Below are 135,162 nucleotides of genomic sequence, written 5' to 3' on the forward strand. Positions count from 1 at the left end.
CTCAATAGCTTTTATCAAAATAAAAAAATTCCTTCCAGTAGCACCTTAGAGACCAACTAAGTTTGTTATTGGTATGAGCTTTCGTGTGCATGCACACTTCTTCAGATACCTGTAACTAGTTTTTATCAGAGAGACTTATCTCAGAAGGGACTGTCGCCCAGACGCATGTCATGAGATGGGATTATTTTGGGGCTCGGGAATAGCTCCTTACCAGCTATGGTTGGAAAACAGCCGCTGAGACAGCTAGGGAAGCAACTGCAATATTAGCACTGGGAACCTCAAGACTGGGTTACTGCAATGTACTTTATCTGGTGGGAATCCTGGTAGAAATTCCTGCCTTTTTGGTCCAGGTAAGAGGACTATTGGGACGCGGGTGGTGCTGTGGGTTAAACCACAGAGCTTAGGACTTGCCGATCAGAAGGTCGGCGGTTCAAATCCCTGCGACGGGGTGAGCTCCCATTGCTGGGTCCCTGCTCCTGCCAACCTAGCAGTTCAAAAGCACCTCAAAGTGCAAGTAGATAAATAGGTACCACTCCGGCGGGAAGGTAAACGGCGTTTCCGTGTGCTGCTCTGGTTTGCCAGAAGCGGCTTAGTCATGCTGGCCACATGACCTGGAAGCTGTACGCCAATAAAGCGAGATGAGCGCTGCAACCCCAGAGTCAGCCACGACTGGACCTAATGGTCAGGGGTCCCTTTACCTTCAGGTCCCGAATAGCATGCCAAACAACACAACTCTGTGTCCATACAAGCCCTGGGAACCTTCAAGGTGCTGTGACGGAAGGATGGAGCAAAGTTTAGCTCTTCTTTCCTGCCCCCAAACAGTGAATCTCTCTCGCTCTCTCCGTCTGCTCCACCCTGTCATATAATCTGTCACTGTCTGACCCACAGCAGAATCCATTCAGGCCTGTGGGGCGCTGGGTGTCTGGTCTTCTGGGTGTGTGGAGGGGGGAAACACCCAGGCATTGGGGAACCCCACCCAAGGCAGACAGGGCACGGGGTGCGAGGGGTGGTGGTGGCAGCAGGTGCCCACCTCGGTTGCCAGGCTGTGGGATTGGCGTGAAAAGGGCCAGACATCTGAAGAGGCAGGCTGGTTTTGCTCAGCCGGGGTTTTAAAATATCCCAGCAGCGAGGCCTGTCCACCCACACTAGGCTGTATGAAAACACACACATTGAGCAAATGTTAGAGAGGGCCAGAAAGCATTAAAAAGAGGGAGGGAGGGAGAAAGGAGGTGTATTTAGAGGATACAATTTCGTGGGGAGGTGATTTCCCCCTCCCTGAGTGAGACCTCATAGGTATGTCTAGGCCAGGGGTAAGGAACCTAAAGCCCGGGGGCCAAATGTGGCCCAATCACCTTCTCAATCTGGCCCGTGGATCCCACCCAGAGTGTTTTTACATGATTAGAATGTGTGCTTTTATTTAAAATGCATCTCTGGGTCATTAGTGGGGCATAGGAAGTCGTTCATTTTTTTCCTTCAAAATATAGTCCGGCCCCCCACAAGGTCTGAGGGACAGTGGACCGGCCCCCTGCTGAAAAAGGTTGCTGACCCCTGGTCTAGGCCATAGCTGTCAACTTGCCCCTTTTTTTTGCGAGGAATCCTATTTGGAATAAGGGAATTTCCCTTTAAAAAAGGGAACAGTTGACAGCTATGGTTAGGCTGTGCACACACCATCCATTTGAAGCACATACATACACCCCAGAAGAATTCTGGGAACTGTAGTTTTCCCTATGCAGACCTACAATTCCCTTAGCACCAGTAACAAACTACAGTTCCCAGGACTCTTTGGGGTGTGTGCTTTAAATACATGTGGCGTGTACGCAGCTGATACTGGCAATAGTTGTGCAGATCAGTGACCCACATCCAAGACCTCTTTTCCAATTTCACTCATCGCAACTGGCAAAGAGGCAAGCCAGAGCCACGACTCACGCAGAGACACAACAGGCAGCCTCTTCTGAGAGAGTTTAAATCACCTGTATCGGCATCAGGGATGACTAAGCGATGCAGCCGCAGCTGCTACTGATTCGGACCATCGACAAAAGCCAGTTACGGGAGTCATACAGAGAAGCAACGGGCAGCCTCCTCTGGGATAAGTGCTTTGGGCTCCATCCATTCACTCATGTGCTCTGGCATTTGGGAAGCAGGGTGCAAAAAGTTCAGGTTAAATGGCTCATAGTGTCCCTTTCCAAGACTTAGAATTTCGAAAGGAGGTTTGGACAGTCAGCAAGTCCTGGAAATGCCCAAGACTTTACTTAGCTCGCTTCTCTAAATTCTTGCCTCCCCACACAGGAGCCGCCGCACTCTAGACTAAACAGACAACTCAAGCATTTTAGTAGCAGCTTGGAAAACCGAGCTACCGTATTTTTCGCTCTATAAGACGCACCAGACCACAAGACGCACCTAGTTTTTGGAGGAGGAAAACAAGAAAAAAAATATTCTGAATTTCAGAAGCCAGAACAGCAAGAGGGATCGCTGCGCAGTGAAAGCAGCAATCCCTCTTGCTGTTCTGGCTTCTGGGATAGCTGCGTAGCCTGCATTCGCTCCATAAGATGCACACACATTTCCCCTTACTTTTTAGGAGGGAAAAAGTGAGTCTTATAGAGCAAAAAATACGGTATTTACTACCTGGTTCGTTTTCTCTGCTGGCAATGGGTTTCATTTCACTTACAGATTCTCTTCTTTAAAAGGGTACTTCTCTCTGAGGAAACTCCCGTGTACCTTTCCTGATATAAAAGGGGAAAAGAAGCATTCTTTTTCCCTCTTGAGGAGATCGATCAAGTTTTGTCATTTGATGTAGCTAATAAAATGGTTTATTCTATATCCCCCATAGATCATGCTAAACGAGTGTTCTCCAAAGACACCATACATTTAAAGCGCACGTGCCATAAAATCCTGAGAGACGTAGTGTACCCCTCTCTGAGCTACAATTCCCAGGACCCTTAATAAAATACAGTTCCCAGGGCGTGCTTCAAATGTATGGTGTGTACACAGCTGACTGTCTTTTCTTGCTTTAAATCAGGGATTATTGACCTTTGGGTTCCAAATTAAGCCTCAGCTGAACACGGCAGAAAGACGTACCAATACATTAACTTATTTGGCATCAAAACTGCACACTGTGGTCAGGGAAGATGGGAATTGTAGTCCCAGAACATCTGGAGGGCCGAGTTTGGCAATGCCTGGACTAGATTATCCGCAGGGTCCCTTCCGACTCCACAATCTTACGCTTCCATGTGCTTATGTCAGTCTGTGTTCAATGATCTTGAGCATATGTGGTTTCCTGGTAATTCTGAAGCTTTCCTGCCTCCCGCCATTGATAACCTTCTCCTCCGTGAATTTGTCCAGCCCTCTTCTGAAGCCGTCCAAGTTGACTCCTGTGGGAAAAAGCTCCCCGTCGTTTAATGAGAAGATTCATTCGCAGAGCAGGCATGCCCTCATTCTGCCAGAGAGGATGACCCACACCGATAAGGCCTGCTGTGGGGACACTCATGTTGAAAACGCAGAATTACTCCCTTGTCACAGGCATGAGTGTCTCCTGCTTTGAGTCATTGCTCTTTGGGGTTACTCGCATCCTGCAGGGAGAAAGCACCAGACGGCTCGGTGTCTGCGCCCCGAGGTTGAGGGCATGAACCCAGGAGTCCTGGCTCCTGCAGATCCGTTTTCGGGAGTGAAAGTGGAGCTCAAGAGGATTGCCTCCCGCCATCCCGACAAGCCGGGATTATCTCAAACTTGAATCAGCTTTGAGAAGAGCTCTCTTCCTGGCTCAGACCCACCCGAGTCACATACATTTCAAGCCCTGTGGTCCCACTTTAAACAGTCATGGCGTCCCCCTAGGAATTCTGGGAGCTGTAGTTTAAAGGTGCCAAGAATTGCTAGGAGATCCCATTCCCCTCACAGAACTACATTTCCCAGAGTGGTTTAACCATCAGTCCCTCTTCCCAGGGATACCTGGGACTTGTAGTTCTGGGAGGGGAACGGGGAGGGTCTCCTAATGACTCTCGGCACCTGTAACAAACTACAGCTCCCAGGATTCTTTGGGGCAGCCATGTTTCCTCCTCTTTTGTATAATATTTTTTATTGATTTTTAAAAAAAGTATAAGCATGTAACAAAAAACAATTCCAAATCCAAATATTGAGATTACTCTGACTTCCCCCCATCCCTTCCAAGGGTCTACCGGCAACATTTAAAACTGCATATCAATACTCATCCAAAATTTTATCCTTCTAAATTATCCATACTTTCCAAGTGTGATTAAAACCCTGCTATTGTTTTGACACGCTTACAGTAGTCTCATAAATAAATTATAAACTTTTCCCATTCTTTCTTAAAGTTCTTGTCTTCTTGATTTCTGAGTTTCCCTGTTAATTTTGCTATTTCGGCATAGTCCATCAACTTAATTTGCCATTCCTTTCTGGTTGGGGTTATCTCTTCCTTCCATCTCTGGGTTAGTAGCATCCATGCAGCTGTTGTCGCATACATAAACAATCTTTTCTGGTCCTTAGGTATCTCGGTACCTATAATTCCTAATTAAAACGTTTCTGGTTTTTTAGCCGAAGTTATTTTAAACATTTTTTTTTTATTTCATCATATATCATCTCCCAATTTTTTTGTTACTTTACAAGTCCACCGCATATGATAAAAGGTACCTTCTTTTTCTTTACATTTCCAACAGATATTTGAGCTTGTTCTATACAATTTTGCTAACTTAACGGGCGTCAAATACCACCAGTACATCATTTTTATGTAGCTTTCTTTCAGTGAACAACATGCCGTAAATTTCAGTTCAGTTTTCCATAACCTCTCCCAGTCTGCAGTGTGTATATTATGTCCAAAGTCTTTTGCCCAGTGTATCATCGCCGATTTGACCTGTTCATCTTTTGTATACCATTCCAGGAGCAAATTATACATTTTCGGGGGAGGGCATGCTTAAAGTGGTAGCACAGTGCTTTAAATGTATGGCATGAGTGTGGCCCCCAGTTAGGCATCCCGTTTAAGAAAAACCTGCTGGATCAAAAGCAGAGACATCACCTTGCCAACAAAGGTCCGTATAGTTAAAGCTATGGTTTTCCCAGTAGTGATGTATGGAAGTGAGAGGTGGACCATAAAGAAGGCTGATTGCTGAAGAATTGGTGCTTTTGAATTATGGTGCTGGAGGAGACTCTTGAGAGTCCCATGGACTGCAAGAAGATCAAACCTCTCCATTCTGAAGGAAATCAGCCCTGAGTGCTCACTGGAAGGACAGATCCTGAAGCTGAGACTCCAATACTTTGGCCACCTCATGAGAAGAGAAGACTCCCTGGAAAAGATCCTTATGCTGGGAAAGATTGAGGGCACAAGGAGAAGGGGACGACAGAGGACGAGATGGTTGGACAGTGTTCTCAAAGCTACCAGCATGAGTTTGACCAAACTGCAGGAGGCAGTGGAAGACAGGAGTGCCTGGCGTGCTCTGGTCCATGGGGTCATGAAGAGTCGGACACGACTAAACGACTAAACAACAACAACAACAAAATGCACCAGGCAAAAAATATCCTCTATAACCAGGCCTTTGGCTGATTAACATTTCTACGGCCTTTTCAATGGGTTTGTGGGAAGGGTGAGTGGGTTATTGTTTCGTTTTTGTTTTACTATGTATTTTGTGTTCTCATTTTGTATTTTTACGTTACTTAACAAAACAAAAAACCCCTCCTCCCATCATTATGGCGGCCCACGTGCCACACTTCTGGGGTCACTGTGCATGTGCAAAATTTTAATATGAAAACCATATGTGTAATGACAGATGTTTTGCACACACACATGAGTTTATAGACCTGAGGGCTATAGAGATGAGCTGGCCTGAAGGAGCCCTTTGAAGTTTTGTGGGGACGACAGAGGACAAGATGGTTGGACAGTGTTCTCGAAGCTACCAGCATGAGTTTGACCAAACTGCAGGAGGCAGTGGAAGACAGGAGTGCCTGGCGTGCTCTGGTCCAGGGGGTCACGAAGAGTCGGACACGACTAAACAACAACAGCTGGATCAATGCACTGTTGAGTCCTGCTTCCCGTAGCCGTGGGCATCCGCAGGAATCCCCCAAGCAGCAAGTAATGGAAGCAACAGCGTTCTCTGGCTATCCTGCCCCATCCTAGCACCCGAAACCCAGAGTTAAACTGCTTCTGAGGCTGGGCAGCGCCTATTTAGTCGTCACCGGCAGGCCTCTCCTCGCCTGGAGCCATGGGTGCTAAGCATGGCCCTGGCACTGAGATCTGTGGGTGCCAAGCCCCTTAATGGGGAATTTTGTGGGTGCCCAAGGCCCCAAGGAGTTGGCCCCTATGCTGGTGTGTGAGGTCTGCTGGTGTGTGTGCCCAGTCTACATGTAGAACCCTACTTCAGTGACAAAAGTTAATAAGATTATGTAAAAAATGTATTGATAAATGGTTGAAAATATCGATGTATAATATGTTATGGTACAAAGTTAAAATATTTGAAAAAGGGTAAGAATTTGCTGAATTAAGTATGTAAACGGGAACACAAAAAGGGGGAGGTGTGAGGAGGTGAAGAACATAAGCACATGAATTTGAGGATACTGGGAAAAATGGATTTGTTTTATTTCTTTTTCTAAACTTTGTTTTTCTTAATTAGCTGTTGGTTTTCTTTCTGTATTTTTTGTGTTTTCTTTTTTGTAATGTTTATTTTTATCTATGGTTTTTTATTCTGTGAATTTTTATTTTTCTCTTTTGTAAAACTTTAATAAAAATTTATTTAAAAAAAAAAATACATGTAGAACCCTACTTCCATTTCCTCAGGCTGAAATCTGCTTCCCACCCCTGCTCCAACCAAACCTGCACATCTAGCACTGCGACTGAAACAGAGGCCACATCCTCACTTTTCCTTTGCCCCTTAATTTCTAGTCAAGGGTCTGAGACGTCGTGTTTTGTTCCACAGCTCTGTGGGACGCTCGCCCTGATTCAGCAGTTGTTACGTACTGAGTTGAATAGGATCCAAATTGCAGCAGTTTGATTGGTCCTAGAACAATAGGATTCAGAATGCAGCAGTCTGATTGGTCCGCAGGAGCCACCCAATCCAGGTCCAGGTGGAAGTGAATCCGCAACCTGATTGCCCTACAGGAGAATCCCGGAACTGGCCAATCACGTAGGGCCCACTGTGTAAATAATGTATATAAAGCAGACATTTGGGGGGAACTTCCTCACTACTATGAGCTGAATAAAGAGCATGAAATCCACACTTGACTCCGAGTATAATTCAGCAGTAAACAGCATGTTTTCCTGGGGAAAGCGGCCCGACAAAAACAAAACGTTCCCTCTCGCACCCATGGCGTACAAACGGTCAACGGCGGATGGGCCCAGAATGTGGGGCGGCAGGGGTTCCTTTTGCAGTGGGGCAAAAGACCCAACCATCCTCTTCCCTCCTCTCAACCACTGTCCCACGATGCCCTCCCAGGGAACCCAGGAGTCCTGGAACCTGCACTGCCCTCTTGGTCTTCCGTCTGATTCCATATACAGCCTTGCTCCCCCTCAGCAACATTATTGTGTGTGTGTGTGTGAAACCACATTTCTTCCCAGTGACCTCACTGCCTTCGGGTGCGTTAGTTAACAGCTTCCCTCCACCTCTCCCGGTGGGCCCCCACCAAGTGAGCCTGGCCCTCCCAGGCCGGAGCTGGGCTTGCATCATAGGAGTCTGTGGCCGGGCCTGGATTCTAGCTTACCCCCCCTTCTGTTTTGCCCTTGACAGCTCCGTGGAGAGCAGCCAGGAACCCGTTCCCTGACCCGGCTCTCTAACTTCTTGGGTGGTGACGCCTCAGGAGCGTGACTCCCGAGGAGTCCTGCTCCCCCTGAGCTCATGCATGTTCGAGAGACGGGCCTCGTGAGAATCGGGAGGCCGTTCACGCAGGCTCCTCACCAGCGCAGGGCTAAAGGGGGAGATCTGTTCGGGCCCCATCCGCACTACAGATTTAAAGCAGCGTAATACAGTGGTACCTCAGGTTACATACGCTTCAGGTTACAGACTCCGGTAACCCAGAAATAGTACCTCGGGTTAAGAACTTTGCTTCAGGATGAGAACAGAAATCATGCTCCGGTGGCAGCAGGAGGCACCATTAGCTAAAGTGGTGCTTCAGGTTGAGAACAGTTTCAGGTTAAGAACAGCCCTCCGAATCATAGCTCTGTAAAGGGGATTCAGCCCCCCCCCCAATAACTCTCATTGCACTTAAGAAACTACACTTCCCAGGATTCCTTGGGAGAAGCCATGGCTGTTCAAAGTGGTAAAGGGACCCCTGACCATTAGGTCCAGTCATGACCGACTCTGGGGTTGCGGCGCTCATCTCGCTCTATTGGCCGAGGGAGCCGGCGTACAGCTTCCGGGTCATGTGGCCAGCAGGACTAAGCCGCTTCTGGCGAACCAGAGCAGCGCACAGAAATGCCGTTTACCTTCCCGCCAGAGCGGTACCTATTTATCTACTTGCACTTTGACGTGCTTTCGAACTTCTAGGTTGGCAGGAGCAGGGACCGAACAACGGGAGCTCACCCCCTCGTGGGGATTCGAACCACCGACCTTCTGATTGGCAAGTCCTAGGCTCTGTGGTTTAACCCACAGCGCCACCCGCGTCCCATTCGAAGTGGTACGATGCTGCTTTAAATGCATTTTGCAGATGGGGGTCTCTGGACCCAAATCTCTCATCTTCGAAAGAGTTTCCGGGGGCTCTCCAGAGTTACAACCTCTTTGTTTAGCATTCTTCCTGATCTGTTTGCGCTAACTCTTACATGGAGGTTAGATTATATTTGGTCGTTAATGAGTGTTCACTCTGATTTGAGAGGACTTTATAGGACAATGAGCGTTTGACCTGGTTTGCTTACGTTGCATGTTGCCTTATAAATAATTGGTTCATTCCACTCTTTCCCGCATCACTTTCCTAACCACAGAAAGTCTGTCTTTTGTTAAAAAGTGGATTTGTTGCACTAGGGCAACAGAGCGTTGTAATCCAGTTTAATTGTGCAAGAGAGCGCCAAAAGCCACTTTAATTGTGCAGGCCCTAAATCCCCTCAGTATGTGCTGAAATCCCTCCTGCAAAATACTGACAGTCTCTGGAGACACTTTTGGCAGAAGTCAAAGAAAAGGGATGTGCTGGACTCAGCCCTAGGCAAGTCTCTCAGTGGTGTTGCCATGTCATGTGGGGACAAGTGCATGGATTTATTTGGGTGGCAATTTCGGCCACCCCCACTTCACCATTCACTGCTAGGCAAAAAACAGGAGAGAGGAATCTTTGGGGCCCCAGATGTTGCTGAACTACAACTCCCATCAGCCCCAGCAAGCACAGGCAATGGCTGGGGATGATGGGTAATGTAGTTCAGCAACATGCAGCAAGCTCAGCTGGTGCAGCATGACCCCCCTTAGTTTCAGGGTCGTGGATCTGAGCCCCACGTTGGGCGAAAGAGGTCTGCCTTGCAGAGAGCGTTGGACGAGAAGGCCCTTGTGGCCCCTTCTAAAACTACAATTCTGTGATTCTAGGAACACCTGTAGGGCCACAATTTCCCCACACCTGGCATAAAGGGAGAAGGGCCTTGACGGGGTGGCCCCACGGCCATTTCCAAAACATCCTGTTTCTTCTCCCACAGCAGGATCAGTATGATTTCATTTTCATTCTTAGATTCCTATGCTGCCCTTCTTTCCAAAGGAGCCCCAGGGGAGCAAATAGCAAAGCAGGTGGACAACACTGTCACAAGCACAATAAAAACATTTATTTTTATTTTAATCTAGAAACGTTAAGAATGTTGTACTCCTCTTTTAAAGCCGTCCCAGTTGGTGGCCATCCCTGCCTCATGTGGCAGCAAGTTCCACAGGTTAACTAGGCGCTGTGTGAAGAGATATTTTCTTTTATCTGTCCCGGACCTTATCCCGTTCGACTTTCTTGGATGTTCCTGATTTGGTAGGGAGAAACGCGCTTCTCTCTCCCCTTTCTTCACAGCATGCGTAATTTTTAAAGTTCTATCATGGCGCCGCTTACTCACTTTTGCTCTCGATTTAAAAAATCCCCAAATGCTTACGGGCTTTCCTCATAGCTCCTCCACCCCCTTGACCATTTTGAGTCGCCCTTTTCTGAACCTCCCTGAAAGCTCTTTGGGTGGCCTTGGAGTCAGTCACCATCTTTTAGCCTCAACCTACCTCACAAAGTTGTTGTGAGGACAAAAATTGAAGGAAAAATCATCTGCGTCAGCCTTTTCTTATCTCTGGGAGACAGGGAGGAGCCAGTGCGTTTGTACTATCTATCTCCTGTACTATCTATCTCCTTGGACAGGGAGCCGCATAAACAAAATTGTGGTGCATGTTTTGCCCCCCGATGCTATTTTATTACATTAAAAAAAACCACCACACAATTCTGCCCTTCCTGCATGCAAGTATCATTTGTTGCTCTGCCTCAGGCAAGCTGGGTGCAAACCATACATTCGAAGCACATTTCCCTCCCCCAAATAATCCTGGGAACTGTAGTTTGCCCTCAGACAGCACCCTTAACAAACTGCATTTCCCAAAATTCTTTTGGGGAAGCCACGGTTAGATTAAAGCACTATCACAGGGCTTTATGTCAAAATCTCAGATGGGATTCTAGAAATATATTTAAAAAGTAAAAAAATAATAATTGCCCAGTAGCACCTTAGAGGAGAGCAGCACACATCCCAGTGAGTAGCCCGGTTGGCAGAGTACAAGACCCTTAATCTCAAGGTCGTGGGTTCGAGCCCCATATCGGGGGTTGGACTAGATGACCCTCGGGAACCCCTTACCAATTCTACGATTCCTGCCTCCTCCTTTAACCCCGCATGCAGTCAATTAGGTGAAGAAATGGTGAGTGGATGAGTCTGGTGGCTGAGCAAGGGATGTGAACCCAGGCCTAGCCTGGTGCAGACCTCGCTGAGGTCTAGCCCCTTGCGATGCCTCTGGAGGCCTTCCTTGCTCTCTGCTTGGGTTAGCCAGGCCAGATGGAGGGGGGGCTTTGTCGATATCCCAGCCGTTGTGCATGACAGAGGCTTCCACCAGCTAGCCCTCTCCCGTGTGCATCATCCTCAGCTAGGCCTCTCCTCAGCCTGGGAAAGTTGAATTGTGGTTTCCAGGCGGCTATGAACTTCTCCAACTTTCACCCCCTCGTCGCTGGCGAGAGCAGGAAATGCCTTCTGGATGGGTCAGCAAAAACAGACACTAAGCACACTCACTCTCACACGTGTACACACACACACCCGGAGGAGAGGCAGAAAAAGAGGGTGTCATATGTTACAAGCCGCAACACACCATCCCGTAGGCCCTGTCAGCGCTGGGAGTGACCCTACCATTAGGCAGAGGGAAGGGAGATAATTTGGGGCATCACCAAAGGGCTGCAAATTGGTAGTTTAAGATCTGAACGCTCTTGAGAGTTTGCATTCAGAGCCTCAAAATGTCCCTGTTTTCCAGGGACAGCCCTGGATTCACAGAAGCTGTTCCGGTTTCTGATTTGATCCCGGAATGTCCCGCTTTTTCTTAGGACGTCCCTATTTTCATCGGAGAAATATTGGAGGGCGTGGAGTTATTCGACTCCCGAGCCGTCTGAAGGCAGCCCTGTGTAGGGAAGTTTTTTTAAAAAAATATTTACTGTTTTAGTATGTTTTTACATATGTTGGAAGCCGTGCAAAGTGGCTGGGGCAACCCAGTCAGATGGGCGGGGTATAAATAGTAAAATTATGATTATAGAATTGGATGTCCCTATTTTCATTGAAGAAATGGGGTAGGGAGAGGTGTTTGTGGGATTTCTGCCTTGGGTGCTACGCTACTTGATTTGGCAATGCCAGTATCATTTCCCGCTCCGCTTCAGGCAGGCTGGGTGCGAACCATACATTCAAAGCGCGTTTCCCTCTCCCCAAACAATCCTGGGAACTGTAGTTTGCCCTCACACAGCACCCTTAACAAACCGCATTTTCCAAAATTATTTTGGGGAAGGCACAGTTAGATTAAAGCGCTGTCACAGGGCTTTATGTCAAAATCTCAGATGGGATTCTAGAAATATATATACATTTTTTTAAAAAATTGTCCAGTAGCACCTTAGAGACCAACTAAGTTTGTTCTTGGCATGAGCTTTCGTGTGCATACCAAGAACAAACTTAGTTGGTCTCTTAAGGTGCTACTGGACAATTTTTTTATTTTATATATATATATTTCTACTGTGTCAGACCAACACGGCTACCTACCTGAATCTCAGATGGGATTCGTGAGTCCCAGCATCTAGAGCAGTTTTTGCCAACCCGGTGCCCCCCACGTGTATGGAGAAGGCCATACACTTCTTTGTCTCCACTCTAGCCACTAGGCCCTACAGCCCTCAAAGATCTGTGTAGCATAGTCTGCTGCTGGCTGGCAACAACCTTTGGGGTGCCTGCCAGATGTTGGAGGGGGGAATCCCTAAGGGCAGTGGGCATGCATGGGAGAAAGAGGCGTCCACCCAGCCCCGGTGTGGGAAATGCTTACACAGATGTGTCATTTCCTGAGGAGAGAGTGAGCAGCCCTGAGCCCAAAATCCACAGCTGTCCTCACCACAGAAGAGAACATCTTTCTGAGCCAACAGCAGGCTGACCAGGAGGAGAGCTGGCTCTGACGTGGGCCCCAGAAACCCCTGGTGCAAAGCCCATCCAGCTAGCCGCACGCCTCTTGTGCAAGCCAGGCGTTAAAAACGGCCCCCTGTCATTTGTCCCTGGCGTCTACTACTATGAGAGATAGACTGCCCTTGAACGTGGAGGTTCTCCTTAGGTAACAAGTGAGCTTCCATCCATCTATCCGGCCCGTTTTTTAAAAAGTCGCCTGAGTTCATGGCCATCGCTATACCCCTGTTGCTACAAATTCCTCAAGTTAATTATGTTTACGTCCCTCACCGCTGAGTAACCACAGCCCATTAAAGCACTTTGAAGAGAGAAAGGGGTGGGAGAGAGATTCCCAAAAGATGCAACTTGGAGAGAGCTTCAGTGCTGGCCTATTTTCTGACAGCAAGAGCCATTCGGCAGTGGAGTGGACCCCCTCGGGAGTTTGGGGACGCTCCGTCCTTGGTTTGACTATTGCTTCCGTAAGGTGCTTGGCTCACGTAATCACTCTCACCAAATTATATTTCCTGGGATTTTGGGGGGAAGCTATTATAGTTATACTGCAGTAAAACCAATACAGCCTTGGAAGTACAGTGGTACCTCGGGTTACATATGCTTCAGGTTACATACGCTTCAGGTTACAGACTCCGCTAACCCAGAAATAGTGCTTCAGGTTAAGAACTTTGCTTCAGGATAAGAACAGAAATTGTGCTCCAGCGGCACAGCGGCAGCAGGAGGCCCCATTAGCTAAAGTGGTGCTTCAGGTTAAGAACAGTTTCAGGTTAAGAACGGATCTCCGGAACGAATTAAGTACTTAACCCGAGGTACCACTGTATAGACTCAGGGCCCGGGTCATCATAACCACCTTAAACGACGAAAGGTAAACATTAAAAATTTCCAGATCACCTGCAGATGAAAAATCTACCAGCTTAAATATCCCCAATCTCTTTTTTTAACCTGTTTGTTTTAAAGTCTTGTATCACCCCTGGAAAAAATCCCATGCTTTCCTCCTGCCAGAGAGGAACAAACATATCCCTATCATTTAACACCTAAGATTTGCTACGAGACCATTTTTAGCCATGTGTAATCGGGGATCTAATTACCCAGAAATTCCACATATGCATTTGTAAAAGGATTCTTCTCCCAGTGTTTACCTGTGCAGCTGTGAGGCATGTAGTTCCCCTGGTACTTACCAGCACTCTCAGAATTGGATTTCACTCCCGATACCTATCCAAGCAGATGACTCAAATTTCCACATTTCCTGGGAATTTACCTGTGTATTCTGTTGACATATCCCTGGACCATTAATCTTAGCGTGGTGAATGCTCAATTGTTAAAATTAATAAAACCCACATTCCTCCCCAGGGCAACTGGAAAGCTGTGCTAAGAAAAGCACATTCCGGTATTTGAATTAAGCGTATTTATTTACCTATCTCCCCAGGTAAAGTTTGCCAGTTCCTGTCGCCACCTTCTTGCCCTGTGTCTTTAAAGGTCAGGCTGTTGGTGAGCAATACTCATGCCAACAAAAGTGTGGTGTGTGTGTGTTATTCTTGCACACCACACTGTTGTTAAAACAGACCGAGGGCCGAATTCCCTCCTGAACAACTTTCTGAGGGCCGCATGCCACTGGTGGGAGGGGCCAGAGGAAAAAGTGGGCGGAGCAGCCGCTGCAAATTCTGCACACTCCGGCGCCCCTCTCTATCCTCAAACCCAGAGGCAAGGTCAGAGTTTGAGGGGAAATCCCAGCCAGGCAAAAACCCTCAAGAGTGCAAAGAAGGGCTAGTGAGGGATGGGGTCTGGCATGCAGCTGACAGGAGCGAGCCAGCAATAAATCACACTGAACAAGTGGGGGCTAACTCTTTCTTAGCCAAAAATGGATCTGCATGGGAGTGTCAGGCTTACTGAGCAGAGCAAGTCCTCTATGCAGGACTTGCTTCCCACAACTGCCTAAGTGCACTTCTCTCCAGGGTTTCCCCCAAGCAATCAGAGACTGCGCCTGCATGCGGCCGATCTCTCCTCCGCCCTTTTCATCCCTCCGCTGGTTCTGGGAGACCAGACAGGAGGGGAGATTGTCGCAGCAAGAGAGGGAGACACCCCTGACTCTTCTCTGCCTCTTGGCCTCCCTCCTCTCCTGATTCAGCTTCTGCCACTGATTCTGGACTGCTCTCTGCCACAGACTCTCCCGGCTCACTAAGCCCTGTTACCTCTTCAGCTTCCAACACCTTGTCTTCTCCCTCTTCTCCCTCTAACCCAGTGTTTCCAAACTGTGTGTGGCGACACATTAGAGTGTCAACTGCAGTGTGTAGGTGCGTCGTGTGAACGCTCCCTGCGCTCCTCCAGGGGGTTGGAAAGGGGTTAGTTTAACCTCCGGTTTGCTAGTAAAACTGAATTACTGTGTCGTGAAATGATGCATGTAAGCATGATGCCAACATGAAAAGTTTGGAAAGCTCTGCTCTGACCACTCATCATCAACCCACCACCAATCTCTGGGCTCTGAGCCTTCTTCCTTTGGGGGGTCTCTCAGCTGATTCCTCCCATCATCCCTCTGTGTTCAACTGGCCCATGACTGTGGCTCGGGGGAAATTCAGAGGGTCAGCCAGACAGGCACCTCCACAATGCCCTACCTTAAGAAATATGGCAGCGCTACCTAACGCAGGTGGTGCTGTGTCTAAACCACAGAGCCTAGGACTTGCCGATTAGAAGGTTGGCGGTTCGAGTCCCTGCGACGGGGTGAGCTCTCGTTGCTCGGTCCCAGCTCCTGCTAACCTAGCAGCTCGAAAGCCCGTCACAGTGCAAGTAGATAAATAGGTACGTAAACGGCAACAGCTAGACTGGTGACTGGGAGCGGCCACCAAGACCATATAACACCGGTCTTGAAAGACCTACACTGGCTCCCAGTACGTTTCCGAGCACAATTCAAAGTGTTGGTGCTGACCTTTAAAGCCCTAAACGGCCTCGGCCCAGTATATCTGAAGGAGCGTCTCCACCCCCATCGTTCTACCCGGACACTGAGGTCCAGCACCGAGGGCCTTCTGGCGGTTCCCTCACTGCGAGAAGCCAAGTTACAGGGAACCAGGCAGAGAGCCTTCTCAGTAGTGGCACCCGCCCTGTGGAACACCCTCCCATCAGATGTCAAAGAGAGAAATAACTACCAAACTTTTAGAAGACATCTGAAGGCAGCCTTGTTTAGGGAAGCTTTTAATGTTTAATAGGTCATTGTATTTTAGTGTTCTGTTGGAAGCAGCCCAGAGTGGCTGGGGAAACCCAGCCAGATGGGTGGGGTATAAATAAATAAATTATTATTATTATTATTATTATTATTATTATTATTATTATTATTATTATTATTTCCGTGCGCTGCTCTGGTTCGCCAGAAGCGGCTTAGTCATGCTGGCCACATGATCCGGAAGCTGTACGCCGGCTCCCTCAGCCAGTAAAGCGAGATGAGGACCGCAACCCCAGAGTCAGCCACGACTGGACCTAAAGGTTAGGGGTCCCTTTACTTTTACCTAACAAGGAAGGCTGGCCATAGGGCTGCCCATACAGAGACAGATTGATTCCCTAAGCCTACCTTTGCTTAGTACTAAATGCTCTGGGTGTTGGTAAGCTCTGCTACAACTTCCTGCTCCCCCTTCTTGCTAAATTTCCACAGAGGGCAAGAAACCTTCTTCTTTCATTCTTTTGTAACGGAGGGTTTTCTCCCGCCTGGACGAAGAATTTGCACTTGTCTAAGTTTACACCCACGGCACGGAATAATATGTTTGCGGCTCTTTCAGGTTATTATTTTGTTTTCTGCAGTGAGTCATCCCGACGTTGCTACAAGGACCCACGCGAGCCTGCACCTAAGACCCAGACACATCCAGACTTTGAAACTTATAATCCGACGCACATTTATTTTTATTCTTCAGAGGGGAGAAAGGGGGAAAGCCTAGCAAATCGGAAGAGCCGTCTCTTCTCCTGCGCATACTGCTGCACATCTGGATCCAATCGCAGCGCAGGCTTTGGCGGTTAAACAGGCCGCGCGGGGGAACAGTCACCCCAGACAATGACCCCCATCTATGATTAGGTCCCAGGACTCTTCTGGGCAGAAGGCGAGAGAGATCTTATTTCTTGGCATTAAACTGGGGCATAGTTTTGAATTAGTTTGCTGGGGGTGTTAGTCACTTTCCACCCTTCGTGCACATCAAAGGAGGCCCCCCAAAGGAGCCGGTTTTGGCCAGGGTCCGGCAGGGGGGCGGAGGAGTGGGGGAACTTAGGGAGAGTTATTATACAGCAGGTGACTCAGTTTTTTATTCCCCCAGCAGAGCAGCCTGGCTGGTCCGTGGCCAAGGCTACGCAGCCAAATTGCTTTTTTAGGTTGCGAACATTGCAATGTTAAGTCTGGGTCAAATCGTAGCTATGTTTTAATCGGGTGCAATTGTTGGTCGGAAGCTGCCAGAGCGGCCGGGGCAACCCAGACAGATGGGCAGGGTATAAATAATAAAATTATTATTATTATTATTATTATTATTATTATTATTATTGAATAGGATGTCCCTATTTTCATCACAGAGCCTAGGACTTGCTGATCAGAAGGTCAGCGGTTCGAATCCCCGCGACGGGGAGAGCTCCCGTTGCTCAGTCCCACCTCCTGCCAACCTAGCAGTTCGAAAGCACCTCAAAGTGCAAGTAGATAAATAGGTACCGCTCTGGTGGGAAGGTAAACGGTGTTTCCGTGCGCTGCTCTGGTTCGCCAGAAGCGGCTTAGTCATGCTGGCCACATGACCCGGAAGCTGTACGCCGGCTCCCTTGGCCAGTAAAGCGAGATGAGCACAGCAACCCCAGAGTCAGCCACGACTGGACCTAATGGTCAGGGGTCCCTTTACCTTTACCTATGGGGAGAAAGTGCTTCCTTTTGACCACCTCAGAAGATAAAAGAGCCCCACTAGATCATTTATTTCATTGGACGGCTGTAGTTGGATATTATTTTTATTTAATTATTAGATGTATATACTTCCCTTCCTCATAGGTTCTCAGAACGGTTCACAGAATAGAACACAGGATAAAAACAAAGTAAATAAGTAAAACAAAACAGCAATACCCCCACCCTCTTCCTACAGACACCTTTAAAAGGCAGCAGAATGATAGGACTCAGCTGCAAATATAACATTTCAAGTGCATTCTACAAATGCAACACTAGATGGGGATGGTGAGCTAATGGCAAATTCAATGTATATTTTAAAAATTGATTTTATGTGTCTAGATTCTACCTTAATCAGCTTAATGCGCGGCTGAAGAGGAACATTTTTGCTGGCTCCTAAAGATACGTAATGTAGGCGCCCGGCAAGCCTTCCTGGGGGGACCATTCCACAAACGGGGAGCCACTGCAGAGAAGGCCATGGCTGTGTTGCCACCCTCCAGACCTCTCGCAACAGAGGCACACAAAGAAGAGCCTCAGAGGATGAACGCAGAGTCCGGGACAGTTTATACGGGCAGAGGCAGTCCTTGACAAATTGCGGTCCTGAGCTGTTGAAGGCTTTATAGGTCCAAACCCTTTGACCTATGAACCCTTTGACCTTTGAATGGGGCCCGGAAACTAATTGGCAGCCAGTGCAGTCGGACCAGGACTGGAGCAATATGCTTTACAGTAGCAGGAGATAAATCTCCACCCCTGAATCACATCATTCCCACCTCATCTTTTTTCCCCTAAACCAAACAGCCCCAAATGTTTAAACCATGGGTAGACAAACTAAGGCCCGGGGGCCGGATCCGGCCCAATCGCCTTCTAAATCCAGCCCGCAAACGGTCCAGGAATCAGCGTGTTTTTACATGAGTAGAATGTGTGTTTTTATTTAAAATGCATCTCTGGGTTATTTGTGGGGCATAGGAATTCGTTCATTCCCCCCCCCCCAAATATAGTCCGGCCCTCCACAAGGTCTGAGGGACAATAGACTGGCCCCCTGCTGAAAAAGTTTGCTGACCCCTGGTTTAAACCGTTCCTTATAGGGGAGTTTATTCCCCCGCCCACTGCCTTGATCATTTTGGCTGCCTCTGACTCTTGAACGCATAAAAAGCCACTTTATGGGATGAGTAGCCCATGGGTGTCAGCCACACGCTGCGTCTGCGATGCCCCGAGGCAGCAGGAAGAGAGCGGCCGCCCCGTGGGAGATGTGGTCGAAGGCGATTGAGCGGGGTGACGATGGGCCTCGCTGACCCATGGTTTATGGGGGCTGTTGCGAAAGACAGTGACACACAGTTCGGAAGAAAGGGGAGAAGGCCTCTGTGCGGACGGGATCGCTTTTAGGAGGGAAACAAAGTTCAGAGCGCATGAGTTGAAGACTGCGCAGAGGCTGCAGATGTGCTCGCTTGGGAATTGGTTGTTCGCAGCCGCAGTGGTGCTGATTTGAAGCAGAAGTCCAGGGCAAAATGGACAGCTGACCTCTCTTGCCAGGAGCAGGCGGTCCGAGGGGATCATGTCCTTTCCTCAAGGCCAGATTCTGACAGCGCCTCCAGACTGGTATCATATCCTGCAACGTGAACCGCAGTCAGACCATACATTTGAAGCCCAGTGACCCCACTTTAAACTGCCATGGCTCCTCCTGAATAATTCTGGGAGCTGTAGTTTGTGGAGTTGTTGTTGTTGTTTAGTCGTTCAGTTGTGTCCGACTCTTGGACCAGTTGTCAGGAGTGAGCCGGCATTAAATCACACCATCCCCAATAGGTCTGGCCCCATGGATGAGTTGCCAAGACTGAAAGTCCCCGCAGTCGTCCCCTCCTCTGCAGAGTTCCCACCCCCCCCAAGCAATCAGAGACTATGCCTGCGTGAAGCCAACCTCTCCTCCACCCTTTTCACGCCTCTTCTGGTTCTGGGAGACAAGGGGAAAGGGGAGAGGGGAGACAACCCTGCCTCTTCACCAGCCCGACTCATCTCTGCCTCTTGACCTCCCTCCTCTCCTGTTTCAGCTTCTGCCTCCGTTTCTGGATTTCTCTCTCTGCCATGGTCTCTCTCAGCTCACTAAACCCTACTTCTGTTTGTTCTGCAATGCTTCTCCAATGGCACCTCATCGTTGCTGACCCCTCTGGCACAGTGCCATGAAAGCAGGACACAAATGCGGCAGAACATTTGCACGTATTAAAAAGTTATTTCAGCGAGAGGTCACGGGATAGGCACTATTTGGACACGAAACAGTATGGAAAGGGGGATCACATATAGCACCTTGAGCACAAATCATTACAAATGCAGAATGATGATGATGATGTCTGAAGGGGCCCTGAAATGACCTCAATGCACAGGGTGTTATGTACTGAATTGAACAGGATCCAAAAGGCAGCAGTCTGATTGGTCCTAGAACACTAGGGTCCAGAATGCAGCAGTCTGATTGGTCCTAGAACAATAGGTTTCAGAATGCAGCAGTCTGATTGGTCCTAGAACACAAGGGTCCAGAATGCAGCAGTCTGATTGGTCCGCAGGAGCCACCCAATCCAGCTCCAGGTGGAAGTGAATCCGCAACCTGACTGGCCTACAGGTGAATCCCGGAATGAGCCAATCACGTGGGGCCCATTGTGTAAATAATGTATATAAAGCAGACATTCTGGGGGAACTCCCATTCCTCCTTACCACTGTGAGGTGAATAAAGAGCATGAAATCCACTCTCAACTCCGAGTATATTTGACAGACTTAGCTGAGGGATCCTGGTCTTTTGCTCAAGGCAGTGTTCAGACGGAGATTGCAATGAGCGGCGAAGGATGGGGTGTCTCAAAACCGCTCTGTCTTATTAAGTAAGGCCAGCTTGCTTCAAAGAGAATAAAGCACAGAGCGAGTGAAAAGTCGATAAAATGAAGAGGAAGGCATGTGGGAGATAAGGGAGAGGAAACAAGCAGATGTGTCTAAAAATATGGGGTCAAATGTGGTAGATCAGAAAAGTGGGGAGAGGCGAGGGAGAGAGAGGGAGATGTTTAATAAGCAGATGTAAGATCTGGAGGAAGTGAGAGCTGGACCATAAAGAAGGCTGATTGCCGAAGAATTGATGCTTTTGAATTATGGTGCTGGAGGAGACTCTTGAGAGTCCCATGGACTGCAAGAAGATCAAACCCCTCCATTCTGAAGGAAATCAGCCCTGAGTGCTCACTCGAAGGACAGATCCTGAAGCTGAAGCTCCAATACTTTGGCCACCTCATGAGAAGAGAAGACTCCCTGGAAAAGACCCTGATGTTGGGAAAGATGGAGGGCACAAGGAGAAGGGGACGACAGAGGACGAGATGGTTGGACAGTGTTCTCGCAGCTACAAACATGAGTCTGACCAAACTGTGGGAGGCAGTGGAAGACAGGAGTGCCTGGCATGCTCTGGTCCATGGGGTCACGAAGAGTCGGACACGACTAAACAACTAAACAACAACAAGATCTGGAAAGCAGAGTGACCGAGAACGGGTGGGGAAGGGTTAACACAACAGGTCCCTGTGTAGGTCTACTCATATTGAGTTCAGTGGGGCTTGTTCCCAGCCTGGTCCGGGTGCAAAGGGTGGCAGTTCAAGCAGAAAAGCTGTGCACCAGGGGAAATTACTTTTGAACTGCCTCCTTTAACAGCAGTTTGATTTTCTGCTGCAGTGAGCTAGCAGCTGGTGTTGTTCTCTTGCATCCTGTGGCTCAGTCCTGCAGATCCCAGCTTTATTAAAGGCAGAAGAGTTACTCAGGCTGTTGCTGCTGTTGTTTTTGTGTCCGCCTGGCCACCTGGGAAGTCCCTGCTCAGGTCATCGGACTGCTGTGATGTAATACTCTTGCTAGACATAGCCTTAGGCTGCCTGCTGTAGTTGTACTAGAATGTAGCTTTCACATGATGCCAAATTCATTTTCTCAGTTTTCATGTTGTTGTTTTAAAAATCAAGTTTCTAGACCTTATGGTTGTGTGGGGGCAATGCCCAGAGCAGTCTCGGAAGACGTAGGTATGGTTGAATAAGATTTCCAGTGGATGGGGAACTTTGGCCACCCCTTGACTAGCAAAGCTTGATACCACCGTAGTGAATTACAGTGGTACCTCAGGTTAAGTACTTAATTCGTTCTGGATGTCCGTACTTAACCTGAAACTGTTCTTAACCTGAAGCACCACTTTAGCTAATGGGGCCTCCTGCTGCTGCCGCGCCGCCGGAGCACAATTTCTGCTCTCACCCTGAAGCAAAGTTCTTAACCCGAGGTACTATTTCTGGGTTAGCGGAGTCTGTAACCTGAAGCGTATGTAACCTGAAGCGTATGTAACCCGAGGTACCACTGTATACAAATTGTACAGAGAATACACACACACGCACACACCAATTGTGTGGAGCACATATGATCCTTTAGTTAGGGATAGGATTTGAATAAATTCATATTGAAAGGTGGACCTACCTAAACCATGCTTTCTGAAGCAAAATCCGAAACACAGCCAGCCTTCAGAATTTGCACTTCTCTGAATTTTGCGATGCGGATCTCCCGCCAAGATGTGTGTAGAAAAATGAATATCCTGGGGTAACGTGTCCCTTTTTTAAAAAAAATAAATGCATGTATTAGTGAAAACAAACATGCAAAAGGGCCTGTTTTTATGGGGCATTGCTTTGCAGAAATTTGTATAATAGACATAGATTTCATGCAACATATGTGCAATTGGAGAAATTTGACTGGAAAAATGAGAAACGGAGAGAAACCAGAATGGACGGATTTGCCGATGACTACCTTTGGCAAGCCAGTATTTTCTCAGCCTCTGTGTAGAATTTAAATAAATAAATAAATAAATAAATAAATAAATAAATAAATAATAAATGTAGTAGTAATAAATAATAATAATAATAATAATAATAATAATACAGGCCTACCTTCCATGGTGGTTGTAAAGATAGCTGAGGTAATAACTCACTTGGTAGAGCAGGAGACTCTTAATCTTAGGGTTGTGGGTTCGAGTTCCACGTTGGGCAAAAGATTCCTGTACTTCAGGGGGTTGGACTAGATGACCCTTGTGGTCCCTTCCAGCTCTACAGTTCTATGATTCTGTGTGACTGAATGCACATCAATTGCTCTGAACACAGTGACGTGCTATATAAATGCTAAGGAGTCTTTCCGGTTGCCCAACACCTTCTCCCTGCCCCCATTGTATGTGGGAGCTTCCTCTCCCCCATATCTCTGTCCCCCATTGGCAGCCATCCTTCTAGCAAACTGAGAGCTGTATTTGTGGGAAGGCTGGACTGGGCTTTTCTACCAACCGGCTCAGCCCCAATAGTTTGGATGTTGGCTGATGGAGACGGCCACTTTTTTAAAAAATAAGAAAAAAGCAAGAACAACTCCCTGCAATAGGAAAGCCAGGGCATCAAGATCTAATCCTGCTGTGCTAGATTTCTACCTGAAGGGAGATTTAAACCCAGGGCAGCATTTAAAAGGAGTGATTCCCTGCCAACACACCCAAATTCTGCAACCTGGCATGGTGAAGCCTTCTTTTGCCACCTCCTTCTGTCGCAGGCCCCAGTTAAACCCACACATGAATTTCAGGTCAGGTGTATCTTGTTGTTGTCATTTAGCCGTGCCCGACTCTTCGTGACCCCCTGGACCAGAGCACGTCAGGCACTCCTGTCTTCCACTGCCTCCCGCAGGTTGGTCAAACTCATGCTGGTAGCTTCAAGAACACTGTCCCACCATCTCGTCCTCTGTCATCCCCTTCTCCTTGTGCCCTCCATCTTTCCCAGCACCAGGGTCTTTTCCAGGGAGTCTTCTCTTCTCCTGAGGTGGCGAAAGTATTGGAGCCTTAGCTTCAGGATCTGTCCTTCCAGTGAGCACTCAGGGCTGATTTCCTTCAGAATGGAGAGGTTTGATCTTCTTGCAGTACATGGGACTCTCAAGAGTCTCCTCCAGCACCATAATTCAAAAGCATCAATTCTTTGGCGATCAGCCTTCTTTATAGTCCAGCTCTCACTTCCAGGTGTATCTTACAATGGTATATAAAGCTAGCAGTGCACACTTTGTGCCCAAAAGTCCAGACTTTTCTGCATCGGGGGGAGCTCAGATTCTGCACTCAGATTAAATTGTGCAAATCCGGACGTTTTGGGGTGTTTTTTTACTCAAAAGCAGGCCTTTTGCCTCCGGTTCTACAGGAGATCAAGGGCCTTGTTTCCAAACCCAGCTCTTGAGATTCTCCAGACATTCTCTCCCCCTGCTCACCTGAAATCTCTTCCGGGCCATCAGAAGTCAAATAAATTACGGTGTGGTGGAGATGGAATAAGGAGGGGAAATGGGCTCAATCTGCATAATTGACACAAACGCTGTGGTTTTCTTTGGCGCAGTGTTCCGATTATCTTGGCAAATAATACTTTTATTCCCCCCCCTTTTTTTAGAGCAGGGTACATACACCACCCGCCGTAGCTCAGCGGATGAGTGAAGGCTTTGTGTATAGAAAGGTCCCATTTCAGATGTTTGGTGAAAGATCTCAGGCGTCAAAACTGGCCTCTGGCTGAGATTCTGCACAGCAGCCTTCCCCAAGCTAGTTCCTGTTGTGGTTATCCCCAATGCCCCTCAAGGTGGCAGCGCTGGCTGGGGCTGATGGGAGTTGTAGTCCGAAAACATCTGGAGGGCCACCAGATGTTGGGGAAGTCCTGTCTCAGGGCCGGCCCAAGACATTTTGGCACCTGAGGCGGACTCCAAAATGGCGCCCTCTCTCCCTGACAGGGAGGTGAGGGAATATCTACATCGGGGACAAGAGGGGAAGAAAGGTTGACATCAGGGTCTCGTGCCCCAGTGAAACTTGCCGCCCGAGGCAGTCGTCTCACCTTGCCTCATGGGTGTGCCGGCCCCAACCTGCCAATGCAGAGCCTCAGGAAGCAAAGGCTGTGTACACACAAACTCCTGTTTACTCTGCAGTGCCCAGGGTGCTCCTGCTGCTGGTGTAGATGTCAGCTCCGATCCAGATCAATCCTGCCGTTTCTTGACTGCCATTTGATGCATCCCGTCCCCCTCAAACCAGCTTCGATCTGGATTAATAATAATAATAATAATAATAATAATAATAATAATAATAATTTATTATTTGTACCCCGCCCATCTGGCTGGGTTTCCCCAGCCACTCTGGGCAGCTTCCAACAAAGATTAAAAATACATTAAAATGTCACACATTAAAAACATCCCTGAACAGGGCTGCCTTCAGATGTCTTTTAAATGTCAGGTAGTTGTTTATCTCTTTGACATCTGATGGGAGGGCATTCCACAGGGCGGGCGCCACTACCAAGAAGGCCCTCTGCCTGGTTCCCTGTAACTTTGCTTCTAGTAGTGAGGGAACCGCCAGAAGGCCCTCGGCACTGGACCTCAGCGTCCGGGCAGAATGATGGAGGTGGAGACGCTTCTTCAGGTATACTGCTCCTGTGGACATGGCCAAAGTTCTAGATTTCATGATAGCATGGCCCCTGCCAAGCCAGCTTCAGAAATTCCCCGGCCACATATTGCGACTGGCGTGGGTCCAATTGCGACCACAACGTGGAGATCTCTGGAGGCCAGGTTAGCGACAGTCATCTCCATCTGGCTGACCCCTCCAGCTCTCCTAAGCAGGTCAGCAGAAGAGCTTATAAACTGCATTTTCATCCCACCTTTTTCTGAAGCAAATTCATGGTTCCTCCACCCTCTCCTCAGTTAATCCCTACAACGATTCTGCGAGGTAGATTAAGAGGCCGGGCCTGACTCCAAGGTCACCCAGTGAGCGCCATGACTGAGTGTGGATTTGAACGCTGATCACCCAAGTCCCGGTCTGACACTCTAACCACTACCCCACACTGCCTTCCTAGAGTCCTTCTGCTATGGGGCAGTTCTATAAGCTAAGTAGTTCAATAAAGTAAAGGTAAAGGGACCCCTGACCATTAGGTCCAGTCGTGGCCAACTTGGGGGTTATGGTGCTCATCTCGCTTTATTGGCTGAGGAGGACGGCGTACAAATTCCAGGTCATGTGGCCAGCATGACTAAGCCGCTTCTGGCGAACCAGAGCAGCGCACGGAAACACTGTTTATCTTCCCGCTGGAGTGGTACCTATTTATCTACTTGCACTTTGACATGCTTTTGAACTGCTAGGTTGGCAGGAGCAGGGACTGAGCAATGGGAGCTCACCCCGTCGCAGGGATTCGAACCGCCGACCTTCTGATCGGCAAGTCCTAGGCTCTGTGGTTTAACCCACAGTGCCACCCGCGTCCCTAAGTAGTTAAATAAATAGGAAGAAAGCAACATGTCACTTAGAGAAGGATCAGAAACATTTTCCTTGAACCTTTTGTTCTCCCTGATTTTTGGTTTTGATGTTTTGATGTGCTGTAAACGTCTTTGAGATTCTTTAAAATATAAAGTGGTATAGAAATTAAATGCACAACGATAATAAAGCTGGTGCCCTCCAGATGTGCCGCCGGGGGCTGACGGGAACTGTTGCTCCCAACATCTGGAGGGCATTGGCTGGGCAAAGGCCTTGCTGGACCCCTGAGCTGTGCCCTGCTGCGAGGCTGGTCCTTCTGTCTGTGAGGAGGCAGGCAGAGCTTTTGCCCAGGCGATGGCACTGCCCGGCCCTAGCTTGCTCTCCTCCCAGTGGCTTTTTTCTCTGCTTGGTGCCCGTGCCCACGCCCTGGGCCTGCCCACTTGCCCGTCACTGTTTTGCCACTTGTTATTCTTTCCCTTGACTCAGCTCTTCCTTGCGGCCACCCAGCCTCTCGTCCCGGGGACCCCGCCTTGGCTCCCTCCTCGGTCTCGCAAGAAGCGACAGAAGGAAGTTGCTAAAAATCCCAAGACTGGTGCCAGGGATCTGGGTGGAGATGCTGGAATCGGGTGGTGGTCGCCGCAGGGTGGGCCTGGGTTTGGGGATGCATTCTCGTCCCCACTAAACAGAGTGGTCTTCTCCTCTTCCTCCTCTTTGAACACCCTCAACCCAAATCCCTCACTGGCTGCGAGTCTTAAAAATGTATATGTGTAGGGGGTGGAGAGTCAGGGATTTGAACCCTGCTCTCTCCCAGGTCCTAGCCCGACTCTCTAACCACTGCACCACACTGCCTCTCTGGATGAGAGTTGCATGTGCATAGGTTGTAGGGTTGCCATATTTCAAAAAGTGAAAATCCAGACACAAAAATTATGCGAATCCCGAATATGTCCAGGAAATCCCATGCATATGGCAGACCTAATAATATATTGTTGGCATCTGTCTGTCTTGTGAGACAATGGAGGTGTGCGGCTTGGGGACCGATATGGGAGAGACATGTTTTGTGGCAGCTGAGGCAGAGGAAGGCATCCGGATGTGTAACGCAGAGTTGGTCTGCCAGTGAGTCTGGTGCCTGAAGGTACTTCCCCATAGGGCACATCCTTGGGGATCCTGGAATCCGTTCCGGAAGTCCATTCGACTTCCAAAACGTTCGAAAACCAAAGCACGGCTTTTGATTGGCTGCAGGAAGCTCCTGCTTCCAATCGGAAGCTACAGAAGCCCTGTCGGACATTCGGCTTGCAAAAATAGTTCGCAAATCGGAACACTCACTTCTGGGTTTGTGGCATTCAGGATCCAAAACGTTCGAGTCTAACCTATTTGAAAACCAAGGTACGACTGTTCAGTGGTTCCCAATTAGCTAAATACTGCGGACCCCCTACTTTTGAAAATGTTGATAGCTCTGTGGTAGTTTTTGTCATGTGAATGGTGCCACAGACACGCCTGGGTGGGTTACGTGAACCACCCATTGAAAACTGACTTATATAGCTGACTATTATAAGTGTGTACAGTGGTACCTCGGGTTAAGTACTTAATTCGTTCCAGAGGTCCGTTCTTAACCTGAAACTGTTCTTAACCTGAAGCACCACTTTAGCTAATGGGGCCTCCTGCTGCTGCCACGCCGCTGGAGCACGATTTCTGTTCTCATCCTGAAGCAAAGTTCTTAACCCGAGGTACTATTTCTGGTTAGCAGAGTCTGTAACCTGAAACGTATGTAACCTGAGGTACCACTGTATTAGGCAAGCAGGCCAGAAAAAGATTTTTCAGGCTAGTAACCTTTGCAGGACGCGGGTGGCGCTGTGGGTTAAACCACAGAGCCTAGGACTTGCCGATCAGAAGGTCGGTGGTTCGAATCCCCGTGACGGAGTGAGCTCCCGTTGCTCGGTCCCTGCTCCTGCCAACCTAGCAGTTCGAAAGCACGTCAAAGTGCAAGTAGATAAATAGGTACCGCTCTGGCAGGAAGGTAAATGGCGTTTCCGTGTGCTGCTCTGGTTCGCCAGAAGCGGCTTAGTCCTGCTGGCCACATGACCCAGAAGCTGTATGCTGGCTCCCTCGGCCAATAAAGCGAGATGAGCGCCGCAACCCCAGAGTCGGTCACGATTGGACCTAATGGTCAGGGGTCCCTTTACCTTTACTTAACCTTTGCAGATTTATTTGCATTTTCATCCAGCTGAGATGGGTCTCTCTTCTCTCTCTTTCCCCGACACTAAGCGCAATGAGAACTAGAAACATGCCCCTTTCTCTTTACCGAAAAGGGAGATTCTCTTGCGGTCGGTGGGTGCGGCTGGCGCGCCCTTCCCAACAAACCAAGGAGGTCCCTTTTCCCAGGGAGAAAGCTGTGCCAGTGCGGTATGGGAGAGACCTCTGCAAGTACTATTCTTTGCCTTCTCAGCATGGCAAATGAACCTGTCTTCTCCCTCCAAGATAGGTGACCTGTGTGCAGAGCCAGCCAGGGCCAGCCACTCTTCCCTCTGGCCCTTCAGGCCAAGCCTCTGGGCACACACAGAGATGGGCTTTTGCCTCAGGGCCTGTGACTGGAACAGCAGCAGCAGCAGCAGCAGCAACCCAGCTGTGGCAAAGCCATTGGAAAAAGTCTGTCAGAGGCCAAAGCTTAAGTATGGCAGCATGCTTGCTCACACACACAAACACATTTACATGTTAGCGGGCACAGCTTTAACCCATTACGGTTGTCTCTGCAGCCGAGGCAGGAGCCAGAATTTCTGGGCTCTGTGGGAATGGAAGAGGAACCAAGATAAATGAGAATTTTAGAGATCTAGTCCAGCCCCCTGCAATGCAGGAATCTCAGCTAAAAGCATCCATGACTGATGGCCATGCAACATCTGCCTTCTCAGGTTTGGGAAGGCCTGCCTCCCAGCTCCCTGCCCAGTCCCTGCTCTAACCACTAGTCCCAGCTACCCAACGGTTCATTTTTGCTTGAATTTCCAGCTCAGCCACGAAGCTTGTTGGAGGATCTTGTGGTCTACCTCACAGGTTTGTTGCTGTGAGCACAGATGGCAGGGAAGAGGGATACTGTATTGTGCCCTGCCCTGAGTTCCTTGGAGGGCAAATGGAACAAGCACGTGACAAAGCCCATTACATAATGCCCATATTATAACGGCAGATACATGAGGGGCTAGGGTGGTTCAGTGACGCAGGGAAAGCCCTCTGCACGTGATCAGAGGAACTGGTCTTGGCAACGGCTTCCTGTATTCAGCCTTTTCTTTTCGAATCCTGCCTCTCTTGCGATAACCACTAGTCAGCACACATCCCCCATTTCCCACAGATACAACCTTATTTGAGCATCCTTGGTTTGGTAAGGCTCTGGGAAGCTGTTCTGCCCGCCAGTCACACCCTCTTCCTTTGCAGCAACGATGTCTAATGATCCCAGATGCGTGTCCAGCTGCTTGCGATTACTCAAAACGGGCGAGAGAAAGTCACTTCATCCATGTTCAAAGACACTTTTCTCCCCTTTAATCTGCTTTGAAGAGCAAAAAATGACCCGTCCTCGGATGAGTCACCCGTTCAGAGGGTGCCAAGGCTCACAGAGACTGAAGTGGTAACTTTGCTACATCGGGAGGGAGGGAACTGGCCGAAGATGATCGGTGGGAATCATAGAATCATAGAATCATAGAATCATAGAGTTGGAAGAGACCACAAGGGCCATCGAGTCCAACCCCCTGCCAAGCAGGAAACACCATCAGAGCACTCCTGACATATGGTTGTCAAGCCTCTGCTTAAAGACCTCCAAAGAAGGAGACTCCACCACACTCCTTGGCAGCAAGTTCCACTGTCGAACAGCTCTTACTGTCAGGAAGTTCTTCCTAATGTTTAGGTGGAATCTTCTTTCTTGTAGTTTGGAACCATTGCTCCGTGTCCGCTTCTCTGGAGCAGCAGAAAACAACCTTTCTCCCTCCTCTATGTGACATCCTTTTATATATTTGAACATGGCTATCATATCACCCCTTAACCTCCTCTTCTCCAGGCTAAACATGCCCAGCTCCCTTAGCCGTTCCTCATAAAGCAACCCCCGAAACAGCAACTCAGGCAGAGACACAACAGGCACCTGCTATGTCTTTGAATGGGGAACAACGGAATGGCAGGACAACTTTCCTGCAGCAGCAGCAGCAGCAGCAGAAGGTTGGGGAGAAAGTCAGGCCAGGGGGAGAGACTCACACAGAGTTGCAACTTGCAGACTCTTCTGCAGACAAATGCTTCAGGCTTGCAGGCACCGCAAATTATTTTGTTTGCTTCTCTGCAACGTTGCAAGAGTAGAACTTCCCACTCTGCCTTCTGCCATTGCTTGAACCCAGTTTCACCATCCTGGTGCCCTCTGGGTGTTTCGGGGACTACAACTCCCGGTGGCTGGCGCTGATGGGAGTTGTAGTTCAAAGCACCCACAAGGCACCAGGTTGGCTAAGGCTGCTTTAACTTCAGGCTACAGTGGTACCTCAGGTTACATACGCTTCAGGTTACATACGCTTCAGGTTACAGACTCCGCTAACCCAGAAATAGTACCTCAGGTTAAGAACCTTGCTTCAGGATAAGAACAGAAATTGGGCTCCAGCAGCACGGCGGCAGCAGGAGGCCCCATTAGCTAAAGTGGTGCTTCAGGTTAAGAACAGTTTCAGGTTAAGAACGGACTTCTGGAACGAATTAAGTACTTAACCCGAGGTACCACTGTATTTATTTCCAACCCCAAATGGTTTTGAGGCAGAAAGAATTTGTGTGTGTGTGTTGTGTGTGTGTGTGAGAGAGGGGGGGGGGAGAGAAAGGAAAGAAGGGAGTTGTAGTCCAATTTTGGGGTGAGTAATTCCCAGAGCCTTCCCCACCCTGGCCCTGGGAGGATTACGTCAGTGTTTGTTTGCAATCTTGCTCCGAGACCAAGGAAGGATTTATAGCAGGGACAGGAATACAGGCCACAGAGGGAGGAGGGAAGACAGCCGCAAACTTTTGCAACTCGGCTGCAGGCGCCTGGCCGGACCGTGCCGGCCTCTCCTCCCACTACCTCTGGGGAGCCTTTCGACGGGGTAGGAAAATGGTTAGAGTGCTGGAGTGGGACCTGGGAGACCAGGGTTCAAATCCCTGCTCGGCCAAGGAGCTCGGGCCAATCTCTCTGCCTCTAACTCTCCACCCTCTGTTCTAAATCTACCTCACAGGGTTGTTGTGTGGGGAACTGAGCGAGGAAGAGGGGGGAGCCATGCACACCAATTCTATTTCCTTGGACAAGGAAAAGTGGGATAGAAACGCAGTGAATAAATTGCTGCCATTATTATTATTATCAGTGTTTTTTCCCTCTAAAAAAAAATGTTTAGGGGTACTCTCGTTTTCCTGCTCATATTGAAATACTGACCCTCAATGAGGCCGAACTTAGATTCACAAAATGTGTAGGGGTATGTATACCCCTGCGTCTGCCCAGAAAAAAGCACTGATTATTATTAATTAAATTTGCACACCTAGAATCATAGAATCATAGTTGGAAGAGACCACAAGGGCCATCGAGTCCAACCCCCTGCCAAGCAGGAAACACCATCAGAGCACTCCTGACATATGGTTGTCAAGCCTCTGCTTAAAGACCTCCAAAGAAGGAGACTCCACCACACTCCTTGGCAGCAAATTCCACTGTCGAACAGCTCTTACTGTCAGGAAGTTCTTCCTAATGTTTAGGTGGAATCTTCTTTCTTGTAGTTTGGAACCATTGCTCCGTGTCCGCTTCTCTGGAGCAGCAGAAAACAACCTTTCTCCCTCCTCTATGTGACATCCTTTTATATATTTGAACATGGCTATCATATCACCCCTTAACCTCCTCTTCTCCAGGCTAAACATGCCCAGCTCCCTTAGCCGTTCCTCATAAGGCATCGTTTCCAGGCCTTTGACCATTTTGGTTGCCCTCCTCTGGACACGTTCCAGTTTGTCAGTGTCCTTCTTGAACTGTGGTGCCCAGAACTGGACACAGTACTCCAGGTGAGGTCTGACCAGAGCAGAATACAGTGGCACTATTACTTCCCTTGATCTAGATGCTATACTCCTATTGATGCAGCCCAGAATTGCATTGGCTTTTTTAGCTGCCGCGTCACACTGTTGGCTCATGTCAAGTTTGTGGTCAACTCCTAGATCCTTTTCACATGTACCTGTACCTGTAGATCTCAGGGCGTTTCACGACAAATCTCGACCACGGTCATTAAGACAACACGGACGAGACAGGGCAACCCTATGACTCTGGAACATAGTCGCACGATCCTCTGCGCTTGCCAGAAGCAAAGGATGAGAAAAGGTAATGACACCAACGTAAAGAAGAACAGACTGATAAGACGCCTCACGCCTGCCAGGTTCTGTACAAAGGGTGTCGGGTCGTGAGATTTTGGGGCCCAAACCTGAGTCCTACGGGACAGCCTCTGGTGATGTCCCAGGGGAAGCCCCTGGTGAAGTCACGGGGTGAGCCCTGGAGACGGAAGTTAATTGGGAGAAGAACAGACCCGCCCACTGTGTGTCTATGCCATAATTTGCATCCATCTCCTGCCCGACTGAAGCTTGCAGTCTTCTTTATGATGATGGTGGTGGTGGTGGCGGCACTCTGGCCCACTTGGAGGTTCAAGCCCTCCTCACCTGCCCCCTGGAGGGGGCCAGGCAAACCGGGAGGCTTCAAGACTGTTATGTACTGAGTTGAATAGGATCCAAATTGCAGCAGTCTGATTGGTCCTAGAACAATATGGTCCAGAATGCAGCAGTCTGATTGGGAAGTGAATCCTCCAGGTGGAAGTGAATCCGCAACCTGATTGGCCTACAGGAGAATCCCAGAATGAGCCAATCACATGGGGCCTATTGTGTAAATAATGTATATAAAGCAGACATCTCTGGGGACTTCCATTCCTCACTACTATGAGCTGAATAAAGAGCATGAAATCCACACTCGACTCCAAATATATTTCAAGGACAGACCTGGAGGCCTGACAACTCTCTTCTGCACGGACTCCCCTACACGACTCATGTGCAGAAGTCTCCAAACATCAAATGGCGAACTGGAAGAAAGACCTCATGAGCTCGTCCTAACCAGGAAGCACCCCCAGAGATTATGTAGGGAAGGCACAATAGCCACCCCCCAGCACCGTCCCCCCCCAGCACAGTTCACCATGGCACAGCATGAGAGCAGAAGGGGGCATCCCTAGTCTCTTGGGATTCTCCCAGGACAGGGTGCCCGTCCTCTGTGCCCCCCAACCAAGGCAGGAGCAAGGCTCCAGTTTGCCATCTCCACAGTTTACCGCATTGGGTGCGCCTGGAGAACATGCACGGGGAGCTTGCATGGGCAATGCTCCCACGCAGGCGTTCATCGCAGCACCCCACGCGATCCCAGTTGTTTCATCAGTTCCTCCTCTTGCAAGGGAAGAGAGAGCCGCGTGCTCAAGGAAGATCAGAAACCACAACAGGAAGTTCATGGGGAGAGAAGCTCAGCTCCGACAGTTTTGGTAGCGGCGGGGGGCACGTTTCCTTGAAAAACAGGAAGGTGTGTGTTCAAGTCCTGCCATGAGGGAACATTGTGGTTTGTTACGGATTGTAGTTTCCAACTTGTCAGGAGGCCAGTGCCACATTCCCCACCGCCCCACCCCACGAAGCTACAATTTGCAGAGTTCGCTGTGAAGAGACTGTCAAAGCACTCTGGAAACAGCATCCCTCTGAGGGGAATTGGGGGGCTCCTAGGTCTGTATAGTTAAAGCTATGGTTTTCCCAGTAGTGATGTATGGAAGTGATAGCTGGACCATAAAGAAGGCCGATCACCGAAGAATTGATGCTTTTAAATTATGGTGCTGGAGGAGACTCTTGAGAGTCCATGGACTGCAAGAAGATCAAATCTCTCAATTCTGAAGGAAATCAGCCCTGAGTGCTCACTGGAAGGACAGATCCTGAAGCTGAGGCTCCAATCCTTTGGCCACCTCATGAGAAGAGAAGACTCCCTGGAAAAGACCCTGATGTTGGGAAAGATGGAGGGCACAAGGAGAAGGGGATGACAGAGGATGAGATGGTTGGACAGTGTTCTCGAAGCTACCAGCATGAGTTCGACCAAAGTGCGGGAGGCAGTGGAAGACAGGAGTGCCTGGCATGCTCTGGTCCACGGGGTCACGAAGAGTCAGACACGACTAAATGACTAAACAACAACAACAACCTCTTCAGAAAAAAGCACAGCTCCCAGAATTCTTTGCAGGGAAGCCATGACTGTTTCAGGTGGCATTGTAGTTCTGAACGTGTTTGGTGTGAACGTGGCCTAACAGCAGTTGAAATAAATACCATATATAACATCTCTCCTCATTCCTTTCAGCCGCTCCCTCTTCTAACCCTGCTTCCCTAGACCTCTCTGCTCCCCTTGGCCAGAATTCCCTTTTTTTCCCCTCGCTGGCTGCTGGTCCTGCACTCCATCAACAGACATTTAACAGGTAATGCGCTGGTATCTTCACAGGAAGCAAAGCTTTCTCAGGCTATCTGAGGTGCAGGGTCAAGCTGGGCTGACCAACGATGCCGTCCAAGAAAAGCCCTCTGTCCGCCAGCTGCCTTTCGGTTGCCAGGATAGTTAGCAGATGTGCTCTCTCTCTCCGCCCCCCTCCATCACAGCCTTACCTTAGCTGGCTTCAAAATGGGAAGAGAGTAGGGGAAAGGCTCTGCCCTTTCACACAAAGCAGGGCCGGCCCCAAACAGCCTGAAATTCAGAAATCGGGAAGCCCCAACAAACTGGCAGTGGAGCTCCACAATTTCAGACACCGCAAGACTTACTAGAGATGCAAGGGACCCTCTGCATGCAAAGGAAACTATGCTGGTCCCATGGGTTATCCGAGAGGCGAGGTCCAAGTCCGGTCCGTGGTCAAAGGTGCAACGTAGAGGCAGTGCGTAGTAGCTGAAGCTGGGTGCAGGGCAGGGAGTCAGGTGAAGTCAGGAACAGGCTTGCAAGCAGGGAGCCAGGGTGGGTCAGGCAGAAAAGCAGGACAGGGTTCAGGCAGGAACTAGCAACCAACAATGTTGCTCCCGCAACTTGGGACTGGGGCTGACCGGCTTTTATCTGCCCCGAGGCATGGGGCAACCCCAGTCCACAGGTGACTCGCCTCTCCTGGCCTGGAGGCGAGCACTCCTCCTGCGGGAACTTAGTTCCCTCCGCCTCTCTGCCCTGAGCCTCTGCAGCTCAGGAGAGGCTGGAGGGTTACTGGACCCAGAGGCAACCTCAGCTTCCTCTGATGGGGCTGAGAGTGGAGCACCTGCAGGCAATGGGTCCTCCATCACCTCAGGAGCCAGAGCAGGCTCAGCTGGTGCCTGCACCTGATGATCCAGCACAGGTGAGGACCCTTCAGGCTCAGGCCCCAGCCCCGGCTCAGCTGGTTCTGGAGGCGGGGAATCCTGTGCAGGCTGGGATCCCTCAGGTTCAGCATCCGAGTCCGAATCCCAGGCCGTCACAGAAACCCTCTCCCTTTGAGTCACAGCCCTTTCTCAGGGCTGGGCTGGCAAATTAAGCAGGTGAAGCTCCCCCCCCTCACTTTAGGTCCTTGCCAGGAAAAGCTTCACCTGCCTGCTTTCCTGTGTGTTGTGGGTCTCTGAAAGGCAAAATAGCACAGCTAGTTAAGAGAAGCAACGCTAGGGGTTATAAACAGAGTTGCCGTAATTTCTGGCAGGTCTTTTGTGTTTCTAACAGCAGTATCCGAAAAAAGAACCCCACACAAGGCTGGGATGCAACAGGTACAGCCTTCCTCATTGCCTCATCTCCACGCCAGGGGAATCCACGATTGCTGAATTTCTACTTGCTACCGCAGAACCTTTCATCGGGAATAAAAGTGGCAAGGCTAGCTGCAAAAATGAAGTGACAGCAGTTGCAAAGGAAGTCAGCGAACTTTCTTTTCTTTCCCAACACACACAAAAAAAGGACGTTTCTGCCCTAAGTCTAAGCCCAAGAGCGAGATCTCATTCCCATTTTACAGAGGGGGATACTGAGACACCGCGTCTCTCCCACAGGCCTTGGCAACGGAACATGTCGCTGAATGGACGCACTCATCCCCACGCTCTTGTCTGCCTTCTGGCTGCATCTCTGCAGGGGCTGTTTACGCCTCACGGCTGCACCACATAGAAGTGTGCCGATGTGGTTTATGCAGCGAAGGCCCGGAGCTTTTTTTAGAAGCTGGTTTTTGGCTCCCGCCTCCCTGTCCGGACGCTCGGCTTGGATGGGCCCGGGGAAAGGTTTGCACGCCAACGTGGTGAAGAAATGGCAGGGGGATTGCTAATTGGGGTGGGAGGGATGGAAAGCACAACCTACAGTAAGCCGTGGAGGGAGGGATGTTGTGGCAATGGAGGCGAAGACAAGCTGGAACCCAGACGGTTCGCATGGTGTTTTTGTACCATCGGCTATCCTGGGATAACCAGGCCTTTCAGCTGCTGATGGAAAACAGGCCTTCTTGGCAGCACCAGCTCTACCATGAGGCAAAAGGGGGCGGCTGCCTCAGGCTTCTGGTCTTGGGTGTCCTTAGGGGACGGCAAGCAGTTATTCAATTTAGTTTAACATATTTCAGCAGGGAAGGTCCAGGCTTTGAAAGGTCTCGGCATTCCTGGATTTCACCAGCGTATGGTACTCTTTAGAGCCTCTGTGTCGCATACATTTAACACACTCATAAAAGGTAAAGGTAAAGGGACCCCTGACCATTAGGTCCAGTTGTGGCCGACTCTGGGGATGTGGCGCTCATCTCGCTTTATTGGCCGAGGGAGCCGGCGTACAGCTTCCAGGTCATGTGGCCAGCATGACAAAGCTGCTTCTGGCGAACCAGAGCAGCACACAGAAACGCTGTTTACCTTCCCGCCGGAACGATACCTATTTATCTACTTGCATTTTGACGTGCTTTTGAACTGCTAGGTTGGCAGGAGCAGGGACAGAACAACGGGAGCTCACCCCGTTGCGGGGATTCGAACCGCCGACCTTCTGATTGGCAAGTCCTAGGCTCTGTGGTTTAACCCACAGCGCCACCCACGTCCCTGACATGCTCATGCACCATTGTAAATAGTCATGGCTCCCCCCAAAGAATCCCGGGAGTTGTAGTTTGTTAAGGGTGCTGGGCGTTGTTAGGAGAAAGCTATTCCCCTCAGAGAGCTACCGTACCCAGAGTTCCCTGGGAAGAGGCGTCGACTCGTTGAATTGCTGCTGAGGGGAATAGGGACTCTCCTGACAACTCTCAGCACCTTTTGCAAAGTACAGTTCCCGTGGTTCTTTCATAATAGTGCTTTAAATGCCCCAGATGTTGGCCAGGTCAGGCCCAAGGCATTCTGCTGCCTTGGAGAAAATCCACTTCACTTCCAGGTAAGACACTGTTGTTATGTACTGAAGTTCTCACCCTGGGCCAGCAGGGGGATACTGTAGATAGTTATGCAAATGAAGGATCGAAAGTGTTCAGTGATTGGATAGTTTTAGAAAGTTGCTACAGTTACGTGTTTCTGGAGCGCTATATAAGCAGGCTGACTGAGCTCTTCAGTCCAATTCTGTTCCAGCTTACAAATAAAGAGCTGCTTTGGAAGAATTGCTGTGTTCTGATATGTTCACCCACAACTTAACAACTGTCCTGACTGAACTGCTGTTGAATCTTACTTCAGCACCTAGGAAAAGGAGGGGACATTTTACCATATGTGGTGGGATTGTAATGAAATCATAAAGTTTTGGGAAATGATATACAATGAACTGAAGAAAATGTTCCATCTAACATTTGTTAAGAAACCTGTTAGGGATTGTAGGAAAAAACCTGCCAAGGAAGTTGAAAAATATCTTCATGTGTGCGACAACAGCGGCAAGAGTCTTAATAGCTCAAGGATGGAAGAATGAGAAACCCTCGACTAAAGAACTATGGCAAGAGAAACTGATGGACTACGCAGAACTGGCAAAATTGACAGATAAACTACGGGACAATGATAACTGTGACTTTAAAGATGAATGGGAACCTTTTACAAAGCATTTAAAGATGCAGCAAGGTGAATTGGACTCCTTGGCAGGCTTTGAATAAACACGCACAAACTTTTTATTGATAATAACCAGTCAGATAAATTAAGGATTTATACAATCTTGTAACATGCGGAGAATAGCATTTATAGAGAAACCAGAGATTGGAACTGAGGGAAGTCAGGGGGGGGGAAATGGGGGGGGGGTTAAGGATGATATGTTTTAAGATAATATGTTTTGTTTAAATTCCTAATAATTATTTTTTTATAAAAAAAAGAATCTTACTTTGGCACCTAGAACCACAAATTCACAGGGAACTCTGGGAACTGTAGTTCTTGAAGGAGACTGGCACGCTTAACAAACCTCCGCTCCCATAATCCTTTGGGGGAAGCCATGACGGTTTACAACGGCATCATAGCACTTTGAAGGTCTGGTGTGAACCTGGCCCTAGTCAGAGATGCTGTGGGAAACGGCTGTGACTCCGTGGCAAGGCACGCGTACTGAGGTCGCAGGTTCAATCCTCGGCACGTAGGGATGGTAATGAATGGCTCGTCTGTGAGCTGCTACTGGTCAGGTAGACTGCCCTGAGCAGATGAACCAACAGTATGATTCAGTACACAGCAGCTTCCTGTCTTCATACCTATATCCTTCTGTGTTTTTTTTTTAAAAAAGCTGCTTCGTGCCAGAAGGAAAGAGCAAATGCACTCTGCACGTGGCTTGAGGCGCTGCGGCCATAGGCCTATTATAGCAACAACAACACAGAAGGTTCTCTTCACAAAGGAAAGACACACTCTTTTTAGGTTGTTGGCTATTCCCACACTGTCTATAAGTGGTTGCGAGCATGTGGCGACGGGGGGTAGGAAGGAACTCTGGACATGCACAGAGGCACTCAGCTGGAAGTTTTCAAAAACAGCAGATTGGCAGTTCCGGGGGCCTAAATTGTTTGGGGCACAGCGAGGGGCCTGTTTGCAGCTGCCCAAGGCCTGCGAACAGGAATCCCGGGCCTTTGTACTTTGCACAAAAAAGCCATTTCTGCTGGTGTCACTTCCTGCACCAGGATGGGGGGGCGGCGGCGGTTGTTGTTGGGGGGGGGGATACGAAGCTGTGTCATTTCCTCTCCCCATGATACAGCTATTTCTCCTTTTTAGAATTTCTTTCCGGAAATATATATTTATCTGCCATCTGGGGGCCTTCCCCTCATCACCCCCCCGCCCTCATTTCTGACGGGTTTCCGGTTCCATGCTCTGTTTTTATCACACCAGGGAGCCACAAGCCAAACAGTCGAAGCGGCTTTTTCCTTGTGTCCCCTGCCCTCCAACGCTCCCCCCCCCAAATAAGAGCTATAAAGGAGAAAATAAACATTATGGTAGCAGAATTTGAGAGACACTTTGGCCACACTTCGAGGGTCGGGGTTTGCACCCTCACTGTTAACTTTCAAACCTTTTTTGATGCTGACAGGCCTGTTCAGTCTGAATTTAGCCACTTCAGGGATTGTTTTGTATTGCTTTTATGGCATTTCATGCCTGTGTATGTTGTTGCAAGCTTGAGGGGCTTAGTCTTGATGATGCCCCATGGGCCCTGAAATACACTTGGAGTCAAGAATGGATTTCATGCTCTTTATTCAGCTCATAGTGGTGAGGAGGAATGGACGTTCCCCCAGAATGTCTGCTTTATATACATTATTTACACAATTGGCCCCACGTGATTGGCTAATTCTGAGATTCTCCTGTAGGCCAATCAGGTTGTGGATTCACTTCCACCTGGAGCTGGATTGGGTGGCTCCTGCGGACCAATCATACTGCTGCATGGTTCTACGACCAATCAGACTGCTGCATTCTGAATCCAATTGCTCTAGGACCAATCAGACTGCTGCATTTTGGATCCTATTCAACTCAGTACAAAACAGGCCCCTTCCTTAGTTGCGATCCTGAGAGGCTGTTTCTCAAAGGCGGGTCGCCAGCTGTTGTTGGACTACAACTCCCATCATCCCTGGCCACTGGCCCTTCTAGCTAAGGATTATGGGATTTGTAGTCCAACAAGGGCTAGAGACCTACGTTTTGAGAAACACAACAGGAAACCTGTCAAACCACAGCAACATTTCATCCTAGGATGGAGAACAGTCGCATACTCTCCAATATTTCTCCGATGAAAATAGGGACGTCCTATTCCATAATAATAATAATAATAAATAATAATAATAATAATAATTGTATTATTTATACCTCACCCATCTGACTGGGTTGCCCCATCCACTCTGGGCGGCTTACAACATATTTAAAGCACAATAAAACATTAAACATTTTAAAAAACAAAAAAAAACTTCCCTATCCAGGGCTGCCTTCAGATGTCTTCTAAAGGTTGTACAGTTCCAATATCATCAGTTATTTGAAAAATTTAAATCTGACAAACAAAAGGGGTTCTCAACAGAAATTTCCCGATTTGAATCCGGTCTTGTAAATTCTAAAAGAAAAACTCATTCCAAAACTTATCGAGGAGGTAACAGGTAACAGTGGCAATGGTGAGGAGGTCACAAGATTTTGGCCATTCAAGAATCATGGCCCAATGGAAAAACTTATGGAAGATCAATTGGACATTCACAAATGGTTATACGATTAGAGAGAACTTTCAAAAAATGCAACATTTCTCCGATGGAAAAAGGAAAAGCGGGACATTCCATGATCAAATCAGAAACCAGAAACTATGGGAACGGCAGATCTCTTTTAAAGTTTTTTTTTTTTAAGTTTCAGTATTCATTGCACAGCAGCAGCCCCTGCAAACATTATTATTTCCCTGCTGTAACAACTTGAATGTTCCTCGATTTATTTTTCAAAAAATGCCTGTATGGTATTAGCGCTCCCTGCTGCAGCGTCACAGTGTGTGCTCATGTTGCCGCTGCAAGTTATTATGACCCTTGCAAGTCGATTATTTGAGGAAGAAAAAAAAGATTTCCCATCTGTGGATTGGAATGCAAGCAGAGTAGTGTGATTCATACATTCTGTGTATGATTTTCCTCTGTCAATGCTCCCATCCACTTACGTCTGGCAGGGTCAAAGATGTGAAGCTCTCTTAGCCTCTTCTTGGCTCCAGAGGAAGAAGGAACAACACGCGGCTATTTTGGGCCCAGAAATAATTGTTGATGTTGTTTATTTTTCTGGAAATATATATATACTGTTGCTTCACAACAGCTCACCATGCTGAGGGCCACTTTCACAATAGCTAAACTGCTGGACGTCCCGATACACCCTCCCTTCTTCCAGATGTTACTGAGAATATATCCCACTTGTAAGATCTCTGCCTACTGCTACCGGTCCCACAATCTGACCGGGAAACTCTCCTGGAGGGAGCGAAGGAACTAGACTCTTTTCACTGAATCTGCAATTGTTGCTTTAAAAAGCTATTTAGCCCAAGCCTTCGCCCTCATCCCAGACCACCGGTACAAACTAAAGCCAAACAAGGCATTTTAGAATATCATTTAAACAACCTTAAAATGTCAATGACTTCCATTCTTCTCTTTCCATGCCATAAATCCCTGTATATTTTATATAAACTAAACCATTCAGTATTCCATTTTTACACCCATCAAAACTTATTTACACTGCTGAATTTATCTTAATGCTGCCCACGTTTTCAAATATACACAATTCCCCCCCATATACTCAATAAACATTTTCCAATCTTCTTTAAACTTATGTTCTTCTTGTTCTCTTATTCTATATGTTAGGTCCGCAAGCTGCCCATATTCCATCAGTTTAAGTTGGCATTCTTCTTTAGTTGGGACTTCACTGATTTTTGGGCTAGCAAAATACAGGCCGCAGTAGAGGCAAACATAAGCCACCTTTTTTGACACCTGAGAATTTCTGTCTCGATTATTCCCAACGAAAAGGACTCTGGTTTTTTTTTTTTGGGGGGGGGAGTACTTTTTAAACATTTTTTTCAGTTCATTATGAATTATTTCCCAATACTCTTTTTACCCTTTTGCAGGTCCACCACATATGATAGAACATAAAGGTAAAGGTAAAGGGACCCCTGACCATTAGGTCCAGTCGTGACCGACTCTGGGGTTGCAGCGCTCATCTCCCTTTATTGGCCAAGGGAGCCGGCGTACAGCTTCCGGGTCATGTGGCCAGCATGACTAAGCCACTTCTGGCGAACCAGAGCAGCGCACGGAAACAGCGTCTACCTTCCCGCTGGAGCGGTACCTATTTATCTACTTGCACTTTGATGTGCTTTTGAACTGCTAGGTTGGCAGGAGCAGGGACCGAGCAACGGGAGCTCACCCCGTCACAGGGATTCGAACCACCGACCTTCTGATTGGCAAGTCCTAGGCTCTGTGGTTTAACCCACAGCACCACCTGCATCCCATGATAGAACATACCCTCTGTCTAATTGCATCTCCAGCACTTATCTGATGCACACAAGCATACTTTCTTTTGCTCAGGAGCGTTCCCCGCAAAAACCTGCTCTTTAAAGTAGAATCGGAGCAAAGGACAACCGACCGAAAACCTAATTTGCCATTTGTTGCACTTCAGCTGTAAATAGTAAGTTTTTGTGGGGAAAACTCTAGAGGGGAGTGGGAGGAGGAGTGTGGCACCTGTGCCTGGAAAGAGCAGGGCAAAAGATATGTGTGGATAAGCCCTAAGTCATCCCCCAGCAGTGGGCCAGAGAAGCGAATGAGAATCATAGAATCATAGAGTTAGAAGGGACCCCTGTGGTCATCTAGTTCAACCCCCTACAACGCAGGAGTCTCAGCCAAAACATCCATGGCAGATGGCCATGCAACTTCTGCTTAAAAACTTCCAAGGAAGGAGAGTCCACAACTGCCTGAGGGAGAGCCGTTCTACTTCCAAACAGCTCTTACAGTCAGAAAGTTTTTCCTGATGTTTAGTCGGAATCTCCTTTCTCGTAATTTGAAGCCATGGGTTCGAGTCCTACCCTCCAGAGCAGGAGAAAAGAACTTTGCTTCACCTTCCATGTGGGAGCCCTTGAGATATTTGAAGATGGCTCTCCTATCTCCCCTCGTTCTCCTCTTTTCCAGGCTAAACATCCCCAGCTCCTTCAACCGTTCCTCATTTGGCTTAGTTCCCAGACCCTCGATCATCTCCGTCGCCCTCCTCTGCCCACCTTCCAGCTTGTCAACACCCTTCTTAAACTGTGGCGCCCAGAACTGGACACAGTATTCAGGTGTGGTCATATGATTCTATGAGTCTATGAAAGGTGCCAACCCTAGGAATTTGATTTGAAGCAGGAAGAAGGAGTCGCCAAACAGCAGTTAGGAATGGCCACCTCTCCTTGCAGAACACAAGCCCAATTTAGCAGCGTAAATAGACTGCGCCTTCTTGCCACCTGCCGCAGATGTGCCTGTCGAGAAGGTCAGCAGGTGGAGGTGGGACCACGGTCTTGAACCTGCTCCCTCCGGGTCCCAGCCAGAGGCCCAGGGCTCCACTGGCAACGTGGTGATGCCACAGGCGGCAGCCTTGCAGAAATAGCCCCCGTTCCAGCTCCGCTGCCTCCTTGCCTCTTTGTTTACCACGAACCTCCCCAGAACCAAAAACTAAAAATAAAATAAAATTCAAAAGCTTCTGAATTCACCCGGCTGCTCCTTGCAGCCAAGCTTCTGTTTACAGTTCAGATGCTTGAACCGAAATCCGGCCCTGGCAACGGAAGGAAACTCCCCTCGTGTGTTTACAACGAGGGATATTGGCAAGAGCTGCAGGAGCCTGGGATTTTTCAGCCAGGAGGGGGGCACATTGCGCATGAATGAAGGCGAAAAGGCTCCGAGGCTTGGAGGCTTGCACACTTGAAACGCTGCGTCCAGTTTCTGGCTGCCGTACCTCCGAAAGGATATCGCAGAGCTGAAGAAAGAAGGCTCCGGAAAGGGCCGCCAAAACTATTGAGGGGATGGAGCAGCTCCCCTGCAAGTCAAGGCTGCAACATTTCACAGAATCACTTGTGGAGTTTGAAGGGACCACGAGGGTCATCTAGCCCAACCCTGTGCAATGCAGGAGTCATTTGCCCAATGTGGGACTTGAACCCACGACCTGAGATTAAGAGTCTTTAGCTCTGCCGACAGAGCTATCCAAATAATGTGCTCTCTAATTCTAAAACTTGGGTCCATGCAGTGACACTGAGGGCTCAGCCACGCTGCCACCTGTCCCATGATTTCTAGGCACAGATCTGAGAGGTTTTCATTTCATCTCGCCTCCAAATCGGAATAATAATAATAATAATAATAATAATAATAATAATAATAATAACAACAACAACAACAACAACAATAATAATAATTTATACCTCGCGCATCTGGCTGGGTTTCCCCAGCCACTCCGGGCAGCTTCCAGCAAAATATTAAAATACAATAAATCATCAAATATTAAAAGCTTCCCTAAACAGGGCTGCCTTCAGATGTCTTCTAAAAGTCTGGTAGTTGTTCTTCTCTTTGACATCTGGTGGGAGGGCGTTCCACAGGGCGGGTGCCACCACCGAGAAGGCCCTCTGCCTAGTTCCATGTAACCTCACTTCTCGCAGGGAGGGAACCACCAGAAGGCCCTCGGCTCTGGACCTCAGTGTCCAGACTAAACAATGGGGGTGGAGATGCTCCTTCAGGTATACTGGGCCGAGGCCGTTTAGGGCTTTAAAGGTCAGCACCAACACTTTGAATTGTGCTCAGAAACGTACTGGGAGCCAATGTAGGTCTTTCAGGACTGGTGTTATGTGGACAAACGCCAACTCACAGAAAAAACAATTGCTGGTGGTTCTAATTCAGGAACCAACAGCAAATTTTCCTGGGGAAAGACTTGGGACAAAGCAAAAACCTCTTTGGCCTGCACCTAGAAAGCAGGGAACAAGCAGGAGTGTGGATGACCAAAATGCCGGGAGATTCAGGACAGACCCCCAAAAGCACTTCTTCCTACAATGCATTGTTTGTTCCCACGAGATGCAGTGACTGCCAACTTCGAAAGGTATTTAGACAAATGAATGGACAAAGCTACTAGCGTGATGCTCCAAATACCAGCGGATGGGACTCACTAAAGGAGGGCTGCTGTGCTCAGGCTTCCCAAGAACACCTGTTTGTCCACAGGATGCTGGACCGGGTGAGCCTTTGGTCCGATGTAGAGGGACTCTTTGTACCTACTGCCCAGCTGCGGAAGGAGATTGCCTCCGAGCGTGTGCAGAGTGCATCCTCATTCCTGCCATCACAAGCCCCATCCGATTCCCAACTATTAAGGAGGCTGGTAAGACTGAAAGCCTAGGATTTAACCAATTGTCTCTCCGCTCTTTGGACAGATTAGTGCAGATTCTCTGAGATGCTTCCTTTCCCTACTGAGAGCTGCGGTGTATGCCCTCCATCATGGATCTGATGAAAATAGGAACATCCTGACATACCCATTTCTCCAGTGAAAATAGGGAAAAGCGAGGGACGCGGGTGGCGCTGTGGGTTAAACCACAGAGCCTAGGATTTGCTGATCAGAAGGTCAGTGGTTCGAATCCCCGTGACAGGGTGAGCTCCCGTACTTCTGTCTCAGCTCCTGCCCACCTAGCAGTTCGAAAGCACATCAAAGTGCAAGTAGAAAAATAGGTACCGCTCTGGCGGGAAGGTAAACGGTGTTTCCGTGCACTGCTCTGGTTCGCCAGAAGCGGTTTAGTCATGCTGGCCACATGACCCAGAAGCTGTACGCTGGCTCCCTCGGCCAATAAAGCGAGATGAGCGCCACAACCCCAGAGTCGGTCATGACTGGACCTAATGGTCAGGGGTCCATTTACCTTTACCTTTAAGGAAAAGCGGGACATTCTGGGATCAAGTCAAGAACTGGGACAGCTTCTGTAAATCTGGTAAATAGGATGGTGCTCTGAAAGGACTGTCTTCGGGACTGTGTTTTCGGTAGGAAATGTGCCCTTTCTGGCTTCTGCCTCGGTGTCCCATCCCCGAGAGCATGGAAGGGGACAGTTTTGCTGGCTACCCCCTCTGACCCACTGACCCTATCGTTCCAGCTGACCTGTTTCAGGCCTGCTGAGCCCAGCTGCCTGACTAAGCCTGGAAGGGAGCAAGATCTGCATCCAGGCGTTTGCTGCTGGCAGCAGAGGGAAGGCAGTGAACTCTCCTTGCTCTGTCTGCTGAGCATCCTGTGCGGGGGCTGGTACCACAGAGCGCTTGGAAATTGCCTCCGCGAAGGCAAACAGCCCTGGCTCCGGAGGCCGAGGAAAGGTCCGGGGAATCTGGCTCCGAACATCTCTGCTGCTCTCGGTGCCCAGCCAAACTCTGGCTGTGTGCACACCCAATATTTAAAGTGCATCCCCCCCCCCATGCACCCAAAAAGAAGAATCCTGGGAACTGTAGTATCTTCAGGGTGCTGGGAACCATAGCTCGGTGGGGAGTAAACTGCCGTTCTCAGAATTCTTTGCAAGGGGGAGGAGATGTGCTTTGAATTTAGAATGTGCTCTCTTGGGTGTATACAAGCAAGGAGGGGAGTTTCCTCTGCTGTGGATGATCCATAATCACCAGCTTTCATTTTTAAAAAAAAAAAAGTTTCTGGCATTTGTAGAAACTGAGATACGAGGCAAAAATGCACAGGCAATGTTCTTCCCCTATCTAGCCCCTATCCATCTCTTTTCTGTAAAGTCTTCCCCTCCATCGGTACCCCTTTTATTTTAACAAATGTCCATCAGTCAGTCCTCCCCTTGGTCATTCTCCTTGACCACTTAGCTTTCTTTCTCTCTGGCTATCCACCTGCCGCAGTGGTCTGCAACCAGGTTAAAAGGTTTCTGGAGTTCCTGGGAAGCTGCTCAGGGGTTTCCTCGAGGAGATGGCGGGCAGGCAGACCTCCCTGAAAGTCTGCTTGCTGCTGGGTGCATTGCAGGACTTAATTCTCAGCTCATACATAGTCCCACAGTCCTGACCAATAGTCAGCCCAGTGTAAGAACCGTTCATATGCAACTGGTGGAGATTTCTCTGTAGACAAGCTGACATGGAAAGTGTGCGATTTGGGTTAAACCATAGAGCCTAGGACTTGCCGATCAGAAGGTCGGCGGTTCAAATCCCCATGACGGGCTGAGGTCCCGTTGCTCGGTCCCTGCTCTTGCCAACCTAGCAGTTTGAAAGCACATCAAGCGCAAGTAGATAAATAGGTACCGCTCTGGCAGGAAGGTAAACGCCGTTTCCGTGCGCTGCTCTGGTTCGCCAGAAGCGGCTTAGTCATGCTGGTCACATGACCCGGAAGCTGTACTCCGGCTCCCTCGGCCAGTAAAGCGAGATGAGCGCCGCAACCCCAGAGTCGGTCACGACTGGACCTAATGGTCAGGAGTCCCTTTATCTTTACCTTTAATCCAACTGTTAGTCCATACACAATAACAATAGAATAGAATAGAATAGAATAGAATAGAATAGAATAGAATAGAATAGAAATCATCTATCCCAACCCCCACAATGCAGGAATAAGCAGGTGGATTGATCCTGCAACCTTGACATTATCAGCACCACGCTCTAACCAACCAAGCGAAGCAGGCTGGATGTTCAAAGGGCTTCACATATATCATTTTGTTAAGGAGACAGTTCAGTCAGTAGAGCACGAGACATTTAATCCCAGGGTCGTGGGTTCAAGATGCATGCTGGGCAAAAAGATTCCTGCATCGCAGGGGGTTGGACTGGATGACCCTCATGGTCCCTTCCGACTGTACAATTCTATGGTTCTAAGTTAGATCGGCATTCCCACATTGTCCGATGCTCGTGGAGCTCCAGTGTAGAGGCAGGACACACATTCAGGGTCTTCAGAAGTTGAATGACCAAGTTATAAACAGCTGGTGCCGGCGCTTCTCACCAGAGCCAGCTACATCCCTCAACTGGCCTAGGGTCTCTGCTTTGTGTTGTTGTTGTAGTGTATAGTAACAAACAGGAAGCTTCCACAAGGTCACCACGGAGCAGCTCCGGTCTCCATGGTCTCCTGCCAAGAACGTGACACTCGTAAATATTTACGCTGCGGCATCAGGGGAATGCAACCCCGTCCATTGGGCTTGGAGCCACGGAGCCTGGGAGGCTGTAAGCTGGGAATGGTGGGTGGGATGGAGAGGCAACCGTCCAAGATGCAGAAGGCTCTGGGTCCACTTGAGAAAAGCTTTGGTGGAACCTCTGCAAATGCAGAGAACTTCCCGGCTAGATCAGGCAAAAGATCTGTCCACCAAAATGCTGCTTTGATCCAGAGCCATCTCCACCCTCATCGTTCTGCCCGGACACTGAGGTCCAGAGCCGAGGGCCTTCTGGCAGTTCCCTCGCTGCGAGAAGCCAAGTTACAGGGAACCAGGCAGAGGGCCTTCTCGGTGGTGGCGCCCGCCCTGTGAAACACCCTTCCAGCAGATGTCAAAGAGAGAAACAGCTACCAGACTTTTAGAAGACATCTGAAGGCAGCCCTGTTTAAGGAAGCTTTTAATGTTTAATAGACTATTGTATTTTAATATTTTGTTGGAAGCCGCCCAGAGTGGCTGGGGAAGCCCAGCCAGATGGGCGGGGTATAAATAATAAATTATTATTATTATTATTATCATTATCATTATCTATCTGCCCCTGGGAACCTCGCAGGCAGGGCCCGAAAGGCAAGGCCTCCATTTCACTTGTCCCAATACCTGGTAAGAAAAGAGTCTACTGCCTCTGTATTATACAGTTTCGCACAGCTAAATAGCCTTAGAATTTGTCCAGTCCTCTTTGTTCAAAGGTGTCAGACAGTGGCTGTGTTCCTCTTGGGGCAATGTTCTGTAAGACTGATAGACCCACAGAATTGTAGAGTTGGAGGGGGACCACGAGGGTCATCTAGTCCAACCCCCTGCAATGCAGGAATCTTTTGCTCGAACCCACGACCCTAAGATTAAGAGCCTCACGCTCTACCAACTGAGCTATACTTGTGTGCATGCGAAGCACCTAGTTTCTCCCGAAGCTGCTGCTGCTCTACTTTATTAGTTTATTAATCCACATTCTGGGATTTTTTGGGGGGTGGGGGGCAATTGATCTCAGTCCCCTCTCTTCCCCCTGACCCTAAAACCCCTTCTTAACTCTAAGATACCAGGAGGAACAGTAGCTGCTTAAAACTGAAAGGAAGGAGAAAGGAGCAGCTGGGTTTCAGCTACAGCTGTAGGAAAGCAACGAACATTCCTCGCAGAACAAATCTCTGCAGTCTGGAGATCCAGGTGAGAAAAATCTTATTTAATATAACACTCAGAAATGACAGTGACATCCAATTTCCCCCCTCTGGCCCTGCAACAGCCCCCTCCCTCCCTCCACCCCCATGGCTAACTTGGCACGGCATGAGTGCATACATACCCTGCCCCCCCAAAAAAAACAAGAAATCCAGGAACCCCCTGAACATCCTCATTCCTTGTGCAACCCTGAGGTGGTATCTGGGTAACAGTTATGTGCGATTCTTGCTTTCCATTCTGTTCTGTGTCTGCAAATGTTTCAGGGCAGTCACACCGCGTCGTTTCCCATCTGTGCATGTCCTGTAACTTCCTGCTAAAATCTCGTAACTTTTTAAGACCCCTTTTTCGTCCCGCTTCTGTTGCTCTAGAGATACCTAGCAGAACAGCTAATAAAAGTGGGAGGGTTTGTGGACGGCCCAGTCTAAATACACTATTATTGTTCCAAAGACATGTTACAGAATACAGTGAACCACAAAAAAAAAACACCTGTCTAGAGGTGCCTGCAGACTATGTCGCCCATTTCTGTGCCATCCCCCCTTCCTTTCAGCTGGTAAGCCAGCAGTTGGCTGAGGAGCGAAGTAGCCAAAAGGCAGAGACCAGCAGTTAGAGGGAGAATTCACTCCCCATCGCCTGGCTATTCCTTGCCTGCTCCCACCTGTTGCAGATGTCTCTGTGCAGAACATATGAGAAAGGAGACAGAGGTCAGTGTCACAGCTGAGCAGAGAAGAGGCCTACCAATCGCCAGCCAGCGGTCAGGCGGAGGGAGGCGGGGTTGACCGATGTGTGGGCAGGGCTCTCTGAGAGTGGGCGGAGTTCCGCTCTGCCATCTTCCCGGGCATCCTTCAGGTGAGCCGGGCATCGTCCGGCGACCCTGGCATTGTGCACTTTCGTACCGTCTGGAGGGCAGCAGTTCTGACCGACTGAAATCTTAACCCTGGCACTCTGTGCCCTTTTCTGCTTTTGACTCATTTTGTATTCCTCGGCCAGAGCTAGACTTCCCCACCCTCTTGCAGAGAGCGTTTCGGATGCCCTGCCAGTGTTGGAAATTCAAGTGCCAGCTCATTTTTTCAACACATTCTTTATGGCAGGAAAATGAGGCTCTCTTTTTTTTCTTCTTCCTCCCCCCTCCCCCCCCCACAACTCCCATAAAATAGCAAATTATTGATTTGGGTACAGGGCGAGCCGGGTAGGGTGGCGGGGCGAGAAAGAGATAACCTCTTTAAATAATTCTCTCTTAATACACAAAGCAAAATAATTAAAAGGAATTGATAGATTCTCAATGCCTGCCCCCCCCCCCGCAAAAACAAAAACACCCCATAAATTCACAAAATAATAATAAATCTCACCAAATGAGGGTTTTTATTGTTTTTGTTTTTTTGTTTTGGAAAAAGATTTTGTTAGAGGGGAAGGGGAGTCTGTGTCCCTCTCCAGTCCTGACTCCTTCCCCGCTCAGATTGATTTATTTTTTAATTCCAACTCGCCCAGAAGAGACATCCCAAGTCCACAAGTACTTTTCTCTCAGCTGCATTGACAGGATTTGACCACCATGTTGGAAAGCTGCTCCACCTTGGCTTGGCGGCCGACGTAGTACACAATCCCCAATGGCTCGAGCTCGTATGGGACGCAGCAGGGGGCGGCTGAGGCAGATGGGTTGTGTTGGGTGTACAGAGACAGGACCTATCGAAACAAAATAAGAAAATACGTCTCTGGAAAGGTAACAAGGCGGATTGATCACCCTAGGGAGCAGGAGGCCAAGTTTTCAGGAAAGCAGAGGTCACGTTTATAATGGCTGCCAAGTTTCACTGCACTGCATGAGTACCGTATTTTTCACTCTATAAGACGCACCAGACCACAAGCCGCACCTAGTTTTTGGAGGAGGAAAGCAAGAAAAAAATTATTCTGAATCTCAGAAGCCAGAACAGCAAGAGGGATCGCTGCGCAGTGAAAGCAGCAATCCCTCTTGCTGTTCTGGCTTCTGGGATAGCTGCGCAGCCTGCATTCGCTCCATAAGACGCACACACATTTCCCCTTACTTTTTAGGAGGGAAAAAGTGAGTCTTATAGAGCAAAAAATACGGTCATTTTTATTGCAGCAAAGCACATCACAGGACAGTGGCATTTTCTGTTGTTTCTCCCGGCCTATCGAATGCCCTTCCCACCTGCCATCCTCAAAGAATTGGCTACCAGTTTTGCTTCCAGACGCCTTGTAGAGAGTTATATTTTCCCCCCAGGCTTTCTCTGACCCAGAAGAACAGTTCATTGCCGAATTCTGTCTTTGCATCTGTTTCTATGAAACCGTTTTCTGTTGCTTTCCTTTTCCTGCTTTTGAGATTTTTTTTAAAGCAGTTTTTGGAATGCTTCAAAACAAAGCCCAAAGGAGGGTTGTGTGTGAGGAAGTGGGGTGAGATGCAAGAGTCAGAAGGCTTTTCGGGAGAGGGGGGCTGGGGAGCTTTTTACGTCCTCACCTGGCTGTACTGAGTGTCCACGCTCCAGAGGTAGGGGCAGGCACCCATGCATAAGTTGGCATAGTAGCCCTTGGGTTGGGAGATCCACCGCCATTTTAAGTCCTTGCGGAAGTCGATGTACAAGGGCCTCACGCAACAGTTCTTCTCCTCTGGTGACCTGGAGCGGAAGAACCCAGTAAGAGTTGAGAGAATAATAATAATAATAATTATAGTGGTACCTCAGGTTAAGTACTTAAATCGTTCCGGAGGTCCGTTCTTAACCTGAAACTGTTCTTAACCTGAAGCACCACTTTACCTAATGGAGCCTCCCGCTGCTGCCGTGCCGCCGGAGCACAATTTCTGTTCTCATCCTGAAGCAAAGTTCTTAACCTGAGGTAATATTTCTGGGTTAGCGGAGTCTGTAACCTGAAGCGTATGTAACCCGAGGTACCACTGTATTATTATTATTTATTTATACCCCACCCATCTGGCTGGGTTTCCCCAGCCACTCTAATATTCCAACAGAATATTAAAAAACACGATACAACATCAAACATTAAAAACTTCCCTAAACAGGGCTGCCTTCAGATGTCTTCTAAAAATCAGATAGTTGTTTATTTCCTTGACATCTGGTGGGAGGGTGTTCCACAGGGCGGGTGCCACTACCAAGAAGGCCCTCTGCTTGGTTCCCTGTAGCCTCACTTCTCACAAGGAGGGAACCGCCAGAAGGCCCTCGGAGCTGGACCAAAGTGTCCGGGCAGAACGATGGGGGTGGAGACTTTTCTTTGGGTATACTGGGCCAAGGCTGTTTAGGAGTAAGGTTACCAAACGTCCCTGTTTCCAGGGGACAGTCCCTGGATTTATAAATCAGTCTCCTATCATTTCCACTATCATTCCGACTGAAGTTGAAAAGTGTCCCTGGATTCATTGAAAAAAATCTGGTATCCTTAGTTTAGGGCTTTAAAGGTCAGCACCAACACTTTGAATTGTGCTTGGAAACGTACTGGGAGTCAATGTAGGTCTTTCAGGACCGGTGTTATATGGTTTCGGCGGCCGCTCCCAGTCACCAGTCTAGCTGCCGCAAAACCACAGATCCTGAAACCCAGCCAGGAGTGCAGTGGGAAATTCATCCTGCTCCATGGCCCTTCTTCGTGTGCCTCCTCCTCCACAAGCGATCTGGAGTGTGGCAACACGAGAATGGGCCTTTTCTGTGGTGGCCCCATTTGTGGGATTCTCTCTCCAGGTAGTCTCACCTGGCACCTTACATATATTTAGGTGCCAGGCAAAAACATTCCTCTTCTCCCAGGCTAATTAAACTACCCATGGCCTTTTAAACTATGGATGCATTGTTGTTTTGGTTTGTCATTATGGTATTCATGTTTGTGTTTTTATATTGTAAACCACCCTGTGATCTTAGGATGAAGGGTGGTCTTTAAATTTAATAAATATTGCTTTTGTTTGTTATCCTGGTATTCATTTTTGTTTTGTTAATATTTTAAACCACCCTGTAAACTTAGGATGAAGGGTGGCATATAAATTTAATAAACAATGATGAGGAGGATGTGTTTTTAGATTGTAAGCCTTAGGGGACTGTCTTAACGCTGATTTTTGTAAGAAGTCTTTTTGGCTAAAGAGCTGCATAGAAGTGCATTCATTCATTCATTCATTCATTCACAGAAGAACAGAACTGTAGAACTGGAAGGGAACTCAGCGGCCATCTAGTCCAACCCCCTTCAATGCAGGAATCTTTTTGCTTCACGTGGGGCTTGAACCCATGAACATCAGATTAAGAATCTCATGCTTTACCAGCTGAGCTGTCACCCCACTTTATAGCCCAAGAGGCTCTCAACAGCGAAAGAGTCCCACACAAAAAAACCCAGAAGCCACTCACTGGCTGCAATAGTCCATGCCTGCCGCTCGCTTTTGCCGGCGGTTTTGCAGGTGGTCTGCCCGCTCGGGGGGCATCGCCATCACCAGAAGATAGGGGGGCTGCTGTTTCGCCTGGCTGATCCCTTGCTGATCACCCCTCCTTAATTTGGTGCCTGGAAACAGACAAGAATTCGTTAGACGTGTCGCACGAGCTTTATTTTGTTTTCAAAACCATCTGGATGCTGCCATACGTGAAACACTTTGCGGTGGCACCTTTAGTAAAGGACCCCTGACCATTACATCCAGTCGTGGCCGACTCTGGGGTTGCGGCGCTCATCTCGCTTTATTGGCCGAGGGAGCCGGCGTACAGCTTCTGGGTCATGTGGCCAGCATGACTAAGCCGCTTCTGGCGAACCAGAGCAGCGCACAGAAACGCCGTTTACCTTCCCGCCGGACCTATTTATCTACTTGCACTTTGACGTGCTTTCGAACTGCTAGGTGGGCAGGAGCAGGGACCGAGCAATGGGAGCTCACCCCGTCGCGGGGATTCGAACCGCCGACCTTCTGATCGGCAAGTCCTAGGCTCTGTGGTTTAACCCACAGCGCCACCCTTTAGAAGCGCATGAATAAAATAATAATAAGGGTGAAGGCGCTTTATAAATCAGATCGATCAAATGTTTCCCCGAGTACCAGCTTCCGGCGGCGTGGGCTGGGGAACGGGAACTGGGCAGGCAGGGAAAATACCGTCCAGCAGCACTGACTGGAATGCCATTTACCACCCCAGACTCTTCCTAGGCCCAAGTCCTCACTGACGCTGTTCCCATCCCCTAACCCTCCTTTTGGGAAGCGATCTTGGTCTCCTGATCGTTCCTCTTCCTTGTCTGGGTGGGGGCAGAGCTCTCAATGAACCGTTAAGCAAAATAAGCATGTGCTCAGGGCATCGCAGAAATTTCCCATGGCCAGATTTTTTCCCCACGTTAATGGCCACAAGCTGCTCAACCGAGAGCTGGGTTTCTCAACGGAAGTCAATTAGAAATCCCAACAGGGCGACTATGCAACAAGGCAAGCTGGGTACCTTCTCTCTACTAAGTATAGATGCAGACGTGTTGCGTAAGATTAGCTTTGAGGATCTGACTGTGCCATTAGAAAAAGTCAGAGAGAGGAAAAATTCAAATGTAAAGGAAGTGGAAATCCACAAAAATAAACATTGTTTTCCATCTTACTGTAGGTTACTTGTTTCATCTCGGAGAATGAAATTTTACTTTGTGCTTTATTGTTGTTTATATTTCGAATTAGGTATATATGGGGGTACTAAAATCAGGAGAGCAGCTGCAGGTGGGCGAAGGCTGTGCTGCCCTACTGACTTGGCTTGTTTCTTTCTGCCAGCATCCTTATGTGGTGCCCACCGGGATCAGGAATGTGTGGGGTTATGGGTGTGATTGTGGAGGAAGAGGGCATCCGAGGACCTTCAGGGGGTCCTGACTTCTCCGTTCCTTCCTACTCTGCTGCAGATGCTAGGGTAGGTGATGGGAATTAAATGCTGAGTGCTGAGGAGCAGGAAGTTTGCCTATCCCATCGGCCCACAAGTGGGAAGGCAGTCGTTCCTAAACTGCGCTGGAGGCTCCTGGGAGCCAAAAAGCAGCCATTTGCCAAAGAGGCTGCCCACCGCACCCCTGTGTGAGCCATAGAATCATAGAGTTGGAAGGGACCCCGGGGTCATCTAGCCCAACCCCCTGCAATGAAGGAATCTCAGCTAAAGCATCCATGACAGATGGCCATCCAACCTCTAAGGAGAGTCCACAACCTCCCGAGGGAGTCTGTTCCCCTGCCAAACAGCTCTTACGGTCAGATAGTTCTTTCCTGATGTTTAGTTGGAATCTCCCTTCTTGTGACATGAAGCCATTGGTCCGAGTCTACCCTCCAGATCTGGGGTCGGCAAGGCTTACTGGCCATGGGCTGGATCACTCCCGCAGAGATCGTCTGTGGGCTGGACCGGCAGAGCGCGACATCAGAAATCGCGTCTGCGCATGCGCAGACACTGAAAATCGTGCCTGCGCAGATTTCTGGTACCTGCGAATGCGCAGACTCGATTTCCAGCATAATTTGGTGAGTCCCTGTGCTGTGCTCCACCGGTTTAGCGCAGCACGGGGGGGGGACTCGCTGAGCAGGCAGCTCAGTTCAGGGGCAGCTCGTGGGGCGGTAAAACGGTCTTCTGGTCCATGGGCCGCATGCTGCCGACCCCTGCTCCAGAGTTACCCCTGTGCTTGCCTCCCTACAGCCAGATGCGTACCCACAGCCCAAAAAACATGGGCACGGCAGGGATATGAGGCACCCTGAGAGAGGGGGAAAGGCCAACTCTTATGTTTGCTGCAAGTAAAGTGAGTCAGGTGCGCAGGTGTGAAACAACAGTGCTGCAGGGAAAAGTGCACTGAGGGAGGGAAGTGTTCTGAAATTCTGGAGCGTGCCAGCCGCCAGAAGCACGACAGAACCACCCTTTCTGCGATCCGATGGTGAAGCTGTTTGCTGTCAGCACGGCAGCCTATTTTTACCTGACGAAACGCAGTGGGTGTGTGCTAGTCTGCGTGTGCAAGGGGTGTGTGTGTGTTGCGGGTGCTCATGCTTCACGCTGCCCCCTAGAGGAGGTTCCCATCGAGCTGAATCATGTGACAAAAGTGTTGCCAGAACTGGCACGGCGCCCCCCCCCCGCACAACCCCACCCTGGGCAGAAGGTATGGCAGATATGTGTGTCAGGAGGATGAGGAAGTTCTCTAGGCCCGATTCCCAGAAGGAGGCAAGTCTCGTCCTGAAGGCGGAATCCGCCGAGCCTGCGCTTACCAGTTGTTGACAGGCAAGTGACGAGGCAGATGCCAGACAGGGACCGAAGAGAGCCTTTGGCGGGGCCTGAGAGCATGAGAAAAGCCTGCAAGATCTGGCCAGTTTCCCACCTCGGCCAGAAGCCTCCTGTTCTCACAGTGGCCGGACGGATGCCCGCAGGATCCGAGCGCAAGAGATCTCTCCCCTTCTGCGATTCACAATGACTGGTATTCAGAAACACTGCTGCCTCAAACCGTGGAGGCAATTTATAGCCATCAGGGCTAGGAGCCATGGATCACTTTCAAGGGGAAGGACGGGCCATGAATTTAAATCAATAAATAAAGCTGGCACTACAGGCATTAGATGTAAACCCTACAACATAGGGACATTTCCTACTTCCTTGCATTTCAGGGGGTTGGTCTGGATGACCCTTGGGGTCCCTTCCAACTCTGCCATTCCACAATTCTCACTTCCCCCCACAACTGACCCTCCTCAACCTCTCCATTTTTTTGTCCCCATTTTTCACTGACAGCGCTGGCAGGGGAAATAGGGACGTTCCGGGATCGAAACAGGGATGGAGAGCCGTCGCTGGAAAACCAGGACACTGATCCCATTCCTTAGCTCTTACCTTCAACTTCCACTTTCAGTTCCTCCACCCCGCTTTCACAGGTACAGTGGGAGCTGAGGCGAAATCTTCCCAGAGGCTCTGAAATACAAACAATGTGGATTTTTGGGTGCCGTGCTCATAGCCCCCAGCAGGAGCAGGTAAGGATTTGAACCCGCAACCCTGGAGGCACATGCAACAGGGGCCCAAAGGTGAAGACAGGCATTTGCTGCATTAAATCCAAGTGCGCCTTTCTTCTCCGGAGCCCAGCCCATGTGTATATGGGAGAACAATTCAGAAGCGGAAGTTGGCTGCAGACAATGTCTGTTGGTTGCTCCTCCCTGACCCCCAATCTTTATACAAAGTTTTGGGTGTCTGATTAAGGAGGTGGCCTTTAAAAAAAAAAGTTGCAAACACGTAGATAGGAACATTAACATCTGTGACAGGAATACAATCTGAAATTCAGTTCTCCAGATTTCCAAATCAGTTTTTTTTAAAGTCCTAATGAGACTACATTAGCATTTTAATACAAAATTCTCCCAATACACACAATTCCATGTGCAATTTTGTCCAACGTGCTTATTTCTGCCGAACGATTTCCACCTAATACGACACACTTTTTTCCCAAGCTGTTTTCAGCAATGTACCCATGCACTACGTCACCTTAGCACATCTATCTATTTCTGCGATTGTTATGTGGCTGGGGAAACTGCCCTGCGAAATCTGGAGGAGTGCAAAATTTAAAACGACGGCGGCTGTGTTTTGGTCTGCATGTTGTTTCTGAAAGCACGAGTATTTTATTATTATTTATTTGTATTCTGCCCTTCATCCCAAGAACTCGGGGTGGTAGGTTTGCCTTAAATGCGAGCTCATCCTCCCCAAACATAAAGGCACTCACATAAAACTTCCGTGTGGTATCTTTAAGAAATATAGAGAATGGCGCTTGAAGCATGGCAAGATCTGAGCCTGTCTTTGATCTGTGGGCAGCCCAGCCCAACACGGAAGCTGGGCAGTGAGGGTGGCCCTTTCTTCAATATGACCCCCACCTCTCCTCTAAATCACCGCACCCCCAATATTTCTCTACCCATTCCTGCAGCTGACGACTATCATCCCCTCTTCAAGGCAAAAAGGGGTTTGAGATCAGAGAGGGTGAGTTGCAGGCAGACGGCCACCCGGACGCAAGAAATTTAGTGCTTGCAACGTCGCAATCCCTGCCTTCCTCTCCTCTCCTTTCAGTAGCAACCTGTGCAAAGAATGCAGCCGAGGAGTGGCGCAGGGCAAGTGTGCCTGACGCATGTGCACTTTTGATCTGGCTCCTTCCAAAACACGGTGGCAGCGTGCCCAGGGCGTGGTGTGCCGACTCAGCGGATTGCGGCATTGTTTTTTTTTCTTTCCACCCCCTTTTCTCCCCCTCTCACCTCCAGCACAAAGGCAAAGCAGGGAGAGGTTGCCCCACGATTCTAGTCCCCGGAGAAATAAGCATCTTGGCACTGCCTTGCAGGAGCGGCTAGGACTTCGAGGCAACTAAGTTTGTTCTGGGTATAAGCTTTCGTGTGCATGCACACTGCACACGAAAACTTATCCCCAGAACAATCTTAGGTGGTCTCTAAGGTGCTACTGCACAGTTTTTTAATTTATTTCGACTTCGTCAGACCAACACGGCTACCTACCTGAATCTGGAAGAAGAGATGTCTGTCAATGGATGGGCTTGCACATAATGTTCAACCCACAGTTTCCTTTAACCGTGGTTTGTTCAACAAATCACATGTCATCTAAACAGGCTTGTTTGTGTGAAAGCTGGCTGCTACTGCCAGACATGTGCTATGCCAGGGATAGCCAATGTGGGGCCTTCCAGATGTCATTAGACTACGACTCCCATCAGCCACACTAGCATTGTCAGTGGTCATGGATGATGGGACTTGTAGCCCTACAACACTTGGCTTCTTTTTCAGTTGCTCTTAAAAGCAGAGACATCGCCTTGCCAACAAAGGTCCGTATAGTTAAAGCTATGGTTTTCCCAGTAGTGATGTATGGAAATGAGAGCTGGACCATAAAGAAGGCTGATTGCCAAAGAATTGATGCTTTTGAATTATGGTGCTGGAGGAGACTCTTGAGAGTCCCATGGACTGCAAGAAGATCAAACGTATCCATTCTGAAGGAAATCAGCCCTGAGTGCTCACTGGAAGGACAGATCCTGAAGCTGAGGCTCCAATACTTTGGCCACCTCATGAGAAGAGAAGACTCCCTGGAAAAGACCCTGATGTTGGGAAAGATGGAGGGCACAAGGAGAAGGGGACGACAGAGGACGAGATGGTTGGACAGTGTTCTCGAAGCTACCAGCATGAGTTTGACCAAACTGCGGGAGGCAGTGGAAGACAGGAGTGCCTGGCATGCTCTGGTCCATGGGGTCACGAAGAGTCGGACACGACTAAACGACTAAACAACAACAATGCCTTTGTAACCCTGCAGGTGTCTGGGATCGAGGGTCCAAACAAACCATAGTTCAGCAAGGCTGTTGGGTCTGGATGTGCTAAAGGTGGCATGGTTTGCGAGTCAACAACAAACTTGGCAGAGAACTAACTGTGGTTATTTCGGCGGGCTAGGCTCAGTCCTTCCAACAAACCACTTTTTACCCCTGGTTAACCATTGTCCTCTTTTGTCACACATCCTGTTCTGCCTACAGCGATTCTTCCTCTCCCCCAAGCGAATTACTCTTTCCAGCTGCCATCAACTCTGGGACCCTGCCCCGCTCACACCTTTAGCCACTTCCTGGCTTACCTGTACTTCCAAGCCACTGCCGGAGGACGGAGGTGACGTCAAACGAAAGCCACTCCTTCTCGTTCTTCACCTTCATCATACGCCCATCCATGTAGTACCAAGTGCTATTGATTGAGTGGATCTGCTCCTGGACGGAAAGGGTAAGTGTAAACAAAGCAGTCTCTCCATCTCCGACATAAGACCCAGAGTGGTTCATCGTTCGACAGAACGATATGCTGAAGAACTTCGCATTCAAATGCTACACTTAATTTCTAGTTCAAGGTTCCGGTTATCGGGGCAGAACTGGAAAAAGGGGCAACATCTGCAGAAGAGCTAAGGGAACAATGAAGTGGGCATTCGGTCCCTCCAAATTCTATGTCAATATTAGGAGGCAAACAATCCTGTCCTGGCTCCTGTTTGGGACTTAATATGAATAAATGATCCTTAGAAATAATCCACAGAAGCTGTCGTCTAAATCAAGGATCGTCCCTGGGTGTGAATACGAGAATGCCTCTGAGCATATGCCGAAAGATTAATAATAATAATAATAATAATAATAATAATAATAATAATAATAATAATTTATTTATACCCCGCCCAGCTGGCTGGGTTTCCCCAGCCACTCTGGGCGGCTTCCAACAGAATATTAAAATACAATAACCTATTAAACATTAAAAGCTTCCCTAAACATTCCTAGATTCCAGTTCCCTCGCTACAGACACCTCTTCCCCACAATATTTTGATTTCTGCAGCTGAAATACTCCAGACTAATGCAGGCAAACAAATACATACTTTCTCTCTCTCTTTTTTGGCAAATGAACATAATTTGCATAAATGTGCCTTCGTTTTGATTTCAAAATCAGAAGTTTCAATTTCTTCCCACCCCGCCCCCCTCATTCTCAGGGATAGAATGCAAGCAATATTGTCCCTGCTCTTGTTTGGGGTTTAATACGAATGAATGATCGTTAGCAATGATCCAGGGGCCTGTCTTTGAAATCAGCTGTTGTCCCTGGGTGCAAATAAAATAATGCCTCTGAGCATATGCCAAGAAATTTCCTCTTTCCACCCACGAATAACCATAAGCATCTCCAAACCGTCTGAACAGTTTCCAGGTGAGAGGGTACAACTTGTGGGCATCTTTGAACTCCGATAGCATTTTCCCATCGTACCTGGTAGAGCTCCAATCGCTGATCCTGAACTGTTCCAGAGATGCGCATTCTCAGTTCAGCACGGTACAGCAGACTGGAGTCATGAAGGGTTTTCCGGATGTGTGATAAGTTGAACCCAAAGAAGACAGAGTAGGGTGTCTTTGGTATGTAGCCTTCTGCACAGAGAGAATAGGAGAGGAGTCTTAAGTTGTTTGTGTTTGTTTGTATGTATTTCTTCCTTTGGAAGGTGTCAAGAGAATATAAGCTTTGCAAGAGCTTCAGGCGACGTCTGAACTCCCCGGCAACCCGATTAACATCCCAGCAAGAGTTGAGCTGCAAATCGCTGAATGTTAGGAATTTACAAACGAAATGAAAAACAGAACTTACAATTGGAATGGAAAACAAAATTGAGCTTTGGAGGGTCACAGGGCTGCTGGATTCGGTCACCATAAAGACACTTGCTCAGAGAGTAAGCCCCAATGAAGACAACAAAATTGACTCCTGAGTAGGGATGCACAAATATGTCCATTTTGGTTCCTCTCAGTTTCTCAGTTTTATAATCTCTGGTTTTCTACATTTCCACAGGGGTTTGCGATATCTATCTACATATAGATATATACCGTATTTTTCCGTGTATAAGACTAGGTTTTTTTAACCAAAAAATTAGGTTTAAAATTGGGGCTAGTCTTATACACGGGTAGTGCTGAGGGATGTTTTCTTAATTTGGAGTCCCCAAAAATAGGAGCCGTCTTATATGCAGGGGCATCTTATAGAAAGAAAAATACGGTACATCCTCATGAAAATTCACCAACATTTTCCTCTGGATATACCGTACATACTTTTGTGTGCAGTTTTGCCTAACGCACACATTTTTGCAAAGCAATTTTTGCTATTTTTTCCTGTCATTTTCACCAACGTAGGCATTTGATATGCAAACTCCACCTCATTATATGCATTTTTTGTTCCAGTTACAGTGGTACCTCAGGTTAAGTACTTAATTCATCCCGGAGGTCTGTACTTAACCTGAAACTGTTCTTAACCTGAAGCACCACTTTAGCTAATGGGGCCTCCTGCTGCTGCTGTGCCACCGGAGCACAATTTCTGTTCTCATCCTGAAGCAAAGTTCTTAACCTGAAGCACTATTTCTGGGTTAGCGGAGACTGTAACCTGAAGCGTATGTAACCTGAAGCGTATGTAACCCGAGGTACCACTGTACTTGGGTGGAGAACTGCATTGCAAAATTCAGAGCACTGCGAATTTCAAAGGACGGCTGAATTTCGATGCAGATATTGTTTCAGACAGTGTGGATTAGGTAAGTTCACCTTTAAATGTAGACTGAACAGACTACTTCAGAGTAAACATGCACCAAATCCTGCTGCACCCCTATTTCTGTGGGAGAAAGTTTCTTTGCTTATATGTTTAATTTATATGTCTGTGCAATGTTTAAGGATACAGGCACTCATCTTGCGTTAGGGTTTAAGGACTCTGACGCAAGCCATTTTCTTTTTATTTTACTTTTAATGCTTTATTGAGATTAAAAAGCAAACAAACAGTCATCAAAAGAATACAGTGGTACCTCGGGTTAAGTACTTAATTCGTTCTGGAGGTCCATTCTTAACCTGAAACTGTTCTCAACCCGAAGCACCATTTTAGCTAATGGGGCCTCCTGCTGCTGCTGCGCTGCCAGAGCTGTTCTCATGCTGAAGCAAAGTATTTAACCCGAGGTACTATTTCTGGGTTAGCGGAGTCTGTAACCTGAAGCGTATGTAACCTGAAGCGTATGCAACCTGAGGTACAACTGTAATACACCTTGCCAAAAATTAACTTATTTTCTTCTTACGTAATTTCTATAGAGACTTCTATAGAAGTCTTTCTATAGAGACTATCCACAACGTATTTGATATACCACACTCTTCATTTTCAATCATAAGGTAAAGGTAAAGGAACCCCTGACCATTAGGTCCAGTCGTGACCGACTCTGGGGTTGCAGCGCTCATCTCGCTTTACTGGCCGAGGGAGCCGGCGTACAGCTTCTGGGTCATGTGGCCAGCATGACTAAGCCGCTTCTGGCGAACCAGAGCAGCACACAGAAACACCGTTTACCTTCCCACCAGAGCGGTACCTATTTATCTACTTGTACTTTGAAGTGCTTTCGAACTGCTAGGTTGGCAGGAACAGGGACCGAGCAGCGGGAACTCACCCTGTCATGGGGATTCGCAGTGCCACCCGCGTCCCCTACATTTTCAGTCATAGCATATCACAATTGTCTTATTTCCCTAAGGTTTCCTACTATTCCGCAAACCATTTTCAAATGCTCCCACATTCAACAGAAACCTACCTGCAAGTAAGGCAAAGGAAGAGGAAGCTGGGATCTATAAAACTAACTGCATTTTAATTTATTTATTTTTGCTGCCTGGCATTGACTTTTGATGCCTCTCATTTGGAGTGTCCTCACCCCTCGGGCTATAGGACCTTCTGCCCTTGCCTGTTCCAATGACATGTAGATACCCTAAGTTATCACATGGTTGCCAACTGACTAGGGAAGAGGGAAAAACCAAGATTAGACTGCTTCTATGCCCTTATAAGGGACGCGGGTGGCACTGTGGGTAAAACCACAGAGCCTAGGACTTGCTGATCAGAAGGTCGGCGGTTCGAATCCCTGCGACAGGGTGAGCTCCCGTTGCTCGGTCCCTGCTCCTGCCAACCTAGCAGTTCGAAAGCACGTCAAAGTGCAAGTAGATAAATAGGTACGGCTCCAGCGGGAAGGTAAACGGCGTTTCCGTGCGCTGCTCTGGTTCTCCAGAAGCAGCTTAGTCATGCTGGCCACATGACCCAGAAGCCGGATCCCTCGGCCAGTAAAACAAGATGAGCGCCGCAACCCCAGAGTCGGTCACGACTGGACCTAATGGTCAGGGGCCCCTTTTCCTTTACCTTTATGCCCTTAGAAATCACTTGATGCATGGAAATCAGCAGGGACAAGCTTTTTCGCCTCCTGCAGATAAGCATCAGCACCTGCCGACACCTGCGAAGCAAGTGGCAAGTTAAAAAGCACAGGAGCGTGGGCTGGATAAAAAAGTTGGCAACCTCATCTTCCACACCCTACCACGCTTCTTTGCAGCTATGCCAAACTCCAGCCCGGGTTCCCAGGCAGGATTCTGTTGCCTCTGGAGGGTCAAATTTCGGGAGTATGTGAGAGTGGAGTCAATTAATAGCAATGGGCAATCCGAAACGCCAGAGGGGACTGCTTGGGTGGATCCCAGGTTTCTGGTTCCAGATCTCGAGGAAGACGCCACATCCTAATGCGTACATCAATAACAGAAACAAGAGCCAAACAAGAGCTCTGGAAACCTGCTTGTAAATGCATTTCTTATTTAAATCCCATGCCTGCCTTTGCCAACTTCATAAGTTTTGGCCTACAGTGGTACCTCGGGTTACATACGCTTCAGGTTACAGACACCACTAACCCAGAAATAGTGCTTCAGGTTAAGAACTTTGCTTCAGGATGAGAACAGAAATCGTGCTCCGGTGGCGCAGCAGCAGCAGGAGGCCCCATTAGCTAAAGTGGTGCTTCAGGTTAAGAACAGTTTCAGGTTAAGAACAGACCTCCGGAACGAATTAAGTACTTAACCCGAGGTAAAGGTAAAGGTAAAGGTACCCCTGCCCGTACGGGCCAGTCGTGTCCGACTCTGAGGTTGCGCGCCCATCTCGCTTAAGAGGCCGGGGGCCAGCGCTGTCCGAAGACACTTCCGGGTCACGTGGCCAGCGTGACAAGCTGCATCTGGCGAGCCAGCGCAGCACATAGAAACGCCGTTTACCTTCCCGCTAGTAAGCGGTCCCTATTTATCTACTTGCACCCGGGGGTGCTTTTGAACTGCTAGGTTGGCAGGCGCTGGGACCGAACGACGGGAGCGCACCCCGCCGCGGGGATTCGAACCGCCGACCTGACAATCGGCAAGTCCTAGGCTCTGTGGTTTTACCCAGAGCGCCACCCGCGTCCACCCGAGGTACCACTGTACAATTCTCACTCACCCAAGCCTTAGGAGTTACAGGCAAAAATATCTGCAGTGGCAAAGGCTGCCCTATGACCCCTGTCTCTATATGGGCCTCCCCATGCTTTGCCATGACTCAGGAATGGCTAACTGCATATTTCTGCGTCAAGAGCAACTTCAGAAACAATTTGAGCCTGCTATGTACATTATCCTTCTCCCCATTTCACAGATCCTGGGACTGAGGGCAAGCAAGGTTGCCACACTGCAACAAGACCTTGTTCCTTTATACATAGGAATCTGGTTCTCTGTGTGTTTAAAAAGGTAAAGGGACCCCTGACCATTAGGTCCAGTCGCGGACGACTCTGGGGTTGTGGCGCTCATCTCGCTTTACTGGCTGTGGGAGCCGGCGTACAGCTTCTGGGTCGTGTGGCCAGCATGACTAAGCCGCTTCTGGCAAACCGGAGCAGCGCACGGAAACGCCATTTACCTTCCCACCGGAGCGGTACCTATTTATCTACTTGCATTTTGACGTGCTTTTGAACTGCTAGGTGGGCAGGAGCAGGGACCGAGCAATGGGAGCTCACCCCGTCGCAGGGATTCGAACCACCGACCTTCTGATCGGCAAGCCCTAGGCTCTGTGATTTAGACCACAGCGCCACCCGCGTCCCTCTGTGTGTTTAGTCAGAAGTAAATTCTGCGCTAAATTGACTGGGACTTCCATTCCAGAGTTTAAAAGCAATAGGACGTAAAGTGGTGCTTTTAATTTCTTTAGGGGCTTCCTAACTTTCTTCCCGTAACCTGGCCGCGGCTTTCCTAGTAAGGTCGGTTAAGAGAGAGAAAAAGGATGCTTTGGCCATCCAGCGAGTTTCCATCCGAGTGGGGATTTGAACCCAGGGCTCTCTGGTTCAGCTCCAGCCCTCTGCAGGCTTTCTCTCTCTCTCTCTGAAAGCGAACGGCCACAGGCCACAGACACACCCCAAAACGAAGCCCCATATTTGCAGCCATCTGACACTGACACAGCATCTATTTATGGTACAGGAAGAGTCTATTTTTAAGCTTCTCTTCCTCGCAGGATCAAAGAAGCTTTGACTCCAGCTCCTCATCCCATCTCGTCCCACATACATGGTCAAATCAGCTGCCCTGCAAGTTCCCATCTCCAGGACAAAGACCGTGATGTTTAAGGGGAATGCTCCCTTTCTTCTTCATCATTCCACCCCCTTAAAAATATATATATATAGCATGCAGTGCTTGGCAAAGGAGAACAGGGTATGCCCATTTTGCATTTAGGTGAACGTGGAGTTCAGAGCAAAAGTCGGGGGAAGGAGAGAGACATTTGATAGCTGCATGGCAAGCAGAAATTCTTGTTTTGGGGAAACTTTTCCCAGGCGCCCTGTCTCACGGTTTCTCCTGGTTCTACGGCCCGCATCTCTTTCTTGCCTCATTAACAGCAGGCTGGCAAGCAGAAATTTAGTTAATTTAGCAAACAGAAATGTTAAGATTTTCCTGGCCTGGAAATGCAAGTAGGGAGGGAAAGTTTCACTTGCTTAATTCCTGTCTGCATGTTAGGATGGTGCTTTCTTTAATTTTTAAAAATCTGCTGGTACGGCTGTGTAGGCAGCATCTTTTTAAAGCACATTCAAAGACCATCCCTCCCCCTGCAAAATAAAAATAAAAATCATGGGAACTGTAGTTTACCTTCGCACAGAGTTCCAATTCCAAGCACCCTTAGCAAATTATAATTCCCAGGATTATTTTTGGGGGGGGGGGTATATGCTTTGAATGTGCTTTAAAGGTATGGTGTATATGCTGCTACTCATTTGCTGTTTCCCATTTGAAAGGGTAAGAATTAAATGTTATTATTTAAAATTTATCAGCAACAAAGGCAAAGGAGGAGGGGCCTAAGCTGCCCAAGAAGAAATGAAGGTAGTCTTCTCTGTTTCTATCCCACCTCCTGATCAAATAAGCTCTCATAGCAGATCACAAAACATTAAACATACAACGAAGAACTTGCGATTCTCTATCACTAGCCATCATTGCTGGGTTGTCAACTGCCTAGGGGGGTGGAAAAGCTTAGTGGCAGACCAGCAGCAATCTGTAGAAATTGACAGCCAAATCTTTTCACTGGTGTGGAGATAAAATAGTACAACCTGCTATGCTCTGCAAATCAAGGTGCCCTGAAAAGTCCAAGAGTTTTAGGGTGGCAAAGAGAAAGGAGGCAGCTGATGATTCTATTAAGAATAAAAACCTGGTCCTAGTTCTTTCGAAAGACATATACACACCCTCAACTTGACTCATCTCCAAGAATGAAGAATCAAACCTGGCTATCGTCGACCATAATTTTTGCATCTCCCTGCCGTTTAGCTCCCCACCTCCTCAAAGTTTTCTTTTTTCTGTACCTGCCAGCTAAGATTTCATTTCACGCATCTGAGGAAGTGGGCTTGAGTCCACAAAACCTCGTGTCACAGTACATTGTATGATAGCCTTTAAGATGGCCCAAGACTCTTTGAGTCTAACTTGGGGTACCTCAGTGGAAAGTCCTCAGCACACACACACACCCGTCTCAACGCTGCTCCAAAAGCAGGATTCAGAAGAAACCTGACTGTCAGATTTCCACTTCCCTTCTTCAAAGTTTGGTGCAGTCAACGCTTTTCGTTTCCACATGACTCTTGCGGAGGGAGGCTGTGGTCTCTTGTAAATTGAGGATTTATGTTTTACAGCTGCAAAGACAGAGATAAGGCTGTCTCCATTGAACAGCCCCAGCTTATCACCCTAAGGAAATTCCCAAGCTATTTTGGGACTTTCCAGTGTTACATCTCCAGAGATAAGAGGATGAGATCGGTTTCTATCTACTGTCCTTGTGACCTTGTGAGTGGTTCATGGTGTCTGTCAGCCTCAGTTTCCCTCAGCTGTAAAATGGGGATAAGACTATGAAGCCTTGAATGGCATTTCTAGGCAGCCTTCTCCCATAAAAACCAGCAAACTCACCAAGATAATCAATAGAGACTGGGTAGCTACCAGAAATGGCCTCCTCTGTCGTCTTTTGGATTTATCCGTATTTAATCTCTGCCTGTAGGGTTTATAGCTCTGTGGCTACTGCTGTTGATCTCTTGCAGTGCATTCCTAACCATTTCTACTCCAAATGTGTACTGCTGAACTCAGTTCATTTGCACTGGCTTAGGTATGTTTGTTAAGCCACTTTGGAGGCGAAGTACTAAAAGGCTGCGTATAGGTTTCTCATGTAAACAGGGAGGCAAGGGTTTCGCATTCCATAAATCCAGATACTCCAGGTGCTTCTGTATCCGGAAGAAGGATCTGGCAATAGGAACATAATAAGAGCTATTCTGGATCAGGCCAAAAACCATCTGCTCCAGCATCTTGCAAGCAGGGCCTACTTGTGCTATCCTGCAACTGAATGAATGAATTTACTTTATTACGGTCACAGACCAGCATAATTCCTGCAGCTGGTCTTCTGCTTCTGTCTAATCTTCTATTAAAGCCAGCCATGTTGATGCCCACTGTAACATCTCACGGGAGCAAATTCCTCATGGCATTTTCATTCTCGGGGCACTTTCTTTATAACTTATTTAGAATTTGGGGTCGGTGCAGGATTTCAAGCCTATTTCATCATTGCAAAGTGACAGAGTGGGTGCAATTTTCTATCCTGCAAGCATTTTCTGCAGCCCGCACTTCCTGACCTCCATGAAGTCTTCCCCTGGGTTTTGACTGACGCATGGGCACCCAGGAAGGCAGCAGACCATGGGACCAGCAATTTATAGAATGAAAAGACACTCATGAACCCCTCTGTGCCACCTCAGAAGGAAAAGTCCTTGCATCGAGAACCCTGCACCACACACCTGAGAGTTTCACTGGGAGCCTTCTCTCCCCTCTGATAATTTTAAAGTGCCATTTCTTTCCTCGTTAACTGATGCAGAATGGTTGGGGGAAATAAAGGGGTGTTTGCATTGAATTTTCAGCACAGTTCTAGCGTCAGGCCGCTGCCACAGGCCAGGAAGCGGCAGGACCAGGAAAGAAGCAGACCACAGAAGGGAGTAAGCTGGACCGCAAGCAGAAGTTGGTTACTTAGGGCGCCATTCTTCCCGTAGGGAAATGCCCCGGGGGAGCCAGGCTCCGATCCGCCCACCTGCTTAAGCTTTCCACGTGGATCAACTGTTAAGTCACGCTGGGGAAATGTGGGTGGCTTGACTTCTGTCGAAACAGGGAAGTCAAGCAGCGCTGCTACCTCCCCACCCGCCCCCAGAGCCTTCTGCCATTGTTTGTTTTGCCAACTGCCCTGGTCGGAAACTAGCAATTCCCCCTGTTCCAAGGGGCTGTTTGAAGGACGGATACTCTGCAGAAACTTCCAGGCGTGCTATTTTATCATCACACCAGGCTCTTGGGGGGGGGGAGGGGGCAGAGGGGAGGATGCAATTCACCAGAAATGAATCCCTAGTGTGGGAATCGGTAGCTGGCAGCCTCTGAACCAAATGAGGTCCTCTGAGCACACGACATGCCAACCAAATGGGCAGAGGAAGGGCACGGAATGGCCCCTGTGTCCACAGGTGGGAGGTGGGTCAGGATGGAATGGCCCCTGTGTCCACAGGTGGGAGGTGGGTCAGGATCTCAGCACTGCAGAAAAAAATCCAGGGCATGATGATTCTGGGATGGGGAACCTGCAGCATCCGAAGAAGTGTGCATGAACACAAAAGCTCATACCAATAACAAACTTAGTTGGTCTCTAAGGCACTACTGGAAGGAATTTTTTTATACTGCAGTCTTCTAGTTGTTGGTGAGCTCCAGTCCCCATCAGTGCCAGCCAGCATATCTGACAGTGAAGAATGATGGGACCTGCAGGGCAACAGATTCCTGGCCACTTTTCTAAACCATGTTCATAGTATGATGGGTGATATGCAACAGGAGTTCAGTGGGGGGTCTTTCCCACTTTCTGTCTACTGAAGGATGGGGTAGAAACAGATTCAAATAAATATATCAAATAGACAAAACGCATCTGGGATAGCTCCGTCAGTGGAGCACGAGACTCTTAATCTCAGGGTCGTGGGTTCAGGCCCCACGTTGGGCAAAAAGATCCCTGCATGGCAGGGGGTTGGACTAGATGACCGCTGAGGTCCCTTCCAACTCTACCATTCTATGCTTCTGTGAATAAAAGAATGAATGAATGGACTTCTATGCAGCTCTGTAGCATAGACTCTTCCAACGCTATGATTCTATGATTTCCAGTGAAAAGAGGGTTGAATCCAAAATAGTGTTAAGTCACTCGTTTCCTTAGCACAAGGCTTTCTGCTTGTACAGTGGGGACTGTCTCCCCTCTCCTCCTCCCCGTGTCCTCCCCCCCAATAAATCTGTCGTGGGATTCCCCCCACCTTCTGAAGCCGGTTTTGGGAGGGCGTGCCTGTGTTCAGTTGCACAAGCGTAAATCCTCGTGCTAATGGAACAAGGACACTGTATACCACTCTCAGTCTTGAGATGGAAAACCCACAAGTTCTCACAACCCATGCCAGCTATCCTGCGGGTGCCGCAGCCAAAAGCAGGGTTCCCCCCCAAAAAAATGCCATATGTCCTTGGTCAGCAACTACAAAAGAAGTTCAGACTAGCCACACCAGATTAGACCAAAGGTCCATGGAGTCTTGCACCCAGCGGTTGCATCAGCAGCCAGCCAGCTGTTTCTCGTAAGACTGCAGGACATGCAAGACAATGTCCTCTCTGGCACCTGGCATTTAGAGATATACTGCATCTGAACTGAAGGTTCTACGGAGCTAGCGGGGTTCATAGCCCCCGAGAGACCTATGTTCCATAAATCCAATTCCCTTTTAAAAGTGTCCGAGCCTGCAGCCATCAACACACCTTATGGATTCCAAAAACGGAACTGTGTTGTGTGAAGAACACCTTTCTTTCTCCTGTCCCAGATCTATTGCAAATTCAGTCACTGGGTGAACTTGAGTTCCAACATGCATAATCTCCTAAGCCTCTGTTGCTGCGGCAGGAAACCTGCAGCCCTGAAGATATTGTCAGACTACAACTCCCATCATCCCTGACCGTGACTGGCCAGAGTTTTGGATTCCCAAAAAGTCTGGAGGCCACAGCTTCCCCACCCCTGGTTTAAAACACTGCAAAAGCTGAAATGAACTGGAGCTTCTACTCTCACTCCAGAAAAGGCTCCTGCACCTTTAAGAGTCTTCTTAGGGCCTCAGACGATAAGCGGGTAGGCATGAACCTCCATGTACAGGGGCACTATACTTCTGGTTAAGATACAGTGGTACCTCGGGTTAAGAACTTAATTCGTTCTGGAGGTCTGTTCTTAACCTGAAACTGTTCTTAACCTGATGCACCACTTTAGCTAATGGGGCCACCTGCTGCGCCACTGCTGAACGATTTCTGTTCTCATCCTGAAGCAAAGTTCTTAAGCCGAGGTACTATTTCTGGGTTAGCGGAGTCTGTAACTTGAAGCGTCTGTAACATGAAGCATATGTAACCCGAGGTACCACTGTACAAGGAGTAAAAAAAGGGGAAAGGCCATAATTTCAATGCCTCAGAGCTTTTGCTCCACCCAAATGACAGAAAGCTGGATGGGATTTATCCAGCAACATAACGCAACCATTTGCATCGGTGGATTTTGGAACGAACTTGTTAAAACCTTTTTTCCGACTGGTTTGTGCTTTCAACAGCAGCCCGACCTGAGTAGGCGCACCGGGGACGAGGCAGCAATTACCCTGGCCTAACGCGTTCCGAGGAAAGGGGATTTTGCGTAGGCAAGGCAAGGAGGACCCAAACGCCTCCTTGGCAAAAACGACCGGCACGTGCTGGCACTATCCCGGGCTGCCATCTTATCTCCCAGAGACTACACAAAACGTACAAGTTCCCGCCTCTGCCTGCGGGCCCGAGTTCCGTTTCGGCAGCGTGCCAGCCACTCCCAGGCACGTAATTACACCCCAAACAAGCTTGAGACGGCTGCTCCCTGGGTGGATGCGGGATCCTCTGATCCAAGGGAAAGATCCGATCTTTGCAGATTCGGGCCTCTTCAGACCTGCTGCCAACACCACCACCCCTCCTGGGCCTGCGCATCTCGTTCAAAAGCCCTCCCTACATTTTTTTCTTTTCTTTTGAAGCATATATCTTTTGTCTCCTGTCTCCCCCCAAAAAAAGACCCCACCCAGCTCCAGGCATCTGTTGGTGCATTTAGGTGGCTCGTTTTTTCCACACGAGGAGCAAACTTCTGTAAAAGGTGGGGAGGAAAGAAACAAGAGTTCTGCTCTTCCCAGCAAGGGTTGCAGAAAGCCCAGTATAGCTAAAAGGTAGGGCTTCCTGGGTGCAAATGCCCAGGTTGCCAACTTTTTCCTGCTGGTCCTGCCCCTGCGCCCTTAACAACAGCTGTAGGGTGCTAAGAGCTGTTTGACAGTGAAAAGGACTCCCTCAAAAGGCGGTTTCTCCTTCCTTGGAGAAGGAAGAGTAATAAACCACTCTATTCTGCCTTGGTCAGACCACAGGCTGAGACCCTACCTGCCCGTGGACTGTCTTGCCAGAGTGGTGCATGCTCTAGTTATCTCCCGCTTGGCCTACTGCTATGAGCTCTACATGGGGCTACTTTTGAAGGTGACCCGGAAACTACAACTAATCCAGAATGCGGCAGCCAGACTGGTGACTGGGGGCAGCCACCGAGACCATATAACACCGGTCCTGAAAGACCTACATTGGCTCCCAGTATGTTTCCGAACACAATTCAAAGTGTTGGTGCTGACCTTTAAAGCCCTAAACCGCCTCAGCCCAGTATACCTGAAGGAGCGTCTCCACCCCCATCATTCTGCCCGGACGCTGAGGTCCAGTGCTGAAGGCCTTCTGGTGGTTCCCTCACTGCGAGAAGCCAAGTTACAGGGAACCAGGCAGAGGGCCTTCTCGGTAGTGGCGCCCGCCCTGTGGAACGCCCTCCCACCAGATGTCAAAGAGAACAACAACTACCTGACATTTAGAAGACATCTGAAGGCAACCCTGTTCAGGGAAGTTTCTAATGTCTGACATTTTAATGTATTTTTAATCTTTGTTGGAAGCCGCCCAGAGTGGCTGGGGAAACCCAGCCAGATGGGCGGGGTACAAATAATAAATTACTATTACTATTACACTTGGGAGTACTGTGTCCAAGTTTGGGCACCACACTTTAAGAGGGATGTTGACAAGCTGGAAAGTGGGCAGAGGAGGGCAACCAAGATGATCAAAGGTCTGGAAACCAGGCCTTATGAGGAATGGTTGAAGGAGCTGGGTATGTTTAGCCTGGAAAAGAGGAGACTGAGAGGAGATATGACAGCCATCTTCAAATATCTTAAGGGTTGCCACATGGAAGATGGAGCATGCTTGTTTTCTCCTGCTCTGGAGGGTAGGACTCAAACCAGTGGCTTCAAGCTTCAAGAAAGGAATTCCGACTAAACATTCGGACAAATACTTTCTGACAGTAAGAGCTGTTCGGCAGTGGAACAGACTCCACGAGAGGCGGTGGACTCTCCTTCCTTGGAGACATTTTTAAACAGAGGTTGGGTGGCCATCTGTCATGGATGCTTTAGCTGAGATTCCTGCATTGCCGGGGGGTCAGACTAGATGACCCTTGGGTCCCTTCCAACTCTTAAGATTCTACGATTCTGTGAGCTGACCAGGCGAAACCTTTTCTGGCGTGGAGGCAGTGATGCGAGAAAACTCCTTCCTGCTGTATGTTTGTGTGTGTCTGGAGTCTGTTGAAGTCCCAGAAGCGGGGGGGGGGGGGAGTAGCAGCCAATCCCGAGGTGAAAGCAAGGCACCCCTGCTTGAATTTTCGAAACGGAATTTGCAAACTTTGACCTGCCCGCAGCTGTGGGGTAGCATTGCAACACGTTGACCAGCAAGGGGCCTTCAGGGAGAAGTGGCGAAGGCGGCTCTGAAACCGGGGGGGGGGGGTTGGGGTTGCTGGGCCGTTTTTGCCGGAAATCGCAAGATCCGATCGACCAGACTCCTTTTTCACTGCCCCCTCCCCGCCAACTCCATCCCCACCCGCCCTGGGGGGAAAGCTGATGTTTGCACACACACATACAATTTCCTCCCATCCTCAGAGGACTTCTCACGGGTGCCTGGCTTCACAGAGCGCCTGCCGACACGGCTATAACATGACAGCCCGGATCCTCGTGCAAAGAGAAAGGAAGTGGAAACTAGAGGCAATGGCTTTCTCTCTCTTTCTTTCTCTCTCTCTTTCTCAGGAGCCAACAACAGCAGCTAAGAGGCAGAAACGATACAACCTTAATCCGCATTAAGACCATACCGGTTCTAATCACGACACTACTCACCTGCCTTAAACCTGCTCCTAAAAAACCCTAATTGAGTCCTCTTTTTTTTAACACCAAAGTTCCCATCTGGGAGAATGGTTATTTATAACTTCCGAGTATGTACAGAGTCCACTTCTCGTGTGACCAAATGCTGGCAGCTTTCCTGTTTCCCCCCCCCCCTCCACCCCAAATTTCTGGAATTAAAAGCGTGGATGTAAACCTAGGCTGTTTAAGAATAAGTTTATAGTTTATAGAGTGGGTCTGTCCAACCCCAGTGTTGTCTGGTTGAAGACTGTAGGAGCTGTAGTTCCGGGTCTCAGTTAAAGGTCCTGGGGTCCAGTGGGGGGGCCTTCTCTGCCTTTTCCCCACTGAATTGGGTCCCCCTCTTCTGCCAGAATGCATTGCTGTCCCTGATGAAACTGCACTCTGGCTGGCAGCCAGTACTGTCAGCTCAAAAGGCAGCAAATTCTGGATCCTGCCTGGTCCCACTGCCCCAGACTGACTGACCAAGTTCCGCCTGCCCCCGTTTCCTGAAATAATAATAATATATATATTTTTAAATGCCATCCCTGTATCAAGGGCCGGCCCTCATCGTGGATACCTTGGCATGTGGCGGTTGCAATGATCAGATCAACTCACGCCAAATTCCAGCTGCTGCTGCCGCTGCCTCCCTGGGACCAGGCAACTGGGTGAGCATCTCCTGCCATGTCCAGAACTAGTAACAGCTTCTCTGCTCTTGGTTTTATTTCCTTTGTGCAATTTCCTTGCACCCTTTGATACATTAGGTTTGCACCCCAGCTCCATGCCTTTAAGAGCCTGGCCTGCAGAACATTTAAGAGGTAAAACTCTTCCCACCGTTTTTCAGGAAAAGCTTCACCTTTTGAATTTCCGCCTGCCGGGATGCTGCACAGGAGCAGGGCCGGAATAAAAAGGTGGCCACCTTAGGGGAAACCCCTTTGCCACAAGGCATTGGTGGTAAGTCCTGAAGAATTAAATAAGCTGGTTTTAGGGTCAAGGGTAAAATTATCCCATAAGAGGCGCTGCTTATCCTTTTCCAGTTTGTATCGACATCTTAGGAACGTGCTAACCTCTCACCCCTCTTCCCAAACCCCTTCTTCCTCTCATATTCTCTGGCGATATTTATTGCCATTTTACACACGGAATGCTTTTTTTTCCAATAAAAAAAAGGTCTTGCTTAAACTCTGGGTGCGAATCCTGATCCATTGCATCGCTAAACCTAAGTGCAAAGTAACAAACATTTCCTTCTCTCTCTCTTGTTCTTTAAATTAACCTTTTTATTATAAATAAATATTAGGAGGCCTGGGAAACAGCAGTGGAAGGCAACTTGCCCAAGGCCATCCATCGGTGCCTCTCAGCCCTTTATAGCAGCTTGCAAGGTGCTCAGCGACCCCCCCCACCGCTATTTTCGAAGTCTCAGGCAATGAAATACCTAGCAGGTGCCCCAAGTTTGCCAGCAGATTTCACCTTACACCAGCCTAACCTTTGAGTCGGTTGCCAGCTTCCTAAATTGGCCCTGCGCCTCTGCCTAACAGCTGAGAAATCAAAGGGGTGAGGACTTTCCCTTTAAGTGGGGGAAATCTCCCCCCACTGAATTTCTGGATGTCACCCTGTTCCTAAAGGAATAGGAGCATTGGACACCAACCTAGCCCTGGTTCCTCGTCCTGCTCTAACCAGTAGACCTCATGGCCTGCCCTCCGAGATACAAACACCCCCTTTCTCTGCCGTGGTCTCACCATGGTTCGGGGGAAGCATGTTGAACCTGTGCACCTCCTTGGCGTAGTACTCTTCCTGGGGGGTCTCCTTGGGGTCTTCCGCCGTCATTTCCCGGATGACTTCCAGGGTGCTGTTGTACAGAGCCACAATGTCTTCGGGCAGCACCCGCGAGTCGGGGTCTTCCACCTCCGGCGGGCTGGTCAGCTTGAGCTTGCTGAGGATCTGGCCCCGAATGGCCTCGATCCGCTTGCGCTTCATCATATCCATGTCCAGAGTTTTGCAAGTGGACAAGGCGAGAGCCGTGCAGAGGTGTTCCAGCGCCAGGAGCAGGAGGAAGAGCCAGCCGGCGGCCCGCGAACACCGAGAAAGACTTTGCCAGCCCCAGGCTCTCAAAACCAACATCTTCATGATTTCTCCACCCCCTTGTCGCTTCTGCTCTCGGTGCCAAAAAGGAGCGGTGGGGAAAGCAAGACGAAGGGGGGAAGAAGAAGAGCCGCCCTAGTTTCTTGCTGTTTTCTCAGTTCTTTCCCTGCATCTGACAAAGTAGGCTGTTTCCTACAGAGGCCCCACTCACCGTCGAGTCCCTCAAGTAGAAAGCGACGGTTTCAGATTCGAACCGGTTTCAGATCTGTGAACCGTCTCCAAAGTCTGGGCTGCCGGTTTTCAAAAGCGGAGGAGACTCACCTTAAGCTTGGCAGAGCTTTGATGCAGCCCATGTGCCTGGCGATTTGGAGGGTGCCCACGTTCAGCCTTGGCGCCCGGCCGTGGCAGCCCGAACGCCCATCACCAGGGAGGTCGAGGCTCTGTCTCTCACCGGTTTTCGGTTCGAGGGATCGTGTTCTTGGCAGGGTGAGCCTCTCAGAGGTTGCCAAGAAGTGCTTGGATCTGTCCGGGATGTGGCTGGCTGCAAAAGACGCGGGCCAAATCCGGTGTCACGACTGGGGCATCCCAAGGCGATTGCGCTCCTCCGTCAAGATCGCTGCTGCCGCCGCTCTCCCTGGAGCCAGCTGGCCTTTCTGTCTTCCTTGCCTGGAAAGGCTGTAATTTCACCACTCCTGTTGGGACTTGCTGGCTGCAGGGCTTGGAGGTTTTTAAAGCCGTCTTTTTGCCTCTCCCCAGCGACAGCTCCACCCAGGAAGTGAAGGAGGTGGGTGTGCACTGCTGTATATATAACTCCTTCGCTGGGGAGCAAGGCAACTGGACAGCTACTGTGGCAAAAGCCGGAGAACTTTTATTTTCTTTTATTCTGCCTGGCTCCTCCGCTTCTCTTTCCTCCTTCCCCTTGTGGCTGAGGCAACTGCCTCTCTCTGGAAAAGGGAAGAGCGGCAAAAACTTTTATTCACACACGCACAGGACTAAAGTAAAGACTAAACACACCACCCACAGCCTCACACTGTCATTTCTTATTTTATTTTTATTTTTCTTATTTTATTTTTTTATATAAAAATTTTCTTTTCATTTCATTTCTTATTTTATTTTTTATATAAATTTTTATTAGTTTTTTAACATATCATTTTCAACAGTAATTAAACATACTTTTACATCCTATTCAATTTTTTTATTTTATAAAAGGGTATTACAGAAGATTCGGCGGCCGCATTCGTGGCTCCTTACTCCTTGCTTCGGTTCCCAAGACCCTTGTCTGGAAGTTATACTTTCAAAGATCGCTCAGTCAGGAGAGCACAAGACTCTTAAACTCAGGGTCATGGGTTCGAATCCCGTGTGGGCAAAATGATGCCTGCATTGCAGGGGTTGGACTAGATGACCCCTGGGACCCGAAATCTACAGTTTGGGGAAGTGTCCTCCTCTTTATTCCTCTGGGAGGTGAGGACTATTTGTGGCTACTCAGGTTCTGAGGGGAATGAGTCCTTTTCTTTATTGCTGGAAGCCCCTAAAAAATCCAACTCCAGTCATTTATACATTATCACGGAGGAGCCTTTTAGGTTCTTATTTTGTTCCTCTTTCTATATCTGGGTTTAATGTTTGTTCCTGTAAGTTACTTTGAGTCATTGCCACAGAAATTTACATAGCCAAAGCTAAGCAGGTCTCGGCCTACGTGGGGCCTGATCAAGAGACACCAATGCCTTAAGTTTCCTGAATCAAGAGTGAAATGATAATAATTGCAAAAACAAATATTGGTCTGTAACAGGGGAGAAGTCATAGCATCCTAGAATCGTAGGGTTGGGACCCCGAGGGACATCCAGTCCAACCCCCTGCCATGCAGGGATCTTTTTGCCCAACGTGGGGCCTGAACCCACGACCCTGAGATTAAGAGTCTCGTGCTCCACTGACGGAGCTATCCCAGATGCGTTTTGTCTACTTGATATATTTATTTGTATCTATTTCTACCCCATCCTTCAGTAGACAGAAAGTGGGAAAGACCCCCCACTGACCTCCTGTTGCATATCACCCATCATACTATGAACATGGTTTAGAAAAGTGGCCAGGAATCTGTTGCCCTGCAGGTCCCGTCGTTCTTCACTGTCAGATATGCTGGCTGGCACTGATGGAGACTGGAGCTCACCAACAACTAGAGGACCACAGTATAAAAAAATTCTTTCCAGTAGCACCTTAGAGACCAACTATGTTTGTTATTGGTGTGAGCTATTGTGTTCATGCACACTTCTTCGGATGCTGCAGGTTCCCCATCCCAGAATCATCATGCCCTGGATTTTTTTCTGCAGTGCTGAGATCCTGACCCACCTCCCACCTGTGGACACAGGAGCCGTTCCATCCTGACCCACCTCCCACCTGTGGACACAGGGGCCGTTCCATCCTGACCCACCTCCCACCTGTGGACACAGGAGCCGTTCCATCCTGACCCACCTCCCACCTGTGGACACAGGGGCCATTCCATCCTGACCCACCTCCCACCTGTGGACACAGGGGCCATTCCATCCTGACCCACCTCCCACCTGTAGACACAGGGGCCATTCCATCCTGACCCACCTCCCACCTGTGGACACAGGGGCCGTTCCATCCTGACCCACCTCCCACCTGTGGACACAGGGGCCATTCCATCCTGACCCACCTCCCACCTGTAGACACAGGGGCCATTCCATCCTGACCCACCTCCCACCTGTAGACACAGGGGCCATTCCATCCTGACCCACCTCCCACCTGTGGACACAGGGGCCGTTCCATCCTGACCCACCTCCCACCTGTGGACACAGGGGCCAATCCTGACCCACCTCCCACCTGTGGACACAGGGGCCATTCCATCCTGACCCACCTCCCACCTGTAGACACAGGGGCCATTCCATCCTGACCCACCTCCCACCTGTGGGCACAGGGGCCATTCCATCCTGACCCACCTCCCACCTCTGGACACAGGGGCCATTCCATCCTGACCCACCTCCCACCTGTGGACACAGGGCCCATTCCGTGCCCTTCCTCTGCCCATTTGGTTGGCACGTCGTGTGCTCAGAGGACCTCATTTGGTTCAGAGGCTGCCAGCTGCCGATTCCTACGCTAGGGATCCGTTTCTGGTGAATTGCATCCTCCCTTCTTTCCTGGTCCTGCCGCTTCCTGGCCTGCGGCAACGGCCTGACGCTAGAACTGTGCTGAAAATTCAACGCAAACACCCCTTCATTTCCCCCAACCATTCTGCATCAGTTAACGAGGAAAGAAATGGCACTTTAAAATTATCAGAGGGGAGAGAAGGCTCCCAGTGAAACTCTCAGGTGTGCAGTGCAGGGTTCTCGATGCAAGGACTTTTCCTTCTGAGGTGGCACAGAGAGGTTCATGAGTGTCTTTTCATTCTATAAATTGCTGGTCCCTGGGTGCCCATGCGTCAGTCAAAACCCAGGGGAAGACTTCATGGAGGTCAGGAAGTGCGGGCTGCAGAAAATGCTTGCAGGATAGAAAATTGCACCCACTCTGCCACTTTGCAATGATGAAATAGGCTTGAAATCCTGCACCGACCCCAAATTCTAAATAAGTTATAAAGAAAGTGCCCCGAGAATGAAAATGCCACGAGGAATTTGCTCCCGTGAGATGTTACAGTGGGCATCAACATGGCCACTTATTCTGTTAATGACTGAGCTGCCCTGCTGTCCTAAGTGCAATAACTTTATCAGGACCACCCAAATTGTCACAAAATAGCCGCAAAGTTTTTTCCCCATTCCCTCAGACCTCATAATCAGGGAACGTGTTACACAAAGTAGGGGATAGAGAGATGGGGAGTTGAAAAACAACAATAACACTATCTCCGTTCCCTCACCACAAAATATGGTTAACAGGAAGCTAGTATGTTAAAGTCTGCTGAACACACCGCATTGCTGCTGCTAATTATTAACAACGCTATTTAGCACAGAACCATAGACTTGTAAACTTGGAAGGGACCCCACGGGTCATCTAGTCCAACCCCCTGCGATGCAGGAATCTCAAACTCGCAACCCTGAGATTAAGAATCTCGTGCTCTGCTGAATGAGCTATCCCAGTTCCATGCATTTATACAGTGTGTGAGTCCTTCACCCGCACATCCTTCAACTAACCCTGTCAGGTAGGCCATTGCCACTATCTCTGTATTACCGAGAGAAAAATGGCTCGCCCAATCTCACCTCCCGAATTCCTAGCTGAGGTAAAATTTCAGCCTCCTCCACCCTTGGCCCACAATGCCACATCCACAGTGTACGTTTATAGCACTGTTATACTATGGCTCTCCCGCAAATTAATCCTGGGAGTTGTAGTTTTGCCAGTTGGGAGTCCGCTATTCCCCTCGCAGAACTACGGTTCCCCAGAGCTCCCTGGGAAGAGGCATTGGTTGTTAAACCACTCTGGGAATTGTAGCTCTGTGTGGGGGACGGCTCCTCTGGAAAACTACAGTTCCCGGGATTTCTTTGAGGGAAGCCATGGCTGCTAAAAGTGACGTAATAGTGCTTTTTGTGTGTGCATGGAGCAAACATGGCCTCGGGGTTGCAAATTATTATTATTATTATTATTATTATTATTATTATTATTCATACCCCGCCCTCCCCAGCCAAGACCGGGCTCAGGGCAGCTAACACCAAATATAAAACAAATTGATTGAAATACAACTTAAAAACAAGATCAAAACACAACATTAAAACGCAGCCTCATTTCAGCAGAAAAACTTGGGGATCCCAAATCCCCCGTTGGCCATGAAGCCCACCGACTCGCTGAGCCGAACCTACCTCACAGGGTTGTTGTGAGGGTAAAATGGCGCGGGAGAGCCCTTCCTAAAATATATATATAATAATAAACCAGAAGGAATAAGTTCAGGGACGGAGCTGCAGCGAAAGCTCTCAGCGCTTGCCCAAGTTCCACCATATATCCATGATTCCTTTTTGCGGCTTCGGCTTGTAACCAGATACCAGAGGGCTGGCTTCTCATCCTAGCCCTCCTGGGGTGGGTCGGTGTGTTCAAACACGCCACCCCCCATATTTCCCAATTCAAGACGCCCCACCGCATGCCAAGCAAGCAAGCGGGCAATTCCAGCCGTGGCAGCTCCTGAGCTATTTCGGAGCAGCTGCGTCGGGCAGAGGGGGGTTGGCATTGTATTACGCCCAGAACGAACCCAAGCCACGTTACATGTGGCCAGATCCCATTTTGGGCTGCAGATTCACGGCGCTTTTGCGGGGCACCGGCTATAAAAGGACAGCTCCCCGCCCCCCTCTCTCTCCTCTTCCTGGGCCTGCAATCGCCTATTTCTAGCCTGGCTCCATCGCTCCTCATTCTTGTTCAGAAACGGAGGAGTCTCCGCTGCAGAATAGCTCGGTTGGTTGCGTGCCACTGCCTTTTGCATTTCTTCCCTGTTTGTAAAAAAATAAATAAATCTGAGACGCGCCGAGGGCCTGCGTCCAGTTTGCACATTGCACTACGCCGCGGTAGTGTTGCTATCAGATCGGTCCTTTCGCCTTAAGAATCGACATCCTGTCCCGTTCCCAACCTGCTGCTCTGAGAGACTCAGAGAAAAGCACCTTAAAATCCAAAGAGAACCTGGGAAAGCATCGTTAAAAAATAAAATTAAATTGTTTTTATACGCAACAACAGCGGCAAGAGACTTGTTGGCCCAGAAATGGAAGCAAGAAGAAATACTGACGAAAGAAGAATGGCAGACGAAATTAATGTACTACGCAGAATTGGATAAAATGAGAGGAAGGATTCGAAACCTCCGGGACCAGAGATTTACAGAAGACTGGAAGAAGTATACGAACTATTGGAAGAGCAACTGTAATCAACAAATTACGCGAGTAGGACTACAAGAAGTTTTGTAAGGAGAAATATATGAAATATTGCAAAGAAGAGAAAGCAGAGAGATATTAGTTATGATATTTAATAGTGAAAGTAAGAAATGTAAATTAAATGAAAAGATTGGAAAATTTTCAGATGTGATTGGTGGAAGTCAAAAAAAATTGTATACGATATAAAAGTATGTTTAATAATTGTTGAAAATGTTATGTTAAAACACACACACACACACACACACACATATATATATATATATATATATATATATATATATATACACATATATGTCTATCTGTGTGTGTGTAGTAACCCTTTGTGGTAGCAAATTCAATAGTTTCCAACAGCTACTTGCTGGAAAAGGGAGAATTCCTGGCTTTGGGACTAAAGTCTCCATTTTTCCTGCTTTTGACTCCCCCATGGGGAAAGGCGAGACTTCAGAAGCAAATTTAAGAAAAGGAAATTGGCCAGTCAAATTGGGATGCGGTTAAGAGGACTGTCGGAAGAATCGTAGAATCGCAGCTGGAAGGGAGCATGAGGGTCATCTAGCCCAACCCCCTGCCAATGCCGGAATCCTTTGCCCAACGTGGGACTCGAACACAGGACCCTGAGATTAAGGGTTTCGTGTTCTACAGACAGAGCTAACCCAGAGAACACTGATGCTGGGACGGAAATGAATACGCAGCGGTCCGAGCAGAAAGGTGCTGATCGCCAGGCTTCCGAGGTAGAAACAGGGACTGGCCTCTACTCCATGGGGAGTGAATTTAATGTCCCAGGGCAAAAGGGGAATGGTTTGATGGCAGTGCCATAGCAAGAAAATGCCATTCAACGGCCGCCATTAGCTTTTCCAAACCTGTGGCTTTGGTGACCCCTGCTGGGTGGAGCCAGAACAGCAACCCTCTTTTAATAATAATTTGACATTTTTACATTTTGTATATTTTAATATCGGACAGCGATATGGGGAAAGAAAATTCTGCCTTCGAAATATTCAGGTCTCTTTACTTGCATTACCGTGTGTGTGTGTATACGTATACATATACTGTGTGTATATATATATATATATATATATATATGTGTGTGTGTGTGTGTGTGTATATATATATATGTGTGTGTGTGTGTGTGTGTGTATATATATATGAATAATTAATATGAATAATATATATATGTGTGTGTGTGTGTGTGTGTATATATATAAATATATGAATAATTTATATGAATAATATATATGAATAATATATATGTGTGTGTGTGTGTGTATGTGTGTGTGTGTGTGTGTGTGTGTGTGTGTGTGTATATATATATATATGAGAATAATTTTTACAAATTGAGATCAGCTTTTTAAAAATAATTCACAGCTATTGCCTCTGTTGAAAGTATAATGTAGTTTAAGGAGTAAACCTGAATCTATAGCAAAATATGTTAAGGCTTTCACTTCAGAGATTGTAAAACCAAATTAAGACCATTGAAGGCTGCTTTTCCATATAAAACAGAGACATGGGGGAAATATAGCCAACTTCTGAAGTTAAGCTTTGTAAATGACGTAGGGAGCCTTGAAATCCAATATACATTTCCCAGGGAGCACACTCCATTGAACTCAGTAGGGCTTACTTCTGAGTAGACATGCATAGGATCTCATGACCCGTTGTGCATTAACTTTTTATTGTAGAGGAGCAACATATCACGGTCTTAAGGAAGGTCACTTTTCGGTTCTCCAGGTTTCTCATTTTCCCCATCATAAATTCAGTAAGTTTCCCCAACAATCTGCAAAAAGAATGAAAAAATCCTCATGAAAATTCATCAGAATTTTTGGACAAATTTATCCTAATAACCATATTTTTGTATGTAGTTTTGACTAATATGAACATTTCTGCAAGCAATTTTCCCCAATATACACATTTCTGCAAGCCATTTCCCCAAATATAGCACATTTCTGTATGTTATTTTTTCACTAATAAATGCATTTCCAACTGCACATTTTACCCTGGCATATGTATTTTTGAACACACTACTTGGCCAGAGAACTGCACTGCAAAATTTGGAGAAGAGCAAATTTTGAAGATTGGCTGTTTTGAATTGTATTGTGAATGTGGAACTGAATCAAATGTCTTCCCCATCCATAAATTCACAGGTGATCGGACCCTGGAGAAGTTAGGTCTTTATGTAGATCATCAGAGATCACCCACAGAATCTAGCAGGGAACTTATGTCCTCTTGTTTCATGCTTCCAACCAGCTGAGCTCTGCAATAGGCTTAAATTATGAATATGTATGAATCCACTAACCAAACATCATGAATATTTACCTATACTTTCCATCTCATAGACAAACACTGTTTTTACCCGGCGATTTATGGCCTTTGCTTTCGGAAAGCTTTGGACGTTTGCAGCCCAGTTCTGTGCATGTTGACTCAGAAGTAATTCTGACTTCAAAATATGTGTGCATAGGATTATAACCCCAGGATCCCTTCCAATATCAGTAGACAGAGAGGCGCACGTAACCCTCAGACCGTAGAGTCAGAATACCCTCCCAAGACAGTGCAAAGGCTAGAGATTTTTTATTACTGCTGTGCACTGTTTGACGACTGGATCTTGCTGGAGTTTGAGTTTCCAAAAATCAGAGCGTTGTAGAACAAGCTTTGGAAGACAAGTAGCTGAATGTCAAGGAGGCCGGGGCGTGGGTCTCCAAAGAGGTTCTACTCAAGAGTAGGCCTACTGAACTGAATGAACCTCAGTTAGTCGTGTCCCTAAATTTCAATGAGTCTACTCTGAGGAAGAACAGCATTAGCTACAACCCAATATTATTGTGATAGGGATGCGGGTGGCGCTGTGGGTTAAACCACAGAGCCTAGGACTTGCCGATCAGAAGGTTGGCGGTTCGAATCCCCGTGACGGGGTGAGCTCCTGTTGCTCGGTCCCTGCTCCTGCCAACCTAGCAGTTTGAAAGCACATCAAAGTGCAAGTAGATAAGTAGGTACCGCTCTGGCGGGAAGGTAAACGGTGTTTCCGTGCGCTGCTCTGGTTCGCCAGAAGCGGCTTAGTCATGCTGGCCACATGACCCGGAAGCTGTACGCCGGCTCCCTCGGCCAGTAAAGCGAGATGAGTGCTGCAACCCCAGAGTCGGCCACGACTGGACCTAATGGTCAGGGGTCCCTTTACCTTTAATATTATTGCCCGGTGAAATGAATTTTTAAAGTTGTGCAGTGTGATCCTATGTGAAAGCAAGTCCTTTGGCTTACCCACCAATATAGAGTGGAAGAATCCTAGAATCGGAAGCAACCACTAAGGAGCATCTAGTCCATGGGTAGGCAAACTAAGGCCCGGGGGCCGGATCCAGCCCAATCACCTTCTAAATCCGGCCCGCGGATGGTCCAGGAATCAGCGTGGTTTTACAGTAGAATATGCCCTTTTATTTAAATAGCATCTCTGGGTTATTTGTGGGGCCTGCCTGGTGTTTTTATATGAGTAGAATGTGTGCTATTATTTAAAATTAATCTCTGGGTTGTTTGTGGGGCATAGGAATTCGTTCATTTCCGCCCCCCCACAAAAAAATATAGTCTGGCCCTCCACAAGGTCTGAGGGACAGTGGACTGGCCCCCTGCTGAAAAAATTTGCTGACCCCTGATTTAGTCCAACCCTGAGAGATGCAGGAATCTCAACTAAAGCATCCAAGACAGATGGCCATCCAACATCTGCTTAAAAACCTCCAAAATATGTGTTTTGTAGTCTTAGTCCATTAATTAAATCTGCATATATTTGAATATTTTTAAAGGAATGTTTCTCAATTTTGAAATTTGAAAATCTTAATAGCACTTAGTTTCCCCTCTCTTCACCCCTCAACCCCTCTCTACCCAACCCTAACGAAACATGGACATAACCAGTTGATACCAACATTTACGAAGAAAAAGGAGTGAAGGTCACCTAGGTTACAAAACAAAAACATCTCCCCACAGATCCCCATAAGCTTTTGGTGGTTTACATGCACATTCCTTTTTCGGTGTGTACGTGATGAAGTCTAACCAAGTGTTGGGAAAACCATTGAGTTTATTGTGTTTTCTTCTTTCACATACTTTGCCGGTTAGTTTTCCCATTAGAATCAAGTCCCAAACATATACAAACCAGAGTTCGAACAAATTCAAGTCCAAAGATCTCCTCGTAAATTCGAATATGAGAATATAAATGGTTTCTTACTCGCGTTTATTTGCTTTTAAATAATGCGTGTCTGCGTCACAGCATCATCATCTTTAGAGAGTGCATCGTCCTTCCCTGCAGTTGTTACAAGAAAAACAAGGATATGTATTAAAAGTCATTTTAATGTGTAATTAGTTGGGTTGTATCTGACTAAATCATACTCCAAGTAAAATCTCTGATATGATCTCAAGTCTGTTAATTTCAGTGGGTCGACTCAGACCTAAGTTGGCTATAAAAAACCCCACCCAAATCTTCTGCACAATGAATTGTATTTTTGTCGATCAAAATATTATTATTTTTTGCTTGATTAACACTAAACCTTGCCACGCTTAAGATCACAAGAATTGCCCTGTTGGATCAGATCAGTGGCCCATCTAGTTCGGAATCCTGTTCTCACAGTGGCCAACCAGATCCCTTTGGGAAAGCCACAAACAGGATCTGAGCACAAGAGATCTCTCCCCTCCTGTGATTCCCGGCGACTGACATTCAAAAGCACTGCTGCCTCCAACTCTGGCACAATATCCGTTTGATTTAATGATCCTGAGTAACATCTGGGCCACTTCACTGCTTACCTCTAGAGAATTTATGAACAAATTAAAAAGCACAGGTCTCCATACTGATCCGTGGGAGACTCCCACTTTCCCTCTCTCTCCAAGGTGGTCAGGGATCTGTTGGCAAGCATGTGTCTTGAGAGACAATGGAGTGTGCCTCCGGGGGGGGGGGGGAAACAAACTGCTGTGTCAGCAGCACCAAAGAGACTTCCCTGGGGTGCAAGCCTGGGGAGTGTGTATGGGCTGCCCAGATGACAAGATCCCTCCCCCACCTGACCTCGCTGATGTGGTCCAAAAGAAAGCAGAGCAAGACATCTGACAAGGCAGCAGAGGTTTAGGATCTATTATGAACTGAGCCGAATCCTAGAACAATAGGATCCAGAATGCAGCAGTCTGATTGGTTCGCAGGAGCCACCCAATCCAGCTTGAGGTAGAAGTGAATCAGCGACCTGATCGGCTTGCAGGAGTAGCCAATCAGGCTCCTGGATGAAGCGAATCAGCAACCTGATTGGCCTACAGGAGCAGCCCAGTATTAGCCAATCACGCGTGGCCCATTGTGTAAATAATGTATATATAGCTAGACGTTTTGGGGAAAAGTTTCATTCATTGCTACTATGAGCTGAATAAAGAGCATGAAATTCACACTCAACTCCGAGTGTGAATCAGAGTTTTCCTTCTCCTAAATGCGCACCCTTCCCAGGTGGGCGAGCCCCATCTGCCCCACCCGTCCCTCGACAGCACGTGCGGAAACTGCCTCCTTGACCGCTGGACCCACTTTTGGTCTCGTCTGCTCAATCCACCGGAGCCTGTCTTCACACTCAGGGGAAGACCCTAACACATTGAAACCCATCGGCTCCCCTCACCTGGTTTAGCCAGCCAGTCAGACCGTTCCTCTGTTGTGGCTGCTGTCGCATGCTGACAGCTTCTGGGAGCCCCAGGTGAGAGCTGAATGCAGGGTACGGACCAAAGGGGAGCAAACTACCCCAGAAAGAGCATGATGTGTCCCCCACCAGAGGTACTAACTCTCCCCTGACACCCTCTATACTCTGGTTAGGGATCTATCAAAGTAAAATTGGGCCAGCTATCCGAACCCACAGAAGCAGCTGGTTGCTGCAGAAGGAAAGGCAAAATCTGTGAAATATTGGATGGTACACCTTGAACGAACCAAGTGGCCCGCTTCTCCGCTCTGTTGAAATTTTGCCACCTCCCCCCCCCCCAAAAGAGAGGTTCATCTGCCTTTAAGAACACAGCAGGCCCAAAATCTATTTGTTGTGTTTCCTTTTTTTTTAATTTAAATTTTATTAACATATAAAACACATCCATATACATTTACACAATACACATACACAACACACTACCTTATTTTCATAACATAAAACATACCTACATTATTCTATATAATACCTACCTATACTGTACATATCAACATACCTACACACCTACCCCACAGGGACACCCACCAAGTGACTTGAATTCCAGCCGTTCTTGTTACACTACTTTATTTTTCCAACTAGCTTAAACACATTTCATTATTTCTGTAATCTCTTCTTCTATCTTGACTTTACTCTCCTTTCACTCTAATCCTTTCCTGAATTCACTCAGTATCTGTCAGAAATTCTACTTTTCCCACATAAATTTTGATGTATTCCTTGAAGATAGCCCACTCCTTATTCACTTTTTGCACCATATCTCCTCTTATCCTCCCGGAAATATTCCATCATTTTAGATAACCAGTCTGTTTTAGTTGGGACGCTGCTACTTTTCCAATTTTTGGCAATCAATAACCTGTGGGGTAAACCACAGAGCCTAGGGCTTGCCGATCAGAAGGTCAGCGGTTCGAATCCCCGCGATGGGGTGAGCTCCCGTTGCCTGGTCCCTGCTCCTGCCCACCTAGCAGTTCGAAAGCACGTCAAAGTGCAAGTAGATAAATAGGTACCGCTCTGGCGGGAAGGTAAACAGTGTTTCCGTGCACTGCTCTGGTTCGTCAGAAGTGGCTTAGTCATGCTGGCCACATGACCCGGAAGCTGTACGCCGGCTCCCTCGGCCAATAAAACGAGATGAGCACCACAACCCCAGAGTCGGCCAGGACTGGACCTAATGGTCAGGGGCCCCTTTACCTTTACCTTACCTTGCTGCTGTAGTTGCATACATAAATATTGGTCTGACCGTTCTTTTTATTTTTATTTTGTTTTTAAGTTGTAATCATTCAACTTGTTTTTATTATTGCTTGTAAGCTGCTCTGAGCCCAGCCTTGGCTGGGGAGGGCGGGGTATAAATAAAAAATTATTATTATTATTATTATTCCTCTGTCATGATACCTAGGAGAAAGGATTCTGGTTTTTTTTCAAATGAAAATATTTGGTGCATTTTCATTGCTGGCAGAAGGGAATCCTACCCTACAGGGATCTGCATCTTTGAATCTGAAACATGGCACAGGGGTGCAGTTTTCAGCACCGGCTCTCTGCACCCCGCTGAACACCTGGCTCCACCTGGGATGTGCACCCCTTGCGAGTTGGTGATGCCATGCAGCTGCGCTGCTCTCCTCTACCCAGCACCACCACCCTGCAGGGGCCACACCCAGGTGGTCCCGTCTCTGGCATCCTTCCTGGGTCAGGAGGATGCTGGGAAACGGCCATGCTTTCCGGGATCCGGAGCAGGCCGAGGAATCCGGGAAGGTTCTGCAGTTCCTGTACTTTCACCCTCGATTAAGCCGAGCGGAGGCAAGCGCCCCTGGGCAGCCGGCCAGCCAGCACAGCAAAGCAAGACAGCCGCTTTGGGGAAGGAGGGCAGTGACCTGGAAAAGGCCTTCCAGGTAGGGGCCGGCTTTCAGCCAAGCCAAGATCCGAAGCAGCCAAGCCAGGAGGCAGCTGCGAAGGCCGCAGAGATGGAAAAGCTCTAGAAAACAGAAAGAGAAAGACAGACACACACACACACGGTCAAGGGTTTGGAGAAACATCTGCCCAAGAAAAGGCTATGTGGGGGTCTTCACCCCTGAATCCAAGCTGCTGGGAATCCCAAGTGGGAAGAGTGATGATGTACCTCCAAGCATCCCGATTTTCCTGGGACAGTTCCGGAATTGCAAAAGCCATCCCGGTTTCTGATTTGATCCCGGAACGTCCCTATTTCCCCCACCTGTGCTGCTGCCTCCAAGATCAGGAAGGAGAAGGAGCCAGGATTGGTCCCAAGTAGCGGTGGCAGCTACGGCTGCAAGGGAGCATCCTTTTGCCTCTCTACGGCCATTCCTGCCGGCCTCCTTCCTCGGGCAGCTCATAGCATCTGCTGGAGAGCAGGCAAGGAGGAGAGGCCCATATTCCCTGTGTGATGAGGGGCAGACAGAGAACAGGGCTGCCCTTTGTGGGAAGAAAGGGGAGCAAAGAAGATCACAAGAAGTCTTGATTTTTTAAAAAAATAACGCTTTGTGTAATCTTGCCCCTTTCTAAAATTTATTTATTGGTGTGCGTGCGCTTTTCTTCTTGCAAACCTAAGGTAAAGGTAAAGGGACCCCTGAACATTAGGTCCAGTCGTGACCGACTCTGGGGTTGCGGCGCTCATCTCGCTTTACGGGCCGAGGGAGCCGGTGTACAACTTCCGGGGCATGTGGCCAGCATGACTAAGCCGCTTCTGGCAAACCAGAGCAGCGCACGGAAATGCCGTTTACTTGCACTTTGACGTGCTTTTGAACTGCTAGGTTGGCAGGAGCAGGGACTGAGCAACGGGAGCTCACCCCGTCACGGGGATTCGAACCGCTGACCTTCTGATCGGCAAGTCCTAGGCTCTGTGGTTTAACGCCACCCGCATCCCACCTACCAAACCTACCAAAGAATAAATTAAAATAAAATTGGGATTACGGGGTTTTCTCAAGACAGTGAAGGACGTTTGTGCTTTGTCCTACTTGTGTTGTGGTGACAGCACTCTCCCTTCTTCTGTGGCAGCAGGAACAAAAATATGGGGGCTCGAGGAGGGTCAGTTCGGGTGTGGTGCAAGAGAAATGTCCCTATTTTCATGAGGAATATTGGAGGGTATGCACTGTTGAGTTCTGGTCCAGCTCACAGCCTTCCCAGAGAGGTATCTTGTTGGCCACAATGAGAACAGGATGCTGGACCAGGTGGGATTTTGGCTTGACCTATCCAGGCTGTTGTAATGTCCTTAAAAGACATGTGAAGACAGGAAAAGGCTGATAAAACGATGAACAAAGCGGGAAGGGAACCAATTCCCTCTCAAAACACATGAGTAGCGGTGATGACAGGAGTTGTAGTGCGGCCCAAGAACATTTGAAAAGTCCTTCCGCATGAATCACGCCTGTGGCTCATCCAGTCTAGCATCCCATTCTCACAGAAGAAGAAGAGTTTGGATTTGATATCCCGCTTTATCACTACCCGAAGGAGCCTCAAAGCGGCTAACATTCTCCTTTCCCTTCCTCCCCCACAACAAACACTCTGTGAGGTGAGTGGGGCTGAGAGACTTCAGAGAAGTGTGACTAGCCCTAGGTCACCCAGCAGCTGCATGTGGAGGAGCGGAGACTCGAACCCGGTTCCCCAGATTATGAATCTACCGCTCTTAACCACTACACCACACTGGCTCTCCGTGGCCAACCAGGTGGGAAACCCCCAAAACAAGACCGGAATACAACATCTGGAAGGCCGCAGGTTCTCCAACCCTCATTAGAACTGAGGGTTGCCTAACGAAAGGTTGGCAATATATTCAGGGACAACGAAAAGAAGCAGGTCTTCACTCAATGTGGAGTGCAAACTTATGGGATACACTGCCCCAGATGTGTTGAAGGTCACTGGTTTTTACGGTTCCCTACCCTGACCCACCTCCCACCTCTGGACACAGGGGCCATTCCATCCTGACCCACCTCCCACCTGTGGACACAGGGGCCAATCCTGACCCACCTCCCACCTGTGGACACAGGGGCCATTCCATCCTGACCCACCTCCCACCTGTGGACACAGGGGCCAATCCTGACCCACCTCCCACCTGTGGACACAGGGGCCATTCCGTGCCCTTCCTCTGCCTATTTGGTTGGCACGTCGTGTGCTCAGAGGACCTCATTTGGTACAGAGGCTGCCAGCTGCCGATTCCTACGCTAGGGATCCGTTTCTGGTGAATTGCATCCTCCCTTCTTTCCTGGTCCTGCCGCTTCCTGGCCTGCGGCAGCGGCCTGACGCTAGAACTGTGCTGAAAATTCAATGCAAACACCCCTTCATTTCCCCCAACCATTCTGCATCAGTTAACGAGGAAAGAAATGGCACTTTAAAATTATCAGAGGGGAGAGAAGGCTCACAGTGAAACTCTCAGGTGTGCAGTGCAGGGTTCTCGATGCAAGGACATTTCCTTCTGAGGTGGCACAGAGGGGTTCATGAGTGTCTTTTCATTCTATAAATTGCTGGTCCCTGGGTGCCCATGCGTCAGTCAAAACCCAGGGGAAGACTTCATGGAGGTCAGGAAGTGCGGGCTGCAGAAAATGCTTGCAGGATAGAAAATTGCACCCACTCTGCCACTTTGCAATGATGAAATAGGCTTGAAATCCTGCACCGACCCCAAATTCTAAATAAGTTATAAAGAAAGTGCCCCGAGAATGAAAATGCCACGAGGAATTTGCTCCCGTGAGATGTTACAGTGGGCATCAACATGGCTGGCTTAAATAGAAGATTAGACAGAAGCAGAAGACCAGCTGCAGGAATTATGCTGGTCTGTGACCGTAATAAAGTAAATTCATTCATTCAGTTGCAGGATAGCACAAGTAGGCCCTGCTTGCAAGATGCTGGAGCAGATGGTTTATGGCCTGATCCAGAATAGCTCTTATTATGTTCCTATTGCCAGATCCTTCTTCCGGATACAGAATCACCAGGAGTATCTGGATCTATGGAATGCGAAACCCTTGCCTCCCTGTTTACATGAGAAACCTATACGCAGCCTTTTAGTACTTCGCCTCCAAAGTGGCTTAGCAAACATACCTAAGCCAGTGCAAATGAACTGAGTTCAGCAGTACACATTTGGAGTAGAAATGGTTAGGAATGCACTGCAAGAGATCAACAGCAGTAGCCACAGAGCTATAAACCCTACAGGCAGAGATTAAATACGGATAAATCCAAAAGACGACAGAAGAGGCCATTTCAGGTAGCCACCCAGTCTCTATTGATTATCTTGGTGAGTTTGCTGGTTTTTATGGGAGAAGGCTGCCTAGAAACGCCATTCAAGGCTTCATAGTCTTATCCCCATTTTACAGCTGAGGGAAACTGAGGCTGACAGACACCATGAACCACTCACAAGGTCACAAGGACAGTAGATAGAAACCGATCTCATCCTCTTATCTCTGGAGATGTAAAACTGAAAAGTCCCAAAATAGCTTGGGAATTTCCTTAGGGTGATAAGCTGGGGCTGTTCAATGGAGACAGCCTTATCTCTGTCTTTGCAGCTGTAAAACATAAATCCTCAATTTACAAGAGACCACAGCCTCCCTCCGCAAGAGTCATGTGGAAAGGAAAAGCGTTGACTGCACCAAACTTTGAAGAAGGGAAGTGGAAATCTGACAGTCAGGTTTCTTCTGAATACTGCTTTTGGAGCAGCGTTGAGACGGGTGTGTGTGTGTGCTGAGGACTTTCCACTGAGGTACCCCAAGTTAGACTCAAAGAGTCTTGGGCCATCTTAAAGGCTATCATACAATGTACTGTGACACGAGGTTTTGTGGACTCAAGCCCACTTCCTCAAGTGCGTGAAATGAAATCTTAGCTGGCAGGTACAGAAAAGAGAAAACTTTGAGGAGGTGGGGAGTGAAATGGCAGGGAGATGCAAAAATTATGGTCAACCATAGCCAGGTTTGATTCCTCGTTCTTGGAGATGAGTCAAGTTTAGGGTGTGTATATGTCTTTCAAAAGAACTAGGACCAGGTTTTTACTTTTATTATCATCATCAGCTGCTTCCTTTCTCTTTGCCACCCTAAAACTCTTGGACTTTTCAGGGCGCCTTGATTTGCAGACCATAGCAGGTTGTACTATTTTATCTCCACACCGGTGAAAAGATTTGGCTGTCGATTTCTACAGATTGCTGCTGGTCTGCCGCTAAGCTTTTCCACCCCCCTAGGCAGTTGACAACCCAGCAATGATGGCTAGTGATAGAGAATCGCAAGTTCTTCGTTGTATGTTTAATGTTTTGTGATCTGCTATGAGAGCTTAAAGGGACGCGGGTGGCGCTGTGGGTAAAACCTCAGCGCCTAGGGCTTGCCAATCGCATGGTCGGCAGTTCGAATCCCCGCGGTGGGGTGAGCTCCCGTCTTTCGGTCCCAGCTCCTGCCCACCTAGCAGTTCGAAAGCACCCCTAAGTGCAAGTAGATAAATAGGTACCGCTTTATAGCGGGAAGGTAAACGGCGTTTCCGTGTGCTGAGCTGGTGCAGGTTCGCCAGAGCAGCTTCGTCACGCTGGCAACGTGACCCGGAAGTGTCTGCGGACAGCGCTGGCCCCCGGCCTCTTAAGTGAGATGGGTGCACAACCCTAGAGTCGGACACGACTGGCCTGTACGGGCAGGGGTACCTTTACCTTTACCTTTATGAGAGCTTATTTGATCAGGATAGAAACAGAGAAGACTACCTTCATTTCTTCTTGGGCAGCTTAGGCCCCTCCTTCTCTGCCTTTGTTGCTGATAAATTTTAAATAATAAAATTTAATTCTTACCCTTTCAAATGGGAAACAGCAAATGAGTAGCAGCATATACACCATACCTTTAAAGCACATTCAAAGCATATTCCTCCCCCCCAAATATGCCTGGGAATTATAGTTTGCTAAGGGTGCTTGGAATTGCAACTCTGTGCGAAGGTAAACTACAGTTCCCATGATTTTTATTTTTATTTTGCAGGGGGAGGAATGGTCTTTGAATGTGCTTTAAAAAGATGCTGCCTACACAGCCGTACCAGCAGATTTTTAAAAATTAAAGAAAGCATTAAAATTAAAATAATTAAAGGGGGTGGAATGATGAAGAAGAAAGGGAGCGTTCCCCCTAAACATCACAGTCTTTGTCCTGGAGATGGGAACTTGCAGGGCAGCTGATTTGACCATGTATGTGGGACGAGATGGGATGAGGAGCTGGAGTCAAAGCTTCTTTGATCCTGCGAGGAAGAGAAGCTTAAAAATAGGCTCTTCCTGTACCATAAATAGATGCTGTGTCAGTGTCAGATGGCTGCAAATATGGGGCTTCGTTTTGGGGTGTGTCTGTGGTCTGTGGCAGTTCACTTTCAGAGAGAGGGAGAGCAAGCCTGCAGAGGGCTGGAGCTGAACCAGAGAGCCCTGGGTTCAAATCCCCACTCGGATGGAAACTCCCTGGATGGCCAAAGCATCCTTTTTCTCTCTCTCAACCGACCTTACTAGGAAATCCGCGGCCAGGTCATGGGAAGAAAGTTAGGAAGCCCCTAAGGAAATTAAAAGCATCACTTTACGTCCCATTGCTTTTAAACTCTGGAATGGAAGTCCCAGTCAATTTAGCGCAGAATTTACTTCTGACTAAACACACAGAGGGACACGGGTGGCGCTGTGGTCTAAACCACAGAGCCTAGGACTTGCCGATCAGAAGGTTGGCGGTTTGAATCCCTGCGACGGGGTGAGCTCCCGTTGCTCGGTCCCTGCTCCTGTCCACCTAGCAGTTTGAAAGCACATCAAGGTGCAAGTAGATAAATAGGTACCGCTCCAGCGGGAAGGTAAAAGGCATTTCCGTGTGCTGCTCTCGTTCGGCAGAAGCGGCTTAGTCATGCTGGCCACATGACCCGGAATCTGTCTGCAGACAAATGCTGGCTCCCTCGGCCTATAGAGCGAGATGAGCGCCGCAACCCCAGAGTCGTCCACGACTGGACCTAATTGTCAGGGGACCCTTTACCTTTACCCTGGGAGACCAGGCCCAATAATGGTATTAGACATGGCTGCTTTGAGTACCAGGGACTGAGGATAAAGTCTGAGGGATGTGGCCATCATGCCTTGCTTGTACCTCTCAATCTTTAGGCTGCCACTTTTGGACAATTCTTGAAGCCCCTCTACACTGGTGTTGTTTTTGCAGGCAAATTCTGCAACTTGCCATTGACCCAAGAATAGTGCATTAGTGGTGAACTTCCCCCTAGACACACACACACCATTCCACTTGAATAGCTGTTCTGCATTGTTTTCCGAATGGTCTCGCTGACCAGAGGGGCATTTTTAGGCTACGGCACAACCAATGCAACACACATGGAGAACTCGTCGCATGAAAAGTTACAGGGTTTCAGCTGGAAGCTCCGGGAACATGCATGGATTGGAAACAAAGCATGCGTCTCCATCCTGAAAAAAACTGCTGTCGCGAGCAGAACTGAAAGTTGGCATCGCGTGTAACTGCCTAGACACCAACAAAACGTCATGAACGCACAATAAAAAGACCGTCTACAGGCAGTTCTTAAACGCAGCGGTTGAAGCTGGAGTTCCTTGCTGTGAGCTCAACTCTACTCCTCCAATTTCTCTTCTACATCTCCCCATTCTCAGCACCAAGCTGACACCTGAAGCCAAGGATTCTTCCAGGCAGAATCCATGGTGGATCACGGTTGTGTACCGTATTTTTCGCTCTATAAGATGCACCAGACCACAAGACGCACCTAGTTTTTGGAGGAGGAAAACAAGAAAAAAAATATTCTGAATCTCAGAAGCCAGAACAGCAAGAGGGATCGCTGCGCAATGAAAGCAGCGATCCCTCTTGCTGTTCTGGCTTCTGGGATAGCTGCGCAGCCTGCATTCGCTCCATAAGACGCACACACATTTCCCCTTACTTTTTAGGAGGGGAAAAGTGAGTCTTATAGAGCAAAAAATACGGTATTTTTAAGGAAAGGGACTATGGAATTGCTGGTTGCTGCAAGATGATACACGTGCAAACTGGACAGGGGTCTGGTGCATTTTTGGAAAGATTCAACGCATTCCTCTGCCGGCCACAAGGAAGGTGAACCCTGCCCCTCTCCCCCAAAACTATTTGCAGGTGGGCTTTAATCCGAAACTTCCTTCTGACCAGGCATTCCTGCCGCCTCTTACAGTCAGCACTCCAGCTGAGGCAGGAATGGCACTGGAGCCAGAACAAAGGCCTGCTAGTTATACATCCACAGCTTTGCAAATACCTGTCAGATGGACCAAGTGCAGGAACCACAGCCAGGGCAGCACGGCAGCTCGATTGCTCAATGGGAGAACTAGGCATTGTGGGAAATCAAAATGGCGGCTCCCAGGTCCAGCTGGCTGGTGAAGATTTAGCCCACCAGGGTGTGGTGAAAGGGCTCTTTGCTGAAAGTCTTGTCAGATGTGGGGTCAGCTATCCCAGTTTGAAGCATCAATTGCCCCTGTTTTTCTTAGGCAGAGCTTTACCCGAGAGGTATTGGAAGGAAATGATTTAAAATTATTGATTAGTGATTATTATAGATAAAAGAGGATTTACTTATTTTGTGGATAGGCTACAGCAATATATAAAAGTCTTAGCAGAAATTGGTGCTTGTACAGTCAATGTGAAGGAGAAAGGATGAAATGTTGTAATATCATTTTTAAAAATTGAATATTTAAATGAAAGTTGGGAAAGTTAACATACCTGGAGCAGCAATGGACGGAGGGAAAAAGAAGGACATCTTGGGGTGCGAAGTCAGCTTTTACATTTGTATTAAATGTGGTGACAATTTTTTTAAAATTATGGAAAATCAATTTTTTAAAAATTGGCAAAAAAAAGCACCTATTGCCCATTGTACCGCCTCACTCTGCTTTGTGCCCAGACTAGGCCTACTATGATGGCGTGGTTGTGCAGATGGGATAGCCACCCAGCCACCAGGGTGCCAAGTTCTCGTTCCCACAAGCACTACGCAAAACCTCGTGGAGGAAAAAAGAAAACCATTTAATGCAAATGGGAAAAAGAATAGCCTTTATAGAAATAAAGTTGTACACTGCCAGCGATTCAGGAGGACTGGGAACAGAGGTCCTGTCTGCGATATGGGCAAACTCCTCCAGACAAAAAAATCATACCGGGGAAGAGTTTTCACAGCACTCCCCAAAAAAGGGGTCACAACGGATCTTGCTTGCGAGGTGTTCCGCTTAGACGAGGATCCACAAGATCTGCCTCCTGACCCATCCGGGCTAAGCGCCAATCGCTCGTCCTCTTTCCTCTCCCCGAACTGGAGATGCCAAACTTGGGAGGTTTGGCTCATAGGTTCCACACTTTGGCTGCCGGCGGAATGGAGCTGCCCTTCGGCTCCCGACTGCAGAAGTCTTCCCTTCCCAAGCGGCGAGGGTCGCGGTCTTTGGGACGAATGGGAAGGAGCCGTAACGGCGGCAAGGGGGCGGCCCTGGCCGGGGTGGGGAGGACCTCAGCACTCGACGCCATAGCGGTCGAAGTTCCGGAGGATGACAGCCAGTTGGAGGTGGACGGTGCCCATGGCGCAGGTCTGCAGGCGGTAGCGGTCGGCCCCCGTGTAGATCAGGTCGGTGTTGAGCAGCTGGGGGCCCCCTCCCACAAAGACCTGAGAGAGCTGCTCCTGCCAGGAGCCCAGGGGGCGCCAGGTGACGCAGTCCAGCTGGTGGGAGCCGGGGGTGGAAGGCACGTGGCAGAAGCCGTACCCGTACAGCTCCGTACGCCCAAAGGAGTCCTGGTGCCACACCTGGACGTGCAGCTTGGGCCAGCCTGGCAGGGGAAAAAGAGAAAGGAAGGGTCATTTCTCTACGCAGCCACGGCAGCCCGAATGGTACATGCACCAGAAACGGAGGGAAGGGAGCAGGACCAACGAAGGAGGAGTGGCAGACGAAAACGGCGTAAGGTGCAGAATCGCTGAGCTTAACCAGCAGAATAGGAGAGCCAGAGGAAAGGGTATTTAAGGAAGACTGGAAAATGTTTCTAGAATACTCAAAGAATCATTGCAAACAGGTTAGGGCGTTAACAGGATGGGAGTAAATTCAGCAGTAAAAATTGCCTTGAGATAAAATGAGAAAGGGGAAATATGGAGTACTGTATTTTTCTGTGTATAACACGCCCCTGTGTATTAGACGACCCCCGTCTAATTGAGGAAATGGGGGGGGGGGGAATGCCCAGACTAGTTGAGCTTTTTTAGGAGGGGGGGTTGCCGACTGCCAATTGCCTGACCCCCGCTGCCAATTGCACGCATCAGCAAAGCCACCAATCTGCACTATCTGTGTATAAGACAACCCCAAATTTTTAGCATTTCTATTAAATAAAAAAACCTCGTCTTGTACACAGAAAAATATGGTAATTAGAATATGCAGCAGTAAGGGGGAATCAGAAGGAACAATGGAAGGTGGGAAGGGAAGTCTTATGCTTAATTCAATACAGTTGTACCTTAGAAGTCGAACGGAACCCGTTCCGGAAGTCCGCTTGACTTCCAAAACGTTCGGAAACCAAAGCGCGGCTTCTGATTGGCTGCAGGGAGCCCCCGCAGCCAATCAGACGGCCCGCCCAACATTCAGCTTCCAAAAATAGTTCGCAAACCGGAACACTCACTTCCGGGTTTGTGGCATTCAGGAGCCAAAACATTTGAGAACTAAGCTGTTCAAAAACCAAGGTATGACTGTATTGTGTTTGGTTTATGTGATTGTGAAAAATTATAAATAAAAGTTGTTTTTGAAAAAGGAAAAAGGAAGGAAGGATAGCAATTTAAGTTTCCAAAGCATCCCACCATTTCATCTCGGTAGCGATGTTGGGAGGATTTAGATGAAAGCAGACACTATTGATGTTCACTTACTCGTACCATGTAGAGGCAGTGTGGTGTAGTGGTTAGAGTGCTGCACTAAGACCTGAGACGCTGGGGTTCAAATCCCCACTTGGCCGTGAAGCTCACAGGGTGACCTTGGGCCAGTCATTCATTCTCAGCCCAACCTACCCAGCAGGGCTGTTGTTGTGAGGATAACACGGGGAGGCGGAGAACGAGGCATGCCGCCTCGAGCTCCTTGGAGGAAAAGTGGGATATATAAAAGCGAAAAAAGATGAAATAAATAAATGCCCGTGCACTGAAATGGTGCAGAACAATGTAATCCATTATATGAGATTCTGCTACAGCAGACAGAAGGACCAGTGATGCAGTTTTTGTTGGAAGCTGAACTGCAGTGGCGCAGAAACAGCGCTGCGTGCGATGAAGATGGCTTGGAAGAGAAATCAGTGCCTTTGTATATTTTTCCTCTCTCCTGGTGACCCTGACAACAGCTTGGAAGGGATTACACAGGTATAACATTCCTGCCCCCTCTGGTGCGGGCAGAGAAGACAATGGCTTTTCTCAGTTTGCCTAGCAAGTTCCCAGCGAAGTCGAGATTTGAATCAGAAGCTTCCCGGATCATGATCCTAGCCACTCTGTTACACTGGGTTTGGGAACAAGGTTGCAGCATCAGCCAGAGGACATAGCTAGCACTCCTTAGAAGCAAAAAGAGCTCCGCTTCCAAAGATGTGTTCTGTGCTATATTTTCTGTAATCTTAGGGTTGGAGTCTACCATTAAAACTGAAACCTAAAATTCGTCTGAGCATTACGGAAGTACCATGGAGTTAAATTGGCATCTTATCTCCCTATAAAAAATTACAACGTAGAGGAATAGCATTTCTCAAGTTTCAAGTGAACCATTTTTGCAAGGACGTTACAGAATGGTCTGTCTGAATTAAGGGAATGCAGGCAGGCTGTTGTTATTTAACGCAAAGAATACAGTGGTACCTCTGGTTGTGAACGGGATCCGTTCCGGAGCCTTGTTCGCAACCTGAAAGGAACGCAACGCGCGTCTGAGCGTGCGCAGGTCGCGATTCGCCGCTTCTACGCATGTGTGTGATGTCATTTTGCTCGTCTGCACATGCGCGAGCAGCGAAGCCTGGAAGTAACCCTTTCCAGTACTTCCGGGTCGCCGCGGGACGCAACCTGAAAAGACGTAACCTAAAGCGAACATAACAAGAGGTACGACTGTAGTTAATAATCAGGGTAAAGGTACCCCTGACCGTTAGGTCCAGTTGCGGACAACTCTGGGGTTGCGGCACTCATCTCGCTTTACTGGCCGAGGGAGCCAGCGTACAGCTTCCGGGTCATGTGGCCAGCATGACTAAGCTGCTTCTGGCGAACCAGAGCAGTGCATGGAAACGCCGTTTACCTTCCCGCCAGAGTGGTACCTATTTATCTACTTGCACTTTGATAACAACAACAACAACAACAATAATAATAATAATTTTTATTTATATCCCGCCCTCCCCAGCCGAAGCCGGGCTCAGGGCGGCTAACAACAATCAAATAATCCAACATTCTAAAAACATTTCATTATAAAAATTTATTAAAATCAAATTGATGGCAACTGTTCAGCAAAATTCTGTGCAGATTGCCAGAGGAGGGAGTCAGGCTGTGCCCTGACCAAAGGCCTGGTGGAACAGCTCTGTCTTGCAGGCCCTGCGGAAAGATGTTAGGTCCCGCAGGGCCCTAGTCTCTTGTGACAGAGCGTTCCACCGGATTGGAGCCACAGCCGAGAAAGCCCTGGCTCTAGTTGAGGCCAGCCTAACCTCTCTGTGGCCTGGGACCTTCAGGATGTTTTTATTTGCAGACCGTAAGTTCCTCTGTGGGGCATACCAGGAGAGGCGGTCCCGTAGGTACGAGGGTCCTAGGCCGTATAGGGCTTTAAAGGTTAAAACCAGCACCTTAAACCTGATCCTGTACTCCACCGGGAGCCAGTGCAGCTGGTATAGTACTGGATGAATGTGATCTTGCAGCAAAGACCCCATAAGGAGTCTCGCCGCGGCATTCTGCACCCGCTGGAGTTTCTGGGTCAGTCTCAAGGGCAGCCCCACATAGAGCGAGTTACAATAATCCAGTCTGGAGATGACCGTCGCGTGGATCACAGTGGCTAGGTCAGGGTGAGAGAGATAAGGAGCCAACTGCTTAGCTTGGCGGAGATGAAAAAATGCCGCCTTTGTTATAGCTGTAATCTGCGCCTCCATAGAGAGGGAGGTATCGAAGATTACACCCAAACTCTTAACGGACGGTGCTGGCACTAATTGCACCCCCGCAAGAGATGGGAGTTGCCTCCTCAATCCCATATCGTCCCGTCCCAGCCAGAGGACCTCTGTCTTCGAAGGATTTAACTTCAACCGGCTCCCACGTAACCATCCAGCTTTCGAACTGCTAGGTGGGCAGGAGCAGGGACCGAACAACGGGAGCTCACCCTGTCGCAGGGATTCGAACCGCTGACCTTCTGATTGGCAAGCCCTAGGCTCTGTGGTTTAGACCACAGCGCCACCCGCATCCTGTCTAATAACCAGAGTATTTCTTTCTTAATATAATAGCATCCATGCACACAGATTGTGGAGGGAATACCACACTATTTCTGCCACAGCAAAAACAGAATCTTTAAAGATATCTGTGTTTGAGTGTTTGTTTGTTTGTGTGTGGCATCAACATTTGAGGACCAGGGTCCCGTTAGGACAGAGGCATGAAGACTTCTCAGTTGACAGATATATAAATGGAGAAAAGGAAGTCTGGAACATTGGGGCCCCAAAGGACACAAACGTCAGGAGGCCTGTCGCATTGCTACGTGGTGTCCAAATGTATATGAGACAAGACCAGAGTGACAAAGCCATAACCAGTGAGTGTGGCACTTCGCCACAGAATAGAATAGCTTGATCTAAAAGGACAGGCCTCTGCCCCAAGGAGCTTGCAAACCACAACACTGAATACCTGGACATAGAAAAAAAATATTTTGACACTCCTCTTGTGGATGAGGAACTGTTAAAGAAACAGGAAGAAGAGCAGGGAAAAAATGGACAGTTCTCATGATGGAAGGATACAGAATGAGGAGTCCTGCAGGACTTGTGCTTTCCAACTAAAGTTGGGGATGGCAGTGAGGTGGCCATTGATACTAAATCATTCACGGTAGTTTAAACAAGAGAGATGGTGAAGAGGTCCAAAACGACTTCTCCAAACTCAGGGCTTATTCACCCACACTTTTCCTCCACTCTTTCTAGGCACGGTCCGTGATTTAAAGCTCTGAACACCTTTTTCCCCTTTTGCTTCAGAGCTTCCCCTGTGAAAATCCGCTCTTTAAAGCTCAATCAGAGCAAACAGCCATCCGTGGGGAACCCAAACTGATGTTTGCTCCGGTGGAGCACCGAAGATTGGGAAACTGGTGTATCTGACTAGGCACTGTGGAGAACAGGATGCTGGCCTGATCTGGCAGGTTCTTAATAATTCAGTGTGCGGATAACAATGCTGATTTACCATAAAGAGCTGCTTGGCGGCGTCTGTGAAGTGACATGAGCTTGCAGAAAGCACTCAACTGATGCTAAATATTAAGGTTATTATTATTAAGTCAGAGTCTGGCTCCTCCAAGCACTCGTTAGGCTCCATCCTCCTTCTCCTCTCTTTCTTTCTTTCTTTCTTTTTTCTTTCTCTCTCTCTCTCCTGCTCCCGCCACCATCTCCCCCTGTCAATTCAGAGTTCGTATTTCAACATTAGCTAAGGTCTGGCTGGCCGGGGGTGGTGGTAGGGTTATATATATATGCGTGTGTGTGTGTGTTTTATCTCTTCGCCTGAGCACTGTGTTCCCAGCAATAAAGGGAACCGGGGAAGCATGATTTATTAATTATGTGGAGTCTCGTCAGCCGGGAAGAAAAGGAAGCGGCGGGAGACTTTCGGCAGCTTTTCCGCATCAATCCATTCCTCCGTCCCCCCCCCGCTTGGTCTTTCCTTGCCCCTACCTTTCCGGTCCAGCTCAGCTCAGCTGAAGCACAGCCTAGAAAAGGCAGCAAAGAGAAGCCCACGCAAATCAAACCGGCTTTGCGGCACGCACACAAAAAAAGCCGGCCGCTCCGACAATTAATCCCCTGCCATTCCGAACGGCTTCCCTTTGCTGGCTGGCTTCTGTGCTCATTTGTCTGACGGCGCAGTTTACCGTAGCCACGGATTAATTTCCTTTAAGGTAGCCAATTATATTGAACTTACGCGGGTAGCGCTGTGGGTTAAACTACAGAGCCTAGGACTTGCCGAGCAGAAGGTTGGCGGTTCGAATCCCCGCGATGGGGTGAGCTCCCGTTGCTCGGTCCCAGCTCCTGCCAACCTAGCAGTTCAAAAGCACCTCAAAGTGCAAGTAGATAAATAGGTACCACTCCGGCGGGAAGGTAAACGGCGTTTCCGTGCCAGAAGCGGCTTAGTCATGCTGGCCACATGACCCAGAAGCTGTACGCCGGCTCCCTCAGCCAATAAAGCGAGATGAGTGCCACAACCCCAGAGTCGGTCACGACTGGACCTAATGGTCAGGGGTCCCTTTACCTACCTTCTTCTTGGAGGGGGTGGGGAGGGAAACAAGGGGTGAAATAGAAAATAAACTAAGGTTACCAGACGTCCCCGTTCTCCCAGGGACGGTCCCCGGATTTACAAATCAGTCCCCATACAAAACCCATTGAAGTTGAAAAGTGTCCCCGGATTTATCTGGTAACCTTAAAATAAACCGAGCCCAAAAGTACTGCCATCACACACACACACACACCCGGCACCCTCCGCGGCTGGGAATTCCAAAAGTTCAGAGCAGGCATCAAGGCCTCTCCTCAATTGTCCCACGTTAAGAGGGGAACTGGTACCCCAAACCCAACAAATCTAGGGGGCTTCTGTTGAAAACAGAAGACTGGGCTGAAGATTCCAAGTTCCAAGGGGAAATGTCATGGGCTGGTTGGATGCAGAGGAACAGGGGGAGGAACCAGCAGGGGAATCACCAAGGGAAAAAGGCTCGGAGCTCGGGGATTGGTGGTTGGAGAGCAAGCATGGTCAGAGGGAGGAGGAGGTGTCAGAAGCTGAAGGGGTAACAGGGTTTAGTGAGCTGGGAGAGTCCGTGGCAGAGAGCAGTCCAGAAGCAGAAGCAGAAGCAGGAGAGGAGGGAGGCCAAGAGACAGAGAGGAGTCCGGTTGGTGAAGAGTCACGGGTGTCTGCCTCTCCTGCTGCAACAAGTTCCCCTGTCCCCTTTTCTTCCAGAACCAGGAAAGGCCTGAAGATTGCAGAGGGGAAGTTTGATTAACGCAGGCGCAGTCTCTGATTACTTGGGGGAAACCCTGGAGGGGAGGGGAACTTAGGCAGCTGTGGGGACCTTCAGTCTCAGCAACTGCTTCATGGGAGCAAGACCTGCCGGAGATCGAGTTGCTGTGCTCACTAAGCCTGATGTTCCTGCGCAGATCCTGTTTTTGCTAATAGTTACCTCCAAGTTAAAGGGATGCGGGTGGCGCTGTGGGTTAAACCACAGAGCCTAGGACTTGCCGATCAGAAGGTCGGCGGTTCGAATCCCCGCAACAGGGTGAGCTCCCGTTGCTCGGTCCCTGCTTCTGCCCACCTAGCAATTCGAAAGCACGTCAAAGTGCAAGTAAATAAATAGGTACCACTCCGGCGGGAAGGTAAACGGCGTTTCCGTGTGCTGCTCTGGTTCGCCAAAAGCGGCTTAGTCATGCTGGCCACATGACCCTGAAGCTGTACGCCGGCTCCCTCGGCCAATAAAGCGAGATGAGCGCTGCAACCCCAGAGTCGGCCACAACTGGACCTAATGGTCAGGGGTCCCTTTACCTTTACCTCCAAGTTGCTCAGTGCGGTTTACTGCTGGCTTGCTCCTGTCAGGCAGGTTCATAACAAGAGGCGAGACACAGTGCCTGATCTGAGCCAGATTGTGCAATTTGCTTAAACACCCCTCTGCATTTCATGGCTGGAGAGAATGGGGGCCTCTGAGTCTACGCAGAGTACTTCTCAGCCACTGAGCAACTGCTGGGGACAAGGAACCATTTCAAGCCAAGGGCCCGCACTCTCTTCTGAGCAACTTCCAAGGGGCCAATGGTGGGTGGAGCCAGAGGCAACAGTGGGAGGAGCAACAGATGCAAATGACACCTTTGTGCACTAGGCTAGCTGCAACACACAGCCCTCTTCGTCCTCCACCCTGAGCCACTGAGTTCTTGCAGGAATACAGTCAAGCTGGGGTGCAGAGAATTCTCCACCAGAAATCCCCAGCCCCACCTTTCAAGCCAGAATCCCCTGAAGAGAGAGGGCTTCCGAAGGCCACAGCTCTACAATGCAATTGGCTGGACCCCACTGGTAGGGTGGAAGGCAGGGAGGCGAACAGTAGGTGGCGCCAGAGGCAACGAAAGCCGACTATTTGCTTCTATCCTCCTCCTCCCTGCTGAGTTGTACATCAGCAAAACTAAGGAGGGGGAAGCCAACCTGCTCCTAAATCCCCCCAATTTGTTGTTTTCTGAGATCCCTCGACTGAATTTATCTCAGGGGAAGGCTGGATGAGGGCAGACTGAGCTTTGTGGAGCAGGGTCCCATTTGCCCTAATAGACATTGCCTCAATGCCAATTTTTGCTTGGACTTGGGCCAAAGTCCCCATGGGGAAGGCAGGAGATCAGGCTGGTTGGGGGCGAGTGGGTGGGTTCAAGAGCCTCCGTAAGTGGGGCGGATTCTTGGCCAGCAATGCATGTGTCACGAAGCATCATTCACACTGATAGAGCCAAGATTTGGGGCAACGTAGCCAGCTAAATTCCCGGCGAAGGTTGGCTGCCAGCCACACTGCAGAACTGTAGCTCCAGTTATAAGATGCGGCTTAGTTATTTAAGAGCACAGTTGTTCAGTGGGTTGCCTTTTAAATTGGTTAAATTGCCACTCAGGAAGAGTGCTCATTGCTCATACTCACTTTTCGATCTCCCAAAAGCGACTGTTCGGTTTTAGAAGTTTTTGCCCTTATTATCCAAAAGGTTTCAGTTTAGAATGACATTGCTCACGACCTGGGAAGGGAGAACATCTAAGAGAAGGAAAACTGATTCCAAACCTCCGCTGCCTTGCAGAGTATCTTTGGGAGAAGAAAAGCCTAAGGCGTAAACCCTACACAAATGCAGAGTGGAGTCCCTAAGGCGGTTGGGTGGCGCCTTGTACACCTCTTTCCGGCAACTGCTGCAGCTCAGCTGGTGCCAAACGTCTTGTTCTGCTTTCCTTTGGACCCCATCAATGAGGCCGAGAAAGGGGGTCTTGTCCTTTGGGCTGCCCAGGACCTCCAGACACACACGCTTGGGCCTCAGGGAGGTCACTTTGATGCTGCTAACATAGCCAACAAGGCGAGTGTTCTGCTTTGCTTCCTCAAGCCACCAACGTCACAGCAGAAATCTGGGACCTCTACAAACTGATTTATTTATTTTTGTGCATCTATTCTGCAATATGTTACTGATGCAATTACATCTATGCTGCAGCACCCAGCAACCATTCTGCTTTATTAGACGGATGCGGGTGGCGCTGTGGGTTGAACCACAGAGCCTAGGACTTGCCTATCAGAAGGTCGGCGGTTCGAATCCCCGCGACGGGGTGAGCTCCCGTTGCTCGGTCCCTGCTCCTGCCCACCTAGCAGTTCGAAAGCACGTCAAAGTGCAAGTAGATAAATAGGTACCGCTTCAGCGGGAAGATAAACGGCGTTTCCGTGTGCTGCTCTGGTTCGCCAGAAGCGGCTTAGTCATCCTGGCCACATGACCCGGAAGCTGTACGCCGGCTCCCTTGGCCAGTAAAGCGAGATGAGCGCCGCAACCCCAGAGTCGGTCACAACTGGACCTAATGGTCAGGGGTCCCTTTACCTTTTATGTGAGGCCTAGATTGAGGGGGGGGGGCATATGCCCTGATGGCCTAGCTAGCTTCCACTGCAATACCAGGATGCTACCAAAGAAAATGGCCCTCTGAGGATCAGTAACCACAGCCAACTCAAAACATCAGCAAGCGGTCACTGGGTGATTTGCCTGCAATGTGTTAGGCGTTTCCCTGTCCAGCTGCAGCTGTGTCTTGCAACACACACACAAATATTATTTAAAAGGATCTCATGTTTTTAATGTGGCAATAGCCAAGAACTGCGGAGGAGGAAGGGAAAGGCAACTGATATCTCTTACCCTGCAAGCCTTTGGTGGCAAAGTGGACGTCGATGGGGTGGGACCAATAAGCCACATCATCCAGCTGGGGGTGGTCGACTTGCGTCTGCCCTTCGCGGAATCCTGACAGCAACTTCCAGGCACCACCTAGAAGGAGGCGAAAACCCCGATGTCTCGGTTATGAATAGACAAAGCTCTGCCTCTCGTATCAAGTCTAAAAATGCGGGGTGGGGGGTGGAATGCGCCAGGGGAACTGACTTCCTCTCACCTCCCCCTTTAGTAGCGTCACTTAAATAACGCAGATGGACTTTAGAGAGAAGAGAAGCTTGATAACACTTGACGAAGCAAACTGAACAAGAACAGCGTATAAATCTGAGGAGAATTTCTTTTTCTTCTTTTATTAAATTTTATTGTTACTGTTCACATTAACACACCATACAGAAAAAGAAAATAAATCTCCATCGCCACCAAGGAAAAAAAGAGTATTAGTACACCAACTAGTAACCTTCAAAACATAAAAGTGGTCTTTTTCTATCTACCAGACTTCCTGTCTATTCCTTATTACAGATTCTGTATTAATTGTTCGCTGCCATTGCATAACGAGTTTTGTTCAATTTCAATATCCCTTGATCCATTCATTGGTTCTTCCACATTTTTCACACTGCTACTGAAATTATTCCAACGTTGCGTATGACCTTAAGCTACTACTATTATTATTTTTCAAATATGCTTTTAAAAACTTCCCATTTTGAAATAAATACCTGTTTTGGTTTATTTTTATCTTTTCTGACATGCTATCTAAATCCGCGTATTTGGAGAAGAAATTCAACCGAGAGGCTTTTTGTCTTTCTTAGCTCAGGCCTTCTACACAGCAGGAAAACACTCAACTAAACATACAGAGGAAAACTCCCTCGGAACCACGCAGCCAATGAGAGCTGGTGCTACCTCGGCAAAGATCCTGCTCCTCTGATTGGTCGCTAAGCAACACCTGCCGGCTGACTTTAACCGAACAGAATTAACCTATAAATCACGTGCTAAATTATCTCTGCCTTCCCCTTTCCCGTGATCTCCAGACCATAATGCTGCACCAACCTGTGTGAATCCCCCATTTGCAAAAAAGGCTGCTGCTAGGGAATCCGCTGGCTCCCACGATCTGACCAATCACGTGCACTTCAGCCATGGACCTGCAGTGGGAAAGGACCTTAAAGAGAACGGAGACACCCAGTCAAGGGCCATCATCGTATTCAAGACCAATTTTGATATTTCACATGTGTTTTAAGGTTACCTTGGGAGTTGGAGGATGGATAGCGGCTAACAGATTGAGGTTGAATCCTGACAAGACAGAAGGACTGTTTTCGGGGGGACAGGGAGCGGGTGGGTTTGGAAGACTCCCTGGTCCTGAATGGGGTAACTGTGCCCCTGAAGAACCAGGTGCGCAGCCTGGGAGTCATTTTGGACTCACAGCTGGCCATGGAGGCGCAGGTCAATTCTGTGTCCAGGGCAGCTGTTTATCAGCTCCATCTGGTACGCAGGCTGAGACCCTACCTGCCCGCAGCCTGTCTCACAAGAGTGGTGCATGCTCTAATTATCTCCCGCTTGGACTACTGCAAAGCGCTCTACGTGGGGCTACCTTTGAAGGTGACCCAGAAACTGCAACTAATCCAGAATGCGACAGCTAAACTGGTCACTGGGAGCGGCCGCCAAGACCACATGACACCAGTCTTGAAAGACCTACATTGGCTCCCAGGACGTTTCCAAGCACAATTCAAAGTGTTAGTGATGACCTTTAAAGCCCTAAACGGCCTCGGCCCAGTATATCTGAAGGAGCAAATTCTCCTCCATCATTCTGCCGAGGGCCTTCTGGCGGTTCCCTCATTGCGAGAAGTGAGGTGACAGGGAACCAGGCAGAGGGCCTTCTTGGTAGTGGCGCCCATCCTGTGGAACGCCCTCCTACCAGATGTCAAAGAAAAAATAACTACCAAACTTTTAGAAGACATCTGAAGGCAGCCCTGTTTAGGGAAGCTTTTAATGTTTAATAGGTTATTGTATTTTAGTGTTCTGTTGGAAGCCGCCCAGAGTGGCTGAGGAAGGAGAAGGGGACGACAGAGGACGAGATGGTTCTCGAAGCTACCAGCATGAGTTTGACCAAACTGCGGGAGGCAGTGGAAGACATTAGTGCCTGGCGTGCTCTGGTCCATGGGGTCACGAAGGGTCGGACACGACTAAACAACAACAACATTATTATTATTATTTAAATCCTTTGTCTCCAAACAATTCCCAAGTCACTTGCAAAGCTGGAAGTTCGATTTTTAGCATCGACCCTTGCGGTCCAAGATGGCACATACGCCACCCGCCCTCAGTTTTCACGTGTTCTGTTTGAATTAAGAGGGAGAAAGAGAGGTGGCTGATACGTCACCCGTTCACACGTGCAAAAGACACGCGACTCCTCCGTGTCCCCCCTTCCCCCGGCGCACGCATACCGCACGCCACGCGTTCCATTACCTGCCAGCCGCGCGAATTTCTCAGAACTCCCCCCGCCCCCGCCGGCGCCTCGCTACCGCCCTGCCCTCACCGTTTCTGGGCCGCGGTTGCCGCAGCAACGGGGAAGCCACGCCCAGGGTGGGGCTCTGATTGGCTAGTTGCGGGAAAGGTGAAGAAGGGCGGTGGCGCCGCCATCTTGAGCGAGGCAACAACAACGACAAAAACCCGCCATCTTGGACATAGAGATAGGAAAACGTGAAGAGTCGCACATGGTCCCAATTTCTGTCTATAATCAGTTTTATGGACAAGGGCGGCTTCCTATTTTTTAGCAGAAGTTTTTGGTTGTGCCACTGTGATTTTGTTGAAGATTATCTTAAACAGTTGCTTTACTGGATAACTGAGGGCAAGGAAACAGCTGTGATTCAAAGAGCCATGTTGAGTGTGTCATAGGGAAACTTCTCTAGAAAAGGGTTGGGTTTCCGCTCCTCCCTTGTGCTGCCATCTTGTGTGGGTCTCAAAGAGCCGTCGCAGTGCGGCCATCTTGGGAAGGTCGTTCTTTTCCCTGTTGCCTAGGCAACTGAATTGGTACTTGGCGAGAGCTGGGTTCAAATGCTAGTTCAGCCACTCAGTCATTTGGAGACAAATGAGCCCTAGTTGCCTTATGAAAAATGGAATATCAGCTTGGTTTACTACCTTCCCCTCTTTGGCTGTTCCTTGTTTGTTTAGATGTTGGCAGAAGCTGAACTAACGCAGCTTTTCATGTTAAATATCAGTGTGTACCTCTTAGACTTAAGCTTCTTTCTGTCGTTTTTTTAATTTATTTTTATTAATTTTCCAAATTATTAAAAATCAAACCAAATTCCTTCAGCTTCTTTTGCAGTTACTAAAGGCAGAGGAGCTCTGCCACATGAAAATCAAAAGGTTTAGTTTCAATAGATGAAAAGGTACGGATGCTGTTGCCATGATGTGAAATTAGGCACATTTTTTTGCACATTGCGTAGGCTGCTCAGAGAGAAGTCGAGACAGCATGAGCAACCTACTTCCAAAAGGAATAACCTCCACTTCAAATTACATTTTAGATAGCTAGAGACAGTACATTTTTCTTTTCTTTTTAAAAAAAATAATCTTTATTACGGTAATTTCCCACATATGCATATATACATAAATAACAAATCATACAAAGCAAAAGCAATACAAGTACTGTAAAAGGGGGGGGGAGAAAAAAAGGGAAAAAATACAGTATATTATAATTAAATAAATATATATTACAATTAAAATATATTTACAATATATATATTACAATTAAAATATAAAACTTCCAATAATTCTCATTATACTGCTTATATTGTCTATATTTTCTTGCACAGATTTATGTGATTTCATTATATATATATATATATATATATATATATATATATATATAAAATCTGGTATAATATCTAATACACATATTGCTTTCAATTATCAGTCTAGTTCTGCAAGTATCTTGTTGCTTGTACAATGCAGTTTTATTTTTTTTATATAAAATATCTATTAAGGTTTTACAAAAAACAGATTTACAGAATAAAAAGAAAGCAAAAAAAAGAAATAAGGAAAAATACAAAAAATACAAAAATACATAGAAAAAAAGAAAATACAAAATACAAAAAACAAATAGATAGGAAAAAAATAAAAACAAATCCATTTTTTGATATCTTTAAGCTCATTTGCTTGTTTCCTTGACCTCCTCACAGCTCCCCTTTTTGTATTCCCATTTACATAATCAATTCAGCAAATCCTTACGCTCTTTCATTTATCTTAACTCTATATCTTAACATATTATAGCTATATATTTTCATCCATTATCAATCCATTTTTGCATATTCTTATTAACCTTGTTGCTAATGCCACTTAATTTCAATCCAGCATCATTTTAACATTCATTAATTTTACAATATTTCTGCAAATAGTCTTTAAATTTCTTCCAATCTTCTTCCACCAACTCTTCTCCCTGGTCTCGGATTCTGCCAGTCATTTCCACCAATTCCATATAGTCCATCACCTTCATCGCCACTCTTCCAGGGTGGGTAAATCTTGTGTCTTCCAATACTTTGCAATAAGTATTCTTGCTGCTGTTGTTGCATACATAAAGAAAGTTCTATCCTTCTTTGGCACCAATTGGCCGACTATGCCCAGGAGAAAGGCCTCTGGTTTCTTCAGGAAGGTATATTTAAATACCTTTTTCATTTCATTATAGATCATCTCTCAGAAAGCCTTAATCTTTGGGCACATCCACCAGAGGTGAAAGAATGTACCTTCATTTTCTTTACATTTCCAACATTTATTATCGGGCACATGATAGATTTTTGCAAGCTTGACTGGTGTCATGTACCACCTGTATATCATTTTCATAATATTCTCTCTTAAGGCATTACATGCCGTAAATTTCATACCAGTGGTCCACAACTGTTCCCAGTCAGCAAACATAATGTTATGTCCAACATCTTGTGCCCATTTAATCATAGCAGATTTAACCGTTTCATCCTGCGTATTCCATTTTAACAGCAAGTTATACATTCTTGAAAGTATCTTAGTTTTGGGATCTAACAGTTCTGTTTCCAATTTTGATTTTTCCACCTGGAAGCCAATTTTTTTGTCCAAATTATAAGCCTCTCTTATTTGATAATAATGAAGCCAGTCTCGCACTTTATCTTTCAATTTCTCAAAACGTCAATTTCAATTTCCCTGGCCTGCAGGGAGGGAGGGAGAGGAGCTGCTTCCTTTGAAACCCGGGAAATTTAAGGGACATCATCAATAAGGGACAGCAGCGGGACACAGTGCTGAGATAAGGGACTTTCCCGCCAAATAAGGGACAGTTGACAGCTATGCTTTTGTGTGATGTAGGTATCATGTATCTGGGGGGTGGTCTTAGTCTACACCCCTTCTGTGATGTATGGAGGGGTGGTATTGAGCTCCAGGGCAGGGAATTTAAAATGTCTATATAAGGGCAGGCACACCTTGATTATGGGTTCCTCCTCCTTTCCTGTGTGTGAGGGGAGCTCCCTGTTGCAACAGATCAATAAAGATCAAGCTTACTAGCTGATTTGCTTCTCAATATTCTCTGGTTGGCCTCTGTTATTTTCTCCTACCAATAGGGAACCTACGTAAGGACTCTATATAGGCTCTTGGACACCCCATAAGGGAACAAGGGCAGATGTTTTGTTTACAACAACTTCCTCTGACAGTGGAGGGAGAGAACAGCCTTAATATGTTTGTATGCACCGATTTTCCCCTCCATGAATTTTCCCAATCTTTTTTTGAAGCCATCCAAGAGAGAGAGCTATAAGCTTTTCTCTAGCTACTTTCTACATGCCATGCTTAATTTTTACACATTTGTATAATGTCACCTCTTACTTGATTTTTCACTAACATAAAGCACCCCCCAATGCTATAACCTATCATCATAGGGATGTTGCTCCATCCCCTTGATCATTTGGGTCTTGTTTTGGTTTTTTCTGAACAGGAGAACTTCATACTGCAATACATTGCTGCCACAGTTCCCACTTTCCTCAATATATATTGCTGGAACTGAAGGGGGGCGGAATCACTCTGTTATATAGGAATGTTTTGGGATATATACTGCAGTAACAGGGACAGCAAGAACATATATTGATAAGTTTGTGCAAATGGATACGGTACCTGTTAAAAAAGCAAAAAACAAAAATGTCATTGGAGCGTGTGAAAAAAGACTCTCTGAACTGGAGAGATAACTTGCCATTTCTCTTGTGTTCGCCTTTTCATCACAAGGTACAACACCTAAAATTAATTAATCAGAACATCCCACTAGGAGAGACTATAATGATGTTTGCAGAAGGCTTAGGAAAGGTCAAACTGTCTGCGATATAAACCTGAACCTGTCCTTAGATTAAATTGCTGATTTCAAGGCTGCCGCTCCCAATCAGAAGCGATGCCAACGCTTGGGTCGGGAGTTGATTGAATTGGAAGGGGAATTTGGCCAGCTTCCCAATCCGTGTTTGTCCAGGGGGTGTGAGAAATGGCAGGCAAGGGGCAGGATGTCTCACCTCACGGGCAATGAGATTGTAAAACAGGCCAACAGACTCTCAACCCTTGACCAGGGGATTGTTATCTGTCGTCCTGCAGTGGTTCCTAAAATCCCACTCCTGCCGTAATGCACATTGTGGGGCTGTCAGTGTTAAGTTGTGGGTGAATATATCAGACGACACAGCAATTCTTCAAACAGCTCTTGTTTATTCACAGGCCAGGACAGAACTGAACTGAAGGGTTCAGTCAGCCTGCTTATATTGAGCTCCAGTACAATGTAACTGTAACAATTTTCTAAAACTATCCAATCACTGAACGTCACTTTAAATCCCTTATTTGCATAACTATCTACAGTATCCCCCTGCTGGCCCAGGGCGAGAACTTCAGTACATAACAGTCAGTGTGAGGTAATATCCAGCTGGGACCTGAGAGACCAGGGCTCAAATCTCCACTCAGACATCACGCCCACTGCGTGACTCCGGGCCGATCATGATGGCTGCTCACACATCGTACATTTAAAGCACATTGGTTGCCCCAAAGAATTCTGGGAACTGCAGTTTACCCGTCAGAGAGCTACAGCTCCCAGCACCCTTAACAAACCACAAGCTGCTAGGATTCTTTGTGAGATGTCGTGTGCTTTAAACACATGGTGTGTATTGTTTTAAACAAATAAACTGCCCTTTCCCCCTTATGGGGTATCCAAGAGCCCATATAGAGTCCTTACGTAGGTTCCCTATTGGTAGGAGAAAATAACAGAGGCCAACCAGAGAATATTGAGAAGCAAAGCAGCTAGTAAGCCTGATCTTTATTGATCTGTTGCAACAGGGTGCTCCCCTCACACATAGGAGGACGGAGGAGGACCCAGAACAAAGGTGTGTCTGCCTTTATATAGACATTTTAAATTGCCCGCCCTGGAGTCCAAGACCACCCCCAGATACGTCATACCTACGTCACAGAAAGGGCGGTCTACAACAGAAATCTGAGTGCGTTGTTTATCTCCTGTCTGGCAGGTTACCTGTTAATGGTTACTTGATTGGATACCCTGGGAAGCCTGGCCAGTCTTTTGTAATGATAAATACTTAGTTCCTGAGCCAGATCACAGGCTCACCCTATTCACACACAGACATACCCTTAAGACAGGATTTTCCTTCGACCTTGCAGATAAATATTTGAGGTCAATTTGGGAGGGACAAAATGGTTTCAGGATTTTTTCTGTGGGGTTTCAGACATGTGGTTTATATATGCAGTTATGAACATTTATCTTTTATATCTATATCTATATCATCTATATCTATATCTATCTAAGACCTTAATTTTTTTTTATTTCAGACCCCAGGCTGATCACAATGGTTGCTCACATATCGTACATTTAAAGCACATTTGTTGCCCCAAAGAATTCTGGGAACTGCAGTTTACCCGCCAGAGAGCTACAGCTCCCAGCACCCTTTACAAACTACAGCTCCTAGGATTCTTTGTGAAATGTCGTGTCCTTTAAACACATGGTGTGTATGCAGCCTTTTTCTCAACCAAACCTACCTCGTAAGATTGTTGTGAGGATAAAATAGGGAGTGGAGAAGCCCCCACACCCCACTTTGAACGCCTTGGTGGAAAGGTGGGAGAGAAAAAATATAAAAATAAAATCTGAGGACTCACTCAACAGAAGGACACCACCAATGCAACGGGGCTAATATACCATGTTTTGAAGTAAGTGAAGTGATTTCTATTATCATCTAAAGAGCGGAGCAGGTGATTTTGTCTGTCCGAAGTCTAAAAGTACCTAACTGCTTCGTGGGCTGACCATGTCCACCTGCTGACATGTTCAACATTTTGCATGCAACCCCCACAGAGGCGCACTGAGCATCAGTTTCCTCCATGCGCGGAAGATTCACCTCTTTGCCCTTGCCTTGGACAGCTGCAAGTATTTTTGAGGGACCCACATCTTCTATTTACTGAGTTGCTCCCGCTTGGAATTGTTTTATTTACCTTTCATAATTGCACTGAAAACGTGTTACTCTCCGTCTTGCTTTTAATTGCATCATTACATTGCTGTAATCTGCCCTGGGACTTTACGGTCTAAGAGGCAAGTAGGAAATCTTATAAATAACTAAGCAATGTACTGGAGCTCTTTTCCATCTTCCTCCGTTTTAACAAATGCATTGCGGCATTAGCTTCCACCGACTACAGTCCACTTAATCAAATGCCATGAAGTGTTATCTTGAGTTACAGTTATACAGTGGTACCTCGGGTTACATACGCTTCAGGTTACACACCCCGCTAACCCAGAAATAGTACCTCGGGTTAAGAACTTTGCTTCAGGTTGAGAACAGAAATCATGCTCCAGAGGCGCGGCAGCAGCAGGAGGCCCCATTAGCTAAAGTGGTGCTTCAGGTTAATAACAGTTTCAGGTTAAGTACGGACCTCCAGAACGAATTAAGTACTTAACCCGAGGTACCACTGTATTATATATGGGGGGTGGAAAAGGTAGCCCATGCTCAGAAAACCCACAGCCACAGGAAGTAATTCAGAGATCCTGGGCATACATTAGAGCAGGGGTCAGCAAACTTTTTCAGCAGGGGGCCGGTCCACTGTCCCTCAGACCTTGTGGGGGGCCGGACTTTATTTTTTTGGGGGGGATGAACGAATTCCTATGCCCCACAAATAACCCAGAAATGCATTTTAAATAAAAGGACACATTCTACTCATGTAAAAATACGCTGGTTCCCAGACCATCCACGGGCCGGATTGAGAAGGCGATTGGGCCGGATCTGGCCCCTGGGCCTTACTTTGCCTACCCATGCACTAGAGAATCAAAGAGTGTTAAAGATAGAATGGCCCATTAAGGTCAAACAGTCCAATGCCCTGCAATGCCCAGGATGGGGCTCAAACCTGTTTGCTGGCATCCTTCTGTCTCAAGAGACAATGGAGAGACATCTGTCTCAAGAGACAACAGAGTTTGACTCCAGGGGTGGAGTCAAACGGCTGCAGTAGAAGCCCCAAAATGATGCCCCCACCCCGGGGTGCAAGTCTGGGCAGTGTGTCTGGAGGCAACAGCAACAACAACAATTTATTATTTATACCCTTCCCATCTGGCTGGGCTTCCCCAGCCACTCTGGGCGGCTTCCAACAAAACATTAAAATGCATCAAACATTAAAAGCTTCCCTAAACAGGGCTGCCTTCAGATGTCTTCTAAAAGTCTGGTAGTTGTTGTTCTCTTTGACATCTGGTGGGAGGGTGTTCCACGGGGCGGGTGCCACTACTGAGAAGGTCCTCTGCCTGGTTCCCTGTAACTTGGCTTCTCGCAGTGAGGGAACCGCCAGAAGGCCCTCAGCGCTGGACCTCAGTGTCTGGGTAGAATGATGGGGGTGGAGACGCTCCTTCAGATATACTGAGCCTTTGAGGCCGTTTAGGGCTTTCAAGGTCAACACCAACACTTTGAGTTGTGCTCGGAAACGTACTTGGAGCCAATGTAGGTCTTTCAAGACCGGTGTTATATGGTCTATGATGTCTATTCCCCGCTTGTCCATGATGCAGATCTTCGCTGGCCCCTTTTTTCCTTGGCGAGGAAGGAGGGCACCATTTTGTGGTTTGCTTCAGGTGGCAAAACACATTGGGGGAACCTGTGGCCCTGCAGATGTTGGGACTCCAACTCCCATCATTCGTGAGTGTTGGCCATGCCAGCTGGGGGCTGATGTGAGTTGGAGTTCAGCATCCACATCAGTCGGGCCACAGGCTCCAATTTTGGCTTGGTGCCTGGGCTCCTCTTTATAAAGGTAAAGGGACCCCTGACCATTAGGTCCAGTCGTGGCCGACTCTGGGGTTGCGCGCTCATCTCGCTCTATAGGCAGAGGGAGCAGGCGTTTGTCTGCAGACAGCTTCTGAGTCATGTGGCCAGCATGACTAAGCCACTTCTGGCGAACCAGAGCAGCGCATGGAAACGCCGTTTACCTTCCCGCCAGAGCGGTACCTATTTATCTACTTGCACTTTGATGTGCTTTCAAACTGCTAGGTTGGCAGGAGCAGGGACCGAGCTCACCCTGTCGCGGGGATTCGAACCGCCGACCTTCTGATCGGCAAGTCCTAGGCTCTGTGGTTTAACCCACAGCGCCACCCGCGTCCCTCTTTATACACAGCCTGTAATGCTACTCTCTCATGGAAAACTGTGCAAGTCAGTTGTGTCTCCTGGATGAAACGAAGAAGAAACACCCAAAAACACCCAAAACAGCCCTAAGGAACAGATCATTAAATATCATTGAGGCAGAGTCAGGAAAACAACAACAGAGGACAGCCTTAATGAAACAGCTGCAGTATGCCAAGGAACTGTTAACAAGCATCATCAGTTTTAGATGTCTCCCTTCACTCCTCACAGGAAAGCACAAGACCCACCAGCCATGCCTTTTCTGTGAGAGAAATCACGTCGGCATCCTTCAGAAAGCACGGCAGATCATTGTGTCTCAAATAGATGATGTAGTGTGGCATAGCAGTTAGAACCTGGGGGCCAGTGTTCAAATACCCCCTTTTTCCACCAGAAAGCATGCTGGGTGACTTTAGTCCAGTCACTGTCCCTGAGCCTAACCTCCCTCGCAGGTTTGTTGTGAGGATCGAATGGAGATGGGTGTGTGAGGAACTATATGTATGTCATCTTAAGCTAAGAAAGAAAAAAAGAAAGAAAGAAAGAAAGAAAGAAAGAAAGAAAGAAAGAAAGGAGGGAGGGATAATGGAGAGGTTTTGAATCACTACAGCACTGTCAAGTCAAGTCAAATCAGTTTACAGTGGTACCTCGGGTTAAGAACAGTTTCAGGTTAAGAATGGACCTCCAGAACGAATTAAGTTCTTAACCCGAGGTACCACTGTATTGCATTTTATCAGACACATGAAAATGACAACAAAAATAATAATAGAGATTTACCTTTCCGCTCCTTAACCTTAATCCCCCTTTAAGTTTAATAGCACGGATTTGTAGAGCCTTAGCCAGAAATTCAGATATTCTGAAAGATTTTGCAGACCCAGTAGACCTGCATACCCTCTAACATTTCTGCGATGAAAATAGGGATGCCCTATTCCATAATAATAATATTAATAATAATAATTTATAACCCACCCTTCTGAATGGGTTGGCTCAGCCACTCTGTGCTGCTTCCCACATATATAAAAACATAATAAAACATTAAACATTAAAAAAACTTCCCTATACGGGGCTGCCTTCAGATGTCTTCTAAAGGTTCTATAGTTATTTATCTCCTTGGCTCGGGGGTTGCTTAACTCCATTCCCTCCAAGATTTCTCTGATGGAAATAGGGATGGGGACGCGGGTGGTGCTGTGGGTTAAACCACAGAGCCTAGGACTTGCCGATCAGAAGGTCGGCGGTTCGAATCCCCGCGACAGGGTGAGCTCGGTCCCTGCTCCTGCAGTTTGAAAGCACATCAATGTGCAAGTAGATAAATAGGTACCGCTCCGGCGGGAAGGTAAACTGCATTTCCGTGCGCTGCTCTGGTTCGCCAGAAGCGGCTTAGTCATGCTGGCCACATGACCCGGAAGCTGTACTCTGGCTCCCTCGGCCAATAAAGTGAGATGAGCACCGCAACCCCAGAGTTGGCCACGACTGGACCTAGTGGTCAGGGGTCCCTTTACCTTTAAGGAAAAGCGGGGCATTTCGGGATCGAATCAGAAACTGGGACGGCTTCTGTAAATCCGGGACTGTCCCTGGAAAATAGGGAAACTTGGAGGGGCTGCACCTGGCCATCTGTATGCCTGCAACCGCAGTGCGGTACAGTTTGAAAACTTGCATATATTTAAATCAAATCCCGTTGGCAGGAGAGGAATAAATAAATGGCTGTGGTTTGGTGTGTCTCCCAAAATTTGGCCACATACCGCCATCCGCTTCTTCTGTTAAAAATAATAATAATGACACACTGCCTACAGCTGGAACGAACGGCATCAACTCAGATAATAAAAAGAGAGAGGAGAGGAGGAAAGCAGCAAAGAAGCAGCCCATCATCTGAATTAAAAGCCCCCTGGTGTTGATTAAACTTTCCTCCTGCTGTAGCTTTCCAGCTCTCCTCACCTGTCTGGAAACGGCTGGCTGCTGGGTGCTTTGATAAATGGCTCCGTAAGTGTTTCTCTCATCTCCTGCTAAAATGCTGCCAGGGGCGCTTTCCTGCAGAGCAGAACTGAACAGACAGGATGAAAAAGAAGAGGAGAAATGAATGGAAGGAAGGAAGGAGCAAGAGAGATGCCTTTTCTTCTCTTGTGCCTAGGGAAGCCTCTGAAAGAAAGGGCAAGGTATTGGGCCAGGACAAGCCGCCTCCAGGACCAGCCTGGCAGCACAGAAAACCTAAGTTGTTTCTTTTTTTGGGGGGGTGGTGGTAATATATTGAGGGGCACCAACAAACTGGCCTGCCACCCCAGCAGCGCATCGGAAGACATTCCTACCCAAGAAGAATGGATAATCAAAGTGATATACTATGCGGAATCAGCAGAGCTAACAGCTAAAATAAGAGAACCTAAGGATGATTGTTTTGCAAAGAACGGAAGCCCTTTTGGACTACAGTGGTACCTCAGGTTACATCCCCTTCAGGTTACAGACGCTTCAGGTTACAGACTCTGCTAACCCAGAAATAGTACTTTGGGTTAAGAACTTTGCTTCAGGATGAGAACAGAAATCGTGCAGCGGAAGCGGGAGGCCCCATTAGATAAAGTGGTGCTTCAGGTTAAGAACAGTTTCAGGTTAAGAACGGACCTCTGGAACGAATTAAGTACTTAACCCGAGGTACCACTGTATTTAAAGAAATATTATAGTATGGTGAATTTGTGAGCAGGATTCGAACTGTGAGCAACAGGAGGAATTGGGGATTGTTGTATTAGTGCCATGATATATAAGAGAGAGAAGATAGGATGCAGCAAGGGGGAGTTATTAAAAAAAAAACACTATGGAAAATGGGATGGGAAGTTGACAAAACAAAAGAAAAATCTATTATGTGTTGGAATGTAGAGGTGATTTATTTATTTTTTGAAAATATAATTGAAAAAAGAAGAAGTGTATTCCTGGCACCCTGTGCATAGTTGCAAAGGGTTCTGGGAAATAGCCATCAGAAGACCCCCAAATAGCCATCAGAAAACCCCAAAGCAGTCCAATGCCCTGGAGCCAGTTTGTCCAAATCCCAGGCGCCCTTGATAACCAGGAGTGGCGGCCGTGTTGCATGAATGTGTTTTATTTAAAACTTTCGTTGCTCCTGTGGTGCAATGGGTTAGTGCATCTGGCTGTTAACCAGAAGATTGTTGGTTCGAGCCCACTAGAGGATGGCCATGGGGAGAATTTCTGCATTGTAGGGGGTTAGACTAGATTACTCTTGGGTTCCCTTCCAACTCTATAATACTATGATTCTGTATTCATGCAGCTGTGTTCTGTCCACACCAGTGAGCGTGACGTGGGTGCAGTGGGTGGCGGAGGGCCCCATTCACCACAGCGGTCGATAAAAAATATATATCTATTCAGAGCAACCCTTCACAGAAAAATTATTTAGCACCAAGCACTTATCTCTTTAAGCACGACTGCCCCATTACTACTCATTCAACGTCAAAAAAAGGCAAAGTGCTTAATGTTTGTTTTGGATGGGAAGCAAGTGTTTAATTAGGGGGAAAGCATGTCGTTATAATGGCGGCAAATGGACAGGGTTCCCCCCCTTCATTAAAGAAAAATGTACAATGTGTTTTTACAGAGCAACACAAGAAGAAGAAAAATACTGGTCTGTGCCCCATTAAGCTTACAGTCAATCAGCGTAAGTGGGCAGGGATTCCAGGGACAGTTGGGTGAGCAGGTGGGGAAGTGGGGGGTTGATGGGGGTCAGATGTGGGGAGTCTGCTTTCTTGTTGTTGTTTAGTCGTTTAGTCGTGTCCGACCCTTCGTGACCCCATGGACCAGAGCACGCCAGGCACTCCTGTCTTCCACTGCCTCCCGCAGTTTGGTCAAACTCATGCTGGTAGCTTCAAGAACATTGTCCAGCCATCTCGTCCTCTGTCGTCCCCTTCTCCTTGTGCCCTCCATCTTTCCCAGCATCAGGGTCTTTTCCAGGGAGTCTTCTCTTCTCATGAGGTAGCCAAAGTATTGGAGCCTCAGCTTCACGATCTGTCCTTCCAGTGAGCGCTCAGGGCTGATTTCCTTCAGAATGGATAGGTTTGATCTTCTTGCAGTCCATGGGACTCTCAAGAGTCTCCTCCAGCACCATAATTCAAAAGCATCAATTCTTTGGCGATCAGCCTTCTTTATGGTCCAGCTCTCACTTCCATACATCACTACTGGGAAAACCATAGCTTGAACTATACGGACCTTTGTTGGCAAGGTGATGTCTCTGCTTTTTAAGGGCTTTCTTAGGTGCCCAGAAAAGGAAGGGAAGTATTTGAGGCGGCTGGGTCCGCTGGATGCGTACAGGAGGGGGTTGGCCCACCAAAAGCCTCCTCCCCATCACCACTGCCATCCGACAGTTCATCAGCTCCATGCCTTACGGCATGTAGGTTATGTACACAATCCCAGAGGGCAATCAATTTTTATCCGGTACATGGAAGGTAACAGATGGAGACATGCACACTTAATCTCTTTTCTAGGTGGGCAGTGATAGGACTTAATCACCTTGGGTTCTTAACAATGTGCGCTTAATTTCGAACTGGCTTCGCTCCAGCCGCCAGTCCGTGCGCCACCTGATGCCACCCTGAAGAACACCTACGCAGTCACCTTTAGCCAGCGGAGTCTGGAATGAATGGGCCTGTGCCATGCAGGAGGCAGGGGGAGTTTGGGCAAGGTGTGGGCGACGGCGACGGCTGCCCCTTTCCCCAGATGAACCATAACCCCCATTTTCCATTTTAAAAGGCAAGTTCCTAGCATTTGCAGTGCCTGAAATGTGACAAAGCACAGGCGCTATTTTTCGTGTGAGAAATTAGCATGCTTTCAGTGCTTTTGCTTTGGAGAACCCCGGGAAATTCAGCTTCCTCCTCCTCCTTAGTCTCAGTGTTGCTCCTTGTAGAACTCAGCAGGCAGGAGGATGGGGGCAAAAGCAGATTTCATTTGGCTCTAGCGCCACCTGCTGTCAGGCTCCTTCCCTTCCGCCCTACCAGTCCCAATGGGCACTAAACGCAGCTGCTTCTTGCCAACTTTTGCAATGACCCGACTGTTCCCTTTATGAGTGAAATATACTCGGAGTCGAGAGTGGATTTCATGCTCTTTATTCCCCCAGAATGTCTGATTTATGTACATTATTTACACAATGGGCCCCACGTGATTGGCTAACCTGTAGGCCAATCAGGTTGCGGATTCACTTCCACCTGGAGCTGGATTGGGTGGCTCCTGTGGACCAATCAGACTGCTGCATTCTGGACCCTATTGTTCTAGGACCAATCAGACTGCTGCATTCTGGACCCTATTGTTCTAGGACCAATCAGACTGCTGCATTCTGAATCCTATTGTTCTAGGACCAATCAGACTGCTGCATTCTGGACCCTATTGTTCTAGGACCAATCAGACTGCTGCATTCTGAATCCTATTGTTCTAGGACCAATCAGACTGCTGCATTCTGAATCCTATTGTTCTAGGACCAATCAGACTGCTGCAATTTGGATCCTATTCAACTCAGTACATAACAATGAGTTTGGGTGCAATACAATATTTTGGGCTCCGCAGGCCAGACAGGATCAGTCTCGTAGGGCAAACTGGACAGGTTTGTGTGGCATCTCCTGCTAAAATGTTGGGGGAAACCTGCCTTTCAGCGAGGGATTCTGAGACACAAGCCTCCTTGAATCGGGAAGGGGCATGCATTAGAACAGGGGTCAGCAAACTTTTTCAGCAGGGGGCCGGTCCACTGTCCCTCAGACCTTGTGGGGGGCCAGACTATTTTGGGGGGGGATGCACAAATTCCTATGCCCCACAAATAACCCAGAGATGCATTTTAAATAAAAGGACACATTCTACTAATGTAAAATTATGCTGATTCCCAGACCGTCCGCAGGCCGGATTTAGAAGGTGGTTGGGCCGGATTCGGCCCCCGGGCTTAGTTTGCCTACCCATGCTTTAGAATCTCCTGCTAAAAGACGGGTCCTCCCCCCATCATTTTAGCAAATCCCCTGCTAATACGATGGGAGAAAACCTCTTCTCAGCAGCACCTTGAAAGGTGCATTGCATTCTCAGGGATGGGGCTGCAACAGCCTCCCCCCATATGCTGAGTTCAGGGTGAGCACTGGTTGCTATGCAGAGAAAGGCTCTGTCATTTGCATCCTTGTGCACAGGTGTCCAGCTGTTGATTATCAGGGTGTTGTGGAAAATGCACTCCGAACATGTAAAAGGTGCCCTTTTTTTTAACCGTTTCATAACGTTCCGAGGTTAAAACCAGTAACAGCAGTAAAACCAGTAAAAGCAGCTATTGCCACCTCCTCGCCCGCTTCTGAGCAAGAGCGCTGTGTTGCTTCAAAGCTTGTTCCCAACCTTGATTGATCTCATCCGGCTCGCTTTATGCGTCTTACTCTTTTGGAGCCGTCACCCCGGCGATTCCAATTTCTCTTTATAGTTAGTAAAAATCATTAACAGCGCCGGAGTTGTGATGACTCCACGGATTTCTGGATGACAACCTCCCCAACGGCTGCTTTGCCAGCCCAGCTGCCGCAGTGGCAAAACACAGACAGCCCCGTCAGCAGATTCACACCGAAAACATTACTGTTTTAAATTTAAATCCCCTTTTAACGACAGCTTGGGGGAATGGCCCGCAGTAGCCCCTGGACGCCTTCAGGGGGCAGTGTGCTGGCAATAAAAGCAGACTCTTAGAATCATCGCTTCGTAGAGCTGGAAAGGGACCTCGAGGGTCATCTAGCCCCACCCCAACGTATGACTCGAACCCACAACCCTGTGATTAAGAGTCTCATGCTCTGCCAACTGAGCTGGTTGGAAATGTGGAGGTCTTGGAGATGATATAAACAGAAATGATTGTAAGCTGTTTTTATATGCAGTGACGGCAGCAAGAATATTATTGGCACAAAAATGGAAGCAAGAAGAACTACCGACAAAAGAAGAATGGAGGATGAAATTGATGGACTACGCAGAATCGGATAAACTAACCGGAAGGATTCGAAACCTGCGGGACCAGAGATTCGCAGAAGACTGGTGTAAATTTACGGACTATTTGAAAAGTAATTGTGATGACCAGATTACGTTTGTAGGTTTGCAAGAAGTTTTGTGAGGTGAATTATTTGAATTATTGCAAAAATGGTTAAAGAGGTGGATTGTGAGTTAAGATAATTAAAGGCAATAGGAATTTAAGAAATGCAGAAGAAATGATAAAAATGGTGGATCATCAGAGGTGCTGATGGAAGTCCAAAAAGATTGTATAAGATGTGAAGCTCTGTGGAATGTATAATAATTGGTATGTTGAAATTAATAAAAATTATATATAAAAGAATTTAAAAAAGGAAATGTGGAGGTCTTTTGTTTTTTTCGTGGGAAGTGGAGCCTTGGACTCCTATGGGGAGGAAGGGGGGAGTCAAATTAATTCATGAATGATGTAGCGCTCTGAGCTCCTTGGAAGATGGGTGCGCTATAAAATGTCCCAGACGAACAAATACCAATGGCATGCCGTGCCTCACCTTTCCCACAAATTAAAACCCGCTGCTCAGTTCTCCGGCTGCAAGTCAGCTCGTTTGGTGCTTGTTGGCGGGCTGAAATTTCCCAGCGGGGCCCTTCGAAAAGCTGCCATTGCAATTAGCAGTAATTGGGCTGCTTTTCTGACAGCTCTCTGCAGAAAGAAGAACGAAGGCCTGGGTCAGGATTGATTGGCAGAACACAGAAGGGGGCACAGGGGGCGGGAGCAGACTGAGGGGACAAGGGTTGGCAGGAGCGGAGAGAATTTGCCCACTTTGGGACAGAAGGGCATCAAAGGCACCGAAAGTCTAAACATAACCTCCTTTAGCCACCGGCTCAGGAAGAATCACTTAATTAGGTTGGCAGATGAGACTTTCGTTTGGCAGTCTTGGGTTCAAGTTCCGCCTCGGACAAAGGCCATGTTCACATCAGACATTTAAATCACTGTGATACGACTTCAAGCTGTCATGGCTTCCCCCAAAGAATTCTGGGAGTTGTGGTTTGTTAGGAGATTCCCCCCCCCCATTTCCCTCCCAGAACTACAGTTTTCAGTGCAGGTTAAATATCAATTCCCCTTCACAGAGAACTCTGGGAATTATAGTTCCCGGGGGAGGTATAGGGGTCTCTTATCAATGCTCAGAACCATTAACAAACTCCAGCTCCCATCATTCTTTGGTGGGGAAGGCCTTTCTCTTTAAAGAGACCAGGGTTTGAACCCCCCCCCCTTGGCCAGGAAGCTCTCTTGGGTGACCTTGCGTCCGTCACTGCATCTCTCAGCCCCACCTACCTCAGAGCTGTCAACTGTCCCTTATTTGGCGGGAAAGTCCCTTATCCCAGCGCCGTGTCCCACTGCTCTCCTGGATTGATGATGTCCCTTAAATTTCCCGGATTTCAAAGGAAGCAGCTCCTCTCCCTCCCTCCCTGCCGGCCAGGGAGGCTCCAACTGCGTTGTTCGGCTGCATTGCTCATCAATAAGGAGTCTGAGAACGACTGGGGGGTGCAGCATGCATGCCTTGTGCCAATCAAATTGGCCGCGTTGCCTGGGGACTCGCCTTTGCTCAGCGCTTCCCAGCGGAGAGGGGACGGTGGTTTTCCTTGCTGCATCCCCTTTGCCGGGTTGCTGCGCTGTGGGTACCACTGCTTGAGGCTTTGTTTGGCTGCTGGCTGGGCTTTCTGCCTTTGGCTCGGAGGGGCTCAGAAGTTGAACCTCCCTGTGCTCTGAAAATCCCTTATTTTGGCTGCTGATCCCTTATTTTCGAGGCTGCTGGTCCCTTATTTTCAAATCTGTAAGTTGACAGCTAGGCCTACCTCACAGGGCTGTTGTGGGCACTGGCGGAGGAATAGGGGCGGCGGGGGGGAGCACACCTCCCCCGGCACCATTGGGGAGGGGGGAACCATTGTGGCTGCCCCCCTAGACACATGCCGCACACCCTCCCACTGCGCCGGGCGCCATGCCCCCAGGACGCACACCACACCCCCACGGGCAACATGCCACGCCCCCGCCTGCTCTCCACTACCGGTGCCGGAGCATGCAGCTTCGCCACTGTTTGTGGGAATGAAATGAGGAAGTTCAGGGGAGAGCCATGTATGCCATCTTGAGCTCCTTGGAGGAAAAAAGTGGGAAATTAATAATAATAATAATAATAAATTTTATTTATACCCCGCCCTCCCCGGCCAGAGCCGGGCTCAGGGCGGCTAACACCAGTAAAATTACAATAAAAACATAATAGGAAATACAGTGGTACCTCAGGTTATGTACTTAATTCGTTCTGGAGGTCCGTTCTTAACCTGAAACTGTTCTTAACCTGAAGCGCCACTTTAGCTAATGGGGCCTCCTGCTGCTGCTGCACCACCGGAGCACGATTTCTGTCCTCATCCTGAAGCAAAGTTCTTAACCTGAGGTAATATTTCTGGGTTAGCGGAGTCTGTAACCTGAAGCGTATGTAACCTGAAGCATATGTAGCTCGATGTCCAACTATATATATAATATATAAAAATAACCAATTTAAAATACAGATTAAAATGCAATTTAAAATGCAGCCTCATTTTTAAAGTAGTCCATAGATCATATAATATGCCACAAATGAATAAACAGGAATCGAGTAGGTAGAGCAAACGGCCTCGTGCCAAATTGTGGATTTTTGAGGGTGTATTTACTTTCAGGAGCGCCATAATGGGCATCAGAGGGCAAGCTGCTGCTCACGGGCACCACGTTGGACACTCTTCTCTTCTAGGGTCACCAACATGTTCAAGGAAGAGACAACATTTCAGTCAGGGACTTCCTGGTTTCTGCCATATTTGTGGAATATCAGTGACTCCTAGGCACGTTGGTTCTGCTCTGCCCCCACAGTCCTGCTTGTGGTTTTCCCACAGGTATCTGGGCGGCTGCTGTGAGAAAATAATGTTGGCATAGATGCGCCGTTTCCTGGATCCAGAAGGTTCTTCTGTTGTCCTCATGCTCGCCAGTCTCTTAGTTTTTTCTTTATCCCATAGCCTTCAAATAAATTCGATGGCATACACATTTGTGAATGCTGAAGGTGAAAGCAGAAGGAAATATTGCCGTATGGGAGCAAAGACCATTTGTTTCTTTTTTTAAAGAGATCTTAATATGTGGGGCACAGCTCTCCCACCTAGAAATATATTTTGCACTTTCCCTAAAAATCTTTTTTCTGGTGCTGCCGCTGCATATTCCCAAGCTTTCTGCAACCTTTCCACAGACCATGTGAGTGTGTTTTACGGCTCACCTGTAGCCCTCAAATAATAATAATAATAATAATAATAATAATAATAATAATAATAATAATTTATTATTTGTACCCCGCCCATCTGGCTGGGTTTCCCCAGCCACTCTGGGCGGCTTCCAACAAAGATAAAAAATGCATTAAAATGTCACACATTAAAAACTTCCCTAAAGAGAGCTGCCTTCAGATGTCTTCTAAATGTCAGGTAGTTGTTTATCTCTTTGACATCTGATGGAAGGGTGCTCCACAGGGCGGGTGCCACCACCGAGAAGGCCCTCTGCCTGGTTCCTTGTAGCTTTGTTTCTCGCAGTGAGGGAACCACCAGAAGGCCCTTGGCGCTGGACCTCAGAGTCCGGGCAGAATGATGGGGGTGGAGACACTGCTTCAGGTATACTGGGCTGAGGCCATTTAGGGGTTTAAAGATCAACAGCAACACTTTGAATTGTGCTCGGAAACGTATGAGCTTAAGGATCTCTGGCCTACAGAATTCACTTTTAGGGGGCCGCATAGCAGTTCGAAAGCACATCAAAGCGCAAGTACATAAATAGGTACCGCTCTGGCGGAAAGGCAAACGGCGTTTCTGTGTGCTGCTCTGGTTCGCCAGAAGTGGCTTAGTCATGCTGGCCGCATGACCCGGAAGCTGTACGCTGGCTCCCTCGGCCAATAAAGCGAGATGAGCGCCGCAACACCAGAGTCGGCCATGACTGCACCTAATGGTCAGGGGTCCCTTTATTTTCAGAAAACACCCATTTGGGATTTCACACCTGCAATTTCACATTCTGAGCGACAACAATTGCAACATCGCCAGATTCCACCTGCTCCCCCAAAATTACTTTTAGTTCTGAAAACCACACCACCCATTTAAAGCACTTTTAATCCAACCAGGCCCCTTTGCTCTCCTGCTTTGCTCCTTTAATGCAATACAGTCCCTCCCCACCACCACTGACAATGTCCTCACCTTAACAACGTCCTCGGAGACCCGAACGCTGCCTTACAAGTTGGCCGTTATTATTTCCGCAGAATATTCTCACTTGCTGCCTAATTTTCATTCACGGCTTTCGTCCCCAGAGGCCTTGCGGAACCCGAGTTCTCTGAGTGAGGCCAAATGATTTGTAATCTAATTAATGGTGTTGCTACCGTGGGAACCTCGGATGCTGCTGTCGGGCTGTTGGTGCGCCTAACACTGTGTTGTCCACACAGTCTGGCAGAAGCTCGTCAGGGTTTCAGGCGGAGGAAATTTCTTTCCCCAGCCCAACCTGGAAATGCTGTTGGGGATTGAATCTGACACATTCTGCATGCCAAGCAGGTGTTCTACCTCCTGGGCCGCACCAGCCCTTGATTCCCATTCTTTAGACTCCAACCCTCTTTCTCTCTTTTTTTTATATAATTTTTTTATTAGTTTTTTAACGTATCATTTTCAACAGTAGTTAAACATACTTTTACATCTTATTCAATTTTTGTTTTGACTTCTATCAATCCTGTCTGAAAATTTTCCAATCTAATCTCTTAGTATGCATTTCTTATCTTTCCCATTACATTTCAAACTCATAACCAGTATCTCTCTCTTTTTCTACTTTGTAACACTTCGTATAGAGACATCACCTTGCCAACAAAGGTCCGTATAGTTAAAGCTATGGTTTTCCCAGTAGTGATGTATGGAAGTGAGAGCTGGACCATAAAGAAGGCTGATCGCCGAAGAATTGATGCTTTTGAATTCTGGTGCTGGAGGAGACTCTTGAGAGTCCCATGGACTGCAAGAAGATCAAACCTATCCATTCTGAAGGAAATGAGCCCTGAGTGCTCAATGGAAGGACAGATCGTGAAGCTGAGGCTCCAATACTTTGGCCACCTCATGAGAAGAGAAGACTCCCTGGAAAAGACCCTGATGTTGGGAAAAATGGAGGGCACAAGGAGAAGGGGACGACAGAGGACGAGATGGTTGGACAGTGTTCTTGAAGCTACACACATGAGTCTGACCAAACTGCGGGAGGCAGTGGAAGACGGAAGTGCCTGGCGTGCTCTGGTCCAGGAGGTCACGAAGAGTCAGACACCACTAAACAACTAAACAACAACAACAACACTTTGTATATTTCTCCTCAGAAAACTTCTCATAGTCCTACTAGCGTAATTTGTTGATTACAGCTGCTCTTCAAATAATTCATATACTTCTTCCAATCTTCTGTAAATCTCTGGTCCCGCAGGTTTCGAATCCTTCCTGTCATTTTGTCCAATTCTGCATAGTCCATTAATTTTGTTATGTACTGAAGTTCTCACCCTGGGCCAGCAGGGGGATGCTGTAGATAGTTTTCACTCAGGTCCGCATATGCAAATGAGGAATCGAAAGTGACGTTCAGTGATTGGATAGTTACAGAAAGTTGTTACTGTTGCTTTGTAGTTGAGCTCTATATAAGCAGGTTGGCTGAACCCTTCAGTTCTGTTCTGTTCTGGCCTGTGAATAAACAAGAGCTGTCTGTTGAATCGCTGTGTCGTCTGATATGTTCACCCACAACTTAACAAATTTCGTCTGCCATTCTTCTTTTGTCGGAATTTCTTCTTGTTTCAATTTCTGGGCTAACAATACTCTTGCCGCAGTTGTGGCATATAAAAACAATTTAACATCTTGCCTATTAATGTCCTGGCCGATAATACCAGACTCCTGCCCTCTTTCTCATCCCCCTTCAGATCTTGCGCTGCCCCTTCTGCCCACCTAGATGCCCATGCAACTCCAGGCCTCCGCTCCTCCCTCTCCAGCGACGGTTTTGAATGATTAATCGCCTCAGATGACACAAACACACCACCGTTCACAGCCAGTAAGTGCTGGCTCCCTGACTCCCAAAGGCAGCTCTTTACTCTCATGTGTTCCTGAATCTTTCATGGGTCTCGCAGAGCTGCAGAAGAGGCTCTCGGGCAGCCGAGGGAACCTGAAATATACTTAGAGTTGAGAGTGGATTTCATGCTCTTTATTCAGCTCATAGTGGTGAGGAGGAATGGAAGTCCGTTCCCCCCCCCATATCTACTTTATATACATTATTTACACAGTGGGCTGCACGTGATTGGCTAATTCCGGGATTCTCCTGTAGGCCAATCAGGTTGTGGATTCACTTCCACCTGGAGCTGGATTGGGTGGCTCCTGCAGACCAATCAGACTGCTGCATTGTTCTAGAACCAATCAGACTGCTGCATTCTGAATCCTATTGTTCTAGGACCAATCAGACTGCTGCATTTTGGATCCTATTCAACTCAGTACATAACAGAGCCCCTGGGATTCCGGCGCACAGAACCAGGGACTCTAAAACCCAGGCAGGAGAGGGTCCTTCGGGGCACCATGGAGTCTTCGTCAGCCTGGCTTTTCTGGGTCTCAGCCAAGCGAAGCAGTGGACACATGGGTCGGGTTTTCACTCATCCTTCTGAAAAGGTTGCATCACTGCACTGCATTGACATATAAGCAATGAAGGCAGCAAGAATATTATTGGCACAAAAATGGAAGCAAGAAGAACTACCGATGAAAGAAGAACGGAGGATGAAATTGATGGACTATGCAAAATTAGGTAAATTAACAGGAAGGATTCGAAACCTGCAGGACCAGAGATTCTTTTCCAAATTTTTTTTTATTAATTTTCCCGCAATTATAACAAATGTAACATAGAAAAAAGAAAAGAAAACACACAAAAGAAAACACAATACAGTACTAAACAAAAGAAACAAAAACAACCAGAGGGACCAGAGATTCTTAGAATACTGGAGTAAATATATGAACTATTTGAAAAGTAATAGTAATGAACAAATTATGCTAGTCGGATTGCAAGAAGTTTAGTAAGGAGGACTATTTGAAATATTACAAGTAAGACTATGAGGAGAATTATTAGTTGACGATAATTAAGAGTAATAGAGAAATTAAGAAATGCAGAATAAGTGATAAAGAACAGAAAATCGTCAGAGGCATTGACGGAAATCAAAAATATTGTATAAGATAAGAAGTTATGTTGTATGAATGTTGGAAATGATATGTTAAAAAAACTAATAAAAATATATTAAAGAAAGAAAAGAAAGAAAAGCTTGCATCACACCTTATAAATCTCCTCACTCAGGTAAAAGCTACACAACAGTTCTGCAGTGTGGCTCCTGGCCAAGCACTGCCAGGAATTAGCTGCCAACATTGCCCCAAATCTTGGTTATAATGTCCATGTGAGGGACATTTTATTTCATAACACATATCTTGCTCGCCTTCATTCACGAAGGCTCCTTCCACCCACCTGATTTCTTTCTGTCTCCTCCACATGCTTCTGCCCAGGTCTGAGCCAAAACTGGCTATAATAAGTGTCATATTCAGAAGCCGGGGGGGGGGGCGGGGGCGGGCAGGGTAAGGCCCTCCCAGCTAAACCAAGAAGGGCAGAGGCTGCCAACCATTTGGGTGTTTTGGGCAGTTCTGAATGTATTATTTCTGAGGTTGCCTTGGAATGAATAAATTGATTTAAACTCTGTATTGCTGTAAACTGAGTTGCCCTGAGCAAATTTGGGAGGAGGTATGTGGGGTGGGGAGGGGAATCTAACTGGCAATAATTGGCAATTTCATTAACGATCTTAATGCTTGCTTCTGTTTTTTTATGTTTTTTGTTTTGTAAATTGTTTAGAGGTCCTGTTTGTAATTGAGCAGTGTGTACATTTTGTTAAATAAATAAAAAATTAATAATAGTATCCGGTGGGCAGCTCAGCTGGCTAGAGGGCGGTGATGATAATGCCAAGGTTGTGGGTTCGATCCCTGTATGGGACAGCTGCATTGCAGGGGGTTGGACTAGATGATCCCATGGGTCCCTTCCAACTCTATTCTATTCTAGTAATAGCAATAGGTTGTCCCAGTCGGACTCTTGAATCATCTAGCTTAGTATTATCTACACAGACCACCGGTGGAGAGTTAATTGCGTACATTCTGTGACATCACAGCAATCCAGCCAGTAGCTACAGAGATGCACTGACAGGCAAAAATCTGGATAGTATGGAGAGAGAGAGAGCCCAGATTGTTGACCCACCCTGCATAATCGATCAAAAGACGCATCACATGCACGCTATCTGAATGACAAAGCCCATCGACTTTGGGGTCCCCCACTTTGGGGGGTGGGGGCGAAGGGACCTTGGCCCCTAGGAGTTGGTTCCTATGCACACAACCTGACCCTGACACACACACAAAAAAAAACACATATACAGGAATCACATCTCAATGGAACAACAGCTCCCAAACCTTAGCCCGAATTGGAGTGGCGACTTACAAAACGAAGCAAGCAAGCAAACTCCGTGAGTTTGGCTGCAGCTAAAGTGACCTCCCTCTGTATCTACACAGAACGCAAGACAGATCTGAAACACTGTGGGCATCAGCGCAGGCGGGAAAGTAGGTCAGGATGCGAGGATTAGGAAGTCAACGGAGCCCAGGAAGAAGGAAGGATGGGAGAGAGTGGGATTTGGGCAAGAAGGCGAAACAGTTTTCCTGGCGATAGCCCTCACTTGTTTTCCCAAGCAACCCTTAACAGATGATGTGCTACCATTAGCTGTGTCCATCGAAGAAACAGGGATGTTGTCCTGATTATCTATGCCATGGGTATGCAAACTAAGGCCCAGGGGCCGGATCCGGCCCAATTGTCTTCTCAATCCAGCCCACGTACGGTCCGGGAATCAGCATGTTTTTACATGAGTAGAATGTGTGCTTTTATTTAAAATGCATCTCTGGGTTATTTGTGGGTCATAGGAATTCGTTCATCCCCCCGCAAAAAAATAGTCCGGCCCCCCACAAGGTCTGAGGGACAGTGGACCGGCCCCCTGCTGAAAAAGTTTGCTGACCCCTGATCTATGCCATGGCAAATATTGGTACAGTGGTACCTCGGGTTACAGACGCTTCAGGTTACATACGCTTCAGGTTACAGACTCCGCTAACCCAGAAATAGTACCTCGGGTTAAGAACTTAGCTTCAGGATGAGAACAGAAATCATGCAGCAGCAGGAGGCCCCATTAGCTAAAGTGGTGCTTCAGGTTAAGAACAGTTTCAGGTTAAGTACGGACCTCCAGAACGAATTAAGTACATAACCAGAGGTACCACTGTATTGGGAAGATCCCTGTTTTTCTGTACCTGCTCCAAAGAATTATTTCCCCGTGTTTCCCAAACGTGGGTCTCCAGCTGTTTTTGGACTACAACTCCCATCATCCCTAGCTAGCAAGACCAGTGCTCAGGCATGATGGGAATTGTAGTCCGAAAACAGCTGGAGACTCAAGTTTGGGAAACACTGGTGGAGGGGGGAGGGCATGCGCCCCCCAGAAGTATGTTAGACTCTAGCTCCCATCATCACTGGCTTTGCTAGTTGGGGCTGATGGGAGCTGGAGTCTAACATACCTCTGGAATCACAAAATTGCAGAATTGAGCTATAAAATAATTTTGCTTTGCGTACCAGCTGTGTGGGACGCGGGTGGCGCTGTGGGTTAAACCACAGAGCCTAGGGCTTGCTGATTAGAAGTCGGCGGTTCGAATCCCCGCGACGGGGTGAGCTCCCATTGCTCGGTCCCTGCTCCTGCCAACCTAGCAGTTCGAAAGCACATCAAAGTTGTTATGTACTGAGTTGAATAGGATCCAAAATGCAGCAGTCTGATTGGTCCTAGAACAATGCAGCAGTATGATTGGTCTGCAGGAGCCACCCAATCCAGCTCCAGATGAAAGTGAATCCACAACCTGATTGGCTTACAGGAGAATTCCAGAATTAGCCAATCACGTGCAGCCCATTGTGTAAATAATGTATATAAAGCGGATACTGTGGGGAAACATTCCATTCCTCCTCACCACTATGAGCTGAATAAAGAGCATGAAATCCACTCTAGACTCTGAATATATTTCAAAAGTGCAAGTAGATAAATAGGTACCGCTCCGGCGGGAAGGTAAACGGCGT

At 48.0% G+C, this 135,162-nt stretch overlaps 2 protein-coding genes across 5 annotated transcripts; both read right to left on the minus strand.

The window, feature by feature from the left end:
* Positions 1-50,238: 50,238 nt before the first annotated feature.
* TGFB1 (transforming growth factor beta 1) lies at positions 50,239-76,684 on the minus strand. The gene is made up of 7 exons (XM_083627632.1): positions 75,570-76,684; positions 60,555-60,709; positions 59,407-59,533; positions 56,653-56,730; positions 53,233-53,383; positions 51,363-51,519; positions 50,239-50,575 (listed from the first exon to the last, which is right to left on the minus strand). Exons 1-7 carry the CDS (start codon positions 75,955-75,957, stop codon positions 50,417-50,419), a joined length of 1,215 nt encoding a protein of 404 aa, XP_083483758.1. The 5' UTR covers positions 75,958-76,684; the 3' UTR covers positions 50,239-50,416.
* Positions 76,379-109,969, minus strand: B9D2 (B9 domain containing 2). Of its 4 annotated transcripts, none has more exons than XM_083628056.1 (4): positions 109,937-109,969; positions 108,457-108,565; positions 107,386-107,511; positions 76,379-76,856 (listed from the first exon to the last, which is right to left on the minus strand). In XM_083628056.1, the coding sequence occupies exons 2-4, from the start codon at positions 108,542-108,544 to the stop codon at positions 76,408-76,410; spliced, it is 663 nt and encodes a 220-aa protein (XP_083484182.1). In that variant the 5' UTR covers positions 108,545-108,565; positions 109,937-109,969; the 3' UTR covers positions 76,379-76,407. The 4 variants fall into 4 exon arrangements, with proteins under 4 accessions (XP_083484182.1, XP_083484181.1, XP_083484183.1 ...); XM_083628055.1 differs by having other exon boundaries at positions 109,867-109,956; XM_083628057.1 differs by lacking the exon at positions 109,937-109,969 and adding an exon at positions 109,781-109,844.
* Between the last annotated feature and the right edge of the window lie 25,193 nt (positions 109,970-135,162).

The sequence above is a fragment of the Podarcis filfolensis genome, assembly GCF_964270895.1.
Source record: "Podarcis filfolensis genome assembly, chromosome: 8".
NCBI classification, from domain to species: Eukaryota; Metazoa; Chordata; class Lepidosauria; order Squamata; family Lacertidae; genus Podarcis; species Podarcis filfolensis.

Bases quoted from the DNA above. Each gene is read 5' to 3' on its own strand.
- TGFB1 (XM_083627632.1), bottom strand. From the start codon at position 75,957: ATGAAGATGTTGGTTTTGAGAGCCTGGGGCTGGCAAAGTCTTTCTCGG. The intron at 60,710-75,569 runs GTGAGACCACGG...CTCTCTGTGCAG, and splicing joins CATGCTTCCCCCGAACCATG to AAGGCTACATACCAAAGACA. The intron at 53,384-56,652 runs GTAAGAGCTAAG...GTCTGTTTCCAG, and splicing joins ACTGAAAGTGGAAGTTGAAG to GCACCAAATTAAGGAGGGGT.
- B9D2 (XM_083628056.1), bottom strand. From the start codon at position 108,544: ATGGCTGAAGTGCACGTGATTGGTCAGATCGTGGGAGCCAGCGGATTC. The intron at 107,512-108,456 runs GTTGGTGCAGCA...GCCTCCTTCTAG, and splicing joins CAAATGGGGGATTCACACAG to GTGGTGCCTGGAAGTTGCTG. The intron at 76,857-107,385 runs GTAAGAGATATC...TCCCTTTTCCAG, and splicing joins TGCCACCAAAGGCTTGCAGG to AGAGAGGCAGTTGCCTCAGC.